Source organism: Lissotriton vulgaris, chromosome 8, assembly GCF_964263255.1.
Source record: "Lissotriton vulgaris chromosome 8, aLisVul1.2, whole genome shotgun sequence".
Lineage (NCBI taxonomy): Eukaryota > Metazoa > Chordata > Amphibia > Caudata > Salamandridae > Lissotriton > Lissotriton vulgaris.
Genome location: NC_141696.1, coordinates 1,531,257,359 through 1,531,398,206, shown reverse-complemented (window position 1 = coordinate 1,531,398,206; position 140,848 = coordinate 1,531,257,359). Strand labels below are relative to the sequence as shown.

At 40.2% G+C, this 140,848-nt stretch overlaps 53 non-coding genes across 53 annotated transcripts; all 53 read left to right on the top strand.

The window, feature by feature from the left end:
* The first annotated feature begins 2,615 nt into the window (after nt 1–2,615).
* TRNAF-GAA (transfer RNA phenylalanine (anticodon GAA)) lies at nt 2,616–2,688 on the top strand. Its single transcript has one exon. It is a non-coding gene; the product is annotated as a tRNA-Phe (tRNA).
* A 510-nt stretch (nt 2,689–3,198) lies between these two features.
* TRNAF-GAA (transfer RNA phenylalanine (anticodon GAA)) lies at nt 3,199–3,271 on the top strand. The gene has a single exon. It is a non-coding gene; the product is annotated as a tRNA-Phe (tRNA).
* Nucleotides 3,272–11,258: 7,987 nt separating this feature from the next.
* Nucleotides 11,259–11,331, top strand: TRNAF-GAA (transfer RNA phenylalanine (anticodon GAA)). The gene has a single exon. It is a non-coding gene; the product is annotated as a tRNA-Phe (tRNA).
* Nucleotides 11,332–14,169: 2,838 nt separating this feature from the next.
* TRNAF-GAA (transfer RNA phenylalanine (anticodon GAA)) lies at nt 14,170–14,242 on the top strand. Its single transcript has one exon. It is a non-coding gene; the product is annotated as a tRNA-Phe (tRNA).
* A 509-nt stretch (nt 14,243–14,751) lies between these two features.
* TRNAF-GAA (transfer RNA phenylalanine (anticodon GAA)) lies at nt 14,752–14,824 on the top strand. The gene has a single exon. It is a non-coding gene; the product is annotated as a tRNA-Phe (tRNA).
* Nucleotides 14,825–16,498: 1,674 nt separating this feature from the next.
* On the top strand, nt 16,499–16,571 carry TRNAV-GAC (transfer RNA valine (anticodon GAC)). Its single transcript has one exon. It is a non-coding gene; the product is annotated as a tRNA-Val (tRNA).
* A 2,254-nt stretch (nt 16,572–18,825) lies between these two features.
* Nucleotides 18,826–18,898, top strand: TRNAF-GAA (transfer RNA phenylalanine (anticodon GAA)). Its single transcript has one exon. It is a non-coding gene; the product is annotated as a tRNA-Phe (tRNA).
* Nucleotides 18,899–19,937: 1,039 nt separating this feature from the next.
* Nucleotides 19,938–20,010, top strand: TRNAF-GAA (transfer RNA phenylalanine (anticodon GAA)). The gene has a single exon. It is a non-coding gene; the product is annotated as a tRNA-Phe (tRNA).
* A 2,837-nt stretch (nt 20,011–22,847) lies between these two features.
* Nucleotides 22,848–22,920, top strand: TRNAC-GCA (transfer RNA cysteine (anticodon GCA)). The gene has a single exon. It is a non-coding gene; the product is annotated as a tRNA-Cys (tRNA).
* Nucleotides 22,921–23,429: 509 nt separating this feature from the next.
* On the top strand, nt 23,430–23,502 carry TRNAF-GAA (transfer RNA phenylalanine (anticodon GAA)). Its single transcript has one exon. It is a non-coding gene; the product is annotated as a tRNA-Phe (tRNA).
* Nucleotides 23,503–25,176: 1,674 nt separating this feature from the next.
* TRNAV-GAC (transfer RNA valine (anticodon GAC)) lies at nt 25,177–25,249 on the top strand. The gene has a single exon. It is a non-coding gene; the product is annotated as a tRNA-Val (tRNA).
* Nucleotides 25,250–27,503: 2,254 nt separating this feature from the next.
* TRNAF-GAA (transfer RNA phenylalanine (anticodon GAA)) lies at nt 27,504–27,576 on the top strand. The gene has a single exon. It is a non-coding gene; the product is annotated as a tRNA-Phe (tRNA).
* A 1,039-nt stretch (nt 27,577–28,615) lies between these two features.
* TRNAF-GAA (transfer RNA phenylalanine (anticodon GAA)) lies at nt 28,616–28,688 on the top strand. Its single transcript has one exon. It is a non-coding gene; the product is annotated as a tRNA-Phe (tRNA).
* Nucleotides 28,689–29,777: 1,089 nt separating this feature from the next.
* On the top strand, nt 29,778–29,850 carry TRNAF-GAA (transfer RNA phenylalanine (anticodon GAA)). The gene has a single exon. It is a non-coding gene; the product is annotated as a tRNA-Phe (tRNA).
* A 1,091-nt stretch (nt 29,851–30,941) lies between these two features.
* Nucleotides 30,942–31,014, top strand: TRNAF-GAA (transfer RNA phenylalanine (anticodon GAA)). Its single transcript has one exon. It is a non-coding gene; the product is annotated as a tRNA-Phe (tRNA).
* A 1,090-nt stretch (nt 31,015–32,104) lies between these two features.
* Nucleotides 32,105–32,177, top strand: TRNAF-GAA (transfer RNA phenylalanine (anticodon GAA)). Its single transcript has one exon. It is a non-coding gene; the product is annotated as a tRNA-Phe (tRNA).
* A 510-nt stretch (nt 32,178–32,687) lies between these two features.
* TRNAF-GAA (transfer RNA phenylalanine (anticodon GAA)) lies at nt 32,688–32,760 on the top strand. Its single transcript has one exon. It is a non-coding gene; the product is annotated as a tRNA-Phe (tRNA).
* Nucleotides 32,761–35,596: 2,836 nt separating this feature from the next.
* On the top strand, nt 35,597–35,669 carry TRNAF-GAA (transfer RNA phenylalanine (anticodon GAA)). Its single transcript has one exon. It is a non-coding gene; the product is annotated as a tRNA-Phe (tRNA).
* A 510-nt stretch (nt 35,670–36,179) lies between these two features.
* Nucleotides 36,180–36,252, top strand: TRNAF-GAA (transfer RNA phenylalanine (anticodon GAA)). The gene has a single exon. It is a non-coding gene; the product is annotated as a tRNA-Phe (tRNA).
* A 9,818-nt stretch (nt 36,253–46,070) lies between these two features.
* On the top strand, nt 46,071–46,143 carry TRNAF-GAA (transfer RNA phenylalanine (anticodon GAA)). Its single transcript has one exon. It is a non-coding gene; the product is annotated as a tRNA-Phe (tRNA).
* Nucleotides 46,144–47,182: 1,039 nt separating this feature from the next.
* Nucleotides 47,183–47,255, top strand: TRNAF-GAA (transfer RNA phenylalanine (anticodon GAA)). The gene has a single exon. It is a non-coding gene; the product is annotated as a tRNA-Phe (tRNA).
* A 508-nt stretch (nt 47,256–47,763) lies between these two features.
* TRNAF-GAA (transfer RNA phenylalanine (anticodon GAA)) lies at nt 47,764–47,836 on the top strand. The gene has a single exon. It is a non-coding gene; the product is annotated as a tRNA-Phe (tRNA).
* A 509-nt stretch (nt 47,837–48,345) lies between these two features.
* On the top strand, nt 48,346–48,418 carry TRNAF-GAA (transfer RNA phenylalanine (anticodon GAA)). Its single transcript has one exon. It is a non-coding gene; the product is annotated as a tRNA-Phe (tRNA).
* Nucleotides 48,419–48,926: 508 nt separating this feature from the next.
* TRNAF-GAA (transfer RNA phenylalanine (anticodon GAA)) lies at nt 48,927–48,999 on the top strand. Its single transcript has one exon. It is a non-coding gene; the product is annotated as a tRNA-Phe (tRNA).
* Nucleotides 49,000–68,094: 19,095 nt separating this feature from the next.
* TRNAF-GAA (transfer RNA phenylalanine (anticodon GAA)) lies at nt 68,095–68,167 on the top strand. Its single transcript has one exon. It is a non-coding gene; the product is annotated as a tRNA-Phe (tRNA).
* A 5,748-nt stretch (nt 68,168–73,915) lies between these two features.
* Nucleotides 73,916–73,988, top strand: TRNAF-GAA (transfer RNA phenylalanine (anticodon GAA)). The gene has a single exon. It is a non-coding gene; the product is annotated as a tRNA-Phe (tRNA).
* Nucleotides 73,989–78,571: 4,583 nt separating this feature from the next.
* On the top strand, nt 78,572–78,644 carry TRNAF-GAA (transfer RNA phenylalanine (anticodon GAA)). Its single transcript has one exon. It is a non-coding gene; the product is annotated as a tRNA-Phe (tRNA).
* Nucleotides 78,645–79,735: 1,091 nt separating this feature from the next.
* Nucleotides 79,736–79,808, top strand: TRNAF-GAA (transfer RNA phenylalanine (anticodon GAA)). Its single transcript has one exon. It is a non-coding gene; the product is annotated as a tRNA-Phe (tRNA).
* A 510-nt stretch (nt 79,809–80,318) lies between these two features.
* Nucleotides 80,319–80,391, top strand: TRNAF-GAA (transfer RNA phenylalanine (anticodon GAA)). Its single transcript has one exon. It is a non-coding gene; the product is annotated as a tRNA-Phe (tRNA).
* Nucleotides 80,392–80,899: 508 nt separating this feature from the next.
* TRNAF-GAA (transfer RNA phenylalanine (anticodon GAA)) lies at nt 80,900–80,972 on the top strand. The gene has a single exon. It is a non-coding gene; the product is annotated as a tRNA-Phe (tRNA).
* A 1,091-nt stretch (nt 80,973–82,063) lies between these two features.
* TRNAF-GAA (transfer RNA phenylalanine (anticodon GAA)) lies at nt 82,064–82,136 on the top strand. The gene has a single exon. It is a non-coding gene; the product is annotated as a tRNA-Phe (tRNA).
* Nucleotides 82,137–82,646: 510 nt separating this feature from the next.
* Nucleotides 82,647–82,719, top strand: TRNAF-GAA (transfer RNA phenylalanine (anticodon GAA)). Its single transcript has one exon. It is a non-coding gene; the product is annotated as a tRNA-Phe (tRNA).
* Nucleotides 82,720–84,974: 2,255 nt separating this feature from the next.
* On the top strand, nt 84,975–85,047 carry TRNAF-GAA (transfer RNA phenylalanine (anticodon GAA)). Its single transcript has one exon. It is a non-coding gene; the product is annotated as a tRNA-Phe (tRNA).
* A 510-nt stretch (nt 85,048–85,557) lies between these two features.
* On the top strand, nt 85,558–85,630 carry TRNAF-GAA (transfer RNA phenylalanine (anticodon GAA)). Its single transcript has one exon. It is a non-coding gene; the product is annotated as a tRNA-Phe (tRNA).
* Nucleotides 85,631–86,140: 510 nt separating this feature from the next.
* Nucleotides 86,141–86,213, top strand: TRNAF-GAA (transfer RNA phenylalanine (anticodon GAA)). Its single transcript has one exon. It is a non-coding gene; the product is annotated as a tRNA-Phe (tRNA).
* Nucleotides 86,214–88,471: 2,258 nt separating this feature from the next.
* On the top strand, nt 88,472–88,544 carry TRNAF-GAA (transfer RNA phenylalanine (anticodon GAA)). Its single transcript has one exon. It is a non-coding gene; the product is annotated as a tRNA-Phe (tRNA).
* A 4,587-nt stretch (nt 88,545–93,131) lies between these two features.
* Nucleotides 93,132–93,204, top strand: TRNAF-GAA (transfer RNA phenylalanine (anticodon GAA)). Its single transcript has one exon. It is a non-coding gene; the product is annotated as a tRNA-Phe (tRNA).
* A 5,747-nt stretch (nt 93,205–98,951) lies between these two features.
* On the top strand, nt 98,952–99,024 carry TRNAF-GAA (transfer RNA phenylalanine (anticodon GAA)). The gene has a single exon. It is a non-coding gene; the product is annotated as a tRNA-Phe (tRNA).
* A 1,091-nt stretch (nt 99,025–100,115) lies between these two features.
* On the top strand, nt 100,116–100,188 carry TRNAF-GAA (transfer RNA phenylalanine (anticodon GAA)). Its single transcript has one exon. It is a non-coding gene; the product is annotated as a tRNA-Phe (tRNA).
* Nucleotides 100,189–100,698: 510 nt separating this feature from the next.
* Nucleotides 100,699–100,771, top strand: TRNAF-GAA (transfer RNA phenylalanine (anticodon GAA)). Its single transcript has one exon. It is a non-coding gene; the product is annotated as a tRNA-Phe (tRNA).
* A 508-nt stretch (nt 100,772–101,279) lies between these two features.
* On the top strand, nt 101,280–101,352 carry TRNAF-GAA (transfer RNA phenylalanine (anticodon GAA)). Its single transcript has one exon. It is a non-coding gene; the product is annotated as a tRNA-Phe (tRNA).
* Nucleotides 101,353–102,443: 1,091 nt separating this feature from the next.
* On the top strand, nt 102,444–102,516 carry TRNAF-GAA (transfer RNA phenylalanine (anticodon GAA)). Its single transcript has one exon. It is a non-coding gene; the product is annotated as a tRNA-Phe (tRNA).
* A 510-nt stretch (nt 102,517–103,026) lies between these two features.
* On the top strand, nt 103,027–103,099 carry TRNAF-GAA (transfer RNA phenylalanine (anticodon GAA)). Its single transcript has one exon. It is a non-coding gene; the product is annotated as a tRNA-Phe (tRNA).
* A 2,255-nt stretch (nt 103,100–105,354) lies between these two features.
* TRNAF-GAA (transfer RNA phenylalanine (anticodon GAA)) lies at nt 105,355–105,427 on the top strand. Its single transcript has one exon. It is a non-coding gene; the product is annotated as a tRNA-Phe (tRNA).
* Nucleotides 105,428–105,937: 510 nt separating this feature from the next.
* On the top strand, nt 105,938–106,010 carry TRNAF-GAA (transfer RNA phenylalanine (anticodon GAA)). Its single transcript has one exon. It is a non-coding gene; the product is annotated as a tRNA-Phe (tRNA).
* Nucleotides 106,011–106,520: 510 nt separating this feature from the next.
* On the top strand, nt 106,521–106,593 carry TRNAF-GAA (transfer RNA phenylalanine (anticodon GAA)). Its single transcript has one exon. It is a non-coding gene; the product is annotated as a tRNA-Phe (tRNA).
* A 2,258-nt stretch (nt 106,594–108,851) lies between these two features.
* On the top strand, nt 108,852–108,924 carry TRNAF-GAA (transfer RNA phenylalanine (anticodon GAA)). Its single transcript has one exon. It is a non-coding gene; the product is annotated as a tRNA-Phe (tRNA).
* Nucleotides 108,925–111,749: 2,825 nt separating this feature from the next.
* TRNAF-GAA (transfer RNA phenylalanine (anticodon GAA)) lies at nt 111,750–111,822 on the top strand. Its single transcript has one exon. It is a non-coding gene; the product is annotated as a tRNA-Phe (tRNA).
* Nucleotides 111,823–113,496: 1,674 nt separating this feature from the next.
* TRNAF-GAA (transfer RNA phenylalanine (anticodon GAA)) lies at nt 113,497–113,569 on the top strand. The gene has a single exon. It is a non-coding gene; the product is annotated as a tRNA-Phe (tRNA).
* Nucleotides 113,570–114,662: 1,093 nt separating this feature from the next.
* TRNAC-GCA (transfer RNA cysteine (anticodon GCA)) lies at nt 114,663–114,735 on the top strand. The gene has a single exon. It is a non-coding gene; the product is annotated as a tRNA-Cys (tRNA).
* A 2,258-nt stretch (nt 114,736–116,993) lies between these two features.
* On the top strand, nt 116,994–117,066 carry TRNAF-GAA (transfer RNA phenylalanine (anticodon GAA)). The gene has a single exon. It is a non-coding gene; the product is annotated as a tRNA-Phe (tRNA).
* A 5,146-nt stretch (nt 117,067–122,212) lies between these two features.
* TRNAF-GAA (transfer RNA phenylalanine (anticodon GAA)) lies at nt 122,213–122,285 on the top strand. The gene has a single exon. It is a non-coding gene; the product is annotated as a tRNA-Phe (tRNA).
* Nucleotides 122,286–132,042: 9,757 nt separating this feature from the next.
* On the top strand, nt 132,043–132,115 carry TRNAF-GAA (transfer RNA phenylalanine (anticodon GAA)). The gene has a single exon. It is a non-coding gene; the product is annotated as a tRNA-Phe (tRNA).
* Nucleotides 132,116–140,848: the final 8,733 nt, after the last annotated feature.

Sequence of the window (140,848 nt, the reverse complement as noted above, 5' to 3'; positions counted from 1 at the left end):
ATTACCTTCCACTTCCCCTTGAACACAGATGTCAGTAGTCAGATGACATTGCTTACCTACTCATGCCAAATATATCTGGGTAATATAGTGCTAGTCCATTCAGAGTTAAAAAAACAACTACCTAACCTGGATCCAAAAAATGCTATTTACCCATTGTACTAGTTAATTGCGGAATGATACAGGACTCCTTAAAACATATCTCTACCATATGAGGTTAAAAATCCAGGTCCTGCATCTATTTTGTTAAATGGTTTAAATTAAAGTATGAAGACCACAGCTATAAGCAGGCCGAAATAGCTCAGTTGGGAGAGCGTTAGACTGAAGACCTAAAGGTCCCTGGTTCAATCCCGGGTTTCGGCACAGTTGAGAGGTTCCTTGCTTCTAAAAAAATAGGTCTTGGAATCAGCTGTAGTACTTTTTCTCTATTCATCAAATTTTTTCCAACTGATCTACAACACAATCAATTTAACATAGACTTTGCTTTATGTCCTCCTTCTAAACTTGCTTCCACCTCTCTTACCTTCAGGTTTGACAATGAATATTTCCCATTTCATGCTTTTTTGTAAAGTAAACTCTTGTCTGCATTACCTTCCACCTCCCCTTGAATACAGATGTCAGTAGTCAGATGACATTGCTTACCTACTCATGCCAAATATATCTGGGTAATATAGTGCTAGTCCATTCAGAGTTAAAAAAACAACTACCTAACCTGGATCCCAAAACTGCAATTTGCCCATTGCACCAGTTAATTGCGGAATGATACAGGACTCCTTAAAACATATCTCTACCATATGAGGTTAAAAATCCAGGTCCTGCATCTATTTTGTTAAATGGTTTAAATTAGAGTATGAAGACCACAGCTATAAGCAGGCCGCTATAGCTCAGTTGGGACAGCGTTAGACTCTAGATCTAAAGGTCCCTGGTTCCATCCCGGGTTTCGGCACAGTTGAGAGGTTCCTTGCTTCTAACAAAATAGGTCTTGGAATCAGCTGTAGTACTTTTTTCTCTATCAACATTTTTATCAACTGATCTACAAAATGATCAATTCAACATAGACTTTGCTTTCTGTCCTCCTTTTAAACTTTCTTCGACCTATCTTGCCTTCAGGTTTGACAATGAATGTTTCCCATTTCGTCCTTTTTTGTAAAGTAAACTCTTGTCTGCATTACATTCCACTTCCCCTTGAACACAGATGTCAGTAGTCAGATGACATTGCTTACCTACTCATGCCAAATATATCTAGGTAATATAGTGCTAGTCCATTCAGAGTTAAAAAAACAACTACCTAACCTGGATCCCAAAAATGCTATTTACCCATTGCACCAGTTAACTGGGGAATGATACAGGACTCCTTAAAACATATCTCTACCATATGAGGTTAAAAATCCAGGTCCTGCATCTATTTTGTTAAATGGTTTAAATTAAAGTATGAAGACCACAGCTATAAGCAGGCCCAAATAGCTCAGTTGGGAGAGCGTTAGACTGAAGATCTAAAGGTCCCTGGTTCAATCCCGGGTTTCGGCACAGTTGAGAGGTTCCTTGCTTCTAACAAAGCAGGTCTTGGAATCAGCTGTAGTACTTTTTCTCTATTCATCAAATTTTTTCCAACTGATCTACAACACAATCAATTTAACATAGACTTTGCTTTATGTCCTCCTTCTAAACTTGCTTCCACCTCTCTTACCTTCAGGTTTGACAATGAATATTTCCCATTTCATGCTTTTTTGTAAAGTAAACTCTTGTCTGCATTACCTTCCACCTCCCCTTGAATACAGATGTCAGTAGTCAGATGACATTGCTTACCTACTCATGCCAAATATATCTGGGTAATATAGTGCTAGTCCATTCAGAGTTAAAAAAAATAACTACCTAACCTGGATCCCAAAACTGCTATTTGCCCATTGCACCAGTTAATTGCGGAATGATACAGGACTCCTTAAAACATATCTCTACCATATGAGGTTAAAAATCCAGGTCCTGCATCTATTTTGTTAAATGTTTTAAATTAAAGTATGAAGACCACAGCTATAAGCAGGCCGCAATAGCTCAGTTGGGAGAGCGTTAGACTGAAGATCTAAAGGTCCCTGGTTCAATCCCGGGTTTCGGCACAGTTGAGAGGTTCCTTGCTTCTAACAAAATAGGTCTTGGAATAAGCTGTAGTACTTTTTCTCTATTAACATTTTTATCAACTGATCTACAAAATGATCAATTCAACATTGACTTTGCTTTCTGTCCTCCTTTTAAACTTTCTTCCACCTATCTTGCCTTCCGGTTTGACTATGAATGTTTTCCATTTCGTCCTTTTTTGTAAAGTAAACTCTTGTCTGCATCACATTCCACTTCCCCTTGAACACAGATGTCAGTAGTCAGATGCCATTGCTTACCTACTCATGCCAAATATATCTGGGTAATATAGTGCTAGTCCATTCAGAGTTAAAAAAACAACTACCTAACCTGGATCCCAAAAATGCTATTTACCCATTGCACCAGTTAACTGGGGAATGATACAGGACTCCTTAAAACATATCTCTACCATATGAGGTTAAAAATCCAGGTCCTGCATCTATTTTGTTAAATGGTTCAAATTAAAGTATGAAGACCCCAGCTATCAGAAGGCCGAAATAGCTCAGTTGGGAGAGCGTTAGACTGAAGATCTAAAGGTCCCTGGTTCAATCCCGGGTTTCGGCACAGTTGAGACGTTCCTTGCTTCTAACAAAATAGGTCTTGGAATCAGCTGTAGTACTTTTTCTCTATTCATCAAATTTTTTCCAACTGATCTACAACACAATCAATTTAACATAGACTTTGCTTTATGTCCTCCTTCTAAACTTGCTTCCACCTCTCTTACCTTCAGGTTTGACAATGAATATTTCCCATTTCATGCTTTTTTGTAAAGTAAACTCTTGTCTGCATTACCTTCCACTTCCCCTTGAACACAGATGTCAGTAGTCAGATGACATTGCTTACCTACTCATGCCAAATATATCTGGATAATATAGTGCTAGTCCATTCAGAGTTAAAAAAACAACTACCTAACCTGGATCCAAAAAATGCTATTTACCCATTGTACCAGTTAATTGTGGAATGATACAGGTCTCCTTAAAACATATCTCTACCATATGAGGTTAAAAATACAGGTCCTGCATCTATTTTGTTAAATGGTTTAAATTAAAGTATGAAGACCACAGCTATAAGCAGGCCGAAATAGCTCAGTTGGGAGAGCGTTAGACTGAAGATCTAAAGGTCCCTGGTTCAATCCCGGGTTTCGGCACAGTTGAGAGGTTCCTTGCTTCTAACAAAATAGGTCTTGGAATCAGCTGTAGTACTTTTTCTCTATTCATCAAATTTTTTCCAACTGATCTACAACACTATCAATTTAACATAGACTTTGCTTTATGTCCTCCTTCTAAACTTGCTTCCACCTCTCTTACCTTCAGGTTTGACAATGAATATTTCCCATTTCATGCTTTTTTGTAAAGTAAACTCTTGTCTGCATTACCTTCCACCTCCCCTTGAATACAGATGTCAGTAGTCAGATGACATTGCTTACCTACTCATGCCAAATATATCTGGGTAATATAGTGCTAGTCCATTCAGAGTTAAAAAAACAACTACCTAACCTGGATCCCAAAACTGCTATTTGCCCATTGCACCAGTTAATTGCGGAATGATACAGGACTCCTTAAAACATATCTCTACCATATGAGGTTAAAAATCCAGGTCCTGCATCTATTTTGTTAAATGGTTCAAATTAAAGTATGAAGACCACAGCTATCAGAATGCTGAAATAGCTCAGTTGGGAGAGCGTTAGACTGAAGATCTAAAGGTCCCTGGTTCAATCCCGGGTTTCGGCACAGTTGAGAGGTTCCTTGCTTCTAACAAAATAGGTCTTGTTATCAGCTGTAGTACTTTTTCTCTATTCATCAAATTTTTTCCAACTGATCTACAACACAATCAATTTAACATAGACTTTGCTTCATGTCCTCCTTCTAAACTTGCTTCCACCTCTCTTAACTTCAGGTTTGACAATGAATATTTCCCATTTCATGCTTTTTTGTAAAGTAAACTCTTGTCTGCATTACCTTCCACTTCCCCTTGAACACAGATGTCAGTAGTCAGATGACATTGCTTGACTACTCATGCCAAATATATCTGGGTAATATAGTGCTAGTCCATTCGGAGTTAAAAAAACAACTACCTAACCTGGATCCAAAAAATGCTATTTACCCATTGCACCAGTTAATTGCGGAATGAAAAGGGGCGACCACTCGGTCCCCCCGACCGTATGGCGGAGTGCCTCGATCCCCCCGGGAAGCCATTTTTTGGGCGGGAGGCGCGTCTCGGCTGGTATGCCCGAAGCGGCGTAGCCAGGGCGCGCTTTTTCCCGCCCTAGAGTGGGCTGGCCTAGACACCGACGTAGCCAGCCCCGCCCTAGGGGCAGGCAGGGGCGGGTTCTCGCCCGCCCTGAAGACGGATAAAGAGAGACGCAAGACCAGAAGACGTCCTCTTGTTCTTGTGCTCCGAAGCTGCACCTCCTCGCTACCCGTGAGCTCGGGACAGAACGAAGAGCCAATTTTGAGCGTTTTTGATCTTTTTCTTTGTCTTCTAGATACCTCGTCGGAGAGATGCCCAAGAAAGGCGCAAAGAGAATGACGACCGAACAGATGGTGCGGGCCCTTTGCAAAGAGGTGTCCGACATAAAGAAACGGTTGGCGGAGCGAGACGGGGAGGAGGGTTCGGGCTCTGCGCCGGCTGGAGGGAGACCTAAGAGGCCGAGAAGGGTTCCAGCCGGTGGAGATGTCCCGGTTCCCTCTGCCCCGCTCGAGGCGCCGACACCAGTACCGATGGAGGGGAATCCAATCCCCGTTGTCGTCACCCCGACATCCAAGGAAGACATGCCCCCCGAGCTGGCAGCACAGCTAGCAGCTTGGTTGGGGGATAGTTGTGATGGCGCCACGGCTGCCGAGGCACAGGCGCTGATAAAAGGGCTTCGTGAGAAGAGAGATGCAGCTAAAGTGACTGCGTCGTTGGCGGGAATAGACAAGCCGCAAGCGGCAGAAGCTGCGTCCGGTGCAGGTAAGCGGCCATTGCCGATTGCAAGGGACGAGTCAGCACCCTCTCGTAGAGAGAGATTGGGACAACATGTACCTTTAGCTATAAAGGAAAAGATCTGGGCTGGGGAGTACGTGAATATTTTCTCCTTGCTTGTTGATCATTATGAGGTGGAGCATGTTAGAAGTCAGAAGGACCTAATGCATCCGAGTGTTTGGCGCGCAAAAATGGCCGCCTTTAAGGTAAATGAGAATATTGGCAACTGGGGCAATGCGTGGGGTATTTTTACATCGATTTTGGGGGAACGTAGGCCCGAGTTGCTTCCGGAGTTTCCCATTTATCAATCACGAATTATGGGTTACTCGACAGCGTATCAAGGTAACCATTGGTTTTGTTATGACAATTTGTTCAGGAAAGAAAAGGAACATAACAAGAGTTTGACCTGGGATTGTTACGATTCTGTAACATGGGATAAAATGAAAGAATCGGGAATGTTAAAAATGCCATTGGTTGGGAGCAATGTTGTTGATTACTCCCGCCAAAATGTGGGGACGCCCTTTCGACCAAGTACGAGCACCGACGATCAGTCGAGGCCCGCAGGCAATACAGGGAGAAAGGGTTTCTGCTTTAATTTCAACAAAGGGAAATGTACCAGGCCTCCGGGATCGTGTAAATTCAAGCACGAGTGTAGTACGTGTGGGTCGTCCCATCCTGAGTCATCGTGCAGAGCCAGAACGGGTGAGAATGGGGGTAAGGGAGGCGCCAAACAGGTCTAAACTAGTCCGAGGGGCGCCTTTACCAACCCCGATTGATACCTTGGCAATGATTCCCTGGCTCAATGAATACCCGGATCGTACTTCTGCCGGGGTGCTGCGGAACGGTTTTACACATGGTTTCCGCATCCCGGTGGGGGACTTTCAGGGTGTAGGGATTTGCAAAAATCAACTTTCCGTTTTACAACATACATCTGTAGTGCAAGAGAAAATTCAGAAAGAGGTTAGCCGGGGACGGGTCGCCGGCCCGTTTTGTGTACCCCCGGTACCGGATTTTGTTTGTTCTCCGTTAGGGGTGGTCCCCAAGAAGGACCCAGGTGAGTTTCGTTTGATCCATAATCTGTCTGCTCCACATGGTCTTTCGGTGAACGACGCAATTGATCCAGAAGTTTGTTCGGTGCGATACGCATCGTTTGATGAGGCAGTAGCCATCTTGAATCGCCTGGGGCCCGGGACGTTGATGGCGAAATCAGATATCGAGTCAGCGTTCCGGTTGCTCCCGGTACACCCAGACGATCAGCGTCTTCTGGGATTCGGGTTCCAGGGGTCATTTTACATGGATAGGTGTATGCCAATGGGATGCTCTATATCATGTGCTTATTTTGAGCAATTCAGTACTTTCCTGCAATGGGTGTTTACTAAGAAAACGGGTTTCCGCAATGTAATGCACTACCTTGACGACTTTTTGTTCCTTGGCCCCGCCGGAAATCCCGAATGTGCCCAGGCCTTAGCTGAATTCTGTGTGTTGATGGGTCATTTTGGCGTGCCATTGGCACCGGGTAAAACTATGGGTCCCACGACTTGCCTCGAGTTTTTGGGGATCGAGTTGGACTCAAGGGAGGGGTGTTTCCGTTTACCAGCTAGCAAAGTGTTGAAATTCAGGACAGCCCTCCAAGTATGTTTACAGGCATCTAAGGTTACACTGCATCAGTTGCAACAATTAGTGGGAAAGTTGAACTTTGCCTTGAGGGTGATCCCAATGGCTCGCCCCTTTTCCCGCTCAATTGCCCAATCGATGGTCGGCCTAAAGGAGGGTCATCATCGCACGAGGTTATCGGCTGAGGTCCGCCAGGACATGCGGATTTGGTTAGCATTTCTGGCGGACTTCAATGGCCGAGTCGTCTGGAACAAGCCAGCCGTGTCCTCCGAAGAGCTCGGGCTATGGACGGATTCAGCAGGAAGCATAGGCTTTGGCGCCATCTTCGGCACAAAATGGTCTGCACAAAGGTGGCCCCTATGGTGGCACGAGAAGGGGCTGACGAGTAATATTGCTTTCCTTGAACTATTTCCCATTCTGGTGGCCCTGAGAACCTGGCCAGAAGGGTTCAGAGATCATTCTGTCGTGTTCTGGTCCGACAATATGACCGTGGTAGAATGCATCAATAGTCAGGCAGCCCGTTGTAAATTGATTTTGAGGCTGCTCAAAGAAATTGTCTTACTGTGTATGCAACTGAACGTGATATTCAGAGCACAACATGTCCCAGGGGTGATGAATCAGGCTGCTGATGCACTGTCTCGTTTTTACATGCAGGCTTTCTCGGGTTTCCTTCCTTCAGCGGACCCAGAGCCGGCACCCTTCCCCGAAGCTCTCTGGTCTCTCGGTGCCCCGAACTTCGTCACCTCGTGGGAGAGAGTCTAGCACCCAGGACAAGGAAGGCATATGAAGGGGCGTTTCAGGCCTATTTAGCCTTTTTGGGAGCAGAGAGAGGGGGACTTTGGGGTCAGGAAGAGTGGGTAGTACTTTTTCTGATGTCCTTACGTAGGGCTGGGAAATCGGTGGCTACGGCCCAAAGGCATCGTGCCGCCATTTCCTTTGTTGCCAGGGCCCATGGCATCCAGGACCCGACAGCGTCTTTTACAGTACAAAGGGCGCTGCGTGGGTGGCAACGCCTAGAGGGTCGCAGAGTTGACGTGAGACGACCGATAGGTCTGGATAGGTTGTCCCAGTTACTGGCCTCACTCCCTAACACATGCTCGTCTCCTTTCGAGACCTGTTTGTTCCGGACTGCATTTACGCTAGCATTTCACGGGGCTATGAGAGTTAGTGAGCTGGTTGCAAGGAACAAACAGGGTGTGGCAGGGGGCTTGTGCAGGGAACATGTTCAGATCAGGGGCGATGCGATGATTGTCTCCTTTCTCAGGTCCAAGACCGACCAAGATGGGAGGGGGGACTGCACGATCATTCGCAGGATCCCCGGGTCATCCATGTGTCCGGTACAGTGCTTAGAAGATTACCTAGCACGAAGGGTGGCATCATGGGGGGGGACATTGTTGAGGCATGCAGACGCCACCCCGCTGACGAGGTTTCAGTTTCAGCGGGTGCTTGCAATGGCCATTGCCGCAGCGGGCTTGGACCCGGGCGAATTTGGGACCCATTCCTTTCGAATAGGGGCTGCCACTGAAGCTACAGCCAGGGGTCTTAATGTAGAACAAGTGAAACGTGTGGGGCGCTGGTCCTCCAATTGTTATAAGAGGTACGTGCGATTGCACATGTTGTGAAGCGGTAATCATGTACTCACGCTTCTTCTCTTTTGTTTGTTTTCAGTTGCGCAAGCCTACGCGGCAGGGCGGACTGTGCAGTCGACCCGACACCAGGCCAGCGGTCACACGTCACCGGCTGTGAGGAAGGAGGTGTGGGTCGTGGGCCACTCATACGTGAGACGGGCCGCAGACGTATTCAAAGCAGGTGACATGATTCACGTACCTGGGGAATACGGGTACAGAGTGTCCTTCTACGGAAGGGGCGGTCTCTGTATTGACCAGTTTCAGGCATTCTTTGAGGGTCTGTTAGAGCGGATAAGGTCACCGCCGTCCATAGTCATAGTGCATTTGGGGGGCAATGATTTGGTCACCACCGGTAGACGACTTCTCCTGGAGGCTATGCTTTCCACGGTAAGTTGGTTAGCGAGGAGAGTTCCGGGGTGCATAATTGCGTGGTCTCATATGATCCCACGAAAAGTGTGGCGGGGGGCTATCTCGATCCCTGCTTTGAATCATTCTGTTAGGAAATTGAATAACAAAGTGAGTAGGTTGTTCCGTGCCAAGACATTGCATTCGATCTCGCATAGTTGTATTAATGATGACAGTATGTATCTGGGGGATGGTGTGCATTTGTCAAGGGTGGGGAATGAGTTACTCATAGGAGACTTCTTAGCTTGGTTAAAGTCGTTAAAACATGACCTTTAGGTAGGAGTTTTGTGGGGGGTCCGGATAGCCGGTCAACTATCCGGACCTGTGGCGGTAAGGTCATGATCGGTGAGCACTAATTGGTAGATCCCTATGAGTGGGCGTCACCCAACACGGATGGGAGCGCTCGGGAGAGGTGGCCATTGGCCCCTCAATGGGGAGGCGGTCCCGTCTAAGGGCGGGTCGCCGGAAGTAAAGGAAAGGCGGTCAAGGCCCCTTCCTTTGTAGGAGGGGTTACAGCCCCCTCCTGGGGAATTTCCCGGGGCCAGTGTCATCTGCGACGGCAGATGCGGTAAGTTGTGTGGGGTGGGGGGAGGTCCACGATACCTTCCAGATACCACACACAAGTCTTCGAACGACCTTTAAATGGCGTCGAGTCTTAAGTGCCCCCGTCAAGTCAAGGGAAATTGTTAGTAGTTGCACTTGAGGTAAGCCTCTGTGCTGTCGCCCCTCCCAAGTGGGAGGGGTAAGTCTGGTTAGGGATCTTGACACCGGTTATGACCTTGCCGTTGGCCCTTAAACGTTAGGATGTACAATTTCAGTGTTTCTAGAGAATGTTTTGTAGGATGCTAGTTCGGCTAGGAGAACCTCTGTATTAGAGAATATGTTAAGGTTAGCCAAACATCGCAATGTGATAATGAAATTGTACATAACATGAAACGTTTAATGTTTTAATTTTTTGTTTTAATAAATACGGCCGGGAGGGTCACTCCCTCCCACATCCAAAAACTTTAAGAACTGTTTCCGGTTTCCCTCCTTTTGGGGATTGTGTTGAGAGGGGGTGGCGGGTATCTCAGCCATATGAAAAGGGGCGACCACTCGGTCCCCCCGACCGTATGGCGGAGTGCCTCGATCCCCCCGGGAAGCCATTTTTTGGGCGGGAGGCGCGTCTCGGCTGGTATGCCCGAAGCGGCGTAGCCAGGGCGCGCTTTTTCCCGCCCTAGAGTGGGCTGGCCTAGACACCGACGTAGCCAGCCCCGCCCTAGGGGCAGGCAGGGGCGGGTTCTCGCCCGCCCTGAAGACGGATAAAGAGAGACGCAAGACCAGAAGACGTCCTCTTGTTCTTGTGCTCCGAAGCTGCACCTCCTCGCTACCCGTGAGCTCGGGACAGAACGAAGAGCCAATTTTGACCCACCCACCAGCCCCTGAGGACAGCAAGTCATCGTGCAATAAAGTGAATGTTATAAGTATGTTTTCCGTTTCGTTTACAGGCTGTGAAAGTATCAGTTTGTTGTTGATCATAATAAAGTATGGTGAATATCGTGTAAGTTGTTACGATTAAAATGATTGGATGTAATGTTGCATTTTAAGCATGTTCTTTGGGTCGTAGCGACCAATGTTTTCCTAGGTTTGAGTAAGAATTGTCGTATTTATTTTTGGTAGGCGGTAAGGTCATGATCGGTGAGCACTAATTGGTAGATCCCTATGAGTGGGCGTCACCCAACACGGATGGGAGCGCTCGGGAGAGGTGGCCATTGGCCCCTCAATGGGGAGGCGGTCCCGTCTAAGGGCGGGTCGCCGGAAGTAAAGGAAAGGCGGTCAAGGCCCCTTCCTTTGTAGGAGGGGTTACAGCCCCCTCCTGGGGAATTTCCCGGGGCCAGTGTCATCTGCGACGGCAGATGCGGTAAGTTGTGTGGGGTGGGGGGAGGTCCACGATACCTTCCAGATACCACACACAAGTCTTCGAACGACCTTTAAATGGCGTCGAGTCTTAAGTGCCCCCGTCAAGTCAAGGGAAATTGTTAGTAGTTGCACTTGAGGTAAGCCTCTGTGCTGTCGCCCCTCCCAAGTGGGAGGGGTAAGTCTGGTTAGGGATCTTGACACCGGTTATGACCTTGCCGTTGGCCCTTAAACGTTAGGATGTACAATTTCAGTGTTTCTAGAGAATGTTTTGTAGGATGCTAGTTCGGCTAGGAGAACCTCTGTATTAGAGAATATGTTAAGGTTAGCCAAACATCGCAATGTGATAATGAAATTGTACATAACATGAAACGTTTAATGTTTTAATTTTTTGTTTTAATAAATACGGCCGGGAGGGTCACTCCCTCCCACATCCAAAAACTTTAAGAACTGTTTCCGGTTTCCCTCCTTTTGGGGATTGTGTTGAGAGGGGGTGGCGGGTATCTCAGCCATATGATACAAGACTCCTTAAAACATATCTCTACCATATGAGGTCAAAAATCCAGGTCCTGCATCTATTTTGTTAAATGGTTTAAATTAAAGTATGAAGACCACAGCTGTAAGCAGGCCGAAATAGCTCAGTTGGGAGAGCGTTAGACTGAAGATCTAAAGGTCCCTGGTTCAATCCCAGGTTTCGGCACAGTTGAGAGGTTCCTTGCTTCTAACAAAATCTGTCTTGGAATCAGCTGTAGTACTTTTTCTCTATTCATCAAATTTTTTGCAACTGATCTACAACACAATCAATTTAACATAGACTTTGCTTTATGTCCTCCTTCTAAACTTGCTTCCACCTCTCTTACCTTCAGGTTTGACAATGAATATTTCCCATTTCATGCTTTTTTGTAAAGTAAACTCTTGTCTGCATTACCTTCCACTTCCCCTTAAACACAGATGTCAGTAGTCAGATGACATTGCTTACCTACTCATGCCAAATATATCTGGGTAATATAGTGCTAGCCCATTCAGAGTTAAAAAAACAACTACCTAACCTGGATCCCAAAAATGCTATTTGCCCATTGCACCAGTTAATTGCGGAATGATACAGGACTCCTTAAAACATATCTCTACCATATGAGGTTAAAAATCCAGGTCCTGCATCTATTTTGTTAAATGGTTTAAATTAGAGTATGAAGACCACAGCTATAAGCAGGCTGCTATAGCTCAGTTGGGACAGCGTTAGACTCTAGATCTAAAGGTCCCTGGTTCCATCCCGGGTTTCGGCACAGTTGAGAGGTTCCTTGCTTCTAACAAAATAGGTCTTGGAATCAGCTGTAGTACTTTTTTCTCTATCAACATTTTTATCAACTGATGTACAAAATGATCAATTTAACATAGACTTTGCTTTCTGTCCTCCTTTTAAACTTTCTTCGACCTATCTTGCCTTCAGGTTTGACAATGAATGTTTCCCATTTCGTCCTTTTTTGTAAAGTAAACTCTTGTCTGCATCACATTCCACTTCCCCTTGAACACAGATGTCAGTAGTCAGATGACATTGCTTACCTACTCATGCCAAATATATCTAGGTAATATAGTGCTAGTCCATTCAGAGTTAAAAAAACAACTACCTAACCTGGATCCCAAAAATGCTATTTACCCATTGCACCAGTTAACTGGGGAATGATACAGGACTCCTTAAAACATATCTCTACCATATGAGGTTAAAAATCCAGGTCCTGCATCTATTTTGTTAAATGGTTTAAATTAAAGTATGAAGACCACAGCTATAAGCAGGCCGAAATTGCTCAGCTGGGAGAGCGTTAGACTGAAGCTCTAAAGGTCCCTGGTTCAATCCCGGGTTTTGGGCACAGTTGAGAGGTTCCTTGCTTCTAACAAAGTAGGTCTTGGAATCAGCTGTAGTACTTTTTCTCTATTCATCAAATTTTTTCCAACTGATCTACAACACAATCAATTTAACATAGACTTTGCTTTATGTCCTCCTTCTAAACTTGCTTCCACCTCTCTTACCTTCAGGTTTGACAATGAATATTTCCCATTTCATGCTTTTTTGTAAAGTAAACTCTTGTCTGCATTACCTTCCACCTCCCCTTGAATACAGATGTCAGTAGTCAGATGACATTGCTTACCTACTCATGCCAAATATATCTGGGTAATATAGTGCTAGTCCATTCAGAGTTAAAAAAACAACTACCTAACCTGGATCCCAAAACTGCTATTTGCCCATTGCACCAGTTAATTGCGGAATGATACAGGACTCCTTAAAACATATCTCTACCATATGAGGTTAAAAATCCAGGTCCTGCATCTATTTTGTTAAATGTTTTAAATTAAAGTATGAAGACCACAGCTATAAGCAGGCCGCAATAGCTCAGTTGGGAGAGCGTTAGACTGAAGATCTAAAGGTCCCTGGTTCAATCCCGGGTTTCGGCACAGTTGAGAGGTTCCTTGCTTCTAACAAAATAGGTCTTGGAATAAGCTGTAGTACTTTTTTCTCTATCAACATTTTTATCAACTGATCTACAAAATGATCAATTCAACATAGACTTTGCTTTCTGTCCTCTTTTTAAACTTTCTTCCACCTATCTTGCCTTCAGGTTTGACAATGAATGTTTCCCATTTCGTCCTTTTTTGTAAAGTAAACTCTTGTCTGCATCACATTCCACTTCCCCTTGAACACAGATGTCAGTAGTCAGATGACATTGCTTACCTACTCATGCCAAATATATCTAGGTAATATAGTGCTAGTCCATTCAGAGTTAAAAAAACAACTACCTAACCTGGATCCCAAAAATACTATTTACCCATTGCACCAGTTAACTGGGGAATGGTACAGGACTCCTTAAAACATATCTCTACCATATGAGGTTAAAAATCCAGGTCCTGCATCTATTTTGTTAAATGGTTCAAATTAAAGTATGAAGACCACAGCTATGAGAAGGCCGAAATAGCTCAGTTTGGAGAGCGTTAGACTGAAGATCTAAAGATCCCTGGTTCAATCCCGGGTTTCGGCACAGTTGAGAGGTTCCTTGCTTCTAACAAAATAGGTCTTGGAATCAGCTGTAGAACTTTTTCTCTACTCATCAAATTTTTTCCAACTGATCTACAACACAATCAATTTAACATAGACTTTGCTTTATATCCTCCTTCTAAACTTGCTTCCACCTCTCTTACCTTCAGGTTTGACAATGAATATTTCCCATTTCATGCTTTTTTGTAAAGTAAACTCTTGTCTGCATTACCTTCCACTTCCCCTTGAACACAGATGTCAGTAGTCAGATGACATTGCTTACCTACTCATGCCAAATATATCTGGGTAATATAGTGCTAGTCCATTCAGAGTTAAAAAAACAACTACCTAACCTGGATCCCAAAAATGCTATTTACCCACTGCACCAGTTAATTGCGGAATGATACAGGACTCCTTAAAACATATCTCACCATATGAGGTTAAAAATCCAGGTCCTGCATCTATTTTGTTAAATGGTTTAAATTAAAGTATGAAGACCACAGCTGTAAGCAGGCCGAAATAGCTCAGTTGGGAGAGCGTTAGACTGAAGATCTAAAGGTCCCTGGTTCAATCCCGGGTTTTGGCACAGTTGAGAGGTTCCTTGCTTCTAACAAAATAGGTCTTGGAATCAGCTGTAGTACTTTTTTCTCTATTAACATTTTTATCAACTGATCTACAAAATGATCAATTCAACATAGACTTTGCTTTCTGTCCTCCTTTTAAACTTTCTTCCACCTATCTTGCCTTCAGGTTTGACTATGAATGTTTTCCATTTCGTCCTTTTTTGTAAAGTAAACTCTTGTCTGCATCCCATTCCACTTCCCCTTGAACACAGATGTCAGTAGTCAGATGACATTGCTTACCTACTCATGCCAAATATATCTGGGTAATATAGTGCTAGTCCATTCAGAGTTAAAAAAAACAACTACCTAACCTGGATCCCAAAAATGCTATTTACCCATTGCACCAGTTAACTGGGGAATGATACAGGACTCCTTAAAACATATCTCTACCATATGAGGTTAAAAATCCAGGTCCTGCATCTATTTTGTTAAATGGTTCAAATTAAAGTATGAAGACCCCAGCTATCAGAAGGCCGAAATAGCTCAGTTGGGAGAGCGTTAGACTGAAGATCTAAAGGTCCCTGGTTCAATCCCGGGTTTCGGCACAGTTGAGAGGTTCCTTGCTTCTAACAAAATAGGTCTTGGAATCAGCTGTAGTACTTTTTCTCTATTCATCAAATTTTTTCCAACTGATCTACAACACAATCAATTTAACATAGACTTTGCTTTATGTACTCCTTCTAAACTTGCTTCCACCTCTCTTACCTTCAGGTTTGACAATGAATATTTCCCATTTCATGCTTTTTTGTAAAGTAAACTCTTGTCTGCATTACCTTCCACTTCCCCTTGAACACAGATGTCAGTAGTCAGATGACATTGCTTACCTACTCATGCCAAATATATCTGGGTAATATAGTGCTAGTCCATTCAGAGTTAAAAAAACAACTACCTAACCTGGATCCCAAAACTGCTATTTGCCCATTGCACCAGTTAATTGCGGAATGATACAGGACTCCTTAAAACATATCTCTACCATATGAGGTTAAAAATCCAGGTCCTGCATCTATTTTGTTAAATAGTTTAAATTAAAGTATGTAGACCACAGCTATAAGCAGGCCGCAATAGCTCAGTTGGGAGAGCGTTAGACTGAAGATCTAAAGGTCCCTGGTTCCATCCCGGGTTTCGGCACAGTTGAGAGGTTCCTTGCTTCTAACAAAATAGGTCTTGGAATCAGCTGTAGTACTTTTCTCTCTATCAACATTTTTATCAACTGATCTACAAAATGATCAATTCAACATAGACTTTGCTTTCTGTCCTCCTTTTAAACTTTCTTCCACCTATCTTGCCTTCAGGTTTGACAATGAATGTTTCCCATTTCGTCCTTTTTTGTAAAGTAAACTCTTGTCTGCATCACATTCCACTTCCCCTTGAACACAGATGTCAGTAGTCAGATGACATTGCTTACCTACTCATGCCAAATATATCTAGGTAATATAGTGCTAGTCCATTCAGAGTTAAAAAAACAACTACCTAACCTGGATCCCAAAAATGCTATTTACCCATTGCACCAGTTAACTGGGGAATGATACAGGACTCCTTAAAACATATCTCTACCATATGAGGGTAAAAATCCAGGTCCTGCATCTATTTTGTTAAATGATTTAAATTAAAGTATGAAGACCCCAGCTATAAGCAGGCCGAAATATCTCAGTTGGGAGAGAGTTAGACTGAAGATCTAAAGGTCCCTGGTTCAATCCCGGGTTTCGGCACAGTTGAGAGGTTCCTTGCTTCTAACAAAATAGGTCTTGGAATCAGCTGTAGTACTTTTTCTCTATTCATCAAATTTTTTCCAACTGATCTACAACACAATCAATTTAACATAGACTTTGCTTTATGTCCTCCTTCTAAACTTGCTTGCACCTCTCTTACCTTCAGGTTTGACAATGAATATTTCCCATTTCATGCTTTTTTGTAAAGTAAACTCCTGTCTGCATTACCTTCCACCTCCCCTTGAATACAGATGTCAGTAGTCAGATGACATTGCTTACCTACTCATGCCAAATATATCTGGGTAATATAGTGCTAGTCCATTCAGAGTTAAAAAAACAACTACCTAACCTGGATCCCAAAACTGCTATTTGCCCATTGCACCAGTTAATTGTGGAATGATACAGGACTCCTTAAAACATATCTCTACCATATGAGGTTAAAAATCCAGGTCCTGCATCTATTTTGTTAAATGGTTTAAATTAAAGTATGAAGACCACAGCTATAAGCAGGCCGCAATAGCTCAGTTGGGAGAGCGTTAGACTGACGATCTAAAGGTCCCTGGTTCAATCCCGGGTTTCGGCACAGTTGAGAGGTTCCTTGCTTCTAACAAAATAGGTCTTGGAATCAGCTGTAGTACTTTTTTCTCTATCAACATTTTTATCAACTGATCTACAAAATGATCAATTCAACATAGACTTTGCTTTCTGTCCTCCTTTTAAACTTTCTTCCACCTATCTTGCCTTCAGGTTTGACAATGAATGTTTCCCATTTCGTCCTTTTTTGTAAAGTAAACTCTTGTCTGCATCACATTCCACTTCCCCTTGAACACAGATGTCAGTAGTCAGATGACATTGCTTACCTACTCATGCCAAATATATCTAGGTAATATAGTGCTAGTCCATTTCGAGTTAAAAAAACAACTACCTAACCTGGATCCCAAAAATGCTATTTACCCATTGCTCCAGTTAACTGGGGAATGATACAGGACTCCTTAAAACATATCTCTACCATATGAGGTTAAAAATCCAGGCCCTGCATCTATTTTGTTAAATGGTTTAAATTAAAGTATGAAGACCACAGCTATAAGCAGGCCGAAATAGCTCAGTTGGGAGAGCGTTAGACTGAAGATCTAAAGGTCCCTGATTCAATCCCGGGTTTCGGCACAGTTGAGAGGTTCCTTGCTTCTAACAAAATAGGTCTTGGAATCAGCTGTAGTACTTTTTCTCTATTCATCACATTTTTTCCAACTGATCTACAACACAATCAATTTAACATAGACTTTGCTTTCTGTCCTCCTTTTAAACTTTCTTCCACCTATCTTGCCTTCAGGTTTGACAATGAATGTTTCCCATTTCATGCTTTTTTGTAAAGTAAACTCTTGTCTGCATTACCTTCCACCTCCCCTTGAATACAGATGTCAGTAGTCAGATGACACTGCTTACCTACTCATGCCAAATATATCTGGGTAATATAGTGCTAGTCCATTCAGAGTTAAAAAAACAACTACCTAACCTGGATCCCAAAAATGCTATTTACCCATTGCACCAGTTAATTGCGGAATGATACAGGACTCCTTAAAACATATCTCACCATATGAGGTTAAAAATCCAGGTCCTGCATCTATTTTGTTAAATGGTTTAAATTAAAGTATGAAGACCACAGCTATAAGCAGGCCAAAATAGCTAAGCTGGGAGAGCGTTAGACTGAAGATCTAAAGGTCCGTGGTTCAATCCCGGGTTTCGGCACAGTTGAGAGGTTCCTTGCTTCTAACAAAATAGGTCTTGGAATCAGCTGTAGTACTCTTTTCTCTATCAACATTTTTATCAACTGATCTACAAAATGATCAATTCAACATAGACTTTGCTTTCTGTCCTCCTTTTAAACTTTCTTCCACCTATCTTGCCTTCAGGTTTGACTATGAATGTTTTCCATTTTGTCCTTTTTTGTAAAGTAAACTCTTGTCTGCATCACATTCCACTTCCCCTTGAACACAGATGTCAGTAGTCAGATGACATTGCTTACCTACTCATGCCAAATATATCTGGGTAATATAGTGCTAGTCCATTCAGAGTTAAAAAAAACAACTACCTAACCTGGATCCCAAAAATGCTATTTACCCATTGCACCAGTTAACTGGGGAATGATACAGGACTCCTTAAAACATATCTCTACCATATGAGGTTAAAAATCCAGGTCCTGATTCTATTTTGTTAAATGGTTCAAATTAAAGTATGAAGACCCCAGCTATCAGAAGGCCGAAATAGCTCAGTTGGCCGAGCGTTAGACTGAAGATCTAAAGGTCCCTGGTTCAATCCTGGGTTTTGGCACAGTTGAGAGGTTCCTTGCTTCTAACAAAATAGGTCTTGGGATCAGCTGTAGTTCTTTTTCTCTATTCATCAAATTTTTTCCAACTGATCTACAACACAATCAATTTAACATAGACTTTGCTTATGTCCTCCTTCTAAACTTGCTTCCACCTCTCTTACCTTCAGGTTTGACAATGAATATTTCCCATTTCATGCTTTTTTGTAAAGTAAACTCTTGTCTGCATTACCTTCCACTTCCCCTTGAACACAGATGTCAGTAGTCAGATGACATTGCTTACCTACTCATGCCAAATATATCTGGGTAATATAGTGCTAGTCCATTCAGAGTTAAAAAAACAACTACCTAACCTGGATCCAAAAAATGCTATTTACCCATTGCACCAGTTAATTGCGGAATGATACAGGTCTCCTTAAAACATATCTCTACCATATGAGGTTAAAAATCCAGGTCCTGCATCTATTTTGTTAAATGGTTTAAATTAAAGTATGAAGACCACAGCTATAAGCAGGCCGAAATAGCTCAGTTGGGAGAGCGTTAGACTGAAGATCTAAAGGTCCCTGGTTCAATCCCGGGTTTCGGCACAGTTGAGAGGTTCCTTGCTTCTAACAAAATAGGTCTTGGAATCAGCTGTAGTACTTTTTCTCTATTCATCAAATTTTTTCCAACTGATCTACAACACAATCAATTTAACATAGACTTTGCTTTATGTCCTCCTTCTAAACTTGCTTCCACCTCTCTTACCTTCAGGTTTGACAATGAATATTTCCCATTTCATGCTTTTTTGTAAAGTAAACTCTTGTCTGCATTACCTTCGACCTCCCCTTGAATACAGATGTCAGTAGTCAGATGACATTGCTTACCTACTCATGCCAAATATATCTGGATCCCAAAAATGCTATTTACCCATTGCACCAGTTAATTGCGGAATGATACAGGACTCCTTAAAACATATCTCACCATATGAGGTTAAAAATCGAGGTCCTGCATCTATTTTGTTAAATGGTTTAAATTAAAGTATGAAGACCACAGCTATAAGCAGGCCGAAATAGCTAAGTTGGGAGAGCGTTAGACTGAAGATCTAAAGGTCACTGGTTCAATCCCGGGTTTCGGCACAGTTGAGAGGTTCCTTGCTTCTAACAAAATAGGTCTTGGAATCAGCTGTAGTACTTTTTTCTCTATCAACATTTTTATCAACTGATCTACAAAATGATCAATTCAACATAGACTTTGCTTTCTGTCCTCCTTTTAAACTTTCTTCCACCTATCTTGCCTTCAGGTTTGACTATGAATGTTTTCCATTTCGTCCTTTTTTGTAAAGTAAACTCTTGTCTGCATCACATTCCACTTCCCCTTGAACACAGATGTCAGTAGTCAGATGACATTGCTTACCTACTCATGCCAAATATATCTGGGTGATATAGTGCTAGTCCATTCAGAGTTAAAAAAACAACTACCTAACCTGGATCCCAGAAATGCTATTTACCCATTGCACCAGTTAACTGGGGAATGATACAGGACTCCTTAAAACATATCTCTACCATATGAGGTTAAAAATCCAGGTCCTGCATCTATTGTGTTAAATGGTTCAAATTAAAGTATTAAGACCCCAGATATCAGAAGGCCGAAATAGCTCAGTTGGGAGAGCATTAGACTGAAGATCTAAAGGTCCCTGGTTCAATCCCGGGTTTCGGCACAGTTGAGAGGTTCCTTGCTTCTAACAAAATAGGTCTTGGAATCAGCTGTAGTACTTTTTTCTCTATCAACATTTTTATCAACTGATCTACAAAATGATCAATTCAACATAGACTTTGCTTTCTGTCCTCCTTTTAAACTTTCTTCCACCTATCTTGCCTTCAGGTTTGACTATGAATGTTTTCCATTTCGTCCTTTTTTGTAAAGTAAACTCTTGTCTGCATCACATTCCACTTCCCCTTGAACACAGATGTCAGTAGTCAGATGACATTGCTTACCTACTCATGCCAAATATATCTGGGTAATATAGTGCTAGTCCATTCAGAGTTAAAAAAACAACTACCTAACCTGGATCCCAAAAATGCTATTTACCCATTGCACCAGTTAACTGGGGAATGATACAGGACTCCTTAAAACATAACCTACCATATGAGGTTAAAAATCTAGGTCCTGCATCTATTTTGTTAAATGGTTTAAATTAAAGTATGAAGACCCCAGCTATCAGAAGGCCGAAATAGCTCAGTTGGGTGAGCGTTAGACTGAAGATCTAAAGGTCCCTGGTTCAATCCCGGGTTTCGGCACAGTTGAGAGGTTCCTTGCTTCTAACAAAATAGGTCTTGGGATCAGCTGTAGTTCTTTTTCTCTATTCATCAAATTTTTTCCAACTGATCTACAACACAATCAATTTAACATAGACTTTGCTTTATGTCCTCCTTCTAAACTTGCTTCCACCTCTCTTACCTTCAGGTTTGACAATGAATATTTCCCATTTCATGCTTTTTTGTAAAGTAAACTCTTGTCTGCATTACCTTCCACTTCCCCTTGAACACAGATGTCAGTAGTCAGCTGACATTGCTTACTTACTCATGCCAAATATATCTGGGTAATATAGTGCTAGTCCATTCAGAGTTAAAAAAACAACTACCTAACCTGGATCCCAAAAATGCTATTTACCCATTGCACCAGTTAACTGGGGAATGATACAGGACTCCTTAAAACATATCTCTACCATATGAGGTTAAAAATCCAGGTCCTGCATCTATTTTGTTAAATGGTTTAAATTAAAGTATGAAGACCACAGCTATAAGCAGGCCGAAATTGCTCAGCTGGGAGAGCGTTAGACTGAAGCTCTAAAGGTCCCTGGTTCAATCCCGGGTTTTGGGCACAGTTGAGAGGTTCCTTGCTTCTAACAAAGTAGGTCTTGGAATCAGCTGTAGTACTTTTTCTCTATTCATCAAATTTTTTCCAACTGATCTACAACACAATCAATTTAACATAGACTTTGCTTTATGTCCTCCTTCTAAACTTGCTTCCACCTCTCTTACCTTCAGGTTTGACAATGAATATTTCCCATTTCATGCTTTTTTGTAAAGTAAACTCTTGTCTGCATTACCTTCCACCTCCCCTTGAATACAGATGTCAGTAGTCAGATGACATTGCTTACCTACTCATGCCAAATATATCTGGGTAATATAGTGCTAGTCCATTCAGAGTTAAAAAAACAACTACCTAACCTGGATCCCAAAACTGCTATTTGCCCATTGCACCAGTTAATTGCGGAATGATACAGGACTCCTTAAAACATATCTCTACCATATGAGGTTAAAAATCCAGGTCCTGCATCTATTTTGTTAAATGTTTTAAATTAAAGTATGAAGACCACAGCTATAAGCAGGCCGCAATAGCTCAGTTGGGAGAGTGTTAGACTGAAGATCTAAAGGTCCCTGGTTCAATCCCGGGTTTCGGCACAGTTGAGAGGTTCCTTGCTTCTAACAAAATAGGTCTTGGAATAAGCTGTAGTACTTTTTTCTCTATCAACATTTTTATCAACTGATCTACAAAATGATCAATTCAACATAGACTTTGCTTTCTGTCCTCTTTTTAAACTTTCTTCCACCTATCTTGCCTTCAGGTTTGACAATGAATGTTTCCCATTTCGTCCTTTTTTGTAAAGTAAACTCTTGTCTGCATCACATTCCACTTCCCCTTGAACACAGATGTCAGTAGTCAGATGACATTGCTTACCTACTCATGCCAAATATATCTAGGTAATATAGTGCTAGTCCATTCAGAGTTAAAAAAACAACTACCTAACCTGGATCCCAAAAATACTATTTACCCATTGCACCAGTTAACTGGGGAATGGTACAGGACTCCTTAAAACATATCTCTACCATATGAGGTTAAAAATCCAGGTCCTGCATCTATTTTGTTAAATGGTTCAAATTAAAGTATGAAGACCACAGCTATGAGAAGGCCGAAATAGCTCAGTTTGGAGAGCGTTAGACTGAAGATCTAAAGATCCCTGGTTCAATCCCGGGTTTCGGCACAGTTGAGAGGTTCCTTGCTTCTAACAAAATAGGTCTTGGAATCAGCTGTAGAACTTTTTCTCTACTCATCAAATTTTTTCCAACTGATCTACAACACAATCAATTTAACATAGACTTTGCTTTATATCCTCCTTCTAAACTTGCTTCCACCTCTCTTACCTTCAGGTTTGACAATGAATATTTCCCATTTCATGCTTTTTTGTAAAGTAAACTCTTGTCTGCATTACCTTCCACTTCCCCTTGAACACAGATGTCAGTAGTCAGATGACATTGCTTACCTACTCATGCCAAATATATCTGGGTAATATAGTGCTAGTCCATTCAGAGTTAAAAAAACAACTACCTAACCTGGATCCCAAAAATGCTATTTACCCACTGCACCAGTTAATTGCGGAATGATACAGGACTCCTTAAAACATATCTCACCATATGAGGTTAAAAATCCAGGTCCTGCATCTATTTTGTTAAATGGTTTAAATTAAAGTATGAAGACCACAGCTGTAAGCAGGCCGAAATAGCTCAGTTGGGAGAGCGTTAGACTGCAGATCTAAAGGTCCCTGGTTCAATCCCGGGTTTTGGCACAGTTGAGAGGTTCCTTGCTTCTAACAAAATAGGTCTTGGAATCAGCTGTAGTACTTTTTTCTCTATTAACATTTTTATCAACTGATCTACAAAATGATCAATTCAACATAGACTTTGCTTTCTGTCCTCCTTTTAAACTTTCTTCCACCTATCTTGCCTTCAGGTTTGACTATGAATGTTTTCCATTTCGTCCTTTTTTGTAAAGTAAACTCTTGTCTGCATCCCATTCCACTTCCCCTTGAACACAGATGTCAGTAGTCAGATGACATTGCTTACCTACTCATGCCAAATATATCTGGGTAATATAGTGCTAGTCCATTCAGAGTTAAAAAAAACAACTACCTAACCTGGATCCCAAAAATGCTATTTACCCATTGCACCAGTTAACTGGGGAATGATACAGGACTCCTTAAAACATATCTCTACCATATGAGGTTAAAAATCCAGGTCCTGCATCTATTTTGTTAAATGGTTCAAATTAAAGTATGAAGACCCCAGCTATCAGAAGGCCGAAATAGCTCAGTTGGGAGAGCGTTAGACTGAAGATCTAAAGGTCCCTGGTTCAATCCCGGGTTTCGGCACAGTTGAGAGGTTCCTTGCTTCTAACAAAATAGGTCTTGGAATCAGCTGTAGTACTTTTTCTCTATTCATCAAATTTTTTCCAACTGATCTACAACACAATCAATTTAACATAGACTTTGCTTTATGTACTCCTTCTAAACTTGCTTCCACCTCTCTTACCTTCAGGTTTGACAATGAATATTTCCCATTTCATGCTTTTTTGTAAAGTAAACTCTTGTCTGCATTACCTTCCACTTCCCCTTGAACACAGATGTCAGTAGTCAGATGACATTGCTTACCTACTCATGCCAAATATATCTGGGTAATATAGTGCTAGTCCATTCAGAGTTAAAAAAACAACTACCTAACCTGGATCCCAAAACTGCTATTTGCCCATTGCACCAGTTAATTGCGGAATGATACAGGACTCCTTAAAACATATCTCTACCATATGAGGTTAAAAATCCAGGTCCTGCATCTATTTTGTTAAATAGTTTAAATTAAAGTATGTAGACCACAGCTATAAGCAGGCCGCAATAGCTCAGTTGGGAGAGCGTTAGACTGAAGATCTAAAGGTCCCTGGTTCCATCCCGGGTTTCGGCACAGTTGAGAGGTTCCTTGCTTCTAACAAAATAGGTCTTGGAATCAGCTGTAGTACTTTTCTCTCTATCAACATTTTTATCAACTGATCTACAAAATGATCAATTCAACATAGACTTTGCTTTCTGTCCTCCTTTTAAACTTTCTTCCACCTATCTTGCCTTCAGGTTTGACAATGAATGTTTCCCATTTCGTCCTTTTTTGTAAAGTAAACTCTTGTCTGCATCACATTCCACTTCCCCTTGAACACAGATGTCAGTAGTCAGATGACATTGCTTACCTACTCATGCCAAATATATCTAGGTAATATAGTGCTAGTCCATTCAGAGTTAAAAAAACAACTACCTAACCTGGATCCCAAAAATGCTATTTACCCATTGCACCAGTTAACTGGGGAATGATACAGGACTCCTTAAAACATATCTCTACCATATGAGGGTAAAAATCCAGGTCCTGCATCTATTTTGTTAAATGATTTAAATTAAAGTATGAAGACCCCAGCTATAAGCAGGCCGAAATATCTCAGTTGGGAGAGAGTTAGACTGAAGATCTAAAGGTCCCTGGTTCAATCCCGGGTTTCGGCACAGTTGAGAGGTTCCTTGCTTCTAACAAAATAGGTCTTGGAATCAGCTGTAGTACTTTTTCTCTATTCATCAAATTTTTTCCAACTGATCTACAACACAATCAATTTAACATAGACTTTGCTTTATGTCCTCCTTCTAAACTTGCTTGCACCTCTCTTACCTTCAGGTTTGACAATGAATATTTCCCATTTCATGCTTTTTTGTAAAGTAAACTCCTGTCTGCATTACCTTCCACCTCCCCTTGAATACAGATGTCAGTAGTCAGATGACATTGCTTACCTACTCATGCCAAATATATCTGGGTAATATAGTGCTAGTCCATTCAGAGTTAAAAAAACAACTACCTAACCTGGATCCCAAAACTGCTATTTGCCCATTGCACCAGTTAATTGTGGAATGATACAGGACTCCTTAAAACATATCTCTACCATATGAGGTTAAAAATCCAGGTCCTGCATCTATTTTGTTAAATGGTTTAAATTAAAGTATGAAGACCACAGCTATAAGCAGGCCGCAATAGCTCAGTTGGGAGAGCGTTAGACTGACGATCTAAAGGTCCCTGGTTCAATCCCGGGTTTCGGCACAGTTGAGAGGTTCCTTGCTTCTAACAAAATAGGTCTTGGAATCAGCTGTAGTACTTTTTTCTCTATCAACATTTTTATCAACTGATCTACAAAATGATCAATTCAACATAGACTTTGCTTTCTGTCCTCCTTTTAAACTTTCTTCCACCTATCTTGCCTTCAGGTTTGACAATGAATGTTTCCCATTTCGTCCTTTTTTGTAAAGTAAACTCTTGTCTGCATCACATTCCACTTCCCCTTGAACACAGATGTCAGTAGTCAGATGACATTGCTTACCTACTCATGCCAAATATATCTAGGTAATATAGTGCTAGTCCATTTCGAGTTAAAAAAACAACTACCTAACCTGGATCCCAAAAATGCTATTTACCCATTGCTCCAGTTAACTGGGGAATGATACAGGACTCCTTAAAACATATCTCTACCATATGAGGTTAAAAATCCAGGCCCTGCATCTATTTTGTTAAATGGTTTAAATTAAAGTATGAAGACCACAGCTATAAGCAGGCCGAAATAGCTCAGTTGGGAGAGCGTTAGACTGAAGATCTAAAGGTCCCTGATTCAATCCCGGGTTTCGGCACAGTTGAGAGGTTCCTTGCTTCTAACAAAATAGGTCTTGGAATCAGCTGTAGTACTTTTTCTCTATTCATCACATTTTTTCCAACTGATCTACAACACAATCAATTTAACATAGACTTTGCTTTCTGTCCTCCTTTTAAACTTTCTTCCACCTATCTTGCCTTCAGGTTTGACAATGAATGTTTCCCATTTCATGCTTTTTTGTAAAGTAAACTCTTGTCTGCATTACCTTCCACCTCCCCTTGAATACAGATGTCAGTAGTCAGATGACACTGCTTACCTACTCATGCCAAATATATCTGGGTAATATAGTGCTAGTCCATTCAGAGTTAAAAAAACAACTACCTAACCTGGATCCCAAAAATGCTATTTACCCATTGCACCAGTTAATTGCGGAATGATACAGGACTCCTTAAAACATATCTCACCATATGAGGTTAAAAATCCAGGTCCTGCATCTATTTTGTTAAATGGTTTAAATTAAAGTATGAAGACCACAGCTATAAGCAGGCCAAAATAGCTAAGCTGGGAGAGCGTTAGACTGAAGATCTAAAGGTCCGTGGTTCAATCCCGGGTTTCGGCACAGTTGAGAGGTTCCTTGCTTCTAACAAAATAGGTCTTGGAATCAGCTGTAGTACTCTTTTCTCTATCAACATTTTTATCAACTGATCTACAAAATGATCAATTCAACATAGACTTTGCTTTCTGTCCTCCTTTTAAACTTTCTTCCACCTATCTTGCCTTCAGGTTTGACTATGAATGTTTTCCATTTTGTCCTTTTTTGTAAAGTAAACTCTTGTCTGCATCACATTCCACTTCCCCTTGAACACAGATGTCAGTAGTCAGATGACATTGCTTACCTACTCATGCCAAATATATCTGGGTAATATAGTGCTAGTCCATTCAGAGTTAAAAAAAACAACTACCTAACCTGGATCCCAAAAATGCTATTTACCCATTGCACCAGTTAACTGGGGAATGATACAGGACTCCTTAAAACATATCTCTACCATATGAGGTTAAAAATCCAGGTCCTGATTCTATTTTGTTAAATGGTTCAAATTAAAGTATGAAGACCCCAGCTATCAGAAGGCCGAAATAGCTCAGTTGGCCGAGCGTTAGACTGAAGATCTAAAGGTCCCTGGTTCAATCCTGGGTTTTGGCACAGTTGAGAGGTTCCTTGCTTCTAACAAAATAGGTCTTGGGATCAGCTGTAGTTCTTTTTCTCTATTCATCAAATTTTTTCCAACTGATCTACAACACAATCAATTTAACATAGACTTTGCTTATGTCCTCCTTCTAAACTTGCTTCCACCTCTCTTACCTTCAGGTTTGACAATGAATATTTCCCATTTCATGCTTTTTTGTAAAGTAAACTCTTGTCTGCATTACCTTCCACTTCCCCTTGAACACAGATGTCAGTAGTCAGATGACATTGCTTACCTACTCATGCCAAATATATCTGGGTAATATAGTGCTAGTCCATTCAGAGTTAAAAAAACAACTACCTAACCTGGATCCAAAAAATGCTATTTACCCATTGCACCAGTTAATTGCGGAATGATACAGGTCTCCTTAAAACATATCTCTACCATATGAGGTTAAAAATCCAGGTCCTGCATCTATTTTGTTAAATGGTTTAAATTAAAGTATGAAGACCACAGCTATAAGCAGGCCGAAATAGCTCAGTTGGGAGAGCGTTAGACTGAAGATCTAAAGGTCCCTGGTTCAATCCCGGGTTTCGGCACAGTTGAGAGGTTCCTTGCTTCTAACAAAATAGGTCTTGGAATCAGCTGTAGTACTTTTTCTCTATTCATCAAATTTTTTCCAACTGATCTACAACACAATCAATTTAACATAGACTTTGCTTTATGTCCTCCTTCTAAACTTGCTTCCACCTCTCTTACCTTCAGGTTTGACAATGAATATTTCCCATTTCATGCTTTTTTGTAAAGTAAACTCTTGTCTGCATTACCTTCGACCTCCCCTTGAATACAGATGTCAGTAGTCAGATGACATTGCTTACCTACTCATGCCAAATATATCTGGATCCCAAAAATGCTATTTACCCATTGCACCAGTTAATTGCGGAATGATACAGGACTCCTTAAAACATATCTCACCATATGAGGTTAAAAATCGAGGTCCTGCATCTATTTTGTTAAATGGTTTAAATTAAAGTATGAAGACCACAGCTATAAGCAGGCCGAAATAGCTAAGTTGGGAGAGCGTTAGACTGAAGATCTAAAGGTCACTGGTTCAATCCCGGGTTTCGGCACAGTTGAGAGGTTCCTTGCTTCTAACAAAATAGGTCTTGGAATCAGCTGTAGTACTTTTTTCTCTATCAACATTTTTATCAACTGATCTACAAAATGATCAATTCAACATAGACTTTGCTTTCTGTCCTCCTTTTAAACTTTCTTCCACCTATCTTGCCTTCAGGTTTGACTATGAATGTTTTCCATTTCGTCCTTTTTTGTAAAGTAAACTCTTGTCTGCATCACATTCCACTTCCCCTTGAACACAGATGTCAGTAGTCAGATGACATTGCTTACCTACTCATGCCAAATATATCTGGGTGATATAGTGCTAGTCCATTCAGAGTTAAAAAAACAACTACCTAACCTGGATCCCAGAAATGCTATTTACCCATTGCACCAGTTAACTGGGGAATGATACAGGACTCCTTAAAACATATCTCTACCATATGAGGTTAAAAATCCAGGTCCTGCATCTATTGTGTTAAATGGTTCAAATTAAAGTATTAAGACCCCAGATATCAGAAGGCCGAAATAGCTCAGTTGGGAGAGCATTAGACTGAAGATCTAAAGGTCCCTGGTTCAATCCCGGGTTTCGGCACAGTTGAGAGGTTCCTTGCTTCTAACAAAATAGGTCTTGGAATCAGCTGTAGTACTTTTTTCTCTATCAACATTTTTATCAACTGATCTACAAAATGATCAATTCAACATAGACTTTGCTTTCTGTCCTCCTTTTAAACTTTCTTCCACCTATCTTGCCTTCAGGTTTGACTATGAATGTTTTCCATTTCGTCCTTTTTTGTAAAGTAAACTCTTGTCTGCATCACATTCCACTTCCCCTTGAACACAGATGTCAGTAGTCAGATGACATTGCTTACCTACTCATGCCAAATATATCTGGGTAATATAGTGCTAGTCCATTCAGAGTTAAAAAAACAACTACCTAACCTGGATCCCAAAAATGCTATTTACCCATTGCACCAGTTAACTGGGGAATGATACAGGACTCCTTAAAACATAACCTACCATATGAGGTTAAAAATCTAGGTCCTGCATCTATTTTGTTAAATGGTTTAAATTAAAGTATGAAGACCCCAGCTATCAGAAGGCCGAAATAGCTCAGTTGGGTGAGCGTTAGACTGAAGATCTAAAGGTCCCTGGTTCAATCCCGGGTTTCGGCACAGTTGAGAGGTTCCTTGCTTCTAACAAAATAGGTCTTGGGATCAGCTGTAGTTCTTTTTCTCTATTCATCAAATTTTTTCCAACTGATCTACAACACAATCAATTTAACATAGACTTTGCTTTATGTCCTCCTTCTAAACTTGCTTCCACCTCTCTTACCTTCAGGTTTGACAATGAATATTTCCCATTTCATGCTTTTTTGTAAAGTAAACTCTTGTCTGCATTACCTTCCACTTCCCCTTGAACACAGATGTCAGTAGTCAGCTGACATTGCTTACTTACTCATGCCAAATATATCTGGGTAATATAGTGCTAGTCCATTCAGAGTTAAAAAAACAACTACCTAACCTGGATCCCAAAAATGCTATTTACCCATTGCACCAGTTAATTGCGGAATGATACAGGACTCCTTAAAACATATCTCACCATATGAGGTTAAAAATCCAGGTCCTGCATCTGTTTTGTTAAATGGTTTAAATTAAAGTATGAAGACCACAGCTATAAGCAGGCCGAAATAGCTCAGTTGGTAGAGCGTTAGACTGAAGATCTAAAGGTCCCTGGTTCAATCCCGGGTTTCGGCACAGTTGAGAGGTTCCTTGCTTCTAACAAAATAGGTCTTGGAATCAGCTGTAGTACTTTTTTCTCTATCAACATTTTTATCAACTGATCTACAAAATGATCAATTCAACATAGACTTTGCTTTCTGTCCTCCTTTTAAACTTTCTTCCACCTATCTTGCCTTCCGGTTTGAGTATGAATGTTTTCCATTTCGTCCTTTTTTGTAAAGTAAACTCTTGTCTGCATCACATTCCACTTCCCCTTGAACACAGATGTCAGTAGTCAGATGACATTGCTTACCTACTCATGCCAAATATATCTGGGTAATATTGTGCTAGTCCATTCAGAGTTAAAAAAACAACTACCTAACCTGGATCCCAAAAATGCTATTTACCCATTGCACCAGTTAACTGGGGAATGATACAGGACTCCTTAAAACATATCTCTACCATATGAGGTTAAAAATCCAGGTCCTGCATCTATTTTGTTAAATGGTTCAAATTAAAGTATGAAGACCCCAGCTATCAGAAGACCGAAATAGCTCAGTTGGGAGAGCGTTAGACTGAAGATCTAAAGGTCCATGGTTCAATCCCGGGTTTCGGCACAGTTGAGACGTTCCTTGCTTCTAACAAAATAGGTCTTGGAGTCAGCTGTAGTACTTTTTCTCTATTCATCAAATTTTTTCCAACTGATCTACAACACAATCAATTTAACATAGACTTTGCTTTATGTCCTCCTTCTAAACTTGCTTCCACCTCTCTTATCTTCAGGTTTGACAATGAATATTTCCCATTTCATGCTTTTTTGTAAAGTAAACTCTTGTCTGCATTACCTTCCACTTCCCCTTGAACACAGATGTCAGTAGTCAGATGACATTGCTTACCTACTCATGCCAAATATATCTGGATAATATAGTGCTAGTCCATTCAGAGTTAAAAAAACAACTACCTAACCTGGATCCCAAAAATGCTATTTACCCATTGCACCAGTTAACTGGGGAATGATACAGGACTCCTTAAAACATATCTCTACCATATGAGGTTGAACATCCAGGTCCTGCATCTATTTTGTTAAATGGTTCAAATTAAAGTATGAAGACCACAGCTATCAGAAGGCCGAAATAGCTCAGTTGGGAGAGCGTTAGACTGAAGATCTAAAGGTCCCTGGTTCAATCCCGGGTTTCGGCACAGTTGAGAGGTTCCTTGCTTCTAACAAAATAGGTCTTGGAATCAGCTGTAGTACTTTTTCTCTATTCATCAAATTTTTTCCAACTGATCTACAACACAATCAATTTAACATAGACTTTGCTTTATATCCTCCTTCTAAACTTGCTTCCACCTCTCTTACCTTCAGGTTTGACAATGAATATTTCCCATTTCATGCTTTTTTGTAAAGTAAACTCTTGTCTGCATTACCTTCCACTTCCCCTTGAACACAGATGTCAGTAGTCAGATGACATTGCTTACCTACTCATGCCAAATATATCTGGGTAATATAGTGCTAGTCCATTCAGAGTTAAAAAAACAACTACCTAACCTGGATCCCAAAAATGCTATTTACCCATTGCACCAGTTAATTGCGGAATGATACAGGACTCCTTAAAACATATCTCACCATATGAGGTTAAAAATCCAGGTCCTGCATCTGTTTTGTTAAATGGTTTAAATTAAAGTATGAAGACCACAGCTATAAGCAGGCCGAAATAGCTCAGTTGGGAGAGTGTTAGACTGAAGATCTAAAGGTCCCTGGTTCAATCCCGGGTTTCGGCACAGTTGAGAGGTTCCTTGCTTCTAACAAAATAGGTCTTGGAATCAGCTGTAGTACTTTTTCTCTAATAACATTTTTATCAACTGATCTAGAAAAATGATCAATTCAACATAGACTTTGCTTTCTGTCCTCCTTTTAAACTTTCTTCCACCTATCTTGCCTTCCGGTTTGACTATGAATGTTTTCCATTTCGTCCTTTTTTGTAAAGTAAACTCTTGTCTGCATCACATTCCACTTCCCCTTGAACACAGATGTCAGTAGTCAGATGCCATTGCTTACCTACTCATGCCTAATATATCTGCGTAATATAGTGCTAGTCCATTCAGAGTTAAAAAAACAACTACCTAACCTGGATCCCAAAAATGCTATTTACCCATTGCACCAGTTAACTGGGGAATGATACAGGACTCCTTAAAACATATCTCTACCATATGAGGTTAAAAATCCAGGTCCTGCATCTATTTTGTTAAATGGTTCAAATTAAAGTATGAAGACCCCAGCTATCAGAAGGCCGAAATAGCTCAATTGGGAGAGCGTTAGACTGAAGATCTAAAGGTCCCTGGTTCAATCCCGGGTTTCGGCACAGTTGAGACGTTCCTTGCTTCTAACAAAATAGGTCTTGGAATCAGCTGTAGTACTTTTTCTCTATTCGTCAAATTTTTTCCAACTGATCTACAACACAATCAATTTAACATAGACTTTGCTTTATGTCCTCCTTCTAAACTTGCTTCCACCTCTCTTACCTTCAGGTTTGACAATGAATATTTCCCATTTCATGCTTTTTTGTAAAGTAAACTCTTGTCTGCATTACCTTCCACTTCCCCTTGAACACAGATGTCAGTAGTCAGATGACATTGCTTACCTACTCATGCCAAATATATCTGGATAATATAGTGCTAGTCCATTCAGAGTTAAAAAAACAACTACCTAACCTGGATCCAAAAAATGCTATTTACCCATTGTACCAGTTAATTGTGGAATGATACAGGTCTCCTTAAAACATATCTCTACCATATGAGGTTAAAAATACAGGTCCTGCATCTATTTTGTTAAATGGTTTAAATTAAAGTATGAAGACCACAGCTATAAGCAGGCCGAAATAGCTCAGTTGGGAGAGCGTTAGACTGAAGATCTAAAGGTCCCTGGTTCAATCCCGGGTTTCGGCACAGTTGAGAGGTTCCTTGCTTCTAACAAAATAGGTCTTGGAATCAGCTGTAGTACTTTTTCTCTATTCATCAAATTTTTTCCAACTGATCTACAACACTATCAATTTAACATAGACTTTGCTTTATGTCCTCCTTCTAAACTTGCTTCCACCTCTCTTACCTTCAGGTTTGACAATGAATATTTCCCATTTCATGCTTTTTTGTAAAGTAAACTCTTGTCTGCATTACCTTCCACCTCCCCTTGAATACAGATGTCAGTAGTCAGATGACATTGCTTACCTACTCATGCCAAATATATCTGGGTAATATAGTGCTAGCCCATTCAGAGTTAAAAAAACAACTACCTAACTTGGATCCCAAAAATGCTATTTGCCCATTGCACCAGTTAATTGCGGAATGATACAGGACTCCTTAAAACATATCTCTACCATATGAGGTTAAAAATCCAGGTCCTGCATCTATTTTGTTAAATGGTTTAAATTAGAGTATGAAGACCACAGCTATAAGCAGGCCGCTATAGCTCAGTTGGGACAGCGTTAGACTCTAGATCTAAAGGTCCCTGGTTCCATCCCGGGTTTCGGCACAGTTGAGAGGTTCCTTGCTTCTAACAAAATAGGTCTTGGAATCAGCTGTAGTACTTTTTTCTCTATCAACATTTTTATCAACTGATGTACAAAATGATCAATTCAACATAGACTTTGCTTTCTGTCCTCCTTTTAAACTTTCTTCGACCTATCTTGCCTTCAGGTTTGACAATGAATGTTTCCCATTTCGTCCTTTTTTGTAAAGTAAACTCTTGTCTGCATCACATTCCACTTCCCCTTGAACACAGATGTCAGTAGTCAGATGACATTGCTTACCTACTCATGCCAAATATATCTAGGTAATATAGTGCTAGTCCATTCAGAGTTAAAAAAACAACTACCTAACCTGGATCCCAAAAATGCTATTTACCCATTGCACCAGTTAACTGGGGAATGATACAGGACTCCTTAAAACATATCTCTACCATATGAGGTTAAAAATCCAGGTCCTGCATCTATTTTGTTAAATGGTTTAAATTAAAGTATGAAGACCACAGCTATAAGCAGGCCGAAATTGCTCAGCTGGGAGAGCGTTAGACTGAAGATCTAAAGGTCCCTGGTTCAATCCCGGGTTTGGGCACAGTTGAGAGGTTCCTTGATTCTAACAAAGTAGGTCTTGGAATCAGCTGTAGTACTTTTTCTCTATTCATCAAATTTTTTCCAACTGATCTACAACACAATCAATTTAACATAGACTTTGCTTTATGTCCTCCTTCTAAACTTGCTTCCACCTCTCTTACCTTCAGGTTTGACAATGAATATTTCCCATTTCATGCTTTTTTGTAAAGTAAACTCTTGTCTGCATTACCTTCCACCTCCCCTTGAATACAGATGTCAGTAGTCAGATGACATTGCTTACCTACTCATGCCAAATATATCTGGGTAATATAGTGCTAGTCCATTCAGAGTTAAAAAAACAACTACCTAACCTGGATCCCAAAACTGCTATTTGCCCATTGCACCAGTTAATTGCGGAATGATACAGGACTCCTTAAAACATATCTCTACCATATGAGGTTAAAAATCCAGGTCCTGCATCTATTTTGTTAAATGTTTTAAATTAAAGTATGAAGACCACAGCTATAAGCAGGCCGCAATAGCTCAGTTGGGAGAGCGTTAGACTGAAGATCTAAAGGTCCCTGGTTCAATCCCGGGTTTCGGCACAGTTGAGAGGTTCCTTGCTTCTAACAAAATAGGTCTTGGAATAAGCTGTAGTACTTTTTTCTCTATCAACATTTTTATCAACTGATCTACAAAATGATCAATTCAACATAGACTTTGCTTTCTGTCCTCTTTTTAAACTTTCTTCCACCTATCTTGCCTTCAGGTTTGACAATGAATGTTTCCCATTTCGTCCTTTTTTGTAAAGTAAACTCTTGTCTGCATCACATTCCACTTCCCCTTGAACACAGATGTCAGTAGTCAGATGACATTGCTTACCTACTCATGCCAAATATATCTAGGTAATATAGTGCTAGTCCATTCAGAGTTAAAAAAACAACTACCTAACCTGGATCCCAAAAATACTATTTACCCATTGCACCAGTTAACTGGGGAATGGTACAGGACTCCTTAAAACCTATCTCTACCATATGAGGTTAAAAATCCAGGTCCTGCATCTGTTTTGTTAAATGGTTTAAATTAAAGTATGAAGACCACAGCTATAAGCAGGCCGAAATAGCTCAGTTGGGAGAGTGTTAGACTGAAGATCTAAAGGTCCCTGATTCAATCCCGGGTTTCGGCACAGTTGAGAGGTTCCTTGCTTCTAACAAAATAGGTCTTGGAATCAGCTGTAGTACTTTTTCTCTATTAACATTTTTATCAACTGATCTAGAAAAATGATCAATTCAACATAGACTTTGCTTTCTGTCCTCCTTTTAAACTTTCTTCCACCTATCTTGCCTTCCGGTTTGACTATGAATGTTTTCCATTTCGTCCTTTTTTGTAAAGTAAACTCTTGTCTGCATCACATTCCACTTCCCCTTGAACACAGATGTCAGTAGTCAGATGCCATTGCTTACCTACTCATGCCTAATATATCTGCGTAATATAGTGCTAGTCCATTCAGAGTTAAAAAAACAACTACCTAACCTGGATCCCAAAAATGCTATTTACCCATTGCACCAGTTAACTGGGGAATGATACAGGACTCCTTAAAACATATCTCTACCATATGAGGTTAAAAATCCAGGTCCTGCATCTATTTTGTTAAATGGTTCAAATTAAAGTATGAAGACCCCAGCTATCAGAAGGCCGAAATAGCTCAATTGGGAGAGCGTTAGACTGAAGATCTAAAGGTCCCTGGTTCAATCCCGGGTTTCGGCACAGTTGAGACGTTCCTTGCTTCTAACAAAATAGGTCTTGGAATCAGCTGTAGTACTTTTTCTCTATTCATCAAATTTTTTCCAACTGATCTACAACACAATCAATTTAACATAGACTTTGCTTTATGTCCTCCTTCTAAACTTGCTTCCACCTCTCTTACCTTCAGGTTTGACAATGAATATTTCCCATTTCATGCTTTTTTGTAAAGTAAACTCTTGTCTGCATTACCTTCCACTTCCCCTTGAACACAGATGTCAGTAGTCAGATGACATTGCTTACCTACTCATGCCAAATATATCTGGATAATATAGTGCTAGTCCATTCAGAGTTAAAAAAACAACTACCTAACCTGGATCCAAAAAATGCTATTTACCCATTGTACCAGTTAATTGTGGAATGATACAGGTCTCCTTAAAACATATCTCTACCATATGAGGTTAAAAATACAGGTCCTGCATCTATTTTGTTAAATGGTTTAAATTAAAGTATGAAGACCACAGCTATAAGCAGGCCGAAATAGCTCAGTTGGGAGAGCGTTAGACTGAAGATCTAAAGGTCCCTGGTTCAATCCCGGGTTTCGGCACAGTTGAGAGGTTCCTTGCTTCTAACAAAATAGGTCTTGGAATCAGCTGTAGTACTTTTTCTCTATTCATCAAATTTTTTCCAACTGATCTACAACACTATCAATTTAACATAGACTTTGCTTTATGTCCTCCTTCTAAACTTGCTTCCACCTCTCTTACCTTCAGGTTTGACAATGAATATTTCCCATTTCATGCTTTTTTGTAAAGTAAACTCTTGTCTGCATTACCTTCCACCTCCCCTTGAATACAGATGTCAGTAGTCAGATGACATTGCTTACCTACTCATGCCAAATATATCTGGGTAATATAGTGCTAGCCCATTCAGAGTTAAAAAAACAACTACCTAACCTGGATCCCAAAAATGCTATTTGCCCATTGCACCAGTTAATTGCGGAATGATACAGGACTCCTTAAAACATATCTCTACCATATGAGGTTAAAAATCCAGGTCCTGCATCTATTTTGTTAAATGGTTTAAATTAGAGTATGAAGACCACAGCTATAAGCAGGCCGCTATAGCTCAGTTGGGACAGCGTTAGACTCTAGATCTAAAGGTCCCTGGTTCCATCCCGGGTTTCGGCACAGTTGAGAGGTTCCTTGCTTCTAACAAAATAGGTCTTGGAATCAGCTGTAGTACTTTTTTCTCTATCAACATTTTTATCAACTGATGTACAAAATGATCAATTCAACATAGACTTTGCTTTCTGTCCTCCTTTTAAACTTTCTTCGACCTATCTTGCCTTCAGGTTTGACAATGAATGTTTCCCATTTCGTCCTTTTTTGTAAAGTAAACTCTTGTCTGCATCACATTCCACTTCCCCTTGAACACAGATGTCAGTAGTCAGATGACATTGCTTACCTACTCATGCCAAATATATCTAGGTAATATAGTGCTAGTCCATTCAGAGTTAAAAAAACAACTACCTAACCTGGATCCCAAAAATGCTATTTACCCATTGCACCAGTTAACTGGGGAATGATACAGGACTCCTTAAAACATATCTCTACCATATGAGGTTAAAAATCCAGGTCCTGCATCTATTTTGTTAAATGGTTTAAATTAAAGTATGAAGACCACAGCTATAAGCAGGCCGAAATTGCTCAGCTGGGAGAGCGTTAGACTGAAGATCTAAAGGTCCCTGGTTCAATCCCGGGTTTGGGCACAGTTGAGAGGTTCCTTGATTCTAACAAAGTAGGTCTTGGAATCAGCTGTAGTACTTTTTCTCTATTCATCAAATTTTTTCCAACTGATCTACAACACAATCAATTTAACATAGACTTTGCTTTATGTCCTCCTTCTAAACTTGCTTCCACCTCTCTTACCTTCAGGTTTGACAATGAATATTTCCCATTTCATGCTTTTTTGTAAAGTAAACTCTTGTCTGCATTACCTTCCACCTCCCCTTGAATACAGATGTCAGTAGTCAGATGACATTGCTTACCTACTCATGCCAAATATATCTGGGTAATATAGTGCTAGTCCATTCAGAGTTAAAAAAACAACTACCTAACCTGGATCCCAAAACTGCTATTTGCCCATTGCACCAGTTAATTGCGGAATGATACAGGACTCCTTAAAACATATCTCTACCATATGAGGTTAAAAATCCAGGTCCTGCATCTATTTTGTTAAATGTTTTAAATTAAAGTATGAAGACCACAGCTATAAGCAGGCCGCAATAGCTCAGTTGGGAGAGCGTTAGACTGAAGATCTAAAGGTCCCTGGTTCAATCCCGGGTTTCGGCACAGTTGAGAGGTTCCTTGCTTCTAACAAAATAGGTCTTGGAATAAGCTGTAGTACTTTTTTCTCTATCAACATTTTTATCAACTGATCTACAAAATGATCAATTCAACATAGACTTTGCTTTCTGTCCTCTTTTTAAACTTTCTTCCACCTATCTTGCCTTCAGGTTTGACAATGAATGTTTCCCATTTCGTCCTTTTTTGTAAAGTAAACTCTTGTCTGCATCACATTCCACTTCCCCTTGAACACAGATGTCAGTAGTCAGATGACATTGCTTACCTACTCATGCCAAATATATCTAGGTAATATAGTGCTAGTCCATTCAGAGTTAAAAAAACAACTACCTAACCTGGATCCCAAAAATACTATTTACCCATTGCACCAGTTAACTGGGGAATGGTACAGGACTCCTTAAAACATATCTCTACCATATGAGGTTAAAAATCCAGGTCCTGCATCTATTTTGTTAAATGGTTCAAATTAAAGTATGAAGACCACAGCTATGAGAAGGCCGAAATAGCTCAGTTTGGAGAGCGTTAGACTGAAGATCTAAAGGTCCCTTGTTCAATCCCGGGTTTCGGCACAGTTGAGAGGTTCCTTGCTTCTAACAAAATAGGTCTTGGAATCAGCTGTAGAACTTTTTCTCTACTCATCAAATTTTTTCCAACTGATCTACAACACAATCAATTTAACATAGAATTTGCTTTATATCCTCCTTCTAAACTTGCTTCCACCTCTCTTACCTTCAGGTTTGACAATGAATATTTCCCATTTCATGCTTTTTTGTAAAGTAAACTCTTGTCTGCATTACCTTCCACTTCCCCTTGAACACAGATGTCAGTAGTCAGATGACATTGCTTACCTACTCATGCCAAATATATCTGGGTAATATAGTGCTAGTCCATTCAGAGTTAAAAAAACAACTACCTAACCTGGATCCCAAAAATGCTATTTACCCACTGCACCAGTTAATTGCGGAATGATACAGGACTCCTTAAAACATATCTCACCATATGAGGTTAAAAATCCAGGTCCTGCATCTATTTTGTTAAATGGTTTAAATTAAAGTATGAAGACCACAGCTGTAAGCAGGCCGAAATAGCTAAGTTGGGAGAGCGTTAGACTGAAGATCTAAAGGTCCCTGGTTCAATCCCGGGTTTCGGCACAGTTGAGAGGTTCCTTGCTTCTAACAAAATAGGTCTTGGAATCAGCTGTAGTACTTTTTTCTCTATCAACATTTTTATCAACTGATCTACAAAATGATCAATTCAACATAGACTTTGCTTTCTGTCCTCCTTTTAAACTTTCTTCCACCTACCTTGCCTTCAGGTTTGACTATGAATGTTTTCCATTTCGTCCTTTTTTGTAAAGTAAGCTCTTGTCTGCATCACATTCCACTTCCCCTTGAACACAGATGTCAGTAGTCAGATGACATTGCTTACCTACTCATGCCAAATATATCTGGGTAATATAGTGCTAGTCCATTCAGAGTTAAAAAAACAACTACCTAACCTGGATCCCAAAAATGCTATTTACCCATTGCACCAGTTAACTGGGGAATGATACAGGACTCCGTAAAACATATCTCTACCATATGAGGTTAAAAATCCAGGTCCTGCATCTATTTTGTTAAATGGTTCAAATTAAAGTATGAAGACCCCAGCTATCAGAAGGCCGAAATAGCTCAGTTGGGAGAGCGTTAGACTGAAGATCCAAAGGTCCCTGGTTCAATCCCGGGTTTCGGCACAGTTGAGAGGTTCCTTGATTCTAACAAAGTAGGTCTTGGAATCAGCTGTAGTACTTTTTCTCTATTCATCAAATTTTTTCCAACTGATCTACAACACAATCAATTTAACATAGACTTTGCTTTATGTCCTCCTTCTAAACTTGCTTCCACCTCTCTTACCTTCAGGTTTGACAATGAATATTTCCCATTTCATGCTTTTTTGTAAAGTAAACTCTTGTCTGCATTACCTTCCACCTCCCCTTGAATACAGATGTCAGTAGTCAGATGACATTGCTTACCTACTCATGCCAAATATATCTGGGTAATATAGTGCTAGTCCATTCAGAGTTAAAAAAACAACTACCTAACCTGGATCCCAAAACTGCTATTTGCCCATTGCACCAGTTAATTGCGGAATGATACAGGACTCCTTAAAACATATCTCTACCATATGAGGTTAAAAATCCAGGTCCTGCATCTATTTTGTTAAATGTTTTAAATTAAAGTATGAAGACCACAGCTATAAGCAGGCTGCAATAGCTCAGTTGGGAGAGCGTTAGACTGAAGATCTAAAGGTCCCTGGTTCAATCCCGGGTTTCGGCACAGTTGAGAGGTTCCTTGCTTCTAACAAAATAGGTCTTGGAATAAGCTGTAGTACTTTTTTCTCTATCAACATTTTTATCAACTGATCTACAAAATGATCAATTCAACATAGACTTTGCTTTCTGTCCTCTTTTTAAACTTTCTTCCACCTATCTTGCCTTCAGGTTTGACAATGAATGTTTCCCATTTCGTCCTTTTTTGTAAAGTAAACTCTTGTCTGCATCACATTCCACTTCCCCTTGAACACAGATGTCAGTAGTCAGATGACATTGCTTACCTACTCATGCCAAATATATCTAGGTAATATAGTGCTAGTCCATTCAGAGTTAAAAAAACAACTACCTAACCTGGATCCCAAAAATACTATTTACCCATTGCACCAGTTAACTGGGGAATGGTACAGGACTCCTTAAAACATATCTCTACCATATGAGGTTAAAAATCCAGGTCCTGCATCTATTTTGTTAAATGGTTCAAATTAAAGTATGAAGACCACAGCTATGAGAAGGCCGAAATAGCTCAGTTTGGAGAGCGTTAGACTGAAGATCTAAAGGTCCCTTGTTCAATCCCGGGTTTCGGCACAGTTGAGAGGTTCCTTGCTTCTAACAAAATAGGTCTTGGAATCAGCTGTAGAACTTTTTCTCTACTCATCAAATTTTTTCCAACTGATCTACAACACAATCAATTTAACATAGAATTTGCTTTATATCCTCCTTCTAAACTTGCTTCCACCTCTCTTACCTTCAGGTTTGACAATGAATATTTCCCATTTCATGCTTTTTTGTAAAGTAAACTCTTGTCTGCATTACCTTCCACTTCCCCTTGAACACAGATGTCAGTAGTCAGATGACATTGCTTACCTACTCATGCCAAATATATCTGGGTAATATAGTGCTAGTCCATTCAGAGTTAAAAAAACAACTACCTAACCTGGATCCCAAAAATGCTATTTACCCACTGCACCAGTTAATTGCGGAATGATACAGGACTCCTTAAAACATATCTCACCATATGAGGTTAAAAATCCAGGTCCTGCATCTATTTTGTTAAATGGTTTAAATTAAAGTATGAAGACCACAGCTGTAAGCAGGCCGAAATAGCTAAGTTGGGAGAGCGTTAGACTGAAGATCTAAAGGTCCCTGGTTCAATCCCGGGTTTCGGCACAGTTGAGAGGTTCCTTGCTTCTAACAAAATAGGTCTTGGAATCAGCTGTAGTACTTTTTTCTCTATCAACATTTTTATCAACTGATCTACAAAATGATCAATTCAACATAGACTTTGCTTTCTGTCCTCCTTTTAAACTTTCTTCCACCTACCTTGCCTTCAGGTTTGACTATGAATGTTTTCCATTTCGTCCTTTTTTGTAAAGTAAGCTCTTGTCTGCATCACATTCCACTTCCCCTTGAACACAGATGTCAGTAGTCAGATGACATTGCTTACCTACTCATGCCAAATATATCTGGGTAATATAGTGCTAGTCCATTCAGAGTTAAAAAAACAACTACCTAACCTGGATCCCAAAAATGCTATTTACCCATTGCACCAGTTAACTGGGGAATGATACAGGACTCCGTAAAACATATCTCTACCATATGAGGTTAAAAATCCAGGTCCTGCATCTATTTTGTTAAATGGTTCAAATTAAAGTATGAAGACCCCAGCTATCAGAAGGCCGAAATAGCTCAGTTGGGAGAGCGTTAGACTGAAGATCCAAAGGTCCCTGGTTCAATCCCGGGTTTCGGCACAGTTGAGAGGTTCCTTGCTTCTAACAAAATATGTCTTGGAATCAGCTGTAGTACTTTTTTCTCTATTAACATTTTTATCAACTGATCTACAAAATGATCAATTCAACATAGACTTTGCTTTCTGTCCTCCTTTTAAACTTTCTTCCACCTATCTTGCCTTCAGGTTTGACTATGAATGTTTTCCATTTCGTCCTTTTTTGTAAAGTAAACTCTTGTCTGCATCACATTCCACTTCCCCTTGAACACAGATGTCAGTAGTCAGATGACATTGCTTACCTACTCATGCCAAATATATCTGGGTAATATAGTGCTAGTCCATTCAGAGTTAAAAAAAACAACTACCTAACCTGGATCCCAAAAATGCTATTTACCCATTGCACCAGTTAACTGGGGAATGATACAGGACTCCTTAAAACATATCTCTACCATATGAGGTTAAAAATCCAGGTCCTGCATCTATTTTGTTAAATAGTTTAAATTAAAGTATGTAGACCACAGCTATAAGCAGGCCGCAATAGCTCAGTTGGGAGAGCGTTAGACTGAAGATCTAAAGGTCCCTGGTTCCATCCCGGGTTTCGGCACAGTTGAGAGGTTCCTTGCTTCTAACAAAATAGGTCTTGGAATCAGCTGTAGTACTTTTCTCTCTATCAACATTTTTATCAACTGATCTACAAAATGATCAATTCAACATAGACTTTGCTTTCTGTCCTCCTTTTAAACTTTCTTCCACCTATCTTGCCTTCAGGTTTGACAATGAATGTTTCCCATTTCGTCCTTTTTTGCAAAGTAAACTCTTCTCTGCATCACATTCCACTTCCCCTTGAACACAGATGTCAGTAGTCAGATGACATTGCTTACCTACTCATGCCAAATATATCTAGGTAATATAGTGCTAGTCCATTCAGAGTTAAAAAAACAACTACCTAACCTGGATCCCAAAAATGCTATTTACCCATTGCACCAGTTAACTGGGGAATGATACAGGACTCCTTAAAACATATCTCTACCATATGAGGGTAAAAATCCAGGTCCTGCATCTATTTTGTTAAATGGTTTAAATTAAAGTATGAAGACCCCAGCTATAAGCAGGCCGAAATATCTCAGTTGGGAGAGAGTTAGACTGAAGATCTAAAGGTCCCTGGTTCAATCCCGGGTTTCGGCACAGTTGAGAGGTTCCTTGCTTCTAACAAAATAGGTCTTGGAATCAGCTGTAGTACTTTTTCTCTATTCATCAAATTTTTTCCAACTGATCTACAACACAATCAATTTAACATAGACTTTGCTTTATGTCCTCCTTCTAAACTTGCTTCCACCTCTCTTACCTTCAGGTTTGACAATGAATATTTCCCATTTCATGCTTTTTTGTAAAGTAAACTCTTGTCTGCATTACCTTCCACCTCCCCTTGAATACAGATGTCAGTAGTCAGATGACATTGCTTACCTACTCATGCCAAATATATCTGGGTAATATAGTGCTAGTCCATTCAGAGTTAAAAAACAACTACCTAACCTGGATCCCAAAACTGCTATTTGCCCATTGCACCAGTTAATTGTGGAATGATACAGGACTCCTTAAAACATATCTCTACCATATGAGGTTAAAAATCCAGGTCCTGCATCTATTTTGTTAAATGGTTTAAATTAAATTATGAAGATCACAGCTATAAGCAGGCCGCAATAGCTCAGTTGGGAGAGCGTTAGACTGAAGATCTAAAGGTCCCTGGTTCAATCCCGGGTTTCGGCACAGTTGAGAGGTTCCTTGCTTCTAACAAAATAGGTCTTGGAATCAGCTGTAGTACTTTTTTCTCTATCAACATTTTTATCAACTGATCTACAAAATGATCAATTCAACATAGACTTTGCTTTCTGTCCTCCTTTTAAACTTTCTTCCACCTATCTTGCCTTCAGGTTTGACAATGAATGTTTCCCATTTCGTCCTTTTTTGTAAAGTAAACTCTTGTCTGCATCACATTCCACTTCCCCTTGAACACAGATGTCAGTAGTCAGATGACATTGCTTACCTACTCATGCCAAATATATCTAGGTAATATAGTGCTAGTCCATTTCGAGTTAAAAAAACAACTACCTAACCTGGATCCCAAAAATGCTATTTACCCATTGCTCCAGTTAACTGGGGAATGATACAGGACTCCTTAAAACATATCTCTACCATATGAGGTTAAAAATCCAGGCCCTGCATCTATTTTGTTAAATGGTTTAAATTAAAGTATGAAGACCACAGCTATAAGCAGGCCGAAATAGCTCAGTTGGGAGAGCGTTAGACTGAAGATCTAAAGGTCCCTGATTCAATCCCGGGTTTCGGCACAGTTGAGAGGTTCCTTGCTTCTAACAAAATAGGTCTTGGAATCAGCTGTAGTACTTTTTCTCTATTCATCACATTTTTTCCAACTGATCTACAACACAATCAATTTAACATAGACTTTGCTTTATGTCCTCCTTCTAAACTTGCTTCCACCTCTCTTACCTTCAGGTTTGACAATGAATATTTCCCATTTCATGCTTTTTTGTAAAGTAAACTCTTGTCTGCATTACCTTCCACCTCCCCTTGAATACAGATGTCAGTAGTCAGATGACATTGCTTACCTACTCATGCCAAATATATCTGGGTAATATAGTGCTAGTCCATTCAGAGTTAAAAAAACAACTACCTAACCTGGATCCCAAAAATGCTATTTACCCATTGCACCAGTTAATTGCGGAATGATACAGGACTCCTTAAAACATATCTCACCATATGAGGTTAAAAATCCAGGTCCTGCATCTATTTTGTTAAATGGTTTAAATTAAAGTATGAAGACCACAGCTTATAAGCAGGCCAAAATAGCTAAGCTGGGAGAGCGTTAGACTGAAGATCTAAAGGTCCCTGGTTCAATCCCGGGTTTCGGCACAGTTGAGAGGTTCCTTGCTTCTAACAAAATAGGTCTTGGAATCAGCTGTAGTACTCTTTTCTCTATCAACATTTTTATCAACTGATCTACAAAATGATCAATTCAACATAGACTTTGCTTTCTGTCCTCCTTTTAAACTTTCTTCCACCTATCTTGCCTTCAGGTTTGACTATGAATGTTTTCCATTTTGTCCTTTTTTGTAAAGTAAACTCTTGTCTGCATCACATTCCACTTCCCCTTGAACACAGATGTCAGTAGTCAGATGACATTGCTTACCTACTCATGCCAAATATATCTGGGTAATATAGTGCTAGTCCATTCAGAGTTAAAAAAAACAACTACCTAACCTGGATCCCAAAAATGCTATTTACCCATTGCACCAGTTAACTGGGGAATGATACAGGACTCCTTAAAACATATCTCTACCATATGAGGTTAAAAATCCAGGTCCTGCATCTATTTTGTTAAATGGTTCAAATTAAAGTATGAAGACCCCAGCTATCAGAAGGCCGAAATAGCTCAGTTGGCCGAGCGTTAGACTGAAGATCTAAAGGTCCCTGGTTCAATCCTGGGTTTTGGCACAGTTGAGAGGTTCCTTGCTTCTAACAAAATAGGTCTTGGGATCAGCTGTAGTTCTTTTTCTCTATTCATCAAATTTTTTCCAACTGATCTACAACACAATCAATTTAACATAGACTTTGCTTATGTCCTCCTTCTAAACTTGCTTCCACCTCTCTTACCTTCAGGTTTGACAATGAATATTTCCCATTTCATGCTTTTTTGTAAAGTAAACTCTTGTCTGCATTACCTTCCACTTCCCCTTGAACACAGATGTCAGTAGTCAGATGACATTGCTTACCTACTCATGCCAAATATATCTGGGTAATATAGTGCTAGTCCATTCAGAGTTAAAAAAACAACTACCTAACCTGGATCCAAAAAATGCTATTTACCCATTGCACCAGTTAATTGCGGAATGATACAGGTCTCCTTAAAACATATCTCTACCATATGAGGTTAAAAATCCAGGTCCTGCATCTATTTTGTTAAATGGTTTAAATTAAAGTATGAAGACCACAGCTATAAGCAGGCCGAAATAGCTCAGTTGGGAGAGCGTTAGACTGAAGATCTAAAGGTCCCTGGTTCAATCCCGGGTTTCGGCACAGTTAAGAGGTTCCTTGCTTCTAACAAAATAGGTCTTGGAATCAGCTGTAGTACTTTTTCTCTATTCATCAAATTTTTTCCAACTGATCTACAACACAATCAATTTAACATAGACTTTGCTTTATGTCCTCCTTCTAAACTTGCTTCCACCTCTCTTACCTTCAGGTTTGACAATGAATATTTCCCATTTCATGCTTTTTTGTAAAGTAAACTCTTGTCTGCATTACCTTCGACCTCCCCTTGAATACAGATGTCAGTAGTCAGATGACATTGCTTACCTACTCATGCCAAATATATCTGGATCCCAAAAATGCTATTTACCCATTGCACCAGTTAATTGCGGAATGATACAGGACTCCTTAAAACATATCTCACCATATGAGGTTAAAAATCGAGGTCCTGCATCTATTTTGTTAAATGGTTTAAATTAAAGTATGAAGACCACAGCTATAAGCAGGCCGAAATAGCTAAGTTGGGAGAGCGTTAGACTGAAGATCTAAAGGTCCCTGGTTCAATCCCGGGTTTCGGCACAGTTGAGAGGTTCCTTGCTTCTAACAAAATAGGTCTTGGAATCAGCTGTAGTACTTTTTTCTCTATCAACATTTTTATCAACTGATCTACAAAATGATCAATTCAACATAGACTTTGCTTTCTGTCCTCCTTTTAAACTTTCTTCCACCTATCTTGCCTTCAGGTTTGACTATGAATGTTTTCCATTTCGTCCTTTTTTGTAAAGTAAACTCTTGTCTGCATCACATTCCACTTCCCCTTGAACACAGATGTCAGTAGTCAGATGACATTGCTTACCTACTCATGCCAAATATATCTGGGTAATATAGTGCTAGTCCATTCAGAGTTAAAAAAACAACTACCTAACCTGGATCCCAAAAATGCTATTTACCCATTGCACCAGTTAACTGGGGAATGATACAGGACTCCTTAAAACATATCTCTACCATATGAGGTTAAAAATCCAGGTCCTGCATCTATTTTGTTAAATGGTTCAAATTAAAGTATGAAGACCCCAGCTATTAGAAGGCCGAAATAGCTCAGTTGGGAGAGCGTTAGACTGAAGATCTAAAGGTCCCTGGTTCAATCCCGGGTTTCGGCACAGTTGAGAGGTTCCTTGCTTCTAACAAAATAGGTCTTGGAATCAGCTGTAGTACTTTTTTCTCTATCAACATTTTTATCAACTGATCTACAAAATGATCAATTCAACATAGACTTTGCTTTCTGTCCTCCTTTTAAACTTTCTTCCACCTATCTTGCCTTCAGGTTTGACTATGAATGTTTTCCATTTCGTCCTTTTTTGTAAAGTAAACTCTTGTCTGCATCACATTCCACTTCCCCTTGAACACAGATGTCAGTAGTCAGATGACATTGCTTACCTACTCATGCCAAATATATCTGGGTAATATAGTGCTAGTCCATTCAGAGTTAAAAAAACAAGTACCTAACCTGGATCCCAAAAATGCTATTTACCCATTGCACCAGTTAACTGGGGAATGATACAGGACTCCTTAAAACATATCTCTACCATATGAGGTTAAAAATCCAGGTCCTGCATCTATTTTGTTAAATGGTTCAAATTAAAGTATGAAGACCCCAGCTATCAGAAGGCCGAAATAGCTCAGTTGGGAGAGCGTTAGACTGAAGATCTAAAGGTCCCTGGTTCAATCCCGGGTTTCGGCACAGTTGAGAGGTTCCTTGCTTCTAACAAAATAGGTCTTGGAATCAGCTGTAGTACTTTTTCTCTATTCATCAAATTTTTTCCAACTGATCTACAACACAATCAATTTAACATAGACTTTGCTTTATGTCCTCCTTCTAAACTTGCTTCCACCTCTCTTATCTTCAGGTTTGACAATGAATATTTCCCATTTCATGCTTTTTTGTAAAGTAAACTCTTTTCTGCATTACCTTCCACTTCCCCTTGAACACAGATGTCAGTAGTCAGATGACATTGCTTACCTACTCATGCCAAATATATCTGGATAATATAGTGCTAGTCCATTCAGAGTTAAAAAAACAACTACCTAACCTGGATCCCAAAAATGCTATTTACCCATTGCACCAGTTAATTGCGGAATGATACAGGACTCCTTAAAACATATCTCACCATATGAGGTTAAAAATCCAGGTCCTGCATCTGTTTTGTTAAATGGTTTAAATTAAAGTATGAAGACCACAGCTATAAGCAGGCCGAAATAGCTCAGTTGGTAGAGCGTTAGACTGAAGATCTAAAGGTCCCTGGTTCAATCCCGGGTTTCGGCGCAGTTGAGAGGTTCCTTGCTTCTAACAAAATAGGTCTTGGAATCAGCTGTAGTGCTTTTTTCTCTATCAACATTTTTATCAACTGATCTACAAAATGATCAATTCAACATAGACTTTGCTTTCTGTCCTCCTTTTAAACTTTCTTCCACCTATCTTGCCTTCAGGTTTGACTATGAATGTTTTCCATTTCGTCCTTTTTTGTAAAGTAAACTCTTGTCTGCATCACATTCCACTTCCCCTTGAACACAGATGTCAGTAGTCAGATGACATTGCTTACCTACTCATGCCAAATATATCTGGGTAATATAGTGCTAGTCCATTCAGAGTTAAAAAAACAACTACCTAACCTGGATCCCAAAAATGCTATTTACCCATTGCACCAGTTAACTGGGGAATGATACAGGACTCCTTAAAACATATCTCTACCATATGAGGTTAAAAATCCAGGTCCTGCATCTATTTTGTTAAATGGTTCAAATTAAAGTATGAAGACCCCAGCTATCAGAAGGCCGAAATAGCTCAGTTGGGAGAGCGTTAGACTGAAGATCTAAAGGTCCCTGGTTCAATCCCGGGTTTCGGCACAGTTGAGAGGTTCCTTGCTTCTAACAAAATAGGTCTTGGAATCAGCTGTAGTACTTTTTCTCTATTAACATTTTTATCAACTGATCTACAAAATGATCAATTCAACATAGACTTTGCTTTCTGTCCTCCTTTTAAACTTTCTTCCACCTATCTTGCCTTCCGGTTTGACTATGAATGTTTTCCATTTCGTCCTTTTTTGTAAAGTAAACTCTTGTCTGCATCACATTCCACTTCCCCTTGAACACAGATGTCAGTAGTCAGATGACATTGCTTACCTACTCATGCGAAATATATCTGGGTAATATTGTGCTAGTCCATTCAGAGTTAAAAAAACAACTACCTAACCTGGATCCCAAAAATGCTATTTACCCATTGCACCAGTTAACTGGGGAATGATACAGGACTCCTTAAAACATATCTCTACCATATGAGGTTAAAAATCCAGGTCCTGCATCTATTTTGTAAAATGGTTCAAATTAAAGTATGAAGACCCCAGCTATCAGAAGGCCGAAATAGCTCAGTTGGGAGAGCGTTAGACTGAAGATCTAAAGGTCCCTAGTTCAATCCCGGGTTTCGGCACAGTTGAGACGTTCCTTGCTTCTAACAAAATAGGTCTTGGAATCAGCTGTAGTACTTTTTCTCTATTCATCAAATTTTTTCCAACTGATCTACAACACAATCAATTTAACATAGACTTTGCTTTATGTCCTCCTTCTAAACTTGCTTCCACCTCTCTTATCTTCAGGTTTGACAATGAATATTTCCCATTTCATGCTTTTTTGTAAAGTAAACTCTTGTCTGCATTACCTTCCACTTCCCCTTGAACACAGATGTCAGTAGTCAGATGACATTGCTTACCTACTCATGCCAAATATATCTGGATAATATAGTGCTAGTCCATTCAGAGTTAAAAAAACAACTACCTAACCTGGATCCAAAAAATGCTATTTACCCATTGTACCAGTTAATTGCGGAATGATACAGGACTCCTTAAAACATATCTCTACCATATGAGGTTAAAAATCCAGGTCCTGCATCTATTTTGTTAAATGGTTTAAATTAAAGTATGAAGACCACAGCTATAAGCAGGCCGAAATAGCTCAGTTGGGAGAGCGTTAGACTGAAGATCTAAAGGTCCCTGGTTCAATCCCGGGTCTCGGCACAGTTGAGAGGTTCCTTGCTTCTAAAAAAATAGGTCTTGGAATCAGCTTTAGTACTTTTTCTCTATTCATCAAATTTTTTCCAACTGATCTACAACACAATCAATTTAACATAGACTTTGCTTTATGTCCTCCTTCTAAACTTGCTTCCACCTCTCTTACCTTCAGGTTTGACAATGAATATTTCCCATTTCATGCTTTTTTGTAAAGTAAACTCTTGTCTGCATTACCTTCCACCTCCCCTTGAATACAGATGTCAGTAGTCAGATGACATTGCTTACCTACTCATGCCAAATATATATGGGTAATATAGTGCTAGTCCATTCAGAGTTAAAAAAACAACTACCTAACCTGGATCCCAAAACTGCAATTTGCCCATTGCACCAGTTAATTGTGGAATGATACAGGACTCCTTAAAACATATCTCTACCATATGAGGTTAAAAATCCAGGTCCTGCATCTATTTTGTTAAATGGTTTAAATTAGAGTATGAAGACCACAGCTATAAGCTGGCCGCTATAGCTCAGTTGGGAGAGCGTTAGACTCTAGATCTAAAGGTCCCTGGTTCCATCCCGGGTTTCGGCACAGTTGAGAGGTTCCTTGCTTCTAACAAAATAGGTCTTGGAATCAGCTGTAGTACTTTTTTCTCTATCAACATTTTTATCAACTGATCTACAAAATGATCAATTCAACATAGACTTTGCTTTCTGTCCTCCTTTTAAACTTTCTTCCACCTATCTTGCCTTCAGGTTTGACAATGAATGTTTCCCATTTAGTCCTTTTTTGTAAAGTAAACTCTTGTCTGCATCACATTCCACTTCCCCTTGAACACAGATGTCAGTAGTCAGATGACATTGCTTACCTACTCATGCCAAATATATCTAGGTAATATAGTGCTAGTCCATTCAGAGTTAAAAAAACAACTACCTAACCTGGATCCCAAAAATGCTATTTACCCATTGCACCAGTTAAGTGGGGAATGATACAGGACTCCTTAAAACATATCTCTACCATATGAGGTTAAAAATCCAGGTCCTGCATCTATTTTGTTAAATGGTTTAAATTAAAGTATGAAGACCACAGCTATAAGCAGGCCGAAATAGCTCAGTTGGGAGAGCGTTAGACTGAAGATCTAAAGGTCCCTGGTTCAATCCTGGGTTTCGGCCCAGTTGAGAGGTTCCTTGCTTCTAACAAAATAGGTCTTGGAATCAGCTGTTGTACTTTTTCTCTATTCATCAAATTTTTTCCAACTGATCTACAACACAATCAATTTAACATAGACTTTGCTTTATGTCCTCCTTTTAAACTTGCTTCCACCTCTCTTACCTTCAGGTTTGACAATGAATATTTCCCATTTCATGCTTTTTTGTAAAGTAAACTCTTGTCTGCATTACCTTCCACCTCCCCTTGAATACAGATGTCAGTAGTCAGATGACATTGCTTACCTACTCATGCCAAATATATCTGGGTAATATAGTGCTAGTCCATTCAGAGTTAAAAAAACAACTACCTAACCTGGATCCCAAAACTGCTATTTGCCCATTGCACCAGTTAATTGCGGAATGATACAGGACTCCTTAAAACATATCTCTACCATATGAGGTTAAAAATCCAGGTCCTGCATCTATTTTGTTAAATGGTTTAAATTAAAGTATGAAGACCACAGCTATAAGCAGGCCGCAATAGCTCAGTTGGGAGAGCGTTAGACTGAAGATCTAAAGGTCCCTGGTTCAATCCCGGGTTTCAGCACAGTTGAGAGGTTCCTTGCTTCTAACAAAATAGGTCTTGGAATAAGCTGTAGTACTTTTTTCTCTATCAACATTTTTATCAACTGATCTACAAAATGATCAATTCAACATAGACTTTGCTTTCTGTCCTCTTTTTAAACTTTCTTCCACCTATCTTGCCTTCAGGTTTGACAATGAATGTTTCCCATTTCGTCCTTTTTTGTAAAGTAAACTCTTGTCTGCATCACATTCCACTTCCCCTTGAACACAGATGTCAGTAGTCAGATGACATTGCTTACCTACTCATGCCAAATATATCTAGGTAATATAGTGCTAGTCCATTCAGAGTTAAAAAAACAACTACCTAACCTGGATCCCAAAAATGCTATTTACCCATTGCACCAGTTAACTGGGGAATGGTACAGGACTCCTTAAAACATATCTCTACCATATGAGGTTAAAAATCCAGGTCCTGCATCTATTTTGTTAAATGGTTCAAATTAAAGTATGAAGACCACAGCTATGAGAAGGCCGAAATAGCTCAGTTTGGAGAGCGTTAGACTGAAGATCTAAAGGTCCCTGGTTTAGTCCCGGGTTTCGGCACAGTTGAGAGGTTCCTTGCTTCTAGCAAAATAGGTCTTGGAATCAGCTGTAGAACTTTTTCTCTATTCATCAAATTTTTTCGAACTGATCTACAACACAATCAATTTAACATAGACTTTGCTTTATGTCCTCCTTCTAAACTTGCTTCCACCTCTCTTACTTTCAGGTTTGACAATGAATATTTCCCATTTCATGCTTTTTTGTAAAGTAAACTCTTGTCTGCATCACATTCCACTTCCCCTTGAACACAGATGTCAGTAGTCAGATGACATTGCTTACCTACTCATGCCAAATATATCTAGGTAATATAGTGCTAGTCCATTCAGAGTTAAAAAAACAACTACCTAACCTGGATCCCAAAAATGCTATTTACCCATTGCACCAGTTAATTGCGGAATGATACAGGACTCCTTAAAACATATCTCACCATATGAGGTTAAAAATCCAGGTCCTGCATCTATTTTGTTAAATGGTTTAAATTAAAGTATGAAGACCACAGCTGTAAGCAGCCCGAAATAGCTAAGTTGGGAGAGCGTTAGACTGAAGATCTAAAGGTCCCTGGTTCAATCCCGGGTTTCGGCACAGTTGAGAGGTTCCTTGCTTCTAACAAAATAGGTCTTGGAATCAGCTGTTGTACTTTTTTCTCTATCAACATTTTTATCAACTGATCTACAAAATGATCAATTCAACATAGACTTTGCTTTCTGTCCTCCTTTTAAACTTTCTTCCACCTATCTTGCCTTCAGGTTTGACTATGAATGTTTTCCATTTCGTCCTTTTTTGTAAAGTAAACTCTTGTCTGCATCACATTCCACTACCCCTTGAACACAGATGTCAGTAGTCAGATGACATTGCTTACCTACTCATGCCAAATATATCTGGGTAATATAGTGCTAGTCCATTCAGAGTTAAAAAAACAACTACCTAACCTGGATCCCAAAAATGCTATTTACCCATTGCACCAGTTAACTGCGGAATGATACAAGACTCCTTAAAACATATCTCTACCATATGAGGTTAAAAATCCAGGTCCTGCATCTATTTTGTTAAATGGTTCAAATTAAAGTATGAAGACCCCAGCTATCAGAAGGCAGAAATAGCTCAGTTGGGAGAGCGTTAGACTGAAGATCTAAAGGTCCCTGGTTCAATCCCGGGTTTCGGCACAGTTGAGAGGTTCCTTGCTTCTAACAAAATAGGTCTTGGAATCAGCTGTAGTACTTTTTTCTCTATTAACATTTTTATCAACTGATCTACAAAATGATCAATTCAACATAGACTTTGCTTTCTGTCCTCCTTTTAAACTTTCTTCCACCTATCTTGCCTTCAGGTTTGACAATGAATATTTCCCATTTCATGCTTTTTTGTAAAGTAAACTCTTGTCTGCATTACCATCCACTTCCCCTTGAACACAGATGTCAGTAGTCAGATGACATTGCTTACCTACTCATGCCAAATATATCTGGGTAATATAGTGCTAGTCCAAGCACTATATTACCCAGTAAAACAACTACCTAACCTGGATCCCAAAAATGCTATTTGCCCATTGCACCAGTTAATTGCGGAATGATACAGGACTCCTTAAAACATATCTCTACCATATGAGGTTAAAAATCCAGGTCCTGCATCTATTTTGTTAAATGGTTTAAATTAAAGTATGAAGACCACAGCTATAAGCAGGCCGCAATATCTCAGTTGGGAGAGTGTTAGACTGAAGATCTAAAGGTCCCTGGTTCAATCCTGGAAAGGGGCGACCATTCGGTCCCCCCGAACGTATGGCGGAGTACCACGATCCCCCCGGGAAGCCATCTTGGGCGGGAGGCGAGTCTCGGCTGGTATGCCCGAAGCGGCGTAGCCGGGGCGCGCCTTTTTCCCGCCCTGGAGTGGGCTGGCCTAGACACTGACGCGGCCGGCCACGCCCTTGGGGCAGGCAGGGGCGGGTTTACGCCCGCCCTGAAGACGGATAAAAGGAGCAACAAGCCAAGAAAGCATCCTCTTGTTCCTGTGCTCTGAAGCTGCACCCCCTCGCTGCACGTGAGCTCGAGACGGAACGAAGAGCCAATTTTGAGCGTTGTAATCTTTCTTGTTTGTTTTACAGATACTCTGTTGGAGAATGCCCAAGAAAGCGGGAAAGCGAATGACTACCGACCAGATGCTGCGTGTTCTTATGAAAGAGGTGACCGAGCTAAAGAGGCGAATGGCGGATAAAGACAAGGAAGGGGGACCGAAACGTCCTTTGGCAGGAGCAGCTCCGGGAGGGAAAGGCAAGAGGCCCAGAAGGGGAGCAGCTGGGGGAGACATCCCGGTTCCCTGTACCCCACTCGAAGAACCAACTCCGGTGCCGGAAGAGGGGAATCCGATTCCCGTGGTGGTCACCCCCGTGTCCGGGGAGGATATGCCGCCCGAGCTGGCAGCACAATTAGCAGCGTGGTTGGGTAATGGTAGCAAGGGCGCCACGGCTGACGACGCGCGGGTGTTGATGAAGCAACTGCGTGAAACAAGGGAAGCGGCGAAGGCACCATCGCCGGCTGCGGCAGTAGAGAAGCCACCTGGGACAGGTCCAGTGGCAGATACAGCTTTCGGTTCAGGTAAGCGGCCATTGCCGATTGCGAGGGATGAGTCTGCACCCTCACGAAGGGAAAAGTTGGGTCAACATGTCCCTCTGGCTATTAAAGAGAAGATATGGGCAGAGGAGTATATAAACATCTTCTCGTTGCTTACCGATCATTATGAGATGGAGCATGTTAAGAGCCAGAAGGAGCTCATGCATCCGAGTGTTTGGCGCGCAAAGATGGCCGCCTTTAAGGTAAATGAAAACATTGGCACTTGGGGCAGAGCGTGGGGGATTTTTACATCCATAATGGGTGAACGTAGGCCCCGAATTGCTGTCCGAATTGCCGATTTATCAGTCACGGATCATGGGGTATTCTGTATCACACGAGGGCAATCAATGGTTCTGTTACGATAATATTTTCAGAAAAGCGAAAGAACATGATAAAAACTTAACTTGGGATTGTTATGATTCTGTGTCTTGGTCCAAAATGGAAGATACTGGTATGTTGAAGTTGCCATTGGTAGGGAGTAGCGTGGGTGAATCCTCCCGCCAATATGCTGGGACGCCCTTTCGATCAAGTACGAGTAACGACAACCACTCGAGGCCGATCGGCAACGCAGGTAAAAGGGGGATTTGTTGGAACTTTAACAGGGGTAAATGTACGAGGCCCCAGGGGTCATGCAAATTTAGGCACGAATGTGGTGGGTGTGGGCAATCATCCCATCCTGAGTCCATGTGCAGAGCCAAAACGGGTGATAACGGGGGTAGAGGAGGCGCCAAACAGGTCTGATATAGTCCGAGGGGCGCCTTTACCTACTCCGATTGATACCATGGCAATGATTCCCTGGCTCAGCGAATACCCGGATCACGCTTCCGCTGGGGTGTTGCGGAATGGGTTTTCATATGGTTTCCGCATCCCAGTGGGGGAGTTTCAGGGTATAGCGAAATGAAAAAACCAAATATCGGTCTTGCAACATACGACCGTGGTACAGGAAAAGATCGTGAAAGAGGTTACTCGAGGTCGAGTCGCCGGTCCATTTAATGTGCCACCAGTTGCTAATTTTGTTTGTTCCCCTTTAGGGGTGGTCCCCAAGAAGGACCCGGGTGAGTTTCGGCTGATACATAATTTATCAGCCCCACGTGGTCTTTCCGTAAACGATGCGATAGACCCGGAAGTGTGTTCGGTGCGGTATGCATCCTTCGATGAGGCCGTAGCCATATTGAATCGCCTGGGGCCCGGTGCGCTGATGGCAAAATCTGATATCGAGTCAGCGTTCCGGTTGCTCCCGGTACATCCAGACGACCAGCGTCTCCTTGGTTTCATGTTTCAGGGTCACTATTACATGGATAGGTGTATGCCAATGGGGTGCTCTATATCTTGTGCCTATTTTGAAAAGTTCAGTTGTTTCCTGCAATGGGTCTTCACAAAGAAGACGGGGTTTCAACATGTTATGCATTATCTCGATGACTTTTTGTTTCTGGGGGCAGCCGGGGATCCGGAATGTGGACAAGCTTTGACTGAATTTTGTGTCTTGATGAATCAGTTTGGCGTGCCATTGGCACCAGGTAAGACTGTGGGTCCCTCGACTTGCCTCGAGTTTCTGGGGATCGAGCTTGACTCTGAAGAAGGTTGTTTTCGTTTACCACGAGACAAAGTGTTAAGATTCAGGGCATGCCTGCAAACGTGTATAAGTGAGTCTAAGGTTAAGCTGCATCAATTACAACAATTGGTGGGACAGTTGAATTTTGCCCTAAGAGTAATACCGATGGCCCGCCCCTTTTCCCGCTCGATCGCTCAAGCCATGGTCGGCCTGAAGGAGGGTCATCATTGCACGAGGCTCTCGGCAGAGGTTCGCCAGGACATGCGCATTTGGTTGGCATTTCTGGCGGATTTCAATGGTCGAATAGTCTGGAACAAACCGGCGGTGTCCTCTGAGGAGCTGGGGCTGTGGACGGATTCGGCAGTAAGCATTGGTTTTGGTGCCATATTCGGCACTCAGTGGTCGGCACAAAAATGGCCGTCATGGTGGCATGATAGTGGACTGACAAGTAACATTGCTTTTCTGGAACTTTTCCCCATTCTGGTGGCCCTGAGAACTTGGCCCGAAGGGTTCAGAGATCACTCTGTGGTATTCTGGTCTGATAACATGACCGTGGTTGAGTGTATCAATAGCCAGGCAGCACGATGCAAATGGATTCTGAGATTACTCAAGGAAATTGTATTACTGTGTATGCAATTGAATGTGCTATTTAGGGCAAGACATGTGCCGGGGGTGAAGAACCAGGCGGCTGATGCACTGTCTCGTTTTCGTATGCAGGCCTTCTGGGGTTTTCGGCCCACAGCGGACCCGGTGGCGGCACCCTTTCCCGAAGCTCTCTGGTCTCTCGGTGCCCCGAACTTCGTAACCTCGTGGGAGAGAGTTTAGCACCCAGGACGAGGAAGGCATATGAAGGGGCGTTCCGTTCCTATTGGGCCTTTTTGGGGGCTGCTAGGGGGGAGCTTTGGGGCCAGGAGGAGTTGGTAGTGAAATTCCTGCTGTCTTTACATCAGGCAGGCAAATCAGTGGCTACGGCCCAGAGGCATCGGGCCGCCATTTCCTTTGTGGCTAGGGCTCATGGGATCCAGGACCCGACAGCGTCTTTCGTTGTGCAAAAAGCGCTACGTGGGTGGCAACGCCTTGAGGGTCGCATAGTAGATGAAAGGCGCCCAATAGGTTTGGATAGGTTGGCCCTGTTATTATCCATACTCCCTGCAACGTGTTCATCCCAGTATGAAACAGTGTTATTCCGAGCCGCTTTTACGCTGGCATTCCATGGGGCTATGCGGGTAAGCGAACTAGTGGCAAGGAACAAGCAGGATGTGATGGGGGGACTGTGCCGAGAGCACGTTCAGGTTAGAGGGGGGACAATGACTGTCTCGTTTGTCAGGTCCAAGACCGATCAGGGTGCGATGGGTGACTGCATAATCATACAAAGGATTCCCGGGTCCTCCATGTGCCCGGTGAGTTGTGTAGAGGAATATTTAGCACAAAGGGTGGCATCATGGGGGGGGACCTTGTTGAGACACGCTGACGCCACCCCACTGACGAGGTTTCAGTTTCAGCGGGTGCTTGCGATGTCGATTGCCGCTGCGGGCTTGAACCCGGGCGAGTTTGGGACCCATTCCTTTCGGATAGGGGCTGCTACAGAGGCTACAGCCAGGGGTCTGAATGTCGAACAAGTTAAACGTGTGGGGCGTTGGTCCTCCAACTGTTATAAAAGGTATGTGCGGTTGCACATGTTGTGAAGCTGTAATGATGTACTCACGCTTCTTGTTTTGTTTGGTTTTAGTTGCGCAAGCCTACGAGGCGGGGCGGACTATGCAGTCGACCCAACACCGGGCCAGCGGTCAGACATCACCGGCTGTGAAAAAGGAGGTGTGGGTCGTGGGCCACTCATACGTGAGGCGTGCCGCGGACGTATTCAAAGCAGGTGACATGATTCACGTGGCTGGGGAATACGGGTACAGTATGTCCTTCTACGGAAGGGGCGGACTCTGTATTGACCAGTTTCAATCATTTTTCGAGGGTTTGCTAGGGCGGACGAGGTCACCGCCGTCTATAGTCATAGTACATCTTGGGGGCAATGATTTGGTCACCACTGGTAGACGACTTCTTCTTGAGGTGATGCTTTCCACTGTAAGTTGGTTAGCGAGGAGAGTTCCAGGGTGCACAATTGCGTGGTCCCATATGATCCCACGAAAAGTATGGCGGGGGGCTATTTCTGTTTCTGCTCTGAATCATTCAGTAAGAAAAATTAATAACAAAGTGAGTAGATTGTTCCGTTCCAATACACTGCATTCTATTTCGCATGGTTGTATTACTGGTGACAGTATGTATTTGGGGGATGGTGTTCATTTGTCCCGGGTGGGGAACGAGTTACTCATAGGAGACTTGATAGCTTGGCTAAAGACTTTAAGACATGACCTTTAGGTAGGAGTGTTGTGGGGGGTCCGGATAGCCGGTCAACTATCCGGCCTGTGGCGGTAAGGTCATGATCGGTGAGCACTAATTGGAAGATCCCTATGAGTGGGCGTCACCCATTACGGATGGGAGCGCTCGAGGGAGGTGGCCATTGGCCCCTCAACGGGGAGGCGGTCCCTTCTAAGGATGGGCCGCCGAAAGGAAAGGAAAGGCGGTCAAGGCCCCTTCCTGGGTAGGAGGGGCTACAGCCCCCTCCTGTGGAATTTCCCGGGGCCAGGACATCTGCGACGGCAGATGTGGTAAGTGTGTGGGGTTTGGGGGGGGGTCTACGCTACCTTCTAGATACCTCACACGAGTCCTCGGACGACCTTTAAGTGGCGTCGAGTTTATTGGGGCCCCCGTCAAGTCAAGGGAAATTGGTAGTTGCACTTGAGGTACACCTCTGTGCGGTCGCCCCTCACAAGTGAGGGGGATATTTCTGGTTTAGGGATCTTGACACCGGTTACGACCTTGCCGTTGGCCCTTAAACGTTAGGATGTACAATTTCAAAATTTCAAGTTAATGTTTTGTAGGATGTTAGTTCGGCTAGGAGAACCTTTGTATTAGAGAATATGTTAAGGTTAGCCAAACATCGCAATGTGGTAATGAAATTGTACATAATATGAAACTGTTATTTTAATGTTTTAATTTTGTTTCATATTTTAATAAATACGGCCGGGAGGGTCACTCCCTCCCGTCTTCCAAAAGTTCAGAACTGTTTCCGGTTTCCCATCCTTGGGGATTGTGTTGAGAGGGGGTGGCGGGTATCTCAGCCATATGGAAAGGGGCGACCATTCGGTCCCCCCGAACGTATGGCGGAGTACCACGATCCCCCCGGCAAGCCTTCTTGGGCGGGAGGCGAGTCTCGGCTGGTATGCCCGAAGCGGCGTAGCCGGGGCGCGCCTTTTTCCCGCCCTGGAGTGGGCTGGCCTAGACACTGACGCGGCCGGCCACGCCCTTGGGGCAGGCAGGGGCGGGTTTACGCCCGCCCTGAAGACGGATAAAAGGAGCAACAAGCCAAGAAAGCATCCTCTTGTTCCTGTGCTCTGAAGCTGCACCCCCTCGCTGCACGTGAGCTCGAGACGGAACGAAGAACCAATTTTGACCCACCCACCAGCCCCTGAGGACAGCAAGTGGTTTTGAATAAAGTTTGATGTGGTAACTCTAATTTTTGTTTGCAGGTTGGGATTATTATCGTGATAACTTTGAATATGCAATAAAGAATGGTCAATTTCTGGTATGTTTTGTAAATAAAGTAATTCTGCTCTAGTGTTTGATCAGTAAGCATGCCTTTTAATAAAGTGGTTGTTGTTACTGTCTTTTAAGTAATTTAGTCATTTAGTTTAGAATTGTCGTATTTATTTTGGTCGGGCGGTAAGGTCATGATCGGTGAGCACTAATTGGAAGATCCCTATGAGTGGGCGTCACCCATTACGGATGGGAGCGCTCGAGGGAGGTGGCCATTGGCCCCTCAACGGGGAGGCGGTCCCTTCTAAGGATGGGCCGCCGAAAGGAAAGGAAAGGCGGTCAAGGCCCCTTCCTGGGTAGGAGGGGCTACAGCCCCCTCCTGTGGAATTTCCCGGGGCCAGGACATCTGCGACGGCAGATGTGGTAAGTGTGTGGGGTTTGGGGGGGGGTCTACGCTACCTTCTAGATACCTCACAAGAGTCCTCGGACGACCTTTAAGTGGCGTCGAGTTTATTGGGGCCCCCGTCAAGTCAAGGGAAATTGGTAGTTGCACTTGAGGTACACCTCTGTGCGGTCGCCCCTCACAAGTGAGGGGGATATTTCTGGTTTAGGGATCTTGACACCGGTTACGACCTTGCCGTTGGCCCTTAAACGTTAGGATGTGCAATTTCAAAATTTCAAGTTAATGTTTTGTAGGATGTTAGTTCGGCTAGGAGAACCTTTGTATTAGAGAATATGTTAAGGTTAGCCAAACATCGCAATGTGGTAATGAAATTGTACATAATATGAAACTGTTATTTTAATGTTTTAATTTTGTTTCATATTTTAATAAATACGGCCGGGAGGGTCACTCCCTCCCGTCTTCCAAAAGTTCAGAACTGTTTCCGGTTTCCCATCCTTGGGGATTGTGTTGAGAGGGGGTGGCGGGTATCTCAGCCATATTGGTTTCGGCACAGTTGAGAGGTTCCTTGCTTCTAACAAAATAGGTCTTGGAATCAGCTGTAGTACTTTTTTCTCTATTAACATTTTTATCAACTGATCTACAAAATGATCAATTCAACATAGACTTTGCTTTCTGTCCTCCTTTTAAACTTTCTTCCACCTATCTTACCTTCAGGTTTGACAATGAATATTTCCCATTTCATGCTTTTTTGTAAAGTAAACTCTTGTCTGCATTACCTTCCACTTCCCCTTGAACACAGATGTCAGTAGTCAGATGACATTGCTTACCTACTCATGCCAAATATATCTGGGTAATATAGTGCTAGTCCATTCAGAGTTAAAAAAACAACTACCTAACCTGGATCCAAAAAATGCTATTTACCCATTGCACCAGTTAATTGCGGAATGATACAGGACTCCTTAAAACATATCTCACCATATGAGGTTAAAAATCCAGGTCCTGCATCTATTTTGTTAAATGGTTTAAATTAAAGTATGAAGACCACAGCTATAAGCAGGCCGAAATAGCTAAGTTGGGAGAGCGTTAGACTGAAGATCTAAAGGTCCCTGGTTCAATCCCGGGTTTCGGCACAGTTGAGAGGTTCCTTGCTTCTAACAAAATAGGTCTTGGAATCAGCTGTAGTACTTTTTTCTCTATTAACATTTTTATCAACTGATCTACAAAATGATCAATTCAACATAGACTTTGCTTTCTGTCCTCCTTTTAAACTTTCTTCCACCTATCTTGCCTTCAGGTTTGACTATGAATGTTTTCCATTTCGTCCTTTTTTGTAAAGTAAACTCTTGTCTGCATCACATTCCACTTCCCCTTGAACAAAGATGTCAGTAGTCAGATGACATTGCTTACCTACTCATGCCAAATATATCTGGGTAATATAGTGCTAGTCCATTCAGAGTTAAAAAAACAACTACCTAACCTGGATCCCAAAAATGCTATTTACCCATTGCACCGGTTAACTGGGGAATGATACAGGACTCCTTAAAACATATCTCTACCATATGAGGTTAAAAATCCAGGTCCTGCATCTATTTTGTTAAATGGTTTAAATTAAAGTATGAAGACCACAGCTATAAGCAGGCCGAAATAGCTCAGTTGGGCGAGCGTTAGACTGAAGATCTAAAGGTCCCTGGTTCAATCCCGGGATTCGGCACAGTTGAGAGGTTCCTTGCTTCTAACAAAATAGGTCTTGGGATCAGCTGTAGTTCTTTTTCTCTATTCATCAAATTTTTTCTAACTGATCTACAACACAATCAATTTAACATAGACTTTGCTTTATGTCCTCCTTCTAAACTTGCTTCCACCTCTCTTACCTTCAGGTTTGACAATGAATATTTCCCATGTCATGCTTTTTTGTAAAGTAAACTCTTGTCTGCATTACCTTCCACCTCCCCTTGAATACAGATGTCAGTAGTCAGATGACATTGCTTACCTACTCATGCCAAATATATCTGGGTAATATAGTGCTAGTCCATTCAGAGTTAAAAAAACAACTACCTAACCTGGATCCCAAAAATGCTATTTACCCATTGCACCGGTTAACTGGGGAATGATACAGGACTCCTTAAAACATATCTCTACCATATGAGGTTAAAAATCCAGGTCCTGCATCTATTTTGTTAAATGGTTTAAATTAAAGTATGAAGACCACAGCTATAAGCAGGCCGAAATAGCTCAGTTGGGAGAGCGTTAGACTGAAGATCTGAAGGTCCCTGGTTTAATCCTGGGTTTCGGCACAGTTCAGAGGTTCCTTGCTTCTAACAAAATAGGTCTTGGAATCAGCTGTAGTACTTTTTCTCTATTCATCAAATTTTTTCTAACTGTTCTACAACACAATCAATTTAACATAGACTTTGCTTTATGTCCTCCTTCTAAACTTGCTCCCACCTCTCTTACCTTCAGGTTTGACAATGAATATTTCCCATGTCATGCTTTTTTGTAAAGTAAACTCTTGTCTGCATTACCTTCCACCTCCCCTTGAATACAGATGTCAGTAGTCAGATGACATTGCTTACCTACTCATGCCAAATATATCTGGGTAATATAGTGCTAGTCCATTCAGAGTTAAAAAAACAACTACCTAACCTGGATCCCAAAACTGCTATTTGCCCATTGCACCAGTTAATTGCGGAATGATACAGGACTCCTTAAAACATATCTCTACCATATGAGGTTAAAAATCCAGGTCCTGCATCTATTTTGTTAAATGGTTTAAATTAAAGTATGAAGACCACAGCTATAAGCAGGCCGCAATTGCTCAGTTGGGAGAGCGTTAGACTGAAGATCTAAAGGTCCCTGGTTCAATCCCGGGTTTCGGCACAGTTGAGAGGTTCCTTGCTTCTACCAAAATAGGTCTTGGAATCAGCTGTAGTACTTTTTTCTCTATCAACATTTTTGTCAACTGATCTACAAAATGATCAATTCAACATAGACTTTGCTTTCTGTCCTCCTTTTAAACTTTCTTCCACCTATCTTGCCTTCAGGTTTGACAATGAATGTTTCCCATTTCGTCCTTTTTTGTAAAGTAAACTCTTGTCTGCATCACATTCCACTTCCCCTTGAACACAGATGTCAGTAGTCAGATGACATTGCTTACCTACTCATGCCAAATATATCTGGGTAATATAGTGCTAGTCCATTCAGAGTTAAAAAAACAACTACCTAACCTGGATCCCAAAAATGCTATTTGCCCATTGCACCAGTTAATTGCGGAATGATACAGGACTCCTTAAAACATATCTCTACCATATGAGGTTAAAAATCCAGGTCCTGCATCTATTTTGTTAAATGGTTCAAATTAAAGTATGAAGACCCCAGATATCAGAAGGCAGAAATAGCTCAGTTTGGAGAGCGTTAGACTGAAGATCTATAGGTCCCTGGTTTAATCCTGGGTTTCGGCACTGTTGAGAGGTTCCTTGCTTCTCACAAAATAAGTCTTGGAATCAGCTGTAGTACTTTTTTCTCTATGAACATTTTTATCAACTGATCCACAAAATGATCAATTCAACATAGACTTTGCTTTCTGTCCTCCTTTTAAACTTTCTTCCACCTATCTTGCCTTCAGGTTTGACTATGAATGTTTTCCATTTCGTCCTTTTTTGTAAAGTAAACTCTTGTCTGCATCACATTCCACTTCCCCTTGAACACAGATGTCAGTAGTCAGATGACATTGCTTACCTACTCATGCCAAATATATCTGGGTAATATAGTGCTAGTCCATTCAGAGTTAAAAAAACAACTACCTAACCTGGATCCCAAAAATGCTATTTACCCATTGCACCAGTTAACTGGGGAATGATACAGGACTCCTTAAAACATATCTCTACCATATGAGGTTAAAAATCCAGGTCCTGAATCTATTTTGTTAAATGGTTCAAATTAAAGTATGAAGACCCCAGCTATCAGAAGGCCGAAATAGCTCAGTTGGGAGAGTGTTGGACTGAAGATCTAAAGGTCCCTGGTTCAATCCCGGGTTTCGGCACAGTTGAGAGGTTCCTTGCTTCTAACAAAATAGGTCTTGGGATCAGCTGTAGTTCTTTTTCTCTATTCATCACATTTTTTCCAACTGATCTACAACACAATCAATTTAACATAGACTTTGCTTTATGTCCTCCTTCTAAACTTGCTTCCACCTCTCTTACCTTCAGGTTTGACAATGAATATTTCCCATTTCATGCTTTTTTGTAAAGTAAACTCTTGTCTGCATTACCTTCCACTTCCCCTTGAACACAGATGTCAGTAGTCAGATGACATTGCTTACCTACTCATGCCAAATATATCTGGGTAATATAGTGCTAGTCCATTCAGAGTTAAAAAAACAACTACCTAACCTGGATCCAAAAAATGCTATTTACCCATTGCACCAGTTAATTGCGGAATGATACAGGACCCCTTAAAACATATCTCTACCATATGAGGTTAAAAATCCAGGTCCTGCATCTATTTTGTTAAATGGTTTAAATTAAAGTATGAAGACCACAGCTATAAGCAGGCCGAAATAGCTCAGTTGGGAGAACGTTAGACTGAAGATCTAAAGGTCCCTGGTTCAATCCCGAGTTTCGGCACAGTTGAGAGGTTCCTTGCTTCTAACAAAATAGGTCTTGGAATCAGCTCTAGTACTTTTTCTCTATTCATCAAATTTTTTCCAACTGATCTACAACACAATCAATTTAATATAGACTTTGCTTTATGTCCTCCTTCTAAACTTGCTTCCACCTCTCTTACCTTCAGGTTTGACAATGAATATTTCCCATTTCATGCTTTTTTGTAAAGTAAACTCTTGTCTGCATTACCTTCCACTTCCCCTTGAACACAGATGTCAGTAGTCAGATGACATTGCTTACCTACTCATGCCAAATATATCTGGGTAATAAAGTGCTAGTCCATTCAGAGTTAAAAAAACAACTACCTAACCTGGATCCCAAAAATGCTATTTGCCCATTGCACCAGTTAATTGCGGAATGATACAGGACTCCTTAAAACATATCTCTACCATATGAGGTTAAAAATCCAGGTCCTGCATCTATTTTGTTAAATGGTTTAAATTAAAGTATGAAGACCACAGCTATAAGCAGGCCGAAAAAGCTAAGTTGGGAGAGCGTTAGACTGAAGATCTAAAGGTCCCTGGTTCAATCCCGGGTTTCGGCACAGTTGAGAGGTTCCTTGCTTCTAACAAAATAGGTCTTGGAATCAGCTGTAGTACTTTTTTGTCTATCAACATTTTTATCAACTGATCTACAAAATGATCAATTCAACATAGACTTTGCTTTCTGTCCTCCTTTTAAACTTTCTTCCACCTATCTTGCCTTCAGGTTTGACTATGAATGTTTCCCATTTCGTCCTTTTTTGTAAAGTAAACTCTTGTCTGCATCACATTCCACTTCCCCTTGAACACAGGTGTCATTAGTCAGATGACATTGCTTACCTACTCATGCCAAATATATCTGGGTAATATGGTGCTAGTCCATTCAGAGTTAAAAAAACAACTACCTAACCTGGATCCCAAAAATGCTATTTACCCATTGCACCAGTTAACTGCGGAATGATACAGGACTCCTTAAAACATATCTCTACCATATGAGGTTAAAAATCCAGGTCCTGCATCTATTTTGTTAAATGGTTCAAATTAAAGTATGAAGACCCCAGCTATCAGAAGGCCGAAATAGCTCAGTTGGGAGAGCGTTAGACTGAATATCTAAAGGTCCCTGGTTCAATCCTGGGTTTGGGCACAGTTGAGAGGTTCCTTGCTTCTAACAAAATAGGTCTTGGAATCAGCTGTAGTACTTTTTCTCTATTCATCAAATTTTTTCCAACTGATCTACAACACAATCAATTTAACATAGACTTTGCTTTTATGTCCTCCTTCTAAACTTGCTTCCACCTCTCTTACCTTCAGGTTTGACAATGAATATTTCCCATTTCATGCTTTTTTGTAAAGTAAACTCTTGTCTGCATTACCTTCCACTTCCCCTTGAACACAGATGTCAGTAGTCAGATGACATTGCTTACCTACTCATGCCAAATATATCTGGGTAATATAGTGCTAGTCCAGTCAGAGTTAAAAAAACAACTACCTAACCTGGATCCCCAAAATGCTATTTACCCATTGCACCAGTTAATTGCGGAATGATACAGGACTCCTTAAAACATATCTCTACCATATGAGGTTAAAAATCCAGGTCCTGCATCTATTTTGTTAAATGGTTTAAATTAAAGTATGAAGACCACAGCTATAAGCAGGCTGAAATAGCTCAGTTGGGAGAGCGTTAGACTGAAGATCTAAAGGTCCCTGTTTCAATCCCGGGTTTCGGCATAGTTGAGAGGTTCCTTGCTTCTAACAAAATAGGTCTTGGAATCAGCTGTAGTACTTTTTTCTCTATCAACATTTTTATCAACTGATCTACAAAATGATCAATTCAAGATAGACTTTGCTTTCTGTCCTCCTTTTAAACTTTCTTCCACCTATCTTGCCTTCAGGTTTGACTATGAATGTTTCCCATTTCGTCCTTTTTTGTAAAGTAAACTCTTGTCTGCATCACATTCCACTTCCGCTTGAACACAGATGTCAGTAGTCAGATGACATTGCTTACCTACTCATGCCAAATATATCTGGGTCATATAGTTCTAGTTCATTCAGAGTTAAAAAAACAACTACCTAACCTGGATCCCAAAAATGCTATTTACCCATTGCACCAGTTAACTGGGGAATGATACAGGACTCCTTAAAACATATCTCTACCATATGAGGTTAAAAATCCAGGTCCTGCATCTATTTTGTTAAATGGTTCAAATTAAAGTATGAAGACCCCAGATATCAGAAGGCAGAAATAGCTCAGTTGGGAGAGCCTTAGACTGAAGATCTAAAGGTCCCTGGTTCAATCCCGGGTTTCAGCACAGTTGAGAGGTTCCTTGCTTCTAACAAAATAGGTCTTGGAATCAGCTGTAGTACTTTTTCTCTATTCATCAAATTGTTTCCAACTGATCTACAACATAATCAATTTAACATAGACTTTGCTTTATGTCCTCCTTCTAAACTTGCTTCCACCTCTCTTACCTTCAGGTTTGACAATGAATATTTCCCATTTCATGCTTTTTTGTAAAGTAAACTCTTGTCTGCATTACCTTCCACTTCCCCTTGAACACAGATGTCAGTAGTCAGATGACATTGCTTACCTACTCATGCCAAATATATCTGGGTAATATAGTGCTAGCCCATTCAGAGTTAAAAAAACAACTACCTAACCTGGATCCCAAAAATGCTATTTACCCATTGCACCAGTTAATTGCGGAATGATACAGGACTCGTTAAAACATATCTCTACCATATGAGGTTAAAAATCCAGGTCCTGCATCTATTTTGTTAAATGGTTTAAATTGAAGTATGAAGACCACAGCTATAAGCAGGCCGAAATAGCTCAGTTGGGAGAGCGTTAGACTGAAGATCTAAAGGTCCCTGGTTCAATCCCGGGTTTCGGCACAGTTGAGAGGTTCCTTGCTTCTAACAAAATAGGTCTTGGAATCAGCTGTAGTTCTTTTTTCTCTATCAACATTTTTATCAACTGATCTACAAAATGATCAATTCAACATAGACTTTGCTTTCTGTCCTCCTTTTAAACTTTCTTCCACCTATCTTGCCTTCAGGTTTGACAATGAATGTTTCCCATTTCGTCCTTTTTTGTAAAGTAAACTCTTGTCTGCATCACACTCCACTTCCCCTTGAACACAGATGTCAGTAGTCAGATGACATTGCTTACCTACTCATGCCAAATATATCTGGGTAATATAGTGCTAGCCCATTCAGAGTTAAAAAAAAACTACCTAACCTGGATCCCAAAAATGCTATTTACCCATTGCACCAGTTAATTGCGGAATGATACAGGACTCCTTAAAACATATCTCTACCATATGAGGTTAAAAATCCAGGTCCTGCATCTATTTTGTTAAATGGTTTAAATTAAAGTATGAAGACCACAGCTATAAGCAGGCCGAAATAGCTCAGTTGGGAGAGCGTTAGACTGAACATCTAAAGGTCCCTGGTTCAATCCCGGGTTTTGGCACAGTTGAGAGGTTCCTTGCTTCTAACAAAATAGGTCTTGGAATCAGCTGTAGTACTTTTTTCTCTATCAACATTTTTATCGAACTGATCTACAAAATGATCAATTCAACATAGACTTTGCTTTCTGTCCTCCTTTTAAACTTTCTTCCACCTATCTTGCCTTCAGGTTTGACTATGAATGTTTCCCATTTCGTCCTTTTTTGTAAAGTAAACTCTTGTCTGCATCACATTCCACTTCCCCTTGAACACAGATGTCAGTAGTCAGATGACATTGCTTACCTACTCATGCCAAATATATCTGGGTAATATAGTGCTAGTCCATTCAGAGTTAAAAAAACAACTACCTAACCTGGATCCCAAAAATGCTATTTACCCATTGCACCAGTTAACTGGGGAATGATACAGGACTCCTTAAAACATATCACTACCATATGAGGTTAAAAATCCAGGTCATGCATCTATTTTGTTAAATGGTTCAAATTAAAGTATGAAGACCACAGCTATCAGAAGGCCAAAATAGCTCAGTTGGGAGAGCGTTAGACTGAAGATCTAAAGGTCCCTGGTTAAATCCCGGGTTTCGGCACTGTTGAGAGGTTCTTTGCTTCTAACAAAATAGGTCTTAGAATCAGCTGTTGTCCTTTTTCTGTATTCATCAATTTTTTTCTAACTGATCTACAACACAATCAATTTAACATAGACTTTGCTTTCTGTCCTCCTTCTAGACTTGCTTCCAACTCTCTTGCCTTCAGGTTTGACTATGAATGTTTCCCATGTCATGCTTTTTTGTAAAGTAAACTCTGGTCTGCATTACCTTCCACTTCCCCTTGAACACAGATGTCAGTGGTCAGATGACATTGCTTACCTACTCAGGCAAAATACGTCTGGGTAATATAGTGCTAGTCCATACGGAGGTAAAAATAAAATGACCTAACCTGGATCCCAAAAATAGTATTTACCCATTGCCCCAGTTAACTGCTGAATGATACAGGACTCCTTAAAACATATCTCTAACCTATAAGGTCAAATATCCAAGTCATGCATATTTTTTGTTAAATGGTTCAAATCAAAGTATGTAGACTACAGCTAGCAGGAGGCAGAAATAGCTCAGTTGGGAGACCGTTAGACTGAAGATCTAAAGGTCCCTGGTTTAATCCCGGGTTTCGGCACTGTTGAGAGGTTCCTTGCTTCTCACAAAATAAGTCTTGGAATCAGCTGTAGTTCTTTTTTCTCTATCAACATTTTTATCAACTGATCCACAAAATGATCAATTCAACATAGACTTTGCTTTCTGTCCTCCTTTTAAACTTTCTTCCACCTATCTTGCCTTCAGGTTTGACTATGAATGTTTCCCATTTCGTCCTTTTTTGTAAAGTAAACTCTTGTCTGCATCACATTCCACTTCCCCTTGAACACAGATGTCAGTAGTCAGATGACATTGCTTACCTACTCATGCCAAATATATCTAGGTAATATAGTGCTAGTCCATTCAGAGTTAAAAAAACAACTACCTAACCTGGATCCCAAAAATGCTATTTACCCATTGCACCAGTTAACTGGGGAATGATACAGGACTCCTTAAAACATATCTCTACCATATGAGGTTAAAAATCCAGGTCCTGCATCTATTTTGTTAAATGGTTCAAATTAAAGTATGAAGACCCCAGCTATCAGAAGACCGAAATAGCTCAGTTGGGAGAGCGTTAGACTGAAGATCTAAAGGTCCCTGGTTCAATCCTGGGTTTCGGCACAGTTGAGAGGTTCCTTGCTTCTAACAAAATAGTTCTTGGAATCAGCTGTAGTACTTTTTCTCTATTCATCAAATTTTTTCCAACTGATCTACAACACAATCAATTTAACATAGACTTTGCTTTATGTCCTCCTTCTAAACTTGCTTCCACCTCTCTTACCTTCAGGTTTGACAATGAATATTTCCCATTTCATGCTTTTTTGTAAAGTAAACTCTTGTCTGCATTACCTTCCACTTCCCCTTGAACACAGATGTCAGTAGTCAGATGACATTGCTTACCTACTCATGCCAAATATATCTGGGTAATATAGTGCTAGTCCATTCAGAGTTAAAAAAACAACTACCTAACCTGGATCCCATAAATGCTATTTACCCATTGCACCAGTTAACTGGGGAATGATACAGGACTCCTTAAAACATATCTCTACCATATGAGGTTAAAAATCCAGGTCCTGCATCTATTTTGTTAAATGGTTCAAATTAAAGTATGAAGACCCCAGCTATCAGAAGGCCGAAATATCTCAGTTGGGAGAGCGTCAGACTGAAGATCTAAAGGTCCCTGGTTCAATCCCGGGTTTCGTCACAGTTGAGAGGTTCCTTGCTTCTAACAAAATAGGTCTTGGAATCAGCTGTAGTACTTTTTCTCTATTCATCAAATTTTTTCCAACTGATCTACAACACAATCAATTTAACATAGACTTTGCTTTATGTCCTCCTTCTAAACTTGCTTCCACCTCTCTTACCTTCAGGTTTGACAATGAATATTTCCCATTTCATGCTTTTTTGTAAAGTAAACTCTTGTCTGCATTACCTTCCACTTCCCCTTGAACACAGATGTCAGTAGTCAGATGACATTGCTTACCTACTCATGCCAAATATATCTGGGTAATATTCTGCTAGTCCATTCAGAGTTAAAAAAACAACTACCTAACCTGGATCCCAAAAATGCTATTTACCCATTGCACCAGTTAATTGCGGAATGATACAGGACTCCTTAAAACATATCTCTACCATATGAGGTTAAAAATCCAGGTCCTGCATCTATTTTGTTAAATGGTTCAAATTAAAGTATGAAGACCACAGCTATAAGCAGGCCGCAATAGCTCAGTTGGGAGAGTGTTAGACTGAAGATCTAAAGGTCCCTGGTTCAATCCCGGGTTTCGGCACAGTTGAGAGGTTCCTTGCTTCTAACAAAATAGGTCTTGGAATCAGCTGTAGTACTTTTTCTCTATTCATCAAATTTTTTCCAACTGATCTACAACACAATCAATTTAACATAGACTTTGCTTTATGTCCTCCTTCTAAACTTGTTTCCACCTCTCTTACCTTCAGGTTTGACAATGAATATTTCCCATTTCATGCTTTTTTGTAAAGTAAACTCTTGTCTGCATTACCTTCCACTTCCCCTTGAACACAGATGTCAGTAGTCAGATGACATTGCTTACCTACTCATGCCAAATATATCTGGGTAATATAGTGCTAGTCCATTCAGAGTTAAAAAAACAACTACCTAACCTGGATCCAAAAAATGCTATTTACCCATTGTACCATTAATTGCGGAATGATACAGGACTCCTTAAAACATATCTCTACCATATGAGGTTAAAAATCCAGGTCCTGCATCTATTTTGTTAAATGGTTTAAATTAAAGTATGAAGACCACAGCTATAAGCAGGCCGAAATAGCTCAGTTGGGAGAGCCTTAGACTGAAGATGTAAAGGTCCCTGGTTCAATCCCGGGTTTCGGCACAGTTGAGAGGTTCCTTGCTTCTAACAAAATAGGTCTTGGAATCACCTGTAGTACTTTTTCTCTATTCATCAAATTTTTTCCAACTGATCTACAACACAATCAATTTAACATAGACTTTGCTTTATGTCCTCCTTCTAAACTTGCTTCCACCTCTCTTACCTTCAGGTTTGACAATTAATATTTCCCATTTCATGCTTTTTTGTAAAGTAAACTCTTGTCTGCATTACCTTCCACTTCCCCTTGAACACAGATGTCAGTAGTCAGATGACATTGCTTACCTACTCATGCCAAATATATCTGGGTAATATAGTGCTAGTCCATTCAGAGTTAAAAAAACAACTACCTAACCTGGATCCCAAGAATGCTATTTGCCCATTGCACCAGTTAATTCCGGAATGATACAGGACTCCTTAAAACATATCTCTACCATATGAGGTTAAAAATCCAGGCCCTGCATCTATTTTGTTAAATGGTTTAAATTAAAGTATGAAGACCATAGCTATAAGCAGGCTGCAATAGCTCAGTTGGGAGAGCGTTAGACTGAAGCTCTAAAGGTCCCTGGTTCAATACCGGGTTTCGGCACAGTTGAGAGGTTCCTTGCTTCTAACAAAATAGGTCTTGGAATCAGCTGTAGTACTTTTTTCTCTATCAACATTTTTATCAACTGATCTACAAAATGATCAATTCAACATAGACTTTGCTTTCTGTCCTCCTTTTAAACTTTCTTCCACCTATCTTGCCTTCAGGTTTGACAATGAATGTTTCCCATTTCGTCCTTTTTTGTAAAGTAAACTCTTGTCTGCATCACATTCCACTTCCCCTTGAACACAGATGTCAGTAGTCAGATGACATTGCTTACCTACTCATGCCAAATATATCTAGGTAATATAGTGCTAGTCCATTCAGAGTTAAAAAAACAACTACCTAACCTGGATCCCAAAAATGCTATTTGCCCATTGCACCAGTTAATTGCGGAATGATACAGGACTCCTTAAAACATATCTCTACCATATGAGGTTAAAAATCCAGGTCCTGCATCTATTTTGTTAAATGGTTTAAATTAAAGTATGAAGACCACAGCTATAAGCAGGCTGCAATAGCTCAGTTGGGAGAGCGTTAGACTGAAGATCTAAAGGTCCCTGGTTCAATCCCGGGTTTCGGCACAGTCGAGAGGTTCCTTTCTTCTAACAAAATAGGTCTTGGAATCAGCTGTAGTACTTTTTCTCTATTCATCAAATTTTTTCCAACTGATCTACAACACAATCAATTTAACATAGACTTTGCTTTATGTCCTCCTTCTAAACTTGCTTCCACCTCTCTTACCTTCAGGTTTGACAATGAATATTTCCCATTTCATGCTTTTTTGTAAAGTAAACTCTTGTCTGCATTACCTTCCACTTCCCCTTGAACACAGATGTCAGTAGTCAGCTGACATTGCTTACCTACTCATGCCAAATATATCTGGGTAATATAGTGCTAGTCCATTCAGAGTTAAAAAAACAACTACCTAACCTGGATCCCAAAAATGCTATTTACCCATTGCACCAGTTAATTGCGGAATGATACAGGACTCCTTAAAACATATATCTACCATATGAGGTTAAAAATCCAGGTCCTGTATCTATTTTGTTAAATGGTTTAAATTAAAGTGTGAAGACCACAGCTATAAGCAGGCCGAAATAGCTCAGTTGGGAGAGCGTTAGACTGAAGATCTAAAGGTCCCTGGTTCAATCCCGGGTTTCGGCACAGTTGAGAGGTTCCTTGCTTCTAACAAAATAGGTCTTGGAATCAGCTGTTGTACTTTTTCTCTATTCATCAAATTTTTTCCAACTGATCTACAACACAATCAATTTAACATAGACTTTGCTTTATGTCCTCCTTCTAAACTTGCTTCCACCTCTCTTACCTTCAGGTTTGACAATGAATATTTCCCATTTCATGCTTTTTTGTAAAGTAAACTCTTGTCTGCATTACCTTCCACTTCCCCTTGAACACAGATGTCAGTAGTCAGATGACATTGCTTACCTACTCATGCCAAATATATCTGGGTAATATAGTGCTAGTCCATTCAGAGTTAAAAAAACAACTACCTAACCTGGATCCCAAAAATGCTATTTGCCCATTGCACCAGTTAATTGCGGAATGATACAGGACTCCTTAAAACATATCTCTACCATATGAGGTTAAAAATCCAGGTCCTGCATCTATTTTGTTAAATGGTTTAAATTAAAGTATGAAGACCACAGCTGTAAGCAGGCCGCAATATCTCAGTTGGGAGAGTGTTAGACTGAAGATCTAAAGGTCCCTGGTTCAATCCTGGGTTTCGGCACAGTTGAGAGGTTCCTTGCTTCTAAAAAAATAGGTCTTGGAATCAGCTGTAGTACTTTTTTCTCTATTAACATTTTTATCAACTGATCTACAAAATGATCAATTCAACATAGACTTTGCTTTCTGTCCTCCTTTTAAACTTTCTTCCACCTATCTTGCCTTCAGGTTTGACAATGAATGTTTCCCATTTCGTCCTTTTTTGTAAAGTAAACTCTTGTCTGCATCACATTCCACTTCCCCTTGAACACAGATGTCAGTAGTCAGATGACATTGCTTACCTACTCATGCCAAATATATCTGGGTAATATAGTGCTAGTCCATTCAGAGTTAAAAAAACAACTACCTAACCTGGATCCCAAAAATGCTATTTACCCATTGCACCAGTTAACTGGGGAATGATACAGGACTCCTTAATACATATCTCTACCATATGAGGTTAAAAATCCAGGTCCAGCATCTATTTTGTTAAATGGTTCAAATTAAAGTATGAAGACCCCAGATATCAGAAGGCCGAAATAGCTCAGTTGGCAGAGTGTTAGACTGAAGATCTAAAGGTCCCTGGTTCAATCCCGGGTTTCGGCACAGTTGAGAGGTTCTTTGCTTCTAACAAAATAGGTCTTGGAATCAGCTGAAGTCCTTTTTCTGTATTCATCCAATTTTTTTTAACTGATCTACAACACAATCAATTTAACATAGACTTTGCTTGCTGTCCTCCTTCTAGACTTGCTTCCACCTCTCTTACCTTCAGGTTTGACAATGAATATTTCCCATTTCATGCTTTTTTGTAAAGTAAACTCTTGTCTGCATTACCTTCCACTTCCCCTTGAACACAGATGTCAGTAGTCAGATGACATTGCTTACCTACTCATGCCAAATATATCTGGGTAATATAGTGCTAGTACATTCAGAGTTAAAAAAACAACTACCTAACCTGGATCCCAAAAATGCTATTTGCCCATTGCACCAGTTAATTGCGGAATGATACAGGACTCCTTAAAACATATCTCTACCATATGAGGTTAAAAATCCAGGTCCTGCATCTATTTTGTTAAATGGTTTAAATTAAAGTATGAAGACCACAGCTGTAAGCAGGCCGCAATATCTCAGTTGGGAGAGTGTTAGACTGAAGATCTAAAGGTCCCTGGTTCAATCCTGGGTTTTGGCACAGTTGAGAGGTTCCTTGCTTCTAACAAAATAGGTCTTGGAATCAGCTGTAGTACTTTTTTCTCTATTAACATTTTTATCAACTGATCTACAAAATGATCAATTCAACATAGACTTTGCTTTCTGTCCTCCTTTTAAACTTTCTTCCACCTATCTTGCCTTCAGGTTTGACTATGAATGTTTTCCATTTCGTCCTTTTTTGTAAAGTAAACTCTTGTCTGCATCACATTCCACTTCCCCTTGAACACAGATGTCAGTAGTCAGATGACATTGCTTACCTACTCATGCCAAATATATCTGGGTAATATAGTGCTAGTCCATTCAGAGTTAAAAAAACAACTACCTAACCTGGATCCCAAAAATGCTATTTACCCATTGCACCAGTTAACTGGGGAATGATACAGTCCTCCTTAAAACATATCTCTACCATATGAGGTTAAAAATCTAGGTCCTGCATCTATTTTGTTAAATGGTTCAAATTAAAGTATGAAGACCCCAGCTATCAGAAGGCCGAAATAGCTCAGTTGGGAGAGCGTTAGACTGAAGATCTAAAGGTCCCTGGTTCAATCCTGGGTTTCGGCACAGTTGAGAGGTTCCTTGCTTCTAACAAAATAGGTCTTGGAATCAGCTGTAGTTCTTTTTCTCTATTCATCAAATTTTTTCCAACTGATCTACAACACAATCAATTTAACATAGACTTTGCTTTATGTCCTCCTTCTAAACTTGCTTCCACCTCTCTTACCTTCAGGTTTGACAATGAATATTTCCCATTTCATGCTTTTTTGTAAAGTAAACTCTTGTCTGCATTACCTTCCACTTCCCCTTGAACACAGATGTCAGTAGTCAGATGACATTGCTTACCTACTCATGCCAAATATATCTGGGTAATATAGTGCTAGTCCATTCAGAGTTAAAAAAAAACTACCTAACCTGGATCCCAAAAATGCTATTTACCCATTGCACCAGTTAATTGCGGAATGATACAGGACTCCTTAAAACATATCTCTACCATATGAGGTTAAAAATCCAGGTCCTGCATCTATTTTGTTAAATGGTTTAAATTAAAGTATGAAGACCACAGCTATAAGCAGGCCGAAATAGCTCAGTTGGGAGAGCGTTAGACTGAACATCTAAAGGTCCCTGGTTCAATCCCGGGTTTTGGCACAGTTGAGAGGTTCCTTGCTTCTAACAAAATAGGTCTTGGAATCAGCTGTAGTACTTTTTCTCTATTCATCAAATTTTTTCCAACTGATCTACAACACAATCAATTTAACATAGACTTTGCTTTATGTCCTCCTTCTAAACTTGCTTCCACCTCTCTTACCTTCAGGTTTGACAATGAATATTTCCCATTTCATGCTTTTTTGTAAAGTAAACTCTTGTCTGCATTACCTTCCACTTCCCCTTGAACACAGATGTCAGTAGTCAGATGACATTGCTTACCTACTCATGCCAAATATATCTGGGTAATATAGTGCTAGTCCATTCAGAGTTAAGAAAACAACTACCTAACCTGGATCCCAAAAATGCTATTTGCCCATTGCACCAGTTAATTGCGGAATGATACAGGACTCCTTAAAACATATCTCTACCATATGAGGTTAAAAATCCAGGTCCTGCATCTATTTTGTTAAATGGTTTAAATTAAAGTATGAAGACCACAGCTGTAAGCAGGCCGCAATATCTCAGTTGGGAGAGTGTTAGACTGAAGATCTAAAGGTCCCTGGTTCAATCCTGGGTTTCGGCACAGTTGAGAGGTTCCTTGCTTCTAACAAAATAGGTCTTGGAATCAGCTGTAGTACTTTTTTCTCTATCAACATTTTTATCAACTGATCTACAAAATGATCAATTCAACATAGACTTTGCTTTCTGTCCTCCTTTTAAACTTTCTTCCACCTATCTTGCCTTCAGGTTTGACAATGAATGTTTCCCATTTCGTCCTTTTTTGTAAAGTAAACTCTTGTCTGCATCACATTCCACTTCCCCTTGAACACAGATGTCAGTAGTCAGATGACATTGCTTACCTACTCATGCCAAATATATCTAGGTTATATAGTGCTAGTCCATTCAGAGTTAAAAAAACAACTACCTAACCTGGATCCCAAAAATGCTATTTACCCATTGCACCAGTTAACTGGGGAATGATACAGGACTCCTTAAAACATATCTCTACCATATGAGGTTAAAAATCCAGGTCCTGCATCTATTTTGTTAAATGGTTCAAATTAAAGTATGAAGACCCCAGCTATCAGAAGGACGAAATAGCTCAGTTGGGAGAGCGTTAGACTGAAGATCTAAAGGTCCCTGGTTCAATCCCGGGTTTCGGCACAGTTGAGAGGTTCCTTGCTTCTACCAAAATAGGTCTTGGAATCAGCTGTAGTACTTTTTCTCTATTCATCAAATTTTTTCCAACTGATCTACAACACAATCAATTTAACATAGACTTTGCTTTATGTCCTCCTTCTAAACTTGCTTCCACCTCTCTTACCTTCAGGTTTGACAATGAATATTTCCCGTTTCATGCTTTTTTGTAAAGTAAACTCTTGTCTGCATTACCTTCCACTTCCCCTTGAACACAGATGTCAGTAGTCAGATGACATTGCTTACCTACTCATGCCAAATATATCTGGGTAATATAGTGCTAGTCCATTCAGAGTTAAAAAAAAACTACCTAACCTGGATCCCAAAAATGCTATTTACCCATTGCACCAGTTAATTGCGGAATGATACAGGACTCCTTAAAACATATCTCTACCATATGAGGTTAAAAATCCAGGTCCTGCATCTATTTTGTTAAATGGTTTAAATTAAAGTATGAAGACCACAGCTATAAGCAGGCCGAAATAGCTCAGTTGGGAGAGCGTTAGACTGAAGATCTAAAGGTCCCTGGTTCAATCCCGGGTTTTGGCACAGTTGAGAGGTTCCTTGCTTCTACCAAAATAGGTCTTGGAATCAGCTGTAGTACTTTTTCTCTATTCATCAAATTTTTTCCAACTGATCTACAACACAATCAATTTAACATAGACTTTGCTTTATGTCCTCCTTCTAAACTTGCTTCCACCTCTCTTACCTTCAGGTTTGACAATGAATATTTCCCGTTTCATGCTTTTTTGTAAAGTAAACTCTTGTCTGCATTACCTTCCACTTCCCCTTGAACACAGATGTCAGTAGTCAGATGACATTGCTTACCTACTCATGCCAAATATATCTGGGTAATATAGTGCTAGTCCATTCAGAGTTAAAAAAACAACTACCTAACCTGGATCCCAAAAATGCTATTTGCCCATTGCACCAGTTAATTGCGGAATGATACAGGACTCCTTAAAACATATCTCTACCATATGAGGTTAAAAAGCCAGGTCCTGCATCTATTTTGTTAAATGGTTTAAATTAAAGTATGAAGACAACAGCTATAAGCAGGCCGCAATAGCTCAGTTGGGAGAGCGTTAGACTGAAGATCTACAGGTCCCTGGTTCAATCCCGGGTTTCGGCACAGTTGAGATGTTCCTTGCTTCTAACAAAATAGGTCTTGGAATCAGCTGTAGTACTTTTTTCTCTATCAACATTTTTATCAACTGATCTACAAAATGATCAATTCAACATAGACTTTGCTTTCTTTCCTCCTTTTAAACTTTCTTCCACCTATCTTGCCTTCAGGTTTGACAATGAATGTTTCCCATTTCGTCCTTTTTTGTAAAGTAAACTCTTGTCTGCATCACATTCCACTTCCCCTTGAACACAGATGTCAGTAGTCAGATGACATTGCTTACCTACTCATGCCAAATATATCTAGGTAATATAGTGCTAGTCCATTCAGAGTTAAAACAACAACTACGTAACCTGGATCCCAAAAATGCTATTTACCCATTGCACCAGTTAACTGGGGAATGATACAGGACTCCTTAAAACATATCTCTACCATATGCGGTTAAAAATCCAGGTCCTGCATCTATTTTGTTAAATGGTTCAAATTAAAGTATGAAGACACCAGCTATCAGAAGGCCGAAATAGCTCAGTTGGGAGAGCGTTAGACTGAAGATCTAAAGGTCCCTGGTTCAATCCCGGGTTTCGGCACAGTTGAGAGGTTCCTTGCTTCTAACAAAATAGGTCTTGGAATCAGCTGTAGTACTTTTTCTCTATTCATCAAATTTTTTCCAACTGATCTACAACACAATCAATTTAACATAAACTTTGCTTTATGTCCTCCTTCTAAACTTGCTTCCACCTCTCTTACCTTCAGGTTTGACAATGAATATTTCCCATTTCATGCTTTTTTGTAAAGTAAACTCTTGTCTGCATTACCTTCCACTTCCCCTTGAACACAGATGTCAGTAGTCAGATGACATTGCTTACCTACTCATGCCAAATATATCTAGGTAATATAGTGCTAGTCCATTCAGAGTTAAAAAAACAACTACCTAACCTGGATCCCAAAAATGCTATTTACCCATTGCACCAGTTAACTGGGGAATGATACAGGACTCCTTAAAACATATCTCTACCATATGAGGTTAAAAATCCAGGTCCTGCATCTATTTTGTTAAATGGTTCAAATTAAAGTATGAAGACCCCAGCTATCAGAAGGCCGAAATAGCTCAGTTGGGAGAGCGTTAGACTGAAGATCTAAAGGTCCCTGGTTCAATCCCGGGTTTCGGCACAGTTGAGAGGTTCCTTGCTTCTATGAAATAGTTCTTGGAATCAGCTGTAGTACTTTTTCTCTATTCATCAAATTTGTTCCAACTGATCTACAACACAATCAATTTAACATAGACTTTGCTTTATGTCCTCCTTCTAAACTTGCTTCCACCTCTCTTACCTTCAGGTTTGACAATGAATATTTCCCATTTCATGTTTTTTTGTAAAGTAAACTCTTGTCTGCATTACCTTCCACTTCCCCTTGAACACAGATGTCAGTAGTCAGATGACATTGCTTACCTACTCATGCCAAATATATCTGGGTAATATAGTGCTAGTCCATTCAGAGTTAAAAAAAAACTACCTAACCTGGATCCCAAAAATGCTATTTACCCATTGCACCAGTTAATTGCGGAATGATACAGGACTCCTTAAAACATATCTCTACCATATGAGGTTAAAAATCCAGGTCCTGCATCTATTTTGTTAAATGGTTTAAATTAAAGTATGAAGACCACAGCTATAAGCAGGCCGAAATAGCTCAGTTGGGAGAGCGTTAGACTGAAGATCTAAAGGTCCCTGGTTCAATCCCGGGTTTTGGCACAGTTGAGAGGTTCCTTGCTTCTACCAAAATAGGTCTTGGAATCAGCTGTAGTACTTTTTCTCTATTCATCAAATTTTTTCCAACTGATCTACAACACAATCAATTTAACATAGACTTTGCTTTATGTCCTCCTTCTAAACTTGCTTCCACCTCTCTTACCTTCAGGTTTGACAATGAATATTTCCCGTTTCATGCTTTTTTGTAAAGTAAACTCTTGTCTGCATTACCTTCCACTTCCCCTTGAACACAGATGTCAGTAGTCAGATGACATTGCTTACCTACTCATGCCAAATATATCTGGGTAATATAGTGCTAGTCCATTCAGAGTTAAAAAAACAACTACCTAACCTGGATCCCAAAAATGCTATTTGCCCATTGCACCAGTTAATTGCGGAATGATACAGGACTCCTTAAAACATATCTCTACCATATGAGGTTAAAAAGCCAGGTCCTGCATCTATTTTGTTAAATGGTTTAAATTAAAGTATGAAGACAACAGCTATAAGCAGGCCGCAATAGCTCAGTTGGGAGAGCGTTAGACTGAAGATCTACAGGTCCCTGGTTCAATCCCGGGTTTCGGCACAGTTGAGATGTTCCTTGCTTCTAACAAAATAGGTCTTGGAATCAGCTGTAGTACTTTTTTCTCTATCAACATTTTTATCAACTGATCTACAAAATGATCAATTCAACATAGACTTTGCTTTCTTTCCTCCTTTTAAACTTTCTTCCACCTATCTTGCCTTCAGGTTTGACAATGAATGTTTCCCATTTCGTCCTTTTTTGTAAAGTAAACTCTTGTCTGCATCACATTCCACTTCCCCTTGAACACAGATGTCAGTAGTCAGATGACATTGCTTACCTACTCATGCCAAATATATCTAGGTAATATAGTGCTAGTCCATTCAGAGTTAAAACAACAACTACGTAACCTGGATCCCAAAAATGCTATTTACCCATTGCACCAGTTAACTGGGGAATGATACAGGACTCCTTAAAACATATCTCTACCATATGCGGTTAAAAATCCAGGTCCTGCATCTATTTTGTTAAATGGTTCAAATTAAAGTATGAAGACACCAGCTATCAGAAGGCCGAAATAGCTCAGTTGGGAGAGCGTTAGACTGAAGATCTAAAGGTCCCTGGTTCAATCCCGGGTTTCGGCACAGTTGAGAGGTTCCTTGCTTCTAACAAAATAGGTCTTGGAATCAGCTGTAGTACTTTTTCTCTATTCATCAAATTTTTTCCAACTGATCTACAACACAATCAATTTAACATAAACTTTGCTTTATGTCCTCCTTCTAAACTTGCTTCCACCTCTCTTACCTTCAGGTTTGACAATGAATATTTCCCATTTCATGCTTTTTTGTAAAGTAAACTCTTGTCTGCATTACCTTCCACTTCCCCTTGAACACAGATGTCAGTAGTCAGATGACATTGCTTACCTACTCATGCCAAATATATCTAGGTAATATAGTGCTAGTCCATTCAGAGTTAAAAAAACAACTACCTAACCTGGATCCCAAAAATGCTATTTACCCATTGCACCAGTTAACTGGGGAATGATACAGGACTCCTTAAAACATATCTCTACCATATGAGGTTAAAAATCCAGGTCCTGCATCTATTTTGTTAAATGGTTCAAATTAAAGTATGAAGACCCCAGCTATCAGAAGGCCGAAATAGCTCAGTTGGGAGAGCGTTAGACTGAAGATCTAAAGGTCCCTGGTTCAATCCCGGGTTTCGGCACAGTTGAGAGGTTCCTTGCTTCTATGAAATAGTTCTTGGAATCAGCTGTAGTACTTTTTCTCTATTCATCAAATTTGTTCCAACTGATCTACAACACAATCAATTTAACATAGACTTTGCTTTATGTCCTCCTTCTAAACTTGCTTCCACCTCTCTTACCTTCAGGTTTGACAATGAATATTTCCCATTTCATGTTTTTTTGTAAAGTAAACTCTTGTCTGCATTACCTTCCACTTCCCCTTGAACACAGATGTCAGTAGTCAGATGACATTGCTTACCTACTCATGCCAAATATATCTGGGTAATATAGTGCTAGTCCATTCAGAGTTAAAAAAACAACTACCTAACCTGGATCCCAAAAATGCTATTTACCCATTGCACCAGTTAACTGGGGAATGATACAGGACTCCTTAAAACATATCTCTACCATATGAGGTAAAAATCCAGGTCCTGCATCTATTTTGTTAAATGGTTCAAATTAAAGTATGAAGACCCCAGCTATCAGAAGGCCGAAATATCTCAGTTGGGAGAGCGTCAGACTGAAGATCTAAAGGTCCCTGGTTCAATCCCGGGTTTCGTCACAGTTGAGAGGTTCCTTGCTTCTAACAAAATAGGTCTTGGAATCAGCTGTAATACTTTTTCTCTATTCATCAAATTTTTTCCAACTGATCTACAACACAATCAATTTAACATAGACTTTGCTTTATGTCCTCCTTCTAAACTTGCTTCCACCTCTCTTACCTTCAGGTTTGACAATTAATATATCCCATTTCATGCTTTTTTGTAAAGTAAACTCTTGTCTGCATTACCTTCCACTTCCCCTTGAACACAGATGTCAGTAGTCAGATGACATTGCTTACCTACTCATGCCAAATATATCTGGGTAATATAGTGCTAGTCCATTCAGAGTTAAAAAAACAACTACCTAACCTGGATCCCAAAAATGCTATTTACCCATTGCACCAGTTAATTGCGGAATGATACAGGACTCCTTAAAACATATCTCTACCATATGAGGTTAAAAATCCAGGTCCTGCATCTATTTTGTTAAATGGTTTAAATTAAAGTATGAAGACCACAGCTATAAGCAGGCCGCAATAGCTCAGTTGGGAGAGCGTTAGACTGAAGATCTAAAGGTCCCAGGTTCAATCCTGGGTTTCTGCACAGTTGAGAGGTTCCTTGCTTCTAACAAAATAGGTCTTGGAATCAGCTGTAGTACTTTTTTCTCTATCAACATTTTTATCAACTGATCTACAAAATGATCAATTCAACATAGACTTTGCTTTCTGTCCTCCTTTTAAACTTTCTTCCACCTATCTTGCCTTCAGGTTTGACAATGAATGTTTCCCATTTCGTCCTTTTTTGTAAAGTAAACTCTTGTCTGCATCACATTCCACTTCCCCTTGAACACAGATGTCAGTAGTCAGATGACATTGCTTACCTACTCATGCCAAATATATCTAGATAATATAGTGCTAGTCCATTCAGAGTTAAAAAAACAACTACCTAACCTGGATCCCAAAAATGCTATTTACCCATTGCACCAGTTAACTGGGGAATGATACAGGACTCCTTAAAACATATCTCTACCATATGAGGTTAAAAATCCAGGTCCTGCATCTATTTTGTTAAATGGTTCAAATTAAAGTATGAAGACCCCAGCTATCAGAAGGCTGAAATAGCTCAGTTGGGAGAGCGTTAGACTGAAGATCTAAAGGTCCCTGGTTCAATCCCGTGTTTCGGCACAGTTGAGAGGTTCCTTGCTTCTAACAAAATAGGTCTTGGAATCAGCTGTAGTACTTTTTCTCTATTCATCAAATTTTTTCCAACTGATCTACAACACAATCAATTTAACATAAACTTTGCTTTATGTCCTCCTTCTAAACTTGCTTCCACCTCTCTTACCTTCAGGTTTGACAATGAATATTTCCCATTTCATGCTTTTTTGTAAAGTAAACTCTTGTCTGCATTACCTTCCACTTCCCCTTGAACACAGATGTCAGTAGTCAGATGACATTGCTTACCTACTCATGCCAAATATATCTAGGTAATATAGTGCTAGTCCATTCAGAGTTAAAAAAACAACTACCTAACCTGGATCCCAAAAATGCTATTTACCCATTGCACCAGTTAACTGGGGAATGATACAGGACTCCTTAAAACATATCTCTACCATATGAGGTTAAAAATCCAGGTCCTGCATCTATTCTGTTAAATGGTTCAAATTAAAGTATGAAGACCCCAGCTATCAGAAGGCCGAAATAGCTCAGTTGGGAGAGCGTTAGACTGAAGATCTAAAGGTCCCTGGTTCAATCCCGGGTTTCGGCACAGTTGAGAGGTTCCTTGCTTCTAACAAAATAGTTCTTGGAATCAGCTGTAGTACTTTTTCTCTATTCATCAATTTTTTTCCAACTGATCTACAACACAATCAATTTAACATAGACTTTGCTTTATGTCCTCCTTCTAAACTTGCTTCCACCTCTCTTACCTTCAGGTTTGACAATGAATATTTCCCATTTCATGCTTTTTTGTAAAGTAAACTCTTGTCTGCATTACCTTCCACTTCCCCTTGAACACAGATGTCAGTAGTCAGATGACATTGCTTACCTACTCATGCCAAATATATCTGGGTAATATAGTGCTAGTCCATTCAGAGTTAAAAAAAAAACTACCTAACCTGGATCCCAAAAATGCTATTTACCCATTGCACCAGTTAACTGGGGAATGATACAGGACTCCTTAAAACATATCTCTACCATATGAGGTTAAAAATCCAGGTCCTGCATCTATTCTGTTAAATGGTTCAAATTGAAGTATGAAGACCCCAGCTATCAGAAGGCCGAAATAGCTCAGTTGGGAGAGCGTTAGACTGAAGATCTAAAGGTCCCTGGTTCAATCCCGGGTTTCGGCACAGTTGAGAGGTTCCTTGCTTCTAACAAAATAGTTCTTGGAATCAGCTGTAGTTCTTTTTCTCTATTCATCAATTTTTTTCCAACTGATCTACAACACAATCAATTTAACATAGACTTTGCTTTATGTCCTCCTTCTAAACTTGCTTCCACCTCTCTTACCTTCAGGTTTGACAATGAATATTTCCCATTTCATGCTTTTTTGTAAAGTAAACTCTTGTCTGCATTACCTTCCACTTCCCCTTGAACACAGATGTCAGTAGTCAGATGACATTGCTTACCTACTCATGCCAAATATATCTGGGTAATATAGTGCTAGTCCATTCAGAGTTAAAAAAACAACTACCTAACCTGGATCCCAAAAATGCTATTTACCCATTGCACCAGTTAATTGCGGAATGATACAGGACTCCTTAAAACATATCTCTACCATATGAGGTTAAAAATCCAGGTCCTGCATCTATTTTGTTAAATGGTTTAAATTAAAGTATGAAGACCACAGCTAGAAGCAGGCCGAAATAGCTCAGTTGGGAGAGCGTTAGACTGAAGATCTAAAGGTCCCTGGTTCAATCCCGGGTTTCGGCACAGTTGAGAGGTTCCTTGCTTCTAACAAAATAGGTCTTGGAATCAGCTGTAGTACTTTTTCTCTATTCATCAATTTTTTTCCAACTGATCTACAACACAATCAATTTAACATAGACTTTGCTTTATGTCCTCCTTCTAAACTTGCTTCCACCTCTCTTACCTTCAGGTTTGACAATGAATATTTCCCATTTCATGCTTTTTTGTAAAGTAAACTCTTGTCTGCATTACCTTCCACTTCCCCTTGAACACAGATGTCAGTAGTCAGATGACATTGCTTACCTACTCATGCCAAATATATCTGGGTAATATAGTGCTAGTCCATTCAGAGTTAAAAAAACAACTACCTAACCTGGATCCCAAAAATGCTATTTGCCCATTGCACCAGTTAATTGCGGAATGATACAGGACTCCTTAAAACATATCTCTACCATATGAGGTTAGAAATCCAGGTCCTGCATCTATTTTGTTAAATGGTTCAAATTAAAGTATGAAGACCCCAGCTATCAGAAGGCCGAAATAGCTCAGTTGGGAGAGCGTTAGACTGAAGATCTAAAGGTCCCTGGTTCAATCCTGGGTTTCGGCACAGTTGAGAGGTTCCTTGCTTCTAACAAAATAGGTCTTGGAATCAGCTGTAGTTCTTTTTCTCTATTCATCAAATTTTTTCCAACTGATCTACAACACAATCAATTTAACATAGACTTTGCTTTATGTCCTCCTTCTAAACTTGCTTCCACCTCTCTTACCTTCAGGTTTGACAATGAATATTTCCCATTTCATGCTTTTTTGTAAAGTAAACTCTTGTCTGCATTACCTTCCACTTCCCCTTGAACACAGATGTCAGTAGTCAGATGACATTGCTTACCTACTCATGCCAAATATATCTGGGTAATATAGTGCTAGTCCATTCAGAGTTAAAAAAACAACTACCTAACCTGGATCCCAAAAATGCTATTTACCCATTGCACCAGTTAATTGCGGAATGATACAGGACTCCTTAAAACATATCTCTACCATATGAGGTTAAAAATCCAGGTCCTGCATCTATTTTGTTAAATGGTTTAAATTAAAGTATGAAGACCACAGCTATAAGCAGGCCGAAATAGCTCAGTTGGGAGAGCGTTAGACTGAAGATCTAAAGGTCCCTGGTTCAATCCTGGGTTTCGGCACAGTTGAGAGGTTCCTTGCTTCTAACAAAATAGGTCTTGGAATCAGCTGTAGTTCTTTTTCTCTATTCATCAATTTTTTTCCAACTGATCTACAACACAATCAATTTAACATAGACTTTGCTTTATGTCCTCCTTCTAAACTTGCTTCCACCTCTCTTACCTTCAGGTTTGACAATGAATATTTCCCATTTCATGCTTTTTTGTAAAGTAAACTCTTATCTGCATTACCTTCCACTTCCTCTTGAACACAGATGTCAGTAGTCAGATGACATTGCTTACCTACTCATGCCAAATATATCTGGGTAATATAGTGCTAGTCCATTCAGAGTTAAAAAAACAACTACCTAACCTGGATCCCAAAAATGCTATTTACCCATTGCACCAGTTAATTGCGGAATGATGCAGGACTCCTTAAAACATATCTCTACCATATGAGGTTAAAAATCCAGGTCCTGCATCTATTTTGTTAAATGGTTTAAATTAAAGTATGAAGACCACAGCTGTAAGCAGGCCGCAATATCTCAGTTGGGAGAGTGTTAGACTGAAGATCTAAAGGTCCCTGGTTCAATCCTGGGTTTTGGCACAGTTGAGAGGTTCCTTGCTTCTAACAAAATAGGTCTTGGAATCAGCTGTAGTACTTTCTTCTCTATTAACATTTTTATCAACTGATCTACAAAATGATCAATTCAACATAGACTTTGCTTTCTGTCCTCCTTTTAAACTTTCTTCCACCTATCTTGCCTTCAGGTTTGACAATGAATGTTTCCCATTTCGTCCTTTTTTGTAAAGTAAACTCTTGTCTGCATCACATTTCACTTCCCCTTGAACACAGATGTCAGTAGTCAGATGACATTGCTTACCTACTCATGCCAAATATATCTAGGTAATATAGTGCTAGTCCATTCAGAGTTAAAAAACACAACTACCTAACCTGGATCCCAAAAATGCTATTTACCCATTGCACCAGTTAATTGCGGAATGATACAGGACTCCTTAAAACATATATCTACCATATGAGGTTAAAAATCCAGGTCCTGCATCTATTTTGTTAAATGGTTTAAATTAAAGTATGAAGACCCCAGCTATCAGAAGGCCGAAATAGCTCAGTTGGGAGAGCGTTAGACTGAAGATCTAAAGGTCCCTGGTTCAATCCCGGGTTTCGGCTCAGTTGAGAGGTTCCTTGCTTCTAACAAAATGGGTTTTGGAATCAGCTGTAGTACTTTTTCTCTATTCATCAAATTTTTTCCAACTGATCTACAACACAATCAATTTAACATAGACTTTGCTTTATATCCCCCTTCTAAACTTGCTTCCACCTCTCTTACCTTCAGGTTTGACAATGAATATTTCCCATTTCATGCTTTTTTGTAAAGTAAACTCTTGTCTGCATTACCTTCCACTTCCCCTTGAACACAGATGTCAGTAGTCAGATGACATTGCTTACCTACTCATGCATAATATATCTGGGTAATATAGTGCTAGCCCATTCAGAGTTAAAAAAACAACTACCTAACCTGGATCCCAAAAATGCTGTTTACCCATTGCACCAGTTAACTGGGGAATGATACAGGACTCCTTAAAACATATCTCTACCATATGAGGTTAAAAATCCAGGTCCTGCATCTATTTTATTAAATGGTTCAAATTAAAGTATGAAGACCACAGATATCAGCAGGCCGAAATAGCTCATTTGGGAGAGTGTTAGACTGAAGATCTAAAGGTCCCTGGTTCAATCCCGGGTTTCGGCACTGTTGAGAGGTTCTTTGCTTCTAACAAAATAGGTCTTGGAATCAGCTGTAGTCCTTTTTCTGTATTCATCAAATTGTTTACAACTGATCTACAACTCAATCAATTTAACATAGACTTTGCTTTCTGTCCTCCTTCTAGACTTGCTTCCACCTCTCTTGCCTTCAGGTTTTACTATGAATGTTTCCCATGTCATGCTTTTTTGTAAAGTAAACTCTTGTCTGCATTACCTTCCACTTCCTCTTGAACACAGATGTCAGTAGTCAGATGACATTGCTTACCTACTCATGCCAAATATATCTGGGTAATATAGTGCTAGTACATTCAGAGTTAAAAAAACAACTACCTAACCTGGATCCCAAAAATGCTATTTACCCATTGCACCAGTTAATTGCGGAATGATACAGGACTCCTTAAAACATATCTCACCATATGAGGTTAAAAATCCAGGTCCTGCATCTATTTTGTTAAATGGTTCAAATTAAAGTATGAAGACCCCAGCTATCAGAAGACCGAAATAGCTCAGTTGGGAGAGCGTTAGACTGAAGATCTAAAGGTCCCTGGTTCAATCCTGGGTTTCGGCACAGTTGAGAGGTTCCTTGCTTCTAACAAAATAGTTCTTGGAATCAGCTGTAGTACTTTTTCTCTATTCATCAAATTTTTTCCAACTGATCTACAACACAATCAATTTAACATAGACTTTGCTTTATGTCCTCCTTCTAAACTTGCTTCCACCTCTCTTACCTTCAGGTTTGACAATGAATATTTCCCATTTCATGCTTTTTTGTAAAGTAAACTCTTGTCTGCATTACCTTCCACTTCCCCTTGAACACAGATGTCAGTAGTCAGATGACATTGCTTACCTACTCATGCCAAATATATCTGGGTAATATAGTGCTAGTCCATTCAGAGTTAAAAAAACAACTACCTAACCTGGATCCCATAAATGCTATTTACCCATTGCACCAGTTAACTGGGGAATGATACAGGACTCCTTAAAACATATCTCTACCATATGAGGTTAAAAATCCAGGTCCTGCATCTATTTTGTTAAATGGTTCAAATTAAAGTATGAAGACCCCAGCTATCAGAAGGCCGAAATATCTCAGTTGGGAGAGCGTCAGACTGAAGATCTAAAGGTCCCTGGTTCAATCCCGGGTTTCGTCACAGTTGAGAGGTTCCTTGCTTCTAACAAAATAGGTCTTGGAATCAGCTGTAGTACTTTTTCTCTATTCATCAAATTTTTTCCAACTGATCTACAACACAATCAATTTAACATAGACTTTGCTTTATGTCCTCCTTCTAAACTTGCTTCCACCTCTCTTACCTTCAGGTTTGACAATGAATATTTCCCATTTCATGCTTTTTTGTAAAGTAAACTCTTGTCTGCATTACCTTCCACTTCCCCTTGAACACAGATGTCAGTAGTCAGATGACATTGCTTACCTACTCATGCCAAATATATCTGGGTAATATTCTGCTAGTCCATTCAGAGTTAAAAAAACAACTACCTAACCTGGATCCCAAAAATGCTATTTACCCATTGCACCAGTTAATTGCGGAATGATACAGGACTCCTTAAAACATATCTCTACCATATGAGGTTAAAAATCCAGGTCCTGCATCTATTTTGTTAAATGGTTCAAATTAAAGTATGAAGACCACAGCTATAAGCAGGCCGCAATAGCTCAGTTGGGAGAGTGTTAGACTGAAGATCTAAAGGTCCCTGGTTCAATCCCGGGTTTCGGCACAGTTGAGAGGTTCCTTGCTTCTAACAAAATAGGTCTTGGAATCAGCTGTAGTACTTTTTCTCTATTCATCAAATTTTTTCCAACTGATCTACAACACAATCAATTTAACATAGACTTTGCTTTATGTCCTCCTTCTAAACTTGTTTCCACCTCTCTTACCTTCAGGTTTGACAATGAATATTTCCCATTTCATGCTTTTTTGTAAAGTAAACTCTTGTCTGCATTACCTTCCACTTCCCCTTGAACACAGATGTCAGTAGTCAGATGACATTGCTTACCTACTCATGCCAAATATATCTGGGTAATATAGTGCTAGTCCATTCAGAGTTAAAAAAACAACTACCTAACCTGGATCCAAAAAATGCTATTTACCCATTGTACCATTAATTGCGGAATGATACAGGACTCCTTAAAACATATCTCTACCATATGAGGTTAAAAATCCAGGTCCTGCATCTATTTTGTTAAATGGTTTAAATTAAAGTATGAAGACCACAGCTATAAGCAGGCCGAAATAGCTCAGTTGGGAGAGCCTTAGACTGAAGATGTAAAGGTCCCTGGTTCAATCCCGGGTTTCGGCACAGTTGAGAGGTTCCTTGCTTCTAACAAAATAGGTCTTGGAATCACCTGTAGTACTTTTTCTCTATTCATCAAATTTTTTCCAACTGATCTACAACACAATCAATTTAACATAGACTTTGCTTTATGTCCTCCTTCTAAACTTGCTTCCACCTCTCTTACCTTCAGGTTTGACAATTAATATTTCCCATTTCATGCTTTTTTGTAAAGTAAACTCTTGTCTGCATTACCTTCCACTTCCCCTTGAACACAGATGTCAGTAGTCAGATGACATTGCTTACCTACTCATGCCAAATATATCTGGGTAATATAGTGCTAGTCCATTCAGAGTTAAAAAAACAACTACCTAACCTGGATCCCAAGAATGCTATTTGCCCATTGCACCAGTTAATTCCGGAATGATACAGGACTCCTTAAAACATATCTCTACCATATGAGGTTAAAAATCCAGGCCCTGCATCTATTTTGTTAAATGGTTTAAATTAAAGTATGAAGACCATAGCTATAAGCAGGCTGCAATAGCTCAGTTGGGAGAGCGTTAGACTGAAGCTCTAAAGGTCCCTGGTTCAATACCGGGTTTCGGCACAGTTGAGAGGTTCCTTGCTTCTAACAAAATAGGTCTTGGAATCAGCTGTAGTACTTTTTTCTCTATCAACATTTTTATCAACTGATCTACAAAATGATCAATTCAACATAGACTTTGCTTTCTGTCCTCCTTTTAAACTTTCTTCCACCTATCTTGCCTTCAGGTTTGACAATGAATGTTTCCCATTTCGTCCTTTTTTGTAAAGTAAACTCTTGTCTGCATCACATTCCACTTCCCCTTGAACACAGATGTCAGTAGTCAGATGACATTGCTTACCTACTCATGCCAAATATATCTAGGTAATATAGTGCTAGTCCATTCAGAGTTAAAAAAACAACTACCTAACCTGGATCCCAAAAATGCTATTTGCCCATTGCACCAGTTAATTGCGGAATGATACAGGACTCCTTAAAACATATCTCTACCATATGAGGTTAAAAATCCAGGTCCTGCATCTATTTTGTTAAATGGTTTAAATTAAAGTATGAAGACCACAGCTATAAGCAGGCTGCAATAGCTCAGTTGGGAGAGCGTTAGACTGAAGATCTAAAGGTCCCTGGTTCAATCCCGGGTTTCGGCACAGTCGAGAGGTTCCTTTCTTCTAACAAAATAGGTCTTGGAATCAGCTGTAGTACTTTTTCTCTATTCATCAAATTTTTTCCAACTGATCTACAACACAATCAATTTAACATAGACTTTGCTTTATGTCCTCCTTCTAAACTTGCTTCCACCTCTCTTACCTTCAGGTTTGACAATGAATATTTCCCATTTCATGCTTTTTTGTAAAGTAAACTCTTGTCTGCATTACCTTCCACTTCCCCTTGAACACAGATGTCAGTAGTCAGCTGACATTGCTTACCTACTCATGCCAAATATATCTGGGTAATATAGTGCTAGTCCATTCAGAGTTAAAAAAACAACTACCTAACCTGGATCCCAAAAATGCTATTTACCCATTGCACCAGTTAATTGCGGAATGATACAGGACTCCTTAAAACATATATCTACCATATGAGGTTAAAAATCCAGGTCCTGTATCTATTTTGTTAAATGGTTTAAATTAAAGTGTGAAGACCACAGCTATAAGCAGGCCGAAATAGCTCAGTTGGGAGAGCGTTAGACTGAAGATCTAAAGGTCCCTGGTTCAATCCCGGGTTTCGGCACAGTTGAGAGGTTCCTTGCTTCTAACAAAATAGGTCTTGGAATCAGCTGTTGTACTTTTTCTCTATTCATCAAATTTTTTCCAACTGATCTACAACACAATCAATTTAACATAGACTTTGCTTTATGTCCTCCTTCTAAACTTGCTTCCACCTCTCTTACCTTCAGGTTTGACAATGAATATTTCCCATTTCATGCTTTTTTGTAAAGTAAACTCTTGTCTGCATTACCTTCCACTTCCCCTTGAACACAGATGTCAGTAGTCAGATGACATTGCTTACCTACTCATGCCAAATATATCTGGGTAATATAGTGCTAGTCCATTCAGAGTTAAAAAAACAACTACCTAACCTGGATCCCAAAAATGCTATTTGCCCATTGCACCAGTTAATTGCGGAATGATACAGGACTCCTTAAAACATATCTCTACCATATGAGGTTAAAAATCCAGGTCCTGCATCTATTTTGTTAAATGGTTTAAATTAAAGTATGAAGACCACAGCTGTAAGCAGGCCGCAATATCTCAGTTGGGAGAGTGTTAGACTGAAGATCTAAAGGTCCCTGGTTCAATCCTGGGTTTCGGCACAGTTGAGAGGTTCCTTGCTTCTAAAAAAATAGGTCTTGGAATCAGCTGTAGTACTTTTTTCTCTATTAACATTTTTATCAACTGATCTACAAAATGATCAATTCAACATAGACTTTGCTTTCTGTCCTCCTTTTAAACTTTCTTCCACCTATCTTGCCTTCAGGTTTGACAATGAATGTTTCCCATTTCGTCCTTTTTTGTAAAGTAAACTCTTGTCTGCATCACATTCCACTTCCCCTTGAACACAGATGTCAGTAGTCAGATGACATTGCTTACCTACTCATGCCAAATATATCTGGGTAATATAGTGCTAGTCCATTCAGAGTTAAAAAAACAACTACCTAACCTGGATCCCAAAAATGCTATTTACCCATTGCACCAGTTAACTGGGGAATGATACAGGACTCCTTAATACATATCTCTACCATATGAGGTTAAAAATCCAGGTCCAGCATCTATTTTGTTAAATGGTTCAAATTAAAGTATGAAGACCCCAGATATCAGAAGGCCGAAATAGCTCAGTTGGCAGAGTGTTAGACTGAAGATCTAAAGGTCCCTGGTTCAATCCCGGGTTTCGGCACAGTTGAGAGGTTCTTTGCTTCTAACAAAATAGGTCTTGGAATCAGCTGAAGTCCTTTTTCTGTATTCATCCAATTTTTTTTAACTGATCTACAACACAATCAATTTAACATAGACTTTGCTTGCTGTCCTCCTTCTAGACTTGCTTCCACCTCTCTTACCTTCAGGTTTGACAATGAATATTTCCCATTTCATGCTTTTTTGTAAAGTAAACTCTTGTCTGCATTACCTTCCACTTCCCCTTGAACACAGATGTCAGTAGTCAGATGACATTGCTTACCTACTCATGCCAAATATATCTGGGTAATATAGTGCTAGTACATTCAGAGTTAAAAAAACAACTACCTAACCTGGATCCCAAAAATGCTATTTGCCCATTGCACCAGTTAATTGCGGAATGATACAGGACTCCTTAAAACATATCTCTACCATATGAGGTTAAAAATCCAGGTCCTGCATCTATTTTGTTAAATGGTTTAAATTAAAGTATGAAGACCACAGCTGTAAGCAGGCCGCAATATCTCAGTTGGGAGAGTGTTAGACTGAAGATCTAAAGGTCCCTGGTTCAATCCTGGGTTTTGGCACAGTTGAGAGGTTCCTTGCTTCTAACAAAATAGGTCTTGGAATCAGCTGTAGTACTTTTTTCTCTATTAACATTTTTATCAACTGATCTACAAAATGATCAATTCAACATAGACTTTGCTTTCTGTCCTCCTTTTAAACTTTCTTCCACCTATCTTGCCTTCAGGTTTGACTATGAATGTTTTCCATTTCGTCCTTTTTTGTAAAGTAAACTCTTGTCTGCATCACATTCCACTTCCCCTTGAACACAGATGTCAGTAGTCAGATGACATTGCTTACCTACTCATGCCAAATATATCTGGGTAATATAGTGCTAGTCCATTCAGAGTTAAAAAAACAACTACCTAACCTGGATCCCAAAAATGCTATTTACCCATTGCACCAGTTAACTGGGGAATGATACAGGACTCCTTAAAACATATCTCTACCATATGAGGTTAAAAATCTAGGTCCTGCATCTATTTTGTTAAATGGTTCAAATTAAAGTATGAAGACCCCAGCTATCAGAAGGCCGAAATAGCTCAGTTGGGAGAGCGTTAGACTGAAGATCTAAAGGTCCCTGGTTCAATCCTGGGTTTCGGCACAGTTGAGAGGTTCCTTGCTTCTAACAAAATAGGTCTTGGAATCAGCTGTAGTTCTTTTTCTCTATTCATCAAATTTTTTCCAACTGATCTACAACACAATCAATTTAACATAGACTTTGCTTTATGTCCTCCTTCTAAACTTGCTTCCACCTCTCTTACCTTCAGGTTTGACAATGAATATTTCCCATTTCATGCTTTTTTGTAAAGTAAACTCTTGTCTGCATTACCTTCCACTTCCCCTTGAACACAGATGTCAGTAGTCAGATGACATTGCTTACCTACTCATGCCAAATATATCTGGGTAATATAGTGCTAGTCCATTCAGAGTTAAAAAAAAACTACCTAACCTGGATCCCAAAAATGCTATTTACCCATTGCACCAGTTAATTGCGGAATGATACAGGACTCCTTAAAACATATCTCTACCATATGAGGTTAAAAATCCAGGTCCTGCATCTATTTTGTTAAATGGTTTAAATTAAAGTATGAAGACCACAGCTATAAGCAGGCCGAAATAGCTCAGTTGGGAGAGCGTTAGACTGAACATCTAAAGGTCCCTGGTTCAATCCCGGGTTTTGGCACAGTTGAGAGGTTCCTTGCTTCTAACAAAATAGGTCTTGGAATCAGCTGTAGTACTTTTTCTCTATTCATCAAATTTTTTCCAACTGATCTACAACACAATCAATTTAACATAGACTTTGCTTTATGTCCTCCTTCTAAACTTGCTTCCACCTCTCTTACCTTCAGGTTTGACAATGAATATTTCCCATTTCATGCTTTTTTGTAAAGTAAACCTTTGTCTGCATTACCTTCCACTTCCCCTTGAACACAGATGTCAGTAGTCAGATGACATTGCTTACCTACTCATGCCAAATATATCTGGGTAATATAGTGCTAGTCCATTCAGAGTTAAGAAAACAACTACCTAACCTGGATCCCAAAAATGCTATTTGCCCATTGCACCAGTTAATTGCGGAATGATACAGGACTCCTTAAAACATATCTCTACCATATGAGGTTAAAAATCCAGGTCCTGCATCTATTTTGTTAAATGGTTTAAATTAAAGTATGAAGACCACAGCTGTAAGCAGGCCGCAATATCTCAGTTGGGAGAGTGTTAGACTGAAGATCTAAAGGTCCCTGGTTCAATCCTGGGTTTCGGCACAGTTGAGAGGTTCCTTGCTTCTAACAAAATAGGTCTTGGAATCAGCTGTAGTACTTTTTTCTCTATCAACATTTTTATCAACTGATCTACAAAATGATCAATTCAACATAGACTTTGCTTTCTGTCCTCCTTTTAAACTTTCTTCCACCTATCTTGCCTTCAGGTTTGACAATGAATGTTTCCCATTTCGTCCTTTTTTGTAAAGTAAACTCTTGTCTGCATCACATTCCACTTCCCCTTGAACACAGATGTCAGTAGTCAGATGACATTGCTTACCTACTCATGCCAAATATATCTAGGTTATATAGTGCTAGTCCATTCAGAGTTAAAAAAACAACTACCTAACCTGGATCCCAAAAATGCTATTTACCCATTGCACCAGTTAACTGGGGAATGATACAGGACTCCTTAAAACATATCTCTACCATATGAGGTTAAAAATCCAGGTCCTGCATCTATTTTGTTAAATGGTTCAAATTAAAGTATGAAGACCCCAGCTATCAGAAGGACGAAATAGCTCAGTTGGGAGAGCGTTAGACTGAAGATCTAAAGGTCCCTGGTTCAATCCCGGGTTTCGGCACAGTTGAGAGGTTCCTTGCTTCTACCAAAATAGGTCTTGGAATCAGCTGTAGTACTTTTTCTCTATTCATCAAATTTTTTCCAACTGATCTACAACACAATCAATTTAACATAGACTTTGCTTTATGTCCTCCTTCTAAACTTGCTTCCACCTCTCTTACCTTCAGGTTTGACAATGAATATTTCCCGTTTCATGCTTTTTTGTAAAGTAAACTCTTGTCTGCATTACCTTCCACTTCCCCTTGAACACAGATGTCAGTAGTCAGATGACATTGCTTACCTACTCATGCCAAATATATCTGCGTAATATAGTGCTAGTCCATTCAGAGTTAAAAAAACAACTACCTAACCTGGATCCCAAAAATGATATTTGCCCATTGCACCAGTTAATTGCGGAATGATACAGGACTCCTTAAAACATATCTCTACCATATGAGGTTAAAAATCCAGGTCCTGCATCTATTTTGTTAAATGGTTTAAATTAAAGTATGAAGACCACAGCTGTAAGCAGGCCGCAATATCTCAGTTGGGAGAGTGTTAGACTGAAGATCTAAAGGTCCCTGGTTCAATCCTGGGTTTTGGCACAGTTGAGAGGTTCCTTGCTTCTAACAAAATAGGTCTTGGAATCAGCTGTAGTACTTTTTTCTCTATTAACATTTTTATCAACTGATCTACAAAATGATCAATTCAACATAGACTTTGCTTTCTGTCCTCCTTTTAAACTTTCTTCCACCTATCTTGCCTTCAGGTTTGACTATGAATGTTTTCCATTTCGTCCTTTTTTGTAAAGTAAACTCTTGTCTGCATCACATTCCACTTCCCCTTGAACACAGATGTCAGTAGTCAGATGACATTGCTTACCTACTCATGCCAAATATATCTGGGTAATATAGTGCTAGTCCATTCAGAGTTAAAAAAACAACTACCTAACCTGGATCCCAAAAATGCTATTTACCCATTGCACCAGTTAACTGGGGAATGATACAGGACTCCTTAAAACATATCTCTACCATATGAGGTTAAAAATCTAGGTCCTGCATCTATTTTGTTAAATGGTTCAAATTAAAGTATGAAGACCCCAGCTATCAGAAGGCCGAAATAGCTCAGTTGGGAGAGTGTTAGACTGAAGATCTAAAGGTCCCTGGTTCAATCCTGGGTTTCGGCACAGTTGAGAGGTTCCTTGCTTCTAACAAAATAGGTCTTGGAATCAGCTGTAGTTCTTTTTCTCTATTCATCAAATTTTTTCCAACTGATCTACAACACAATCAATTTAACATAGACTTTGCTTTATGTCCTCCTTCTAAACTTGCTTCCACCTCTCTTACCTTCAGGTTTGACAATGAATATTTCCCATTTCATGCTTTTTTGTAAAGTAAACTCTTGTCTGCATTACCTTCCACTTCCCCTTGAACACAGATGTCAGTAGTCAGATGACATTGCTTACCTACTCATGCCAAATATATCTGGGTAATATAGTGCTAGTCCATTCAGAGTTAAAAAAAAACTACCTAACCTGGATCCCAAAAATGCTATTTACCCATTGCACCAGTTAATTGCGGAATGATACAGGACTCCTTAAAACATATCTCTACCATATGAGGTTAAAAATCCAGGTCCTGCATCTATTTTGTTAAATGGTTTAAATTAAAGTATGAAGACCACAGCTATAAGCAGGCCGAAATAGCTCAGTTGGGAGAGCGTTAGACTGAAGATCTAAAGGTCCCTGGTTCAATCCCGGGTTTTGGCACAGTTGAGAGGTTCCTTGCTTCTACCAAAATAGGTCTTGGAATCAGCTGTAGTACTTTTTCTCTATTCATCAAATTTTTTCCAACTGATCTACAACACAATCAATTTAACATAGACTTTGCTTTATGTCCTCCTTCTAAACTTGCTTCCACCTCTCTTACCTTCAGGTTTGACAATGAATATTTCCCGTTTCATGCTTTTTTGTAAAGTAAACTCTTGTCTGCATTACCTTCCACTTCCCCTTGAACACAGATGTCAGTAGTCAGATGACATTGCTTACCTACTCATGCCAAATATATCTGGGTAATATAGTGCTAGTCCATTCAGAGTTAAAAAAACAACTACCTAACCTGGATCCCAAAAATGCTATTTGCCCATTGCACCAGTTAATTGCGGAATGATACAGGACTCCTTAAAACATATCTCTACCATATGAGGTTAAAAAGCCAGGTCCTGCATCTATTTTGTTAAATGGTTTAAATTAAAGTATGAAGACAACAGCTATAAGCAGGCCGCAATAGCTCAGTTGGGAGAGCGTTAGACTGAAGATCTACAGGTCCCTGGTTCAATCCCGGGTTTCGGCACAGTTGAGATGTTCCTTGCTTCTAACAAAATAGGTCTTGGAATCAGCTGTAGTACTTTTTTCTCTATCAACATTTTTATCAACTGATCTACAAAATGATCAATTCAACATAGACTTTGCTTTCTTTCCTCCTTTTAAACTTTCTTCCACCTATCTTGCCTTCAGGTTTGACAATGAATGTTTCCCATTTCGTCCTTTTTTGTAAAGTAAACTCTTGTCTGCATCACATTCCACTTCCCCTTGAACACAGATGTCAGTAGTCAGATGACATTGCTTACCTACTCATGCCAAATATATCTAGGTAATATAGTGCTAGTCCATTCAGAGTTAAAACAACAACTACGTAACCTGGATCCCAAAAATGCTATTTACCCATTGCACCAGTTAACTGGGGAATGATACAGGACTCCTTAAAACATATCTCTACCATATGCGGTTAAAAATCCAGGTCCTGCATCTATTTTGTTAAATGGTTCAAATTAAAGTATGAAGACACCAGCTATCAGAAGGCCGAAATAGCTCAGTTGGGAGAGCGTTAGACTGAAGATCTAAAGGTCCCTGGTTCAATCCCGGGTTTCGGCACAGTTGAGAGGTTCCTTGCTTCTAACAAAATAGGTCTTGGAATCAGCTGTAGTACTTTTTCTCTATTCATCAAATTTTTTCCAACTGATCTACAACACAATCAATTTAACATAAACTTTGCTTTATGTCCTCCTTCTAAACTTGCTTCCACCTCTCTTACCTTCAGGTTTGACAATGAATATTTCCCATTTCATGCTTTTTTGTAAAGTAAACTCTTGTCTGCATTACCTTCCACTTCCCCTTGAACACAGATGTCAGTAGTCAGATGACATTGCTTACCTACTCATGCCAAATATATCTAGGTAATATAGTGCTAGTCCATTCAGAGTTAAAAAAACAACTACCTAACCTGGATCCCAAAAATGCTATTTACCCATTGCACCAGTTAACTGGGGAATGATACAGGACTCCTTAAAACATATCTCTACCATATGAGGTTAAAAATCCAGGTCCTGCATCTATTTTGTTAAATGGTTCAAATTAAAGTATGAAGACCCCAGCTATCAGAAGGCCGAAATAGCTCAGTTGGGAGAGCGTTAGACTGAAGATCTAAAGGTCCCTGGTTCAATCCCGGGTTTCGGCACAGTTGAGAGGTTCCTTGCTTCTATGAAATAGTTCTTGGAATCAGCTGTAGTACTTTTTCTCTATTCATCAAATTTGTTCCAACTGATCTACAACACAATCAATTTAACATAGACTTTGCTTTATGTCCTCCTTCTAAACTTGCTTCCACCTCTCTTACCTTCAGGTTTGACAATGAATATTTCCCATTTCATGTTTTTTTGTAAAGTAAACTCTTGTCTGCATTACCTTCCACTTCCCCTTGAACACAGATGTCAGTAGTCAGATGACATTGCTTACCTACTCATGCCAAATATATCTGGGTAATATAGTGCTAGTCCATTCAGAGTTAAAAAAAAACTACCTAACCTGGATCCCAAAAATGCTATTTACCCATTGCACCAGTTAATTGCGGAATGATACAGGACTCCTTAAAACATATCTCTACCATATGAGGTTAAAAATCCAGGTCCTGCATCTATTTTGTTAAATGGTTTAAATTAAAGTATGAAGACCACAGCTATAAGCAGGCCGAAATAGCTCAGTTGGGAGAGCGTTAGACTGAAGATCTAAAGGTCCCTGGTTCAATCCCGGGTTTTGGCACAGTTGAGAGGTTCCTTGCTTCTACCAAAATAGGTCTTGGAATCAGCTGTAGTACTTTTTCTCTATTCATCAAATTTTTTCCAACTGATCTACAACACAATCAATTTAACATAGACTTTGCTTTATGTCCTCCTTCTAAACTTGCTTCCACCTCTCTTACCTTCAGGTTTGACAATGAATATTTCCCGTTTCATGCTTTTTTGTAAAGTAAACTCTTGTCTGCATTACCTTCCACTTCCCCTTGAACACAGATGTCAGTAGTCAGATGACATTGCTTACCTACTCATGCCAAATATATCTGGGTAATATAGTGCTAGTCCATTCAGAGTTAAAAAAACAACTACCTAACCTGGATCCCAAAAATGCTATTTGCCCATTGCACCAGTTAATTGCGGAATGATACAGGACTCCTTAAAACATATCTCTACCATATGAGGTTAAAAAGCCAGGTCCTGCATCTATTTTGTTAAATGGTTTAAATTAAAGTATGAAGACAACAGCTATAAGCAGGCCGCAATAGCTCAGTTGGGAGAGCGTTAGACTGAAGATCTACAGGTCCCTGGTTCAATCCCGGGTTTCGGCACAGTTGAGATGTTCCTTGCTTCTAACAAAATAGGTCTTGGAATCAGCTGTAGTACTTTTTTCTCTATCAACATTTTTATCAACTGATCTACAAAATGATCAATTCAACATAGACTTTGCTTTCTTTCCTCCTTTTAAACTTTCTTCCACCTATCTTGCCTTCAGGTTTGACAATGAATGTTTCCCATTTCGTCCTTTTTTGTAAAGTAAACTCTTGTCTGCATCACATTCCACTTCCCCTTGAACACAGATGTCAGTAGTCAGATGACATTGCTTACCTACTCATGCCAAATATATCTAGGTAATATAGTGCTAGTCCATTCAGAGTTAAAACAACAACTACGTAACCTGGATCCCAAAAATGCTATTTACCCATTGCACCAGTTAACTGGGGAATGATACAGGACTCCTTAAAACATATCTCTACCATATGCGGTTAAAAATCCAGGTCCTGCATCTATTTTGTTAAATGGTTCAAATTAAAGTATGAAGACACCAGCTATCAGAAGGCCGAAATAGCTCAGTTGGGAGAGCGTTAGACTGAAGATCTAAAGGTCCCTGGTTCAATCCCGGGTTTCGGCACAGTTGAGAGGTTCCTTGCTTCTAACAAAATAGGTCTTGGAATCAGCTGTAGTACTTTTTCTCTATTCATCAAATTTTTTCCAACTGATCTACAACACAATCAATTTAACATAAACTTTGCTTTATGTCCTCCTTCTAAACTTGCTTCCACCTCTCTTACCTTCAGGTTTGACAATGAATATTTCCCATTTCATGCTTTTTTGTAAAGTAAACTCTTGTCTGCATTACCTTCCACTTCCCCTTGAACACAGATGTCAGTAGTCAGATGACATTGCTTACCTACTCATGCCAAATATATCTAGGTAATATAGTGCTAGTCCATTCAGAGTTAAAAAAACAACTACCTAACCTGGATCCCAAAAATGCTATTTACCCATTGCACCAGTTAACTGGGGAATGATACAGGACTCCTTAAAACATATCTCTACCATATGAGGTTAAAAATCCAGGTCCTGCATCTATTTTGTTAAATGGTTCAAATTAAAGTATGAAGACCCCAGCTATCAGAAGGCCGAAATAGCTCAGTTGGGAGAGCGTTAGACTGAAGATCTAAAGGTCCCTGGTTCAATCCCGGGTTTCGGCACAGTTGAGAGGTTCCTTGCTTCTATGAAATAGTTCTTGGAATCAGCTGTAGTACTTTTTCTCTATTCATCAAATTTGTTCCAACTGATCTACAACACAATCAATTTAACATAGACTTTGCTTTATGTCCTCCTTCTAAACTTGCTTCCACCTCTCTTACCTTCAGGTTTGACAATGAATATTTCCCATTTCATGTTTTTTTGTAAAGTAAACTCTTGTCTGCATTACCTTCCACTTCCCCTTGAACACAGATGTCAGTAGTCAGATGACATTGCTTACCTACTCATGCCAAATATATCTGGGTAATATAGTGCTAGTCCATTCAGAGTTAAAAAAACAACTACCTAACCTGGATCCCAAAAATGCTATTTACCCATTGCACCAGTTAACTGGGGAATGATACAGGACTCCTTAAAACATATCTCTACCATATGAGGTAAAAATCCAGGTCCTGCATCTATTTTGTTAAATGGTTCAAATTAAAGTATGAAGACACCAGCTATCAGAAGGCCGAAATATCTCAGTTGGGAGAGCGTCAGACTGAAGATCTAAAGGTCCCTGGTTCAATCCCGGGTTTCGTCACAGTTGAGAGGTTCCTTGCTTCTAACAAAATAGGTCTTGGAATCAGCTGTAATACTTTTTCTCTATTCATCAAATTTTTTCCAACTGATCTACAACACAATCAATTTAACATAGACTTTGCTTTATGTCCTCCTTCTAAACTTGCTTCCACCTCTCTTACCTTCAGGTTTGACAATTAATATATCCCATTTCATGCTTTTTTGTAAAGTAAACTCTTGTCTGCATTACCTTCCACTTCCCCTTGAACACAGATGTCAGTAGTCAGATGACATTGCTTACCTACTCATGCCAAATATATCTGGGTAATATAGTGCTAGTCCATTCAGAGTTAAAAAAACAACTACCTAACCTGGATCCCAAAAATGCTATTTACCCATTGCACCAGTTAATTGCGGAATGATACAGGACTCCTTAAAACATATCTCTACCATATGAGGTTAAAAATCCAGGTCCTGCATCTATTTTGTTAAATGGTTTAAATTAAAGTATGAAGACCACAGCTATAAGCAGGCCGCAATAGCTCAGTTGGGAGAGCGTTAGACTGAAGATCTAAAGGTCCCAGGTTCAATCCTGGGTTTCTGCACAGTTGAGAGGTTCCTTGCTTCTAACAAAATAGGTCTTGGAATCAGCTGTAGTACTTTTTTCTCTATCAACATTTTTATCAACTGATCTACAAAATGATCAATTCAACATAGACTTTGCTTTCTGTCCTCCTTTTAAACTTTCTTCCACCTATCTTGCCTTCAGGTTTGACAATGAATGTTTCCCATTTCGTCCTTTTTTGTAAAGTAAACTCTTGTCTGCATCACATTCCACTTCCCCTTGAACACAGATGTCAGTAGTCAGATGACATTGCTTACCTACTCATGCCAAATATATCTAGATAATATAGTGCTAGTCCATTCAGAGTTAAAAAAACAACTACCTAACCTGGATCCCAAAAATGCTATTTACCCATTGCACCAGTTAACTGGGGAATGATACAGGACTCCTTAAAACATATCTCTACCATATGAGGTTAAAAATCCAGGTCCTGCATCTATTTTGTTAAATGGTTCAAATTAAAGTATGAAGACCCCAGCTATCAGAAGGCTGAAATAGCTCAGTTGGGAGAGCGTTAGACTGAAGATCTAAAGGTCCCTGGTTCAATCCCGTGTTTCGGCACAGTTGAGAGGTTCCTTGCTTCTAACAAAATAGGTCTTGGAATCAGCTGTAGTACTTTTTCTCTATTCATCAAATTTTTTCCAACTGATCTACAACACAATCAATTTAACATAAACTTTGCTTTATGTCCTCCTTCTAAACTTGCTTCCACCTCTCTTACCTTCAGGTTTGACAATGAATATTTCCCATTTCATGCTTTTTTGTAAAGTAAACTCTTGTCTGCATTACCTTCCACTTCCCCTTGAACACAGATGTCAGTAGTCAGATGACATTGCTTACCTACTCATGCCAAATATATCTAGGTAATATAGTGCTAGTCCATTCAGAGTTAAAAAAACAACTACCTAACCTGGATCCCAAAAATGCTATTTACCCATTGCACCAGTTAACTGGGGAATGATACAGGACTCCTTAAAACATATCTCTACCATATGAGGTTAAAAATCCAGGTCCTGCATCTATTCTGTTAAATGGTTCAAATTAAAGTATGAAGACCCCAGCTATCAGAAGGCCGAAATAGCTCAGTTGGGAGAGCGTTAGACTGAAGATCTAAAGGTCCCTGGTTCAATCCCGGGTTTCGGCACAGTTGAGAGGTTCCTTGCTTCTAACAAAATAGTTCTTGGAATCAGCTGTAGTACTTTTTCTCTATTCATCAATTTTTTTCCAACTGATCTACAACACAATCAATTTAACATAGACTTTGCTTTATGTCCTCCTTCTAAACTTGCTTCCACCTCTCTTACCTTCAGGTTTGACAATGAATATTTCCCATTTCATGCTTTTTTGTAAAGTAAACTCTTGTCTGCATTACCTTCCACTTCCCCTTGAACACAGATGTCAGTAGTCAGATGACATTGCTTACCTACTCATGCCAAATATATCTGGGTAATATAGTGCTAGTCCATTCAGAGTTAAAAAAAAAACTACCTAACCTGGATCCCAAAAATGCTATTTACCCATTGCACCAGTTAACTGGGGAATGATACAGGACTCCTTAAAACATATCTCTACCATATGAGGTTAAAAATCCAGGTCCTGCATCTATTCTGTTAAATGGTTCAAATTAAAGTATGAAGACCCCAGCTATCAGAAGGCCGAAATAGCTCAGTTGGGAGAGCGTTAGACTGAAGATCTAAAGGTCCCTGGTTCAATCCCGGGTTTCGGCACAGTTGAGAGGTTCCTTGCTTCTAACAAAATAGTTCTTGGAATCAGCTGTAGTTCTTTTTCTCTATTCATCAATTTTTTTCCAACTGATCTACAACACAATCAATTTAACATAGACTTTGCTTTATGTCCTCCTTCTAAACTTGCTTCCACCTCTCTTACCTTCAGGTTTGACAATGAATATTTCCCATTTCATGCTTTTTTGTAAAGTAAACTCTTGTCTGCATTACCTTCCACTTCCCCTTGAACACAGATGTCAGTAGTCAGATGACATTGCTTACCTACTCATGCCAAATATATCTGGGTAATATAGTGCTAGTCCATTCAGAGTTAAAAAAACAACTACCTAACCTGGATCCCAAAAATGCTATTTACCCATTGCACCAGTTAATTGCGGAATGATACAGGACTCCTTAAAACATATCTCTACCATATGAGGTTAAAAATCCAGGTCCTGCATCTATTTTGTTAAATGGTTTAAATTAAAGTATGAAGACCACAGCTAGAAGCAGGCCGAAATAGCTCAGTTGGGAGAGCGTTAGACTGAAGATCTAAAGGTCCCTGGTTCAATCCCGGGTTTCGGCACAGTTGAGAGGTTCCTTGCTTCTAACAAAATAGGTCTTGGAATCAGCTGTAGTACTTTTTCTCTATTCATCAATTTTTTTCCAACTGATCTACAACACAATCAATTTAACATAGACTTTGCTTTATGTCCTCCTTCTAAACTTGCTTCCACCTCTCTTACCTTCAGGTTTGACAATGAATATTTCCCATTTCATGCTTTTTTGTAAAGTAAACTCTTGTCTGCATTACCTTCCACTTCCCCTTGAACACAGATGTCAGTAGTCAGATGACATTGCTTACCTACTCATGCCAAATATATCTGGGTAATATAGTGCTAGTCCATTCAGAGTTAAAAAAACAACTACCTAACCTGGATCCCAAAAATGCTATTTGCCCATTGCACCAGTTAATTGCGGAATGATACAGGACTCCTTAAAACATATCTCTACCATATGAGGTTAGAAATCCAGGTCCTGCATCTATTTTGTTAAATGGTTCAAATTAAAGTATGAAGACCCCAGCTATCAGAAGGCCGAAATAGCTCAGTTGGGAGAGCGTTAGACTGAAGATCTAAAGGTCCCTGGTTCAATCCTGGGTTTCGGCACAGTTGAGAGGTTCCTTGCTTCTAACAAAATAGGTCTTGGAATCAGCTGTAGTTCTTTTTCTCTATTCATCAAATTTTTTCCAACTGATCTACAACACAATCAATTTAACATAGACTTTGCTTTATGTCCTCCTTCTAAACTTGCTTCCACCTCTCTTACCTTCAGGTTTGACAATGAATATTTCCCATTTCATGCTTTTTTGTAAAGTAAACTCTTGTCTGCATTACCTTCCACTTCCCCTTGAACACAGATGTCAGTAGTCAGATGACATTGCTTACCTACTCATGCCAAATATATCTGGGTAATATAGTGCTAGTCCATTCAGAGTTAAAAAAACAACTACCTAACCTGGATCCCAAAAATGCTATTTACCCATTGCACCAGTTAATTGCGGAATGATACAGGACTCCTTAAAACATATCTCTACCATATGAGGTTAAAAATCCAGGTCCTGCATCTATTTTGTTAAATGGTTTAAATTAAAGTATGAAGACCACAGCTATAAGCAGGCCGAAATAGCTCAGTTGGGAGAGCGTTAGACTGAAGATCTAAAGGTCCCTGGTTCAATCCTGGGTTTCGGCACAGTTGAGAGGTTCCTTGCTTCTAACAAAATAGGTCTTGGAATCAGCTGTAGTTCTTTTTCTCTATTCATCAATTTTTTTCCAACTGATCTACAACACAATCAATTTAACATAGACTTTGCTTTATGTCCTCCTTCTAAACTTGCTTCCACCTCTCTTACCTTCAGGTTTGACAATGAATATTTCCCATTTCATGCTTTTTTGTAAAGTAAACTCTTATCTGCATTACCTTCCACTTCCTCTTGAACACAGATGTCAGTAGTCAGATGACATTGCTTACCTACTCATGCCAAATATATCTGGGTAATATAGTGCTAGTCCATTCAGAGTTAAAAAAACAACTACCTAACCTGGATCCCAAAAATGCTATTTACCCATTGCACCAGTTAATTGCGGAATGATGCAGGACTCCTTAAAACATATCTCTACCATATGAGGTTAAAAATCCAGGTCCTGCATCTATTTTGTTAAATGGTTTAAATTAAAGTATGAAGACCACAGCTGTAAGCAGGCCGCAATATCTCAGTTGGGAGAGTGTTAGACTGAAGATCTAAAGGTCCCTGGTTCAATCCTGGGTTTTGGCACAGTTGAGAGGTTCCTTGCTTCTAACAAAATAGGTCTTGGAATCAGCTGTAGTACTTTCTTCTCTATTAACATTTTTATCAACTGATCTACAAAATGATCAATTCAACATAGACTTTGCTTTCTGTCCTCCTTTTAAACTTTCTTCCACCTATCTTGCCTTCAGGTTTGACAATGAATGTTTCCCATTTCGTCCTTTTTTGTAAAGTAAACTCTTGTCTGCATCACATTTCACTTCCCCTTGAACACAGATGTCAGTAGTCAGATGACATTGCTTACCTACTCATGCCAAATATATCTAGGTAATATAGTGCTAGTCCATTCAGAGTTAAAAAACACAACTACCTAACCTGGATCCCAAAAATGCTATTTACCCATTGCACCAGTTAATTGCGGAATGATACAGGACTCCTTAAAACATATATCTACCATATGAGGTTAAAAATCCAGGTCCTGCATCTATTTTGTTAAATGGTTTAAATTAAAGTATGAAGACCCCAGCTATCAGAAGGCCGAAATAGCTCAGTTGGGAGAGCGTTAGACTGAAGATCTAAAGGTCCCTGGTTCAATCCCGGGTTTCGGCTCAGTTGAGAGGTTCCTTGCTTCTAACAAAATGGGTTTTGGAATCAGCTGTAGTACTTTTTCTCTATTCATCAAATTTTTTCCAACTGATCTACAACACAATCAATTTAACATAGACTTTGCTTTATATCCCCCTTCTAAACTTGCTTCCACCTCTCTTACCTTCAGGTTTGACAATGAATATTTCCCATTTCATGCTTTTTTGTAAAGTAAACTCTTGTCTGCATTACCTTCCACTTCCCCTTGAACACAGATGTCAGTAGTCAGATGACATTGCTTACCTACTCATGCATAATATATCTGGGTAATATAGTGCTAGCCCATTCAGAGTTAAAAAAACAACTACCTAACCTGGATCCCAAAAATGCTGTTTACCCATTGCACCAGTTAACTGGGGAATGATACAGGACTCCTTAAAACATATCTCTACCATATGAGGTTAAAAATCCAGGTCCTGCATCTATTTTATTAAATGGTTCAAATTAAAGTATGAAGACCACAGATATCAGCAGGCCGAAATAGCTCATTTGGGAGAGTGTTAGACTGAAGATCTAAAGGTCCCTGGTTCAATCCCGGGTTTCGGCACTGTTGAGAGGTTCTTTGCTTCTAACAAAATAGGTCTTGGAATCAGCTGTAGTCCTTTTTCTGTATTCATCAAATTGTTTACAACTGATCTACAACACAATCAATTTAACATAGACTTTGCTTTCTGTCCTCCTTCTAGACTTGCTTCCACCTCTCTTGCCTTCAGGTTTTACTATGAATGTTTCCCATGTCATGCTTTTTTGTAAAGTAAACTCTTGTCTGCATTACCTTCCACTTCCTCTTGAACACAGATGTCAGTAGTCAGATGACATTGCTTACCTACTCATGCCAAATATATCTGGGTAATATAGTGCTAGTACATTCAGAGTTAAAAAAACAACTACCTAACCTGGATCCCAAAAATGCTATTTACCCATTGCACCAGTTAATTGCGGAATGATACAGGACTCCTTAAAACATATCTCACCATATGAGGTTAAAAATCCAGGTCCTGCATCTATTTTGTTAAATGGTTTAAATTAAACTATGAAGACCACAGCTATAAGCAGGCTGATATAGCTAAGTTGGGAGAGCGTTAGACTGAAGATCTAAAGGTCCCTGGTTCAATCCCGGTTGTCGGCACAGTTGAGAGGTTCCTTGCTTCTAACAAAATAGGTCTTGGAATCAGCTGTAGTACTTTTTTCTCTATCAACATTTTTATCAACTGATCTACAAAATGATCAATTCAACATAGACTTTGCTTTCTGTCCTCCTTTTAAACTTTCTTCCACCTATCTTGCCTTCAGGTTTGACTATGAATGGTTTCCATTTCATCCTTTTTTGTAAAGTAAACTCTTGTCTGCATCACATTCCACTTCCCCTTGAACACAGATGTCAGTAGTCAGATGACATTGCTTACCTACTCATGCCAAATATATCTGGGTAATATAGTGCTAGTCCATTCAGAGTTAAAAAAACAACTACCTAACCTGGATCCCAAAAATGCTATTTACCCATTGCACCTGTTAACTGGGGAATGATACAGGACTCCTTAAAACATATCTCTACCATATGAGGTTAAAAATCCAGGTCCTGCATCTATTTTGTTAAATGGTTCAAATTAAAGTATGAAGACCCCAGCTATCAGAAGGCCGAAATAGCTCAGTTGGGAGAGCGTTAGACTGAAGATTTAAAGGTCCTGGGTTTCGGCACAGTTGAGAGGTTCCTTGCTTCTAACAAAATAGGTCTTGAAATCAGCTGTAGTTCTTTTTCTCTATTCATCAAATTTTTTCCAACTGATCTACAACACAATCAATTTAACATAGACTTTGCTTTATGTCCTCCTTCTAAACTTGCTTCCACCTCTCTTACCTTCAGGTTTGACAATGAATATTTCCCATTTCATGCTTTTTTGTAAAGTAAACTCTTGTCTGCATTACCTTCCACTTCCCCTTGAACACAGATGTCAGTAGTCAGATGACATTGCTTACCTACTCATGCCAAATATATCTGGGTAATATAGTGCTAGTTCATTCAGAGTTAAAAAAACAACTACCTAACCTGGATCCCAAAACTGCTATTTGCCCATTGCACCAGTTAATTGCGGAATGATACAGGACTCCTTAAAACATATCTCTACCATATGAGGTTAAAAAGCCAGGTCCTGCATCTATTTTGTTAAATGGTTTAAATTAAAGTATGAAGACAACAGCTATAAGCAGGCCGCAATAGCTCAGTTGGGAGAGCGTTAGACTGAAGATCTACAGGTCCCTGGTTCAATCCCGGGTTTCGGCACAGTTGAGATGTTCCTTGCTTCTAACAAAATAGGTCTTGGAATCAGCTGTAGTACTTTTTTCTCTATCAACATTTTTATCAACTGATCTACAAAATGATCAATTCAACATAGACTTTGCTTTCTTTCCTCCTTTTAAACTTTCTTCCACCTATCTTGCCTTCAGGTTTGACAATGAATGTTTCCCATTTCGTCCTTTTTTGTAAAGTAAACTCTTGTCTGCATCACATTCCACTTCCCCTTGAACACAGATGTCAGTAGTCAGATGACATTGCTTACCTACTCATGCCAAATATATCTAGGTAATATAGTGCTAGTCCATTCAGAGTTAAAACAACAACTACGTAACCTGGATCCCAAAAATGCTATTTACCCATTGCACCAGTTAACTGGGGAATGATACAGGACTCCTTAAAACATATCTCTACCATATGCGGTTAAAAATCCAGGTCCTGCATCTATTTTGTTAAATGGTTCAAATTAAAGTATGAAGACACTAGCTATGAGAAGGCCGAAATAGCTCAGTTGGGAGAGCGTTAGACTGAAGATCTAAAGGTCCCTGGTTCAATCCCGGGTTTCGGCACAGTTGAGAGGTTCCTTGCTTCTAACAAAATAGGTCTTGGAATCAGCTGTAGTACTTTTTCTCTATTCATCAAATTTTTTCCAACTGATCTACAACACAATCAATTTAACATAAACTTTGCTTTATGTCCTCCTTCTAAACTTGCTTCCACCTCTCTTACCTTCAGGTTTGACAATGAATATTTCCCATTTCATGCTTTTTTGTAAAGTAAACTCTTGTCTGCATTACCTTCCACTTCCCCTTGAACACAGATGTCAGTAGTCAGATGACATTGCTTACCTACTCATGCCAAATATATCTAGGTAATATAGTGCTAGTCCATTCAGAGTTAAAAAAACAACTACCTAACCTGGATCCCAAAAATGCTATTTACCCATTGCACCAGTTAACTGGGGAATGATACAGGACTCCTTAAAACATATCTCTACCATATGAGGTTAAAAATCCAGGTCCTGCATCTATTTTGTTAAATGGTTCAAATTAAAGTATGAAGACCCCAGCTATAAGCAGGCCGCAATAGCTCAGTTGGGAGAGCGTTAGACTGAAGATCTAAAGGTCCCAGGTTCAATCCTGGGTTTCTGCACAGTTGAGAGGTTCCTTGCTTCTAACAAAATAGGTCTTGGAATCAGCTGTAGTACTTTTTTCTCTATCAACATTTTTATCAACTGATCTACAAAATGATCAATTCAACATAGACTTTGCTTTCTGTCCTCCTTTTAAACTTTCTTCCACCTATCTTGCCTTCAGGTTTGACAATGAATGTTTCCCATTTCGTCCTTTTTTGTAAAGTAAACTCTTGTCTGCATCACATTCCACTTCCCCTTGAACACAGATGTCAGTAGTCAGATGACATTGCTTACCTACTCATGCCAAATATATCTAGATAATATAGTGCTAGTCCATTCAGAGTTAAAAAAACAACTACCTAACCTGGATCCCAAAAATGCTATTTACCCATTGCACCAGTTAACTGGGGAATGATACAGGACTCCTTAAAACATATCTCTACCATATGAGGTTAAAAATCCAGGTCCTGCATCTATTTTGTTAAATGGTTCAAATTAAAGTATGAAGACCCCAGCTATCAGAAGGCTGAAATAGCTCAGTTGGGAGAGCGTTAGACTGAAGATCTAAAGGTCCCTGGTTCAATCCCGTGTTTCGGCACAGTTGAGAGGTTCCTTGCTTCTAACAAAATAGGTCTTGGAATCAGCTGTAGTACTTTTTCTCTATTCATCAAATTTTTTCCAACTGATCTACAACACAATCAATTTAACATAAACTTTGCTTTATGTCCTCCTTCTAAACTTGCTTCCACCTCTCTTACCTTCAGGTTTGACAATGAATATTTCCCATTTCATGCTTTTTTGTAAAGTAAACTCTTGTCTGCATTACCTTCCACTTCCCCTTGAACACAGATGTCAGTAGTCAGATGACATTGCTTACCTACTCATGCCAAATATATCTAGGTAATATAGTGCTAGTCCATTCAGAGTTAAAAAAACAACTACCTAACCTGGATCCCAAAAATGCTATTTACCCATTGCACCAGTTAACTGGGGAATGATACAGGACTCCTTAAAACATATCTCTACCATATGAGGTTAAAAATCCAGGTCCTGCATCTATTCTGTTAAATGGTTCAAATTAAAGTATGAAGACCCCAGCTATCAGAAGGCCGAAATAGCTCAGTTGGGAGAGCGTTAGACTGAAGATCTAAAGGTCCCTGGTTCAATCCCGGGTTTCGGCATAGTTGAGAGGTTCCTTGCTTCTAACAAAATAGTTCTTGGAATCAGCTGTAGTACTTTTTCTCTATTCATCAATTTTTTTCCAACTGATCTACAACACAATCAATTTAACATAGACTTTGCTTTATGTCCTCCTTCTAAACTTGCTTCCACCTCTCTTACCTTCAGGTTTGACAATGAATATTTCCCATTTCATGCTTTTTTGTAAAGTAAACTCTTGTCTGCATTACCTTCCACTTCCCCTTGAACACAGATGTCAGTAGTCAGATGACATTGCTTACCTACTCATGCCAAATATATCTGGGTAATATAGTGCTAGTCCATTCAGAGTTAAAAAAACAACTACCTAACCTGGATCCCAAAAATGCTATTTACCCATTGCACCAGTTAACTGGGGAATGATACAGGACTCCTTAAAACATATCTCTACCATATGAGGTTAAAAATCCAGGTCCTGCATCTATTTTGTTAAATGGTTCAAATTAAAGTATGAAGACCCCAGCTATCAGAAGGCCGAAATAGCTCAGTTGGGAGAGCGTTAGACTGAAGATCTAAAGGTCCCTGGTTCATTCCTGGGTTTCGGCACAGTTGAGAGGTTCCTTGCTTCTAACAAAATAGGTCTTGGAATCAGCTGTAGTTCTTTTTCTCTATTCATCAATTTTTTTCCAACTGATCTACAACACAATCAATTTAACATAGACTTTGCTTTATGTCCTCCTTCTAAACTTGCTTCCACCTCTCTTACCTTCAGGTTTGACAATGAATATTTCCCATTTCATGCTTTTTTGTAAAGTAAACTCTTGTCTGCATTACCTTCCACTTCCCCTTGAACACAGATGTCAGTAGTCAGATGACATTGCTTACCTACTCATGCCAAATATATCTGGGTAATATAGTGCTAGTCCATTCAGAGTTAAAAAAACAACTACCTAACCTGGATCCCAAAAATGCTATTTACCCATTGCACCAGTTAATTGCGGAATGATACAGGACTCCTTAAAACATATCTCTACCATATGAGGTTAAAAATCCAGGTCCTGCATCTATTTTGTTAAATGATTTAAATTAAAGTATGAAGACCACAGCTAGAAGCAGGCCGAAATAGCTCAGTTGGGAGAGCGTTAGACTGCAGATCTAAAGGTCCCTGGTTCAATCCCGGGTTTCGGCACAGTTGAGAGGTTCCTTGCTTCTAACAAAATAGGTCTTGGAATCAGCTGTAGTACTTTTTCTCTATTCATCAATTTTTTTCCAACTGATCTACAACACAATCAATTTAACATAGACTTTGCTTTATGTCCTCCTTCTAAACTTGCTTCCACCTCTCTTACCTTCAGGTTTGACAATGAATATTTCCCATTTCATGCTTTTTTGTAAAGTAAACTCTTGTCTGCATTACCTTCCACTTCCCCTTGAACACAGATGTCAGTAGTCAGATGACATTGCTTACCTACTCATGCCAAATATATCTGGGTAATATAGTGCTAGTCCATTCAGAGTTAAAAAAACAACTACCTAACCTGGATCCCAAAAATGCTATTTGCCCATTGCACCAGTTAATTGCGGAATGATACAGGACTCCTTAAAACATATCTCTACCATATGAGGTTAGAAATCCAGGTCCTGCATCTATTTTGTTAAATGGTTCAAATTAAAGTATGAAGACCCCAGCTATCAGAAGGCCGAAATAGCTCAGTTGGGAGAGTGTTAGACTGAAGATCTAAAGGTCCCTGGTTCAATCCTGGGTTTCGGCACAGTTGAGAGGTTCCTTGCTTCTAACAAAATAGGTCTTGGAATCAGCTGTAGTTCTTTTTCTCTATTCATCAAATTTTTTCCAACTGATCTACAACACAATCAATTTAACATAGACTTTGCTTTATGTCCTCCTTCTAAACTTGCTTCCACCTCTCTTACCTTCAGGTTTGACAATGAATATTTCCCATTTCATGCTTTTTTGTAAAGTAAACTCTTGTCTGCATTACCTTCCACTTCCCCTTGAACACAGATGTCAGTAGTCAGATGACATTGCTTACCTACTCATGCCAAATATATCTGGGTAATATAGTGCTAGTCCATTCAGAGTTAAAAAAACAACTACCTAACCTGGATCCCAAAAATGCTATTTACCCATTGCACCAGTTAATTGCGGAATGATACAGGACTCCTTAAAACATATCTCTACCATATGAGGTTAAAAATCCAGGTCCTGCATCTATTTTGTTAAATGGTTTAAATTAAAGTATGAAGACCACAGCTATAAGCAGGCCGAAATAGCTCAGTTGGGAGAGCGTTAGACTGAAGATCTAAAGGTCCCTGGTTCAATCCTGGGTTTCGGCACAGTTGAGAGGTTCCTTGCTTCTAACAAAATAGGTCTTGGAATCAGCTGTAGTTCTTTTTCTCTATTCATCAAATTTTTTCCAACTGATCTACAACACAATCAATTTAACATAGACTTTGCTTTATGTCCTCCTTCTAAACTTGCTTCCACCTCTCTTACCTTCAGGTTTGACAATGAATATTTCCCATTTCATGCTTTTTTGTAAAGTAAACTCTTATCTGCATTACCTTCCACTTCCTCTTGAACACAGATGTCAGTAGTCAGATGACATTGCTTACCTACTCATGCCAAATATATCTGGGTAATATAGTGCTAGTCCATTCAGAGTTAAAAAAACAACTACCTAACCTGGATCCCAAAAATGCTATTTACCCATTGCACCAGTTAATTGCGGAATGATGCAGGACTCCTTAAAACATATCTCTACCATATGAGGTTAAAAATCCAGGTCCTGCATCTATTTTGTTAAATGGTTTAAATTAAAGTATGAAGACCACAGCTGTAAGCAGGCCGCAATATCTCAGTTGGGAGAGTGTTAGACTGAATATCTAAAGGTCCCTGGTTCAATCCTGGGTTTTGGCACAGTTGAGAGGTTCCTTGCTTCTAACAAAATAGGTCTTGGAATCAGCTGTAGTACTTTCTTCTCTATTAACATTTTTATCAACTGATCTACAAAATGATCAATTCAACATAGACTTTGCTTTCTGTCCTCCTTTTAAACTTTCTTCCACCTATCTTGCCTTCAGGTTTGACAATGAATGTTTCCCATTTCGTCCTTTTTTGTAAAGTAAACTCTTGTCTGCATCACATTTCACTTCCCCTTGAACACAGATGTCAGTAGTCAGATGACATTGCTTACCTACTCATGCCAAATATATCTAGGTAATATAGTGCTAGTCCATTCAGAGTTAAAAAACACAACTACCTAACCTGGATCCCAAAAATGCTATTTACCCATTGCACCAGTTAATTGCGGAATGATACAGGACTCCTTAAAACATATATCTACCATATGAGGTTAAAAATCCAGGTCCTGCATCTATTTTGTTAAATGGTTTAAATTAAAGTATGAAGACCCCAGCTATCAGAAGGCCGAAATAGCTCAGTTGGGAGAGCGTTAGACTGAAGATCTAAAGGTCCCTGGTTCAATCCCGGGTTTCGGCTCAGTTGAGAGGTTCCTTGCTTCTAACAAAATGGGTTTTGGAATCAGCTGTAGTACTTTTTCTCTATTCATCAAATTTTTTCCAACTGATCTACAACACAATCAATTTAACATAGACTTTGCTTTATATCCCCCTTCTAAACTTGCTTCCACCTCTCTTACCTTCAGGTTTGACAATGAATATTTCCCATTTCATGCTTTTTTGTAAAGTAAACTCTTGTCTGCATTACCTTCCACTTCCCCTTGAACACAGATGTCAGTAGTCAGATGACATTGCTTACCTACTCATGCATAATATATCTGGGTAATATAGTGCTAGCCCATTCAGAGTTAAAAAAACAACTACCTAACCTGGATCCCAAAAATGCTGTTTACCCATTGCACCAGTTAACTGGGGAATGATACAGGACTCCTTAAAACATATCTCTACCATATGAGGTTAAAAATCCAGGTCCTGCATCTATTTTATTAAATGGTTCAAATTAAAGTATGAAGACCACAGATATCAGCAGGCCGAAATAGCTCATTTGGGAGAGTGTTAGACTGAAGATCTAAAGGTCCCTGGTTCAATCCCGGGTTTCGGCACTGTTGAGAGGTTCTTTGCTTCTAACAAAATAGGTCTTGGAATCAGCTGTAGTCCTTTTTCTGTATTCATCAAATTGTTTACAACTGATCTACAACACAATCAATTTAACATAGACTTTGCTTTCTGTCCTCCTTCTAGACTTGCTTCCACCTCTCTTGCCTTCAGGTTTTACTATGAATGTTTCCCATGTCATGCTTTTTTGTAAAGTAAACTCTTGTCTGCATTACCTTCCACTTCCTCTTGAACACAGATGTCAGTAGTCAGATGACATTGCTTACCTACTCATGCCAAATATATCTGGGTAATATAGTGCTAGTACATTCAGAGTTAAAAAAACAACTACCTAACCTGGATCCCAAAAATGCTATTTACCCATTGCACCAGTTAATTGCGGAATGATACAGGACTCCTTAAAACATATCTCACCATATGAGGTTAAAAATCCAGGTCCTGCATCTATTTTGTTAAATGGTTTAAATTAAACTATGAAGACCACAGCTATAAGCAGGCTGATATAGCTAAGTTGGGAGAGCGTTAGACTGAAGATCTAAAGGTCCCTGGTTCAATCCCGGTTGTCGGCACAGTTGAGAGGTTCCTTGCTTCTAACAAAATAGGTCTTGGAATCAGCTGTAGTACTTTTTTCTCTATCAACATTTTTATCAACTGATCTACAAAATGATCAATTCAACATAGACTTTGCTTTCTGTCCTCCTTTTAAACTTTCTTCCACCTATCTTGCCTTCAGGTTTGACTATGAATGGTTTCCATTTCGTCCTTTTTTGTAAAGTAAACTCTTGTCTGCATCACATTCCACTTCCCCTTGAACACAGATGTCAGTAGTCAGATGACATTGCTTACCTACTCATGCCAAATATATCTGGGTAATATAGTGCTAGTCCATTCAGAGTTAAAAAAACAACTACCTAACCTGGATCCCAAAAATGCTATTTACCCATTGCACCTGTTAACTGGGGAATGATACAGGACTCCTTAAAACATATCTCTACCATATGAGGTTAAAAATCCAGGTCCTGCATCTATTTTGTTAAATGGTTCAAATTAAAGTATGAAGACCCCAGCTATCAGAAGGCCGAAATAGCTCAGTTGGGAGAGCGTTAGACTGAAGATTTAAAGGTCCTGGGTTTCGGCACAGTTGAGAGGTTCCTTGCTTCTAACAAAATAGGTCTTGAAATCAGCTGTAGTTCTTTTTCTCTATTCATCAAATTTTTTCCAACTGATCTACAACACAATCAATTTAACATAGACTTTGCTTTATGTCCTCCTTCTAAACTTGCTTCCACCTCTCTTACCTTCAGGTTTGACAATGAATATTTCCCATTTCATGCTTTTTTGTAAAGTAAACTCTTGTCTGCATTACCTTCCACTTCCCCTTGAACACAGATGTCAGTAGTCAGATGACATTGCTTACCTACTCATGCCAAATATATCTGGGTAATATAGTGCTAGTCCATTCAGAGTTAAAAAAACAACTACCTAACCTGGATCCCAAAAATGCTATTTGCCCATTGCACCAGTTAATTGCGGAATGATACAGGACTCCTTAAAACATATCTCTACCATATGAGGTTAGAAATCCAGGTCCTGCATCTATTTTGTTAAATGGTTCAAATTAAAGTATGAAGACCCCAGCTATCAGAAGGCCGAAATAGCTCAGTTGGGAGAGTGTTAGACTGAAGATCTAAAGGTCCCTGGTTCAATCCTGGGTTTCGGCACAGTTGAGAGGTTCCTTGCTTCTAACAAAATAGGTCTTGGAATCAGCTGTAGTTCTTTTTCTCTATTCATCAAATTTTTTCCAACTGATCTACAACACAATCAATTTAACATAGACTTTGCTTTATGTCCTCCTTCTAAACTTGCTTCCACCTCTCTTACCTTCAGGTTTGACAATGAATATTTCCCATTTCATGCTTTTTTGTAAAGTAAACTCTTGTCTGCATTACCTTCCACTTCCCCTTGAACACAGATGTCAGTAGTCAGATGACATTGCTTACCTACTCATGCCAAATATATCTGGGTAATATAGTGCTAGTCCATTCAGAGTTAAAAAAACAACTACCTAACCTGGATCCCAAAAATGCTATTTACCCATTGCACCTGTTAACTGGGGAATGATACAGGACTCCTTAAAACATATCTCTACCATATGAGGTTAAAAATCCAGGTCCTGCATCTATTTTGTTAAATGGTTCAAATTAAAGTATGAAGACCCCAGCTATCAGAAGGCCGAAATAGCTCAGTTGGGAGAGCGTTAGACTGAAGATTTAAAGGTCCTGGGTTTCGGCACAGTTGAGAGGTTCCTTGCTTCTAACAAAATAGGTCTTGAAATCAGCTGTAGTTCTTTTTCTCTATTCATCAAATTTTTTCCAACTGATCTACAACACAATCAATTTAACATAGACTTTGCTTTATGTCCTCCTTCTAAACTTGCTTCCACCTCTCTTACCTTCAGGTTTGACAATGAATATTTCCCATTTCATGCTTTTTTGTAAAGTAAACTCTTGTCTGCATTACCTTCCACTTCCCCTTGAACACAGATGTCAGTAGTCAGATGACATTGCTTACCTACTCATGCCAAATATATCTGGGTAATATAGTGCTAGTCCATTCAGAGTTAAAAAAACAACTACCTAACCTGGATCCCAAAAATGCTATTTGCCCATTGCACCAGTTAATTGCGGAATGATACAGGACTCCTTAAAACATATCTCTACCATATGAGGTTAGAAATCCAGGTCCTGCATCTATTTTGTTAAATGGTTCAAATTAAAGTATGAAGACCCCAGCTATCAGAAGGCCGAAATAGCTCAGTTGGGAGAGTGTTAGACTGAAGATCTAAAGGTCCCTGGTTCAATCCTGGGTTTCGGCACAGTTGAGAGGTTCCTTGCTTCTAACAAAATAGGTCTTGGAATCAGCTGTAGTTCTTTTTCTCTATTCATCAAATTTTTTCCAACTGATCTACAACACAATCAATTTAACATAGACTTTGCTTTATGTCCTCCTTCTAAACTTGCTTCCACCTCTCTTACCTTCAGGTTTGACAATGAATATTTCCCATTTCATGCTTTTTTGTAAAGTAAACTCTTGTCTGCATTACCTTCCACTTCCCCTTGAACACAGATGTCAGTAGTCAGATGACATTGCTTACCTACTCATGCCAAATATATCTGGGTAATATAGTGCTAGTCCATTCAGAGTTAAAAAAACAACTACCTAACCTGGATCCCAAAAATGCTATTTACCCATTGCACCAGTTAATTGCGGAATGATACAGGACTCCTTAAAACATATCTCTACCATATGAGGTTAAAAATCCAGGTCCTGCATCTATTTTGTTAAATGGTTTAAATTAAAGTATGAAGACCACAGCTATAAGCAGGCCGAAATAGCTCAGTTGGGAGAGCGTTAGACTGAAGATCTAAAGGTCCCTGGTTCAATCCTGGGTTTCGGCACAGTTGAGAGGTTCCTTGCTTCTAACAAAATAGGTCTTGGAATCAGCTGTAGTTCTTTTTCTCTATTCATCAAATTTTTTCCAACTGATCTACAACACAATCAATTTAACATAGACTTTGCTTTATGTCCTCCTTCTAAACTTGCTTCCACCTCTCTTACCTTCAGGTTTGACAATGAATATTTCCCATTTCATGCTTTTTTGTAAAGTAAACTCTTATCTGCATTACCTTCCACTTCCTCTTGAACACAGATGTCAGTAGTCAGATGACATTGCTTACCTACTCATGCCAAATATATCTGGGTAATATAGTGCTAGTCCATTCAGAGTTAAAAAAACAACTACCTAACCTGGATCCCAAAAATGCTATTTACCCATTGCACCAGTTAATTGCGGAATGATGCAGGACTCCTTAAAACATATCTCTACCATATGAGGTTAAAAATCCAGGTCCTGCATCTATTTTGTTAAATGGTTTAAATTAAAGTATGAAGACCACAGCTGTAAGCAGGCCGCAATATCTCAGTTGGGAGAGTGTTAGACTGAAGATCTAAAGGTCCCTGGTTCAATCCTGGGTTTTGGCACAGTTGAGAGGTTCCTTGCTTCTAACAAAATAGGTCTTGGAATCAGCTGTAGTACTTTCTTCTCTATTAACATTTTTATCAACTGATCTACAAAATGATCAATTCAACATAGACTTTGCTTTCTGTCCTCCTTTTAAACTTTCTTCCACCTATCTTGCCTTCAGGTTTGACAATGAATGTTTCCCATTTCGTCCTTTTTTGTAAAGTAAACTCTTGTCTGCATCACATTTCACTTCCCCTTGAACACAGATGTCAGTAGTCAGATGACATTGCTTACCTACTCATGCCAAATATATCTAGGTAATATAGTGCTAGTCCATTCAGAGTTAAAAAACACAACTACCTAACCTGGATCCCAAAAATGCTATTTACCCATTGCACCAGTTAATTGCGGAATGATACAGGACTCCTTAAAACATATATCTACCATATGAGGTTAAAAATCCAGGTCCTGCATCTATTTTGTTAAATGGTTTAAATTAAAGTATGAAGACCCCAGCTATCAGAAGGCCGAAATAGCTCAGTTGGGAGAGCGTTAGACTGAAGATCTAAAGGTCCCTGGTTCAATCCCGGGTTTCGGCTCAGTTGAGAGGTTCCTTGCTTCTAACAAAATGGGTTTTGGAATCAGCTGTAGTACTTTTTCTCTATTCATCAAATTTTTTCCAACTGATCTACAACACAATCAATTTAACATAGACTTTGCTTTATATCCCCCTTCTAAACTTGCTTCCACCTCTCTTACCTTCAGGTTTGACAATGAATATTTCCCATTTCATGCTTTTTTGTAAAGTAAACTCTTGTCTGCATTACCTTCCACTTCCCCTTGAACACAGATGTCAGTAGTCAGATGACATTGCTTACCTACTCATGCATAATATATCTGGGTAATATAGTGCTAGCCCATTCAGAGTTAAAAAAACAACTACCTAACCTGGATCCCAAAAATGCTGTTTACCCATTGCACCAGTTAACTGGGTAATGATACAGGACTCCTTAAAACATATCTCTACCATATGAGGTTAAAAATCCAGGTCCTGCATCTATTTTATTAAATGGTTCAAATTAAAGTATGAAGACCACAGATATCAGCAGGCCGAAATAGCTCATTTGGGAGAGTGTTAGACTGAAGATCTAAAGGTCCCTGGTTCAATCCCGGGTTTCGGCACTGTTGAGAGGTTCTTTGCTTCTAACAAAATAGGTCTTGGAATCAGCTGTAGTCCTTTTTCTGTATTCATCAAATTGTTTACAACTGATCTACAACACAATCAATTTAACATAGACTTTGCTTTCTGTCCTCCTTCTAGACTTGCTTCCACCTCTCTTGCCTTCAGGTTTTACTATGAATGTTTCCCATGTCATGCTTTTTTGTAAAGTAAACTCTTGTCTGCATTACCTTCCACTTCCTCTTGAACACAGATGTCAGTAGTCAGATGACATTGCTTACCTACTCATGCCAAATATATCTGGGTAATATAGTGCTAGTACATTCAGAGTTAAAAAAACAACTACCTAACCTGGATCCCAAAAATGCTATTTACCCATTGCACCAGTTAATTGCGGAATGATACAGGACTCCTTAAAACATATCTCACCATATGAGGTTAAAAATCCAGGTCCTGCATCTATTTTGTTAAATGGTTTAAATTAAACTATGAAGACCACAGCTATAAGCAGGCTGATATAGCTAAGTTGGGAGAGCGTTAGACTGAAGATCTAAAGGTCCCTGGTTCAATCCCGGTTGTCGGCACAGTTGAGAGGTTCCTTGCTTCTAACAAAATAGGTCTTGGAATCAGCTGTAGTACTTTTTTCTCTATCAACATTTTTATCAACTGATCTACAAAATGATCAATTCAACATAGACTTTGCTTTCTGTCCTCCTTTTAAACTTTCTTCCACCTATCTTGCCTTCAGGTTTGACTATGAATGGTTTCCATTTCGTCCTTTTTTGTAAAGTAAACTCTTGTCTGCATCACATTCCACTTCCCCTTGAACACAGATGTCAGTAGTCAGATGACATTGCTTACCTACTCATGCCAAATATATCTGGGTAATATAGTGCTAGTCCATTCAGAGTTAAAAAAACAACTACCTAACCTGGATCCCAAAAATGCTATTTACCCATTGCACCTGTTAACTGGGGAATGATACAGGACTCCTTAAAACATATCTCTACCATATGAGGTTAAAAATCCAGGTCCTGCATCTATTTTGTTAAATGGTTCAAATTAAAGTATGAAGACCCCAGCTATCAGAAGGCCGAAATAGCTCAGTTGGGAGAGCGTTAGACTGAAGATTTAAAGGTCCTGGGTTTCGGCACAGTTGAGAGGTTCCTTGCTTCTAACAAAATAGGTCTTGAAATCAGCTGTAGTTCTTTTTCTCTATTCATCAAATTTTTTCCAACTGATCTACAACACAATCAATTTAACATAGACTTTGCTTTATGTCCTCCTTCTAAACTTGCTTCCACCTCTCTTACCTTCAGGTTTGACAATGAATATTTCCCATTTCATGCTTTTTTGTAAAGTAAACTCTTGTCTGCATTACCTTCCACTTCCCCTTGAACACAGATGTCAGTAGTCAGATGACATTGCTTACCTACTCATGCCAAATATATCTGGGTAATATAGTGCTAGTCCATTCAGAGTTAAAAAAACAACTACCTAACCTGGATCCCAAAAATGCTATTTACCCATTGCACCAGTTAATTGCGGAATGATGCAGGACTCCTTAAAACATATCTCTACCATATGAGGTTAAACATCCAGGTCCTGCATCTATTTTGTTAAATGGTTCAAATTAAAGTATGAAGACCACAGATATCAGCAGGCTGAAATAGCTCAGTTGGCAGAGTGTTAGACTGAAGATCTAAAGGTCCCTGGTTCAATCCCAGGTTTCGGCACAGTTGAGAGGTTCTTTGCTTCTAACAAAATAGGTCTTGGCATCAGCTGTAGTCCTTTTTCTGTATTCATCAAATTTTTTTTAACTGATCTACAACACAATCAATTTAACATAGACTTTGCTTTCTGTCCTCCTTCTAGACTTGCTTCCACCTCTCTTACCTTCAGGTTTGACAATGAATATTTCCCATTTCATGCTTTTTTGTAAAGTAAACTCTTTTCTGCATTACCTTCCACTTCCCCTTGAACACAGATGTCAGTAGTCAGATGACATTGCTTACCTACTCATGCCAAATATATCTGGGTAATATAGTGCTAGTACATTCAGAGTTAAAAAAACAACTACCTAACCTGGATCCCAAAAATGCTATTTGCCCATTGCACCAGTTAATTGCGGAATGATACACGACTGCTTAAAACATATCTCTACCATATGAGGTTAAAAATCCAGGTCCTGCATCTATTTTGTTAAATGGTTTAAATTAAAGTATGAAGACCACAGCTCTAAGCAGGCCGCAATATCTCAGTTGGGAGAGTGTTAGACTGAAGATCTAAAGGTCCCTGGTTCAATCCTGGGTTTCGGCACAGTTGAGAGGTTCCTTGCTTCTAACAAAATAGGTCTTGGAATCAGCTGTAGTACTTTTTTCTCTATTAACATTTTTATCAACTGATCTACAAAATGATCAATTCAACATAGACTTTGCTTTCTGTCCTCCTTTTAAACTTTCTTCCACCTATCTTGCCTTCAGGTTTGACTATGAATGTTTTCCATTTCGTCCTTTTTTGTAAAGTAAACTCTTGTCTGCATCACATTCCACTTCCCCTTGAACACAGATGTCAGTAGTCAGATGACATTGCTTACCTACTCATGCCAAATATATCTGGGTAATATAGTGCTAGTCCATTCAGAGTTAAAAAAACAACTACCTAACCTGGATCCCAAAAATGCTATTTACCCATTGCACCAGTTAACTGCGGAATGATACAGGACTCCTTAAAACATATCTCTACCATATGAGGTTAAAAATCCAGGTCCTGCATCTATTTTGTTAAATGGTTCAAATTAAAGTATGAAGACCCCAGCTATCAGAAGGCCGAAATAGCTCAGTTGGGAGAGCGTTAGACTGAAGATCTAAAGGTCCTGGGTTTCGGCACAGTTGAGAGGTTCCTTGCTTCTAACAAAATAGGTCTTGGAATCGGCTGTAGTTCTTTTCCTCCATTCATCAAATTTTTTCCAACTGATCTACAACACAATCAATTTAACATAGACTTTGCTTTATGTCCTCCTTCTAAACTTGCTTCCACCTCTCTTACCTTCAGGTTTGACAATGAATATTTCCCATTTCATGCTTTTTTGTAAAGTAAACTCTTGTCTGCATTACCTTCCACTTCCCCTTGAACACAGATGTCAGTAGACAGATGACATTGCTTACCTACTCATGCCAAATATATCTGGGTAATATAGTGCTAGTCCATTCAGAGTTAAAAAAACAACTACCTAACCTGGATCCCAAAAATGCTATTTACCCGTTGCACCAGTTAATTGCGGAATGATGCAGGACTCCTTAAAACATATCTGTACCATATGAGGTTAAAAATCCAGGTCCTGCATCTATTTTGTTAAATGGTTCAAATTAAAGTATGAAGACCACAGATATCAGCAGGCTGAAATAGCTCAGTTGGCAGAGTGTTAGACTGAAGATCTAAAGGTCCCTGGTTCAATCCCAGGTTTCGGCACAGTTGAGAGGTTCTTTGCTTCTAACAAAATAGGTCTTGGAATCAGCTGTAGTACTTTTTTCTCTATTAACATTTTTATCAACTGATCTACAAAATGATCAATTCAACATAGACTTTGCTTTCTGTCCTCCTTCTAGACTTGCTTCCACCTCTCTTACCTTCAGGTTTGACAATGAATATTTCCCATTTCATGCTTTTTTGTAAAGTAAACTCTTGTCTGCATTACCTTCCACTTCCCCTTGAACACAGATGTCAGTAGTCAGATGACATTGCTTACCTACTCATGCCAAATATATCTGGGTAATATAGTGCTAGTACATTCAGAGTTAAAAAAACAACTACCTAACCTGGATCCCAAAAATGCTATTTGCCTATTGCACCAGTTAATTGCGGAATGATACAGGACTCCTTAAAACATATCTCTACCATATGAGGTTAAAAATCCAGGTCCTGCATCTATTTTGTTAAATAGTTTAAATTAAAGTATGAAGACCACAGCTGTAAGCAGGCCGCAATATCTCAGTTGGGAGAGTGTTAGACTGAAGATCTAAAGGTCCCTGGTTCAATCCTGGGTTTCGGCACAGTTGAGAGGTTCCTTGCTTCTAACAAAATAGGTCTTGGAATCAGCTGTAGTACTTTTTTCTCTATTAACATTTTTATCAACTGATCTACAAAATGATCAATTCAACATAGACTTTGCTTTCTGTCCTCCTTTTAAACTTTCTTCCACCTATCTTGCCTTCAGGTTTGACTATGAATGTTTTCCATTTCGTCCTTTTTTGTAAAGTAAACTCTTGTCTGCATCACATTCCACTTCCCCTTGAACACAGATGTCAGTAGTCAGATGACATTGCTTACCTACTCATGCCAAATATATCTGGGTAATATAGTGCTAGTCCATTCAGAGTTAAAAAAACAACTACCTAACCTGGATCCCAAAAATGCTATTTACCCATTGCACCAGTTAACTGGGGAATGATACAGGACTCCTTAAAACATATCTCTACCATATGAGGTTAAAAATCCAGGTCCTGCATCTATTTTGTTAAATGGTTAAAATTAAAGTATGAAGACCCCAGCTATCAGAAGGCCGAAATAGCTCAGTTGGGAGAGCGTTAGACTGAAGATCTAAAGGTCCCTGGTTCAATCCTGGGTTTCGGCACAGTTGAGAGGTTCCTTGCTTCTAACAAAATAGGTCTTGGAATCAGCTGTAGTTCTTTTTCTCTATTCATCAAATTTTTTTCAATTTAACATAGACTTTGCTTTATGTCCTCCTTCTAAACTTGCTTCCACCTCTCTTACCTTCAGGATTGACAATTAATATTTCCCATTTCATGCTTTTTTGTAAAGTAAACTCTTGTCTGCATTACCTTCCACTTCCCCTTGAACACAGATGTCAGTAGTCAGATGACATTGCTTACCTACTCATGCCAAATATATCTGGGTAATATAGTGCTAGTCCATTCAGAGTTAAAAAAACAACTACCTAACCTGGATCCCAAAAATGCTATTTACCCATTGCACCAGTTAATTGCGGAATGATACCGGACTCCTTAAAACATATCTCTACCATATGAGGTTAAAAATCCAGGTCCTGCATCTATTTTGTTAAATGGTTCAAATTAAAGTATGAAGACCACAGATATCAGCAGGCTGAAATTGCTCAGTTGGCAGAGTGTTAGACTGAAGATCTAAAGGTCCCTGGTTCAATCCCGGGTTTCGGCACAGTTGAGAGGTTCTTCGCTTCTAACAAAATAGGTCTTGGAATCAGCTGTAGTCCTTTTTCTGTATTCATCAAATTTTTTTTAACTGATCTACAACACAATCAATTTAACATAGACTTTGCTTTCTGTCCTCCTTCTAGACTTGCTTCCACCTCTCTTACCTTCAGGTTTGACAATGAATATTTCCCATTTCATGCTTTTTTGTAAAGTAAACTCTTGTCTGCATTACCTTCCACTTCCCCTTGAACACAGATGTCAGTAGTCAGATGACATTGCTTACCTACTCATGCCAAATATATCTGGGTAATATAGTGCTAGTACATTCAGAGTAAAAAAAACAACTACCTAACCTGGATCCCAAAAATGCTATTTGCCCATTGCACCAGTTAATTGCGGAATGATACAGGACTCCTTAAAACATATCTCTACCATATGAGGTTAAAAATCCAGGTCCTGCATCTATTTTGTTAAATGGTTTAAATTAAAGTATGAAGACCACAGCTATAAGCAGGCTGAAATAGCTCAGTTGGGAGAGCGTTAGACTGAAGATCTAAAGGTCCCTGGTTCAATCCCGGGTTTCGGCACAGTTGAGAGGTTCCTTGCTTCTAACAAAATAGGTCTTGGAATCAGCTGTAGTACTTTTTTCTCTATTAACATTTTTATCAACTGATCTACAAAATGATCAATTCAACATAGACTTTGCTTTCTGTCCTCCTTTTAAACTTTCTTCCACCTATCTTGCCTTCAGGTTTGACTATGAATGTTTTCCATTTCGTCCTTTTTTGTAAAGTAAACTCTTGTCTGCATCACATTCCACTTCCCCTTGAACACAGATGTCAGTAGTCAGATGACATTGCTTACCTACTCATGCCAAATATATCTGGGTAATATAGTGCTAGTCCATTCAGAGTTAAAAAAACAACTACCTAACCTGGATCCCAAAAATGCTATTTACCCATTGCACCAGTTAACTGGGGAATGTTACAGGACTCCTTAAAACATATCTCTACCATATGAGGTTAAAAATCCAGGTCCTGCATCTATTTTGTTAAATGGTTCAAATTAAAGTATGAAGACCACAGCTATAAGCAGGCTGAAATAGCTCAGTTGGGAGAGCGTTAGACTGAAGATCTAAAGGTCCCTGGTTCAATCCCGGGTTTCGGCACAGTTGAGAGGTTCCTTGCTTCTAACAAAATAGGTCTTGGAATCAGCTGTAGTACTTTTTTCTCTATTAACATTTTTATCAACTGATCTACAAAATGATCAATTCAACATAGACTTTGCTTTCTGTCCTCCTTTTAAACTTTCTTCCACCTATCTTGCCTTCAGGTTTGACTATGAATGTTTTCCATTTCGTCCTTTTTTGTAAAGTAAACTCTTGTCTGCATCACATTCCACTTCCCCTTGAACACAGATGTCAGTAGTCAGATGACATTGCTTACCTACTCATGCCAAATATATCTGGGTAATATAGTGCTAGTCCATTCAGAGTTAAAAAAACAACTACCTAACCTGGATCCCAAAAATGCTATTTACCCATTGCACCAGTTAACTGGGGAATGATACAGGACTCCTTAAAACATATCTCTACCATATGAGGTTAAAAATCCAGGTCCTGCATCTATTTTGTTAAATGGTTAAAATTAAAGTATGAAGACCCCAGCTATCAGAAGGCCGAAATAGCTCAGTTGGGAGAGCGTTAGACTGAAGATCTAAAGGTCCCTGGTTCAATCCTGGGTTTCGGCACAGTTGAGAGGTTCCTTGCTTCTAACAAAATAGGTCTTGGAATCAGCTGTAGTTCTTTTTCTCTATTCATCAAATTTTTTTCAATTTAACATAGACTTTGCTTTATGTCCTCCTTCTAAACTTGCTTCCACCTCTCTTACCTTCAGGATTGACAATTAATATTTCCCATTTCATGCTTTTTTGTAAAGTAAACTCTTGTCTGCATTACCTTCCACTTCCCCTTGAACACAGATGTCAGTAGTCAGATGACATTGCTTACCTACTCATGCCAAATATATCTGGGTAATATAGTGCTAGTCCATTCAGAGTTAAAAAAACAACTACCTAACCTGGATCCCAAAAATGCTATTTACCCATTGCACCAGTTAATTGCGGAATGATACCGGACTCCTTAAAACATATCTCTACCATATGAGGTTAAAAATCCAGGTCCTGCATCAATTTTGTTAAATGGTTTAAATTAAAGTATGAAGACCACAGCTGTAAGCAGGCCGCAATATCTCAGTTGGGAGAGTGTTAGACTGAAGATCTAAAGGTCCCTGGTTCAATCCTGGGTTTCGGCACAGTTGAGAGGTTCCTTGCTTCTAACAAAATAGGTCTTGGAATCAGCTGTAGTACTTTTTTCTCTATTAACATTTTTATCAACTGATCTACAAAATGATCAATTCAACATAGACTTTGCTTTCTGTCCTCCTTTTAAACTTTCTTCCACCTATCTTGCCTTCAGGTTTGACTATGAATGTTTTCCATTTCGTCCTTTTTTGTAAAGTAAACTCTTGTCTGCATCACATTCCACTACCCCTTGAACACAGATGTCAGTAGTCAGATGACATTGCTTACCTACTCATGCCAAATATATCTAGGTAATATAGTGCTAGTCCATTCAGAGTTAAAAAAACAACTACCTAACCTGGATCCCAAAAATGCTATTTACCGATTGCACCAGTTAACTGGGGAATGATACAGGACTCCTCCAAACATATCTCTACCATAAGAGGTTAAAAATCCAGGTCCTGCATCTATTTTGTTAAATGGTTCAAAGTAAAGTATGAAGACCACAGCTATCAGAAGGCCGAAATAGCTCAGTTGGGAGAGCGTTAGACTGAAGATGTAAAGGTCCCTGGTTCAATCCCGGTTTTCGGCACAGTTGAGAGGTTCCTTGCTTCTAACAAAATAGGTCTTGGAATCAGCTGTAGTACTTTTTTCTCTATCAACATTTTTATCAACTGATCTACAAAATGATCAATTCAACATAGACTTTGCTTTCTGTCCTCCTTTTAAACTTTCTTCCACCTATCTTGCCTTCAGGTTTGACTATGAATGTTTTCCATTTCGTCCTTTTTTGTAAAGTAAACTCTTGTCTGCATCACATTCCACTTCCCCTTGAACACAGATGTCAGTAGTCAGATGACATTGCTTACCTACTCATGCCAAATATATCTGGGTAATATAGTGCTAGTCCATTCAGAGTTAAAAAAACAACTACCTCACCTGGATCCCAAAAATGCTATTTACCCATTGCACCAGTTAACTGGGGAATGATACAGGACTCCTTAAAACATATCTCTACCATATGAGGTTAAAAATCCAGGTCCTGCATCTATTTTGTTAAATGGTTCAAATTAAAGTATGAAGACCCCAGCTATCAGAAGGCCGAAATAGCTCAGTTGGGAGAGCGTTAGACTGAAGATCTAAAGGTCCATGGTTCAATCCTGGGTTTCGGCACAGTTGAGAGGTTCCTTGCTTCTAACAAAATAGGTCTTGGAATCAGCTGTAGTTCTTTTTCTCTATTCATCAAATTTTTTCCAACTGATCTACAACACAATCAATTTAACATAGACTTTGCTTTATGTCCTCCTTCTAAACTTGCTTCCACCTCTCTTACCTTCAGGTTTGACAATGAATATTTCCCATTTCATGCTTTTTTGTAAAGTAAACTCTTGTCTGCATTACCTTCCACTTCCCCTTGAACACAGATGTCAGTAGTCAGATGACATTGCTTACCTACTCATGCCAAATATATCTGGGTAATATAGTGCTAGTCCATTCAGAGTTAAAAAAACAACTACCTAACCTGGATCCCAAAAATGCTATTTACCCATTGCACCAGTTAATTGCGGAATGATACAGGACTCCTTAAAACATATCTCTACCATATGAGGTTAAAAATCCAGGTCCTGCATCTATTTAGTTAAATGGTTTAAATTAAAGTATGAAGACCACAGCTATAAGCAGGCCGAAATAGCTCAGTTGGGAGAGCGTTAGACTGAAGATCTAAAGGTCCCTGGTTCAATCCCGGGTTTCGGCACAGTTGAGAGGTTCCTTGCTCCTAACAAAATAGGTCTTGGAATCAGCTGTAGTACTTTTTCTCTATTCATCAAATTTTTTCCAACTGATCTACAACACAATCAATTTAACATAGACTTTGCTTTATGTCCTCCTTCTAAACTTGCTTCCACCTCTCTTACCTTCAGGTTTGACAATGAATATTTCCCATTTCATGCTTTTTTGTAAAGTAAACTCTTGTCTGCATTACCTTCCACTTCACCTTGAACACAGATGTCAGTAGTCAGATGACATTGCTTACCTACTCATGCCAAATATATCTGGGTAATATAGTGCTAGTCCATTCAGAGTTAAAAAAACAACTACCTAACCTGGATCCCAAAAATGCTATTTGCCCATTGCACCAGTTAATTGCGGAATGATACAGGACTCCTTAAAACATATCTCTACCATATGAGGTTAAAAATCCAGGTCCTGCATCTATTTTGTTAAATGGTTTAAATTAAAGTATGAAGACCACAGCTATAAGCAGGCCGCAATATCTCAGTTGGGAGAGTGTTAGACTGAAGATCTAAAGGTCCCTGGTTCAATCCTGGGTTTCGGCACAGTTGAGAGGTTCCTTGCTTCTAACAAAATAGGTCTTGGAATCAGCTGTAGTACTTTTTTCTCTATTAACATTTTTATCAACTGATCTACAAAATGATCAATTCAACATAGACTTTGCTTTCTGTCCTCCTTTTAAACTTTCTTCCACCTATCTTGCCTTCAGGTTTGACAATGAATGTTTCCCATTTCGTCCTTTTTTGTAAAGTAAACTCTTGTCTGCATCACATTCCACTTCCCCTTGAACACAGATGTCAGTAGTCATATGACATTGCTTACCTACTCATGCCAAATATATCTAGGTAATATAGTGCTAGTCCATTCAGAGTTAAAAAAACAACTACCTAACCTGGATCCCAAAACTGCTATTTGCCCATTGCACCAGTTAATTGCGGAATGATACAGGACTCCTTAAAACATATCTCTACCATATGAGGTTAAAAATCCAGGTCCTGCATCTATTTTGTTAAATGGTTTAAATTAAAGTATGAAGACCACTGCTATAAGCAGGCCGCAATAGCTCAGTTGGGAGAGCGTTAGACTGAAGATCTAAAGGTCCCTGGTTCAATCCCGGGTTTCGGCACAGTTCAGAGGTTCCTTACTTCTAACAAAATAGGTCTTGGAATCAGCTGTAGTACTTTTTCTCTATTCATCAAATTTTTTCCAACTGATCTACAACACAATCAATTTAACATAGACTTTGCTTTATGTCCTCCTTCTAAACTTGCTTCCACCTCTCTTACCTTCAGGTTTGACAATGAATATTTCCCATTCATGCTTTTTTGTAAAGTAAACTCTTGTCTGCATTACCTTCCACCTCCCCTTGAATACAGATGTCAGTAGTCAGATGACATTGCTTACCTACTCATGCCAAATATATCTGGGTAATATAGTGCTAGTCCATTCAGAGTTAAAAAAACAACTACCTAACCTGGATCCCAAAACTGCTATTTGCCCATTGCACCAGTTAATTGCGGAATGATACAGGACTCCTTAAAACATATCTCTACCATATGAGGTTAAAAATCCAGGTCCTGCATCTATTTTGTTAAATGGTTTAAATTAAAGTATGAAGACCACAGCTATAAGCAGGCCGCAATAGCTCAGTTGGGAGAGCGTTAGACTGATATGGCTGAGATACCCGCCACCCCCTCTCAACACAATCCCCAAAGGAGGGAAACTGGAAACAGTTCTTGAAGTTTTTGGAAGTGGGAGGGAGTGACCCTCCCGGCCGTATTTATTAAAACAAAAATTAAAACATTAAACATTTTATATTAATGTACAATTTCATACCACATTGCGATGTTTGGCTAACCTTAACAGATTCTCTAATACAGAGGTTCTCCTAGCCGAACTAACATCCTACAAAACATTTACTTGAAATATTGAAATTGTACATCCTAACGTTTAAGGGCCAACGGCAAGGTCGTAACCGGTGTCAAGATCCCTAACCAGACATACCCCCCCCACTTGGGAGGGGCGACAGCACTGAGGCGTACTCACGTGCAACTACTACCAATTTCCCTTGACTTGACGGGGGCACCTATCAACTCGACGCCAGTTAAAGGTCGTTCGAAGACTCGTGTGAGGTATCTAGAAGGTATCGTAGACCTCCCCCCAACCCCACACAACTTACCGCATCTGCCGTCGCAGATGTCACTGGCCCCGGGAAATTCCCCAGGAGGGGGCTGTAACCCCTCCTACACAGGAAGGGGCCTTGACCGCCTTTCCTCTTCTTTCGGCGACCCATCCTTAGAAGGGACCGCCTCCCCGTTGAGGGGCCAAAGGCCACCTCCCCCGAGCGCTCCCATCCGTGTTGGGTGACGCCCACTCATAGGGATCTTCCAATTAGTGCTCACCGATCATGACCTTACCGCCCGACCAAAATAAATACGACAAATGCTAACTAAACGAAACTACATTGGCCACTATGACCGAAAAAGCCTGTTTATAAATGGACCTTAAATCCGAATTTCTTTAATCACCAAATTTGTAAACTTAGACCAATCTTTATTACACATTCAACATCAACACAACACTAAAACAACCTGTAAACGAAATAGAATTATCGATCAATTTTGTTAAAACAACTGGCTGTCCTCAGGGGCTGGTGGGTGGGTCAAAATTGGCTCTTCGTTCCGTCTCGAGCTCACGTGCAGCGAGGAGGTGCAGCTTCAGAGCACAGGAACAAGAGGATGTCTTCTGGTCTTGCGTCCCTTTTTATCCATCTTCAGGGCGGGCGTAATCCCGCCCCTGCCTGCCCCGAGGGCGTGGCCGGCCGCGTCAGTGTCTAGGCCAGCCCACTCTAGGGCGGGAAAAAGCGCGCCCCGGCTACGCCGCTTCGGGCATACCAGCCGAGACGCGCCTCCCGCCCAAAAATGGCTTCCCGGGGGGATCGAGGCACTCTGCCATACGTTCGGGGGGACCGAGTGGTCGCCCCTTTCCATATGGCTGAGATACCCGCCACCCCCTCTCAACACAATCCCCAAAGGAGGGAAACTGGAAACAGTTCTTGAAGTTTTTGGAAGTGGGAGGGAGTGACCCTCCCGGCCGTATTTATTAAAACAAAAATTAAAACATTAAACATTTTATATTAATGTACAATTTCATACCACATTGCGATGTTTGGCTAACCTTAACAGATTCTCTAATACAGAGGTTCTCCTAGCCGAACTAACATCCTACAAAACATTTACTTGAAATATTGAAATTGTACATCCTAACGTTTAAGGGCCAACGGCAAGGTCGTAACCGGTGTCAAGATCCCTAACCAGACATACCCCCCCCACTTGGGAGGGGCGACAGCACTGAGGCGTACTCACGTGCAACTACTACCAATTTCCCTTGACTTGACGGGGGCACCTATCAACTCGACGCCAGTTAACGGTCGTTTGAAGACTCGTGTGAGGTATCTAGAAGGTATCGTAGACCTCCCCCCAACCCCACACAACTTACCGCATCTGCCGTCGCAGATGTCACTGGCCCCGGGAAATTCCCCAGGAGGGGGCTGTAACCCCTCCTACACAGGAAGGGGCCTTGACCGCCTTTCCTCTTCTTTCGGCGACCCATCCTTAGAAGGGACCGCCTCCCCGTTGAGGGGCCAAAGGCCACCTCCCCCGAGCGCTCCCATCCGTGTTGGGTGACGCCCACTCATAGGGATCTTCCAATTAGTGCTCACCGATCATGACCTTACCGCCACAGGCCGGATAGTTGACCGGCTATCCGGACCCCCCACAAAACTCCTACCTAAAGGTCATGTTTTAACGATTTTAACCATGCTAAGAAGTCTCCTAAGAGTAACTCATTCCCCACCCAAGACAAATGCACACCATCCCCCAAATACATACTGTCATCATTAATACAGCTATGAGAAATAGAATGCAATGTCCTGGAACGGAACAACCTACTCACTTTATTGTTAAGCTTTCTAACAGAATGGTTCAAAGCAGGAATAGAGATAGCCCCCCGCCACACCTTTCGTGGAATCAAATGGGACCATGCAATCGTGCACCCCGGAACTCTCCTCGCCAACCAACTTACAGTGGAAAGCATTGCCTCCAGGAGTAGTCGTCTACCGATGGTGACCAAATCATTGCCCCCAACATGCACTATAACTATAGACGGCGGTGACCTTGTCCGCCCTAACAAACCCTCGAAAAATGTTTGAAACTGGTCAATACAGAGACCGCCCCTTCCGTAGAAGGACATCCTGTACCCGTATTCCCCAGCTACGTGAATCATGTCACCTGCTTTGAATACGTCTGCGGCACGCCTCACGTATGAGTGGCCCACGACCCACACCTCCTTTTTCACAGCCGGTGATGTCTGACCGCTGGCCCGGTGTAGGGTCGACTGCATAGTCCGCCCCGCCTCGTAGGCTTGCGTAACTGAAAACCAAACAAAAACAAGAAGCGTGAGTACATTATTACAGCTTCACAACATGTGCAACCGCACGTATCTTTTGTAACAATTGGAGGACCAACGCCCCACTTGTTTCACTTGCTCAACATTAAGACCCCTGGCTGTAGCCTCCGTAGCAGCCCCTATCCGAAAGGAATGGGTCCCAAATTCGCCCGGGTTCAAGCCCGCAGCGGCAATTGACATCGCAAGCACCCGCTGAAACTGAAATTTCGTCAGTGGGGTGGCGTCAGCGTGTCTCAACAAAGTCCCCCCCCATGATGCCACCCTTCGTGCTAGGTAATCCTCTAAACACTTTACCGGACACATGGAGGACCCAGGAATCCTGCGTATGATGACGCAATCACCCATCCCATCTTGATCAGTCTTGGACTTTACAAAGGAGACAGTCATTGTTTCTCCCCTGATCTGAACGTGTTCTTGGCACAAACCCCCTGCCACATCCAGTTTGTTCCTTGCAACCAGTTCGCTTACCCGCATTGCCCCGTGAAATGCTAGCGTAAAAGCGGCTCGGAACAGCACCGCCTCAAACTGAGATGAACATGTGGCCGGGAGTGTGGCCAACAACTGGGACAATCTATCCAAACCTATCGGGCGCCTTTCATCTACTCTGCGACCCTCAAGGCGTTGCCACCCACGCAGCGCTTTCTGTACAACGAAAGACGCTGTTGGGTCCTGGATAGCGTGTGCTCTGGCAACAAAGGAAATGGCAGCACGATGCCTCTGGGCCGTAGCCACCGATTTCCCAGCCCTACGTAAGGACATCAGGAAATTCACTACCCATTCCTCGTGACCCCAAAGCCGCTCTCTATCAGTCCCCAAAAAGGCTAAATAGGCCCGAAACGCCCCTTCGTATGCCTTCCTCGTCCTTGGTGCTAGACTCTCTCCCACGAGGTGACGAAGTTCGGGGCACCGAGAGACCAGAGAGCTTCGGGAAAGGGTGCCGGCTCTGGGTCCGCTGAGGGGAGGAAACCCGAGAAAGCCTGCATTTGAAAACGAGACAGTGCGTCAGCCGCCTGATTCATCACCCCTGGAACATGCTTTGCTCTGAATAGCACGTTCAATTGCATACACAGTAAAACAATTTCCTTAAGCAGTCTTAGAATCAGTTTACAACGTGCTGCCTGACTATTGATACACTCGACCACGGTCATATTGTCAGACCAAAATATGACAGAGTGGTCCTTGAACCCATCGGGCCATGTTCTCAAGGCCACCAAGATGGGAAACAGTTCCAGGAAAGCAATATTACTCGTCAGACCATTCCCATGCCACCATGTCGGCCATCTTTGTGCCGACCATTTTGTGCCGAAGATGGCGCCAAAACCTATGCTTCCTGCCGAATCTGTCCATAGCCCCAGCTCTTCAGAAGACACGGCTGGTTTATTCCAGACAATTCTACCATTGAAGTCCGCCAGAAATGCTAACCAAATACGCATGTCCTGGCGGATCTCGGCCGATAGTCTCGTGCGATGATGGCACTCTTTAAGGCCGACCATCGCTTGGGCAATTGAACGGGAAAAGGGGCGGGCCATTGGTATTACCCTCAGGGCAAAATTCAACTGTCCCACCAACTGTTGTAATTGTTGCAGCGTAACTTTCGATGCATTTATACACACTTGCAGCGCAGCCCTGAACTTCAACACTTTCTCAGCTGGCAAACGGAAACAACCCTCAATGGAGTCCAACTCGATCCCCAGAAACACGAGGCAAGTCGTAGGACCCACTGTTTTACCCGGCGCCAATGGCACACCAAACTGTTTCATTAACACACAAAATTCGGCCAAGGCCCGGCCACATTCAAGATCCCCGGCTGCCCCAAGAAACAGAAAATCATCAAGGTAGTGCATTACATATTGGAAACCTGTTTTCTTTGTGAAGACCCATTGTAGAAAACTACTGAATTTCTCGAAATAAGCACAGGATATAGAGCACCCCATTGGCATACACCTATCCATGTAATAACAACCCTGAAACATGAATCCTAGGAGACGCTGGTCGTCTGGGTGTACCGGGAGCAATCGGAACGCTGACTCGATATCTGACTTCGCCATCAGCGCCCCGGGCCCCAGGCGATTCAAAATGGCTACGTCCTCATCGAAGGATGCGTACCGCACCGAACACACTTCTGGATCGATTGCATCATTTACGGAAAGACCTCGTGGAGCTGATAAATTATGAATCAGTCGGAACTCACCGGGGTCTTTCTTGGGGACTACCCCTAAGGGAGAACAAAACAAAATTCTGAACCGGAGGTATACTGAACGGGCCGGCGACCCGACCTCGTGCAACCTCTTTACGGATCTTATCCTGAACCACGGGCGTATGCTGCAGGACGGATAGTTGATTTTTGCACTTCCCCACACCCTGAAAGTCCCCTACCGGGATGCGGAAACCATACGAAAAACCGTTCCGCAGCACCCCAGCAGAAGTACGATCCGGGTATTCACTGAGCCAGGGAATCATCGCCAGGGTATCAATCGGGGTAGGTAAAGGCGCCCCTCGGACTATATTAGACCTGTTTGGCACCTCCTCTCCCCCCATTATCACCCGTTCTGGCTCTGCACGAGGACTCAGGATGGGACGACCCGCAACCACTACATTCATGTTTGAATTTACACGATCCCTGGGGTCTAGTACATTTACCTCTGTTGAAATTAAAGCAGAAACCCCTTTTTCCAGTATTGCCGGCAGGTTTCGAGTAATCGTCGGCACCCGTACCTGATCGAAAGGGCGTCCCCGCATATTGCCGGGAGGATTCGCCAACATTACTTCCCACCAACGGCATTTTCAACATTCCTGACTCCTTCATTTTATCCCAAGTCAAGGAATCATAACAATCCCAGGTTAAACTTTTATTATGCTCCTTTTCCTTTCTGAACAGATTATCGTAACAGAACCAATGATTACCCTGGTGCGATGTCGAGTACCCCATGATTCGTGATTGATAGATTGGGAACTCGGAAAGCAACTCAGGTCTACGTTCCCCCAAGATTGATGTAAGCATTGCCCCAATTGCCGATATTCTCATTCACTTTAAAGGCGGCCATTTTTGCGCGCCAAACACTCGGATGCATGAGATCCTTCTGACTCTTTACATGCTCCACCTCATAATGATCAACAAGCAATGAGAAAATGTTCACATACTCCCCCGCCCAAATCTTTTCCTTAATTGCCAAAGGAACATGTTGCCCCAGCTTTCCTCTCCGAGAGGGTGTTGACTCATCCCTCGCAATCGGCAATGGCCGCTTACCTGCACCTGACGCTGCCTCTGTGGTCGCAATCGTCCCTGGTGTCTTGTCCCCTACTGCAGCCGGCACGGACACCTTGGCTGCTTCCCGTTTCTCACGCAATTGCTTTATCAGCGCCTGCGCATCGACAGCCGTGGCGCCCTCGTTACCTTTACCCAACCACGCTGCCAATTGTGCTGCCAGCTCGGGCGGCATATCATCCTCGGACACGGGGGTGACCACAACGGGAATCGGATTCCCCTCCTCCGGCACGGGAGTTGGAGCCTCGAGCGGGGCACTGGGACCCGGGATATCTTCACCCGCTGCTCCCCTCCTGGGCCTCTTGTTTTTCCCTCCCGGGGCTGCTCCCGCCAAAGGACGTTTTGGACCCCCTTCCTCGTTCTTGTCCACCCGCTTCTTTAGCTCGGACATCTCCTTCATGAGAACACGCAGCATCTGGTCAGTAGTCATGCGCTTTCCCACCTTCTTCGGCATTCTCCAACAAAGTAACTGTAAAACAAACAAGAACGATTAAAACGCTCAAAATTGGCTCTTCGTTCCGTCTCGAGCTCACGTGCAGCGAGGAGGTGCAGCTTCAGAGCACAGGAACAAGAGGATGTCTTCTGGTCTTGCGTCCCTTTTTATCCATCTTCAGGGCGGGCGTAAACCCGCCCCTGCCTGCCCCGAGGGCGTGGCCGGCCGCGTCAGTGTCTAGGCCAGCCCACTCTAGGGCGGGAAAAAGCGCGCCCCGGCTACGCCGCTTCGGGCATACCAGCCGAGACGCGCCTCCCGCCCAAAAATGGCTTCCCGGGGGGATCGAGGCACTCTGCCATACGTTCGGGGGGACCGAGTGGTCGCCCCTTTCCAAGATCTAAAGGTCCCTGGTTCAATCCCGGGTTTCGGCACAGTTCAGAGGTTCCTTGCTTCTAACAAAATAGGTCTTGGAATCAGCTCTAGTACTTTTTTCTCTATTAACATTTTTATCAACTGATCTACAAAATGAT